We start from the raw sequence: 144,179 nt of genomic DNA on the forward strand, positions 1-144,179 counted from the left end.
TTCCCTGGGGGTCCAGTGGTAAAGAATCTGCCTCTCAATGCAGGAGATGCAAGAGAAGTGGGTTTTATCCCTGGGTCAGGAAGATCCCAGAGGAATAGGAAATGGCAACCGACTCCAGTATTCTTGCCTAGAAAATTCCATGGACAGATACAGTCCATGGGGGTCGCAGAGAGTCAGGCATGACTGAGTGATGAGCATGCACATGACAGATGAATACACTGATGTCTAAAAATATTAAGCAATTTACTGAAAGTCAGATAGTTAAATAGTGAAAGAGCCAGTAATCAAACCTCAAGATGCCTTCTCTATACCAAAGTGTTATTCAGCCTCCTGCTAAATTTAGATAAATTTTGTTCCGTCATTAGAGTTTAATTTAATCCATTCAGCATTTATTGAACCAGTACTTTATACCTGGTACACAGCAGCAAAGAAAACACATAAGATTCAGGAAGGTGAGTCATTCAATATGAGAACCCATTTTACAAATTTGAAAAATTATTTAAAATTCTTTTTTTTTTTTAATAGAGCACTTGAGTTACTAAATATTTGAAATCTTCAGAATTTGTAAAACAACTGTAACTTTATTTTGTGGCTTCCAGCCAAAGATTGGCTTGATGATGTCTCTAGGTAGGAATTTCACAAATATATAATTTTCATGACTTGTTTATTATCTTAGCTTCTTTGGACATTGTCTTGTGATTTTATTTCATGTCTTTAAAGTCATAAAACCTGTTAAGCCAAAATCAGACTCCATATCTCTGGTAGGTTGTACTTTTAGATTTTATGCTATGTTTTTAGTTTTTCTCACTGGCAGTGCTAAGATCATTTTTTTTGTTATAGGGTTGCTCTAACTTGCAATGTTTCTGTCTACTGTCCTGAAACATTTCAAAAGGTACATATGATAACTTTTTTTTTTTTTTTGCTGATAAGATAAACCTTTGTAATAAAAAAAAATTGAAAATTTATAGCCCCTCTTCCGTAACTCTTTTCTTCTTTAGCAACTTATATTTTGGAATCTAAATTTATGTGTAACCTATACCAACAGACTTATGACATGAGTTAGACATTGCTATGTTATTAAGCTGATGGTTGAGTAAAAACAATACAAGGAAATATCAGAAAATAGTTTACCACTTTTGTAGCATTAAATCATTGAAGAATGAAAATCAGCTAGTTGATGTCATTAGAACTAATATGCTGTAGGGATTCAAAATATATTATTGAAATATATATCATTCAGGTATGGTTAATTATAATCAATTTTTTTGCAGTTGATTGTATCAGGATAAAAAAAAGATAGCACTTGAAGGGTGGAATATATATATACATATATATATATATAGATAGATAGATAGATAGATAGATAGTAGCTCAGTTGGTAAAGAATCTGCCTGCAATGCAGGGGATGCAGGTTCGATTCCTGGGTTGGGAAGATCCCCTGGAGAAGGAAATGGCAACCCACTCCAGCATTCTTGCCTGGAGAATCCCATGGAGAGAGGAGCCTGGCGGGCTGCAGTCCACGGGGTCTAAGAGTCGGACACGACCTAGTGACTAAACCAGCCCCAGCAGCACTTGGAAGCATGAGCTCCGTTTTTATAGTAAGGTATAAAGTTAGAAAGGAGATCAGAAGCGACTTGAAAGCGGTCAAACCAGAATGAGTGCTGGGTACAGATATAATAAAATCTTGAAGAATGTTATTCCGTTTTTCAATCCAGGTAGACTAAATACACTGTCATTGATTGAAAAGAACCTAATATTTAAACAGAATAGTTCAGCAAATATTTTATCATTACTTTCTAGCCTGTTTTTAAATATACTTTGCAGCAACATTCATAATTGTTGTTCTTCTATTTTAGTTTGCTTAAATGATGAGAGGGGAGACTGTAGTGAGGGTAGGAAGGGGAAACGTGGAAGATGGCAAAGACTTGAATTAGAAAATTAAATGGCAACAATTTCTTGGCAATTCATTCCTAAAATCAAAGGATATTAGTTTTAACTTGGCTCTGGTAGTAATGATTATCAATGAAATAACCCTAAATAATCCAAAACACATGTGCATTTATTGTATGCATTTTATATTACAGTAGATTGTGAGCACAGGTGGCCTCCCGCAGGACTTTAGAAAACGTGTTCTTGTATAAATCTTTTTGTGCCAACTGTTTAAAAAACATGGTAGATTTTTCTTCTGATATATTTTCACTTTCGTCTGCGTGTGTGTTGATAGGACATTTACTATACATGTTACTTATACAACTGGAGTTATTTGTTATTCCTGGAGCTGTTAACAGAAAACACAAATTAAGCTATATTAATAAGTGCAAATGTTTGCACCCTCTTGCAACACCTTGATGGTGACACTTTATTCTGACAATAATGAAATGCTAGATAACATTTACAATTTTTCCTGAAGTGACAGAGTTTTCTACTCTGGTCTGGGCCATCCAGAGATGAGTTGGCATGTTCAACAATGTAGGTTCTACATCTCAGAGTGATCTGGACATCCCATATTCTGTACCCCAGGAACAGGAACTACACTGGTGCTTGACACTTTAAGCACTTTCATATGAACTGGCTATTCTAACCCCAAAATGCCCACTTACAAATTGTAAATTAGTTTTTTTCTACACATCAGTCTTTCTGAAACAAGTAAAATGCAGCTAAGAATTATTTTCATTTATTATGATCGGTATTCTCTTCATTAACTGGAACTCTAGAATGTGAATATGGTGCCCATCCAAACCTGACTGTCTCCCATTTGCATGTTACATTTAAAGCCATTTCATTTTCAAAACCTGAAAATAACCCTTTTGTGACAAAATCTTCCATATTTTGTCTCATATAAGATTTAGTACCTAGTAACTATCACAATACTGAGGATTCCTTCCTCATCTTACCTCACAGTTTGAAGTTCTCCCATCTAACTTGATGCCCACCTGGAACAAGGATGTCATCAAGAAGCAAATATTTATATTTATTTGCTAGAGTTTAGGAAAAGAGCTGGAAGTACCTGCCAGACCCTACACTTGCTTCCAACTGGATCAACTTTTAGTCTGATAAACTAAGATCCATATTGAAACTCTACCAGCAAGGAAAATAGGAGTATGGGATTTGGGACATTCGTTTTGTATGGGTTTAAATTTTGGTCCAAGAAACAAGAGTACAAGAATATTCATATTCTTTTTTTTAAAGTAATATTTAATCTATTTTAACTCATGATATTCAGACTTGCACTAGGATCATGAAAAGATCTTGGTCTTACTAGAGGCCAGGTACACTGGGGGATGGATGAATTGTATCCTAAGCCAAGATTTCCTTCTTTTGTTTTCTTTTACTTGCCCCAAAGGGCAGTCAGCTCTTGGTGTAATCAGAAATGCTCTTTCAAAGTCATAGGCTCTCTGCTGACTTCAACTTAGCCCTGAGAGCTCTTCTGATCCTCTCAACTCTGGGCAAAGCTTCCAGCCTCCACAGGGTTAAATGGTCCAGAGTAATGCCTCACCCAAGGCCTAGAGGCAATGAGTAAATCAACCCCCAAAGCCTGTAAGACTGTCGGTGTAAAGCATTCATCTCATTTCTAGTTGTCTTTCTTCCATATCTCAGTAGGTAAAGCTTTCTTCTATCAATAGAAAAGAAGTTGTGAATTTTTCCTTTAGTGTTTGAAAACCTGCTTCCTGCTCATAACACACATGATTCTTCAAGGAAAGGAGTTCAGAACTTAGGGTAAAAAACCAATCCATCTTCTTGGGATGGGGGTGGGTGGGGAGGAAAGACCCACAGTAGGGACAATGTAGATATTTGCATGTTCTCAGGCTATTATCCTGGTAAAATTCAACAGTTTTAAAATTCATTAGACATTTTGAGATTGTATACAACATGGTGCCAAGAGCTGATGACTCAGTACAACAGAATTCTCACAAAACTTAGAGTCTAGCAGGAAGCTTCTATAATTTAGAAGGTTGACAATTGAGCAGGTAACTCCGGGTGGGAGCACACAGCATCTGCTTTGCACCTATTCTTAAGACTTAAATCCCAACCCTGAAAGCTGCAAATAAACAATAAGGATGAAAATTTTGTTTCATCACTTTGTATTTTTCTTTTCAACTGTTATGTCAAGTATAAACTCTCAGAATTTGTTAGTAGAAGGAAGCCATGTTAGACCTAATTTTGCTACTGATTCAACCAAGTTTAATATTGCTAACTATTACATTAGAATTGTGTGGAATAAGGTATTTTTAAAAGCCTATGAAGTAAATTTGGTTTAAACTCTAAGAAGACAGTTTTGCTCCAAGGTTGTCACTTAATAGTTTGCAGATATTGCAAATTGTCATTTACCTTTCATTTCTTTTTTTTAAATTTTATAAGAGAAAAAGTATAGTTTCTGGGAATTTTATTTTTATTTTACAAATTTCCTTTTCTTCCTTTCTTGCAAATCCTGTAAAAAGAATAACCAAATATTTTAAGTTTAGCTTCTTAGTATTTTATCTAATTTATTTTGGAAAACTCATTCAGATACCATAGTTAGGTAATTTTTGCTTAAGCAAAGATTCCTGAACTATCAGAGGAAATATGATGTTGAAGAGAAAGAGTTCATTTCACTCTTGAAACATAATTGTTCATGTATTTAAAATAAATCTCTAATCATTCATCTTTGCCATAATTGCTTATAAAGTGAATTTACAACTCTGTAAATTTTATTTGCTCTAGGGTATTTTAAGACTTCTTTTCCTAGAACAGTGCCATCAAATCACCAACAAGCATTCAGAGAGATCATGTGGGCTGCAGCACTTCCCTGGAGCCAGGGACAGAAAAAGGAACAGACAAGTTTGAATATATTCAATTGACTAAAGAAGAGAGGGGGTGTATATTTTATTTTAGATCCAGCCAGAAAGATGACAGTGACTGTCATGGGAATTTTGTCACTGCTCTGAGAGGTAAAAGACTGATGGTATTGATGTCCAAAGAGGTGAACTGGGTTCTTGAAGAATTTGATACGTAGTTTAGTAAAAAATTTCAGGCTTGTATTACTGAGATTTTTGACTCAGAATGCCTCTTGTTAAGATTTTCCTTTAAGGTGAGAGGTGTGTGCAGTTCTTTCACATAAAGGTCTCAGCGTGGTAAAAAGTGAAATCATAGTTCTTAAGCTTCCTAGATTAGTAACTTTGAGCTATCTGTACCTCTGCAACTTTGCTGTGAGGAATGCGCTGACAGTGTCTGTGCTGTTTGCCTATGAGATGATTTCCTTGCAGTCCCATAATGAGTTGTTTTTGGCAGGATTAATGAGTATTATAATGGTAAATGGATGTTTGCAGCTCAGTTGTGTTCCATCACAGAGTAACATGGGGTTTCTGGTCCCTTGGAGGCCATAATTGGTGGCATTAATGCAGTTTTTAATTACAATTCTTGAAAAAAATGAGTTGGAACCAAAACAGAAGCTAAGTGATCATCTCTCTGAGGCTTCAGATGGTATAAACAGAGGACTGTTGCTGACTCTGATATCTACAATTTGAATCATACCCTTCAAATAGAACATATGCAGTATATTTTGATGGTGATTTTGTTTAAAAGTGACTTATTTGCCTTTTTTCTCCTTATTCATATATATTGCAACATTTATAATAGCTTTTATTATATTTGTATATAATATATGCATGTACAATATATACCTATATTATACATAGATATGAAATATATGCATATTATAAAGATACATATAGAAATATAAGTGAAGGCAAACATAAAATTACAGGCTCACTTCTTATGTTTATACCCCAGTATTTGTTTCCTGATTCTCACTGTTAGTATTGAACAATATAATTGTAATTAATTCCCAAAGCTCTATGAATGAACTAGAATGCACTAAGCCATTTTTCTTTCTCTCTTTCCACACATGTGTGAGAAATTACTAATAGCTGCTAATTCAGCATATCCCATTTTGCAGTATTATGTTTGTTTGTGGTCTTTAGTGGCAAGTACAAAATTGATCTATAGGATAACACTTGAAAAATGTTCTATGGAGAGGAAAATACCTCATAAGATGATATGGCATATATATATATATATATATATATATATAGAGAGAGAGAGAGAGAGAGAGATAACATAAATTTAAAAATCCACAAAACCAGACACTTATTCCTTATCTATAAGTTGCCTCAACTGCATTGGTTACCATATATATACTTCTAACAATAATATAATCATTACTTAATATTCCTGTTATTGGAATAAATCACAGGGCAAAATATTAGACTGTGGTTAATTAACAATTAATAGTAAGTGAAATATTAGAGATTAACTGAATGTTACCTTTTTATGCTCTTGCTAAAGTGAGTAAATGTGGAGGCTATTCCTTATTTTCAAAGCCCTTTACAAAAATATTCTTGGTATCTGAGTTTTTTTGAGTTAACAGCACATAGGGCAGATATGCATTTGAATCAGTGGCAAGCAATCATATTTATGGAAAAAGTGCAAAAAGCTGGAAGCCATGGAATTGTTTCCATATTTATGTTTGAGTTTTGGTGAGAAAGCAGTTTAAATCTTCTCAGAATTGCCAGCATTAAAAAAAAAAAAAAAATTGCCTTTCTCAACAGTGTGTCTTTGAAACCTACCTGTAATTTTGAGTCTTACAATCAGGTAAAATTCAGTGATAGGCTCAAATATCTGGTTCCACAGTCCTGTAAAACAGTTGGATTTTCTATTTGTATGAAACAAACAAAGCAAATAAAAACAGACAAGGAAATGAAACCCCCCTCCTTCCGTGATATTTATAAACAGGAATTTCAGAATTTGGGAGTTGTGGAGCAAATTTTTAACAACATCCCCTACCCAAGAATAGGAACCCGGTCTTGATTTTCTGCGGCTCCATTCTCTTCGTGTTCATGATGATTGAATGTGCTGAAGTTGCTTTGTTTTTCCTTTAGAAGAGTGATGATAGTGATTAATTCAGTTGATGCATCATTGTCCAATCTCCGCCATTTTAGTAGTTTCTACGACATGTCTTAAAATAGACAGCATTTATACATGTGAGAATTCTGTGTGCTTTTGCATATTATCATTCTAAATCTGATACCATCTAAAAATATTGGGGGAAAAAAAGAGACCAAAATGCAAGTAAAAATTTAGTGTTTAAGTAGATGTTTAATACCACTGAACATATATATGTGTTATATGTGTGTACATAGACACAGGTGTGTGTGATACACATGTGCACATATACATATATATAAATAAAATTTTAGAATTCATCCAGAGTATACTAGCAGTGAACATTCTGCCCTAATTACTTTTTTGTGAATTTTTTTAGCAATTCAACATAAATTATATAATATAACCTTTCCGTTTCATAACATGATAGTAACAATACCAAATAATAATAGTTAACTCTTCTCAAGTTTACTCTGTGCCAAGCACTTGTACATTTTTTTCCTCACACACAATCCTTTGGAATAAGTACTGGTATTTTCTTCATGTTACAGATGGACAAACAGAAGAAGAGACAGGTCGGGTGACTTTCCCAGGTCATGCATGCCTTGGCAGAGCAGGACGGGGGTTAGGATTCAGCTCTGTCTCTCCCTCTGGTCATTCTTAAAACCTCTACAATGCCTATGGGAAGGGACAGAAGTAATAGCAAAACGACGACAAAACTCTGGTTATATGTTTAGCTGCAATGTTCAGTGATGTAAATTAAATGTTTTAATAGGATCTTAGTACTCTTTCTGGGCTTCCCAGGTGGCTCAGTGGTAAAGAATCTGCCTGCCAATGCTGAAGACACGGGATATGCGCGCTTGATCCCTGGGTCCGGAAGATCCCCTGGGGCAAGCCACTCCAGTATTCTTGCCTGGAGAAGCCCCTGGACAAAGAAGCCTGGCGGGCTACCGTCCAGGGGATCGCAGAGAGTCAGACACAACTTCACAACTAAGCACGTGAGGATGAGTCTTGAGCAGCAGAGTTTAGTTCAACTGATTCAGAATTTATTGAGCCGGTACTGTATGCCTGGTACGCAGTACCAAAGGAAACACTGCACTCTGATTGTTTTAGTGGGTCATAGGTTACATGATATACACAGTTCATTTCTGAAGTGAAGAAACACACTTTCACTGAGCTTAAATGTGGCCGGAAGCAAGGACACAGCTGCGGTCACTGCCTTTCTCCCTCTAGGTCCAGCCCACAGCTGTGTGTGATCACAGGCCCACACCCTAGACCTTGTGTGAAGGTTGAATGACGTCCACTCCTAGAGGCCATTGTTTGTAGAACAGGATGCACAATGGTGAGTGCTGGATTGCAGAGGTGGGCAGATCTGAAACCAAAGCTTAACCCTTCTACTCGTTAGCTGCTTGGCTGTGTGTAAACCGATGACTGCTTATGTGCTTCACTTTATTTACCTGTAAGATCATGGTAACAGTATTTCTCACAGGTTGTTGTAAAAGTTAAATAATGCATTTGAAGCACTTAGCCACCCACAGAAAGCATTCAGTAATTGTGTGTGTTTGTGTTATTAAGTGTAACTTTTTTTGGAGTGGGTCTTACACAATTGTTATCCAGTGCAGCGTCCCCTTGTTTTTCAAAAGCAGTCTAAAACAGATGTTTGAAAATGACATTAAAATCACTTCTGTCTCAACTATCATGATTACACTACAAACAGTGAAATTTTAAAATTCAAACTTTGGGTATTGTTAATATTAGCAAAATACTCCCCACATGTCTCAGTACTTTAATGAAGCATGTGGCTGGTCTGTTGTCAGATGTCCTTTCTGAAAACATTTTAATTGATAGTGAATTTTGAAGAAATTAGGAAGCCTATTTGAATGTAATTTATCATAGATGAATATAGTCAGAGCTCCAAGACAGAAGTTACAGAGATTTGAGGTTGAATTCCAGCTCTTCTACTTCTTTGGCCTCAGGCAAATGCTTATCTGGACTGAAGCACAGTTGTGAAAGTGAAAGTGAAGCCTCAGTTGTGTCCGGCTCTTTGCGACCTCATGGACTGTAGCCTACCAGGCTTCTCTGGCCATGGGATTTTCCAGGCAAGAGTACTGGAGCACAGTTGTACCAACTGTAAAAATGAAAAAGGACACTGCACCTCGCAGGGCTGTTGTGACTATTAATAACGATACATGCAAAGGGCCTGGGATGAGGCCTGGGATTTAGTAGGCATATAAAAATCATTGCTATTAATGTTGTTAATATTTCTTGTCCAAAGTATGGATAATTCCTTATCAATAATGCTAATCTATCACTTATTTCTTCAGTTATGCAAATTGTGTATCTATATTTTATGATTTAGATATATTATCCTAGAATCAATTAATTTAGTTGTTGTACCTATGCAGTTTGAAGACAAAGATTGTTATTATTTTGAAAGTTCCATTCTTTTGTAGACTAGTATTCAGTTTTTGTGTTTAATTTATCAAAGAAGGAAAGAGAAAAAGAAAATAGTTTTCAAGAAAATAAATTATTTCTGCTAAAAATAGTTGTAAGCTTTTGACTTTTTCCAGGTGGTAGATATTTTATAGTTCAGTTCACTTCAGTCGCTTAGTCACATCCGACTCTTTTCGACCACGTGGACTGCAGCACACCAGGCTTCCCTGTCCAACACCAGCTCCTGGAGCCTACTCAAACTCATGTCCATCCCGTCGGGGATATGTCACTGACGTCATCACTGGCGTCAGTGATGGAGTCACTGATGCATTGGCGATGCCAAGGTTATATAGTTCAATGTACCTACAGAACTGATGATTAAAAAATACTACCAATTTCTTTAAATAAAGGAAATTTTTTAACTTCAGTATATTATGAGCATGATATTTGAGAAGTTGTAAAAATTAAGCTCTTTAAATTTCATTTATATTTATCCCTACTCAAAATTTTAATAGAGTGATTCTCTCAGTGTTATATACTCTCTTAATTTGAATATATTTAGTTTTAAGATATCAAATTTTAACACACGAATTTACTTATAGAAGACTGATTAGTATATAACTTAAAACCACTAAATATAAAGTGTTTGAAATAAAATGACATACATTTTATTATATATTTAGACTATGCGACAGGAAAAACTGGATTTTGGCTGATCTTCAGTTTAGCTCCTGACGTATAGTATAGTAAATTTTAAAATAATGAGTTTTATAAGCTGAAATTTTATTTCCATGAAACCATTTACATCAGATTTTAAGACATGTGAACTTAAAAATAGTAATTACATTATATGCCCTATCAAATTATAGTGAGTATAGCGATAGTTTTATTTTTCTGTAAAAGAAGTTTCATGTTATTAAATCCCTGAGCCACTACATTTTAAAAAATCATTAATTAGTATTCTGAATATCATGGATCAAATATACTGAAAGAAATTAATTGAATAATATGTTTTAATTAAATCTATTTGAAGTTAATAAAGACCTTACATTTAAGATACCAGAATGCATTAAAAAAGTAAAGCCTGAACAGTTTTGAGGGATAACCTTAAATCAAAACTATAATTTTCGTTTTGGGGGCATCATACCCACACTGGATATATAAATGCTACATTTCAGTTCACAGGATATAGAATGTGAATCAAAATTCTTCTCTTGATCTTCAAGAGAATGATGGTCCTGAACACAGGGCCAAGCATATCCTCTTAAAGAGAATTTTCAGTAAATGTTTGTTGAGTGAATATTGTATATGATTTTACTTCTCTGACTGTGAGTTGGTCTGAGTTTACTATGTAAAAAAGAAGATGAATTGAAGCAATTTGGAGCTTTTAGTAGAAAAGCATTAAAATTAAGATAAACTTTTACTCTTGTTTGACTTATGTTTCCCAAATCAGTATTCACATTCTCCAAATCTGGTGAGCTACAGTCCATGGGATTGCAAAAAGTTGGGCATGACTGAGCATGCACTATTTCCAAAAAAATTAGTCTTTTTAAAAGATAGATAGATGATTAACAGATGAATAGATAAATGTAATTAGAGAAATAGAAACCCAGGAGAAAAGAAATATTCTCAGTATCTCAGAGTCTAAGTTACTTTCTGCTCCTAAGAAAAACCTACCCACTTTTGGTTATTCCTGTTGATACTTCCTATAAGATATTTCCTATTGGTCCTATATTAAAGAAAAGAAACATTTTCTCCTTCATTTGTAATTCATATTTTTCATTGTGTTCATTTATACTCATGCCTTTTCAATATTCCAGTTTTTTTCTCCTCTATCTACTCTGTCAAGGAAGTTGGGTTATAGTAGATCAAATGAAGAATAGCCTGCCTTTTCTTCATGGCATTTGATTGGTATTCAAAGCTCCACTGTATTGCAAACAGCTAATTATCTGATAAAGTTTATAAATTTAAGCTTAAATTTAAAATGAATATATGTAATAAGCAAATTTCATACCATGTGTATAAACTGATGGCCATATTTATGAATCAATTAAGTCAAACATAACTTTTGAGTATGGTGCAAATGCTAATTCCCCCTTTTAAACTCTCTTTATCGCATGAATTACGCTTGGTTATCTCAATGGGCGTCCTCTGGTCCATTGTCCCACATGAGGCAGGGGAATATTTATCGATTGCCTTTTTTCAATGTTCCATTTTTTAACAATTCAAGGTCTTTGCAGATTTCACTGCTAGCCTTTCACCTTCTTCCACTTTTCCCTGCACAGTTTGTCTCTGGAAATGGCGCGCTAAGTGGACCGCCCCCCATTATTCTCTCACTGCTTGCTCTCCCCGAGGCCCCTCTCCTGGGCCGTCTTGCTTTTCCTGGGGTCCCTGCACACCCCCGCTTTATTCCCCACCTCTTCACCCAAGCTGCGTGCCCTGTGACTGGCTGTACACCAAAGATGCTTTTCCACTTCCGCAACCAACAAGTCACTTAGGTTCATGGACTTTGATGGTTATATTTTTCATATCTTGTACATAGAAGGGTCATTTTCTTTTCTTCTGAATACTGCATTAAACACCATTTTGGAAGGAAAGCATTGACTTTTAAGGATAGGGTCACCACTAAGAATTCTCACCCATGGAAATGAAAAGTAATTTTTTGTAGGGTTTTGTCTTTTTTCTCTTTTTGATCAGGTCTCATGACATTCAAAGCTCCTAGGAATAATCAAAGGAAATATTTGTTCCTGGGGCTATAGAAGCTGGCCAAATAGCTGTCATTTAAACCCTTGTGGATAATAGGGAAGTAGTATACCTTCTATGCTTCCTCTACCCCCTACCCTCCAGTTAGTGGGCATCTGGCACAAAGTCAAGATTTTCTAGATACTAAAAATTCCAGCATTTGGCGGTGCTACATGTGGCTGCCATAAACTTGATTCATGGAGTTAGAAGACTGTAGTATGAATTCCTACTTTATGCTTTTGTGTTCTTCCCCAGAATGACTACCATATCAAGCAATACTTTCCTAACCTTCTGGTTACTTAAAATGAAAGTATTATAAGAACTATTATTCTGTAACAAAACTTTGCATTCGAATTTATTGTGTTTTTAAAATTCTTTTAACCTCTGATTTTGAAAGTTTTCTTATAAGTAAGGCAAATAAATATGCAAAACTAAAAACACAGTGATATTTGGAGGGTAAAATTACTTTCAACTTTCATGTAAATATATATTTTTCACAAAAGAATTCTTAATTAAATATTAATTGAGTGTCCCCCTACTTGCTAAACCCTGCTCTGGGTCCTAGGGATGTAGGATAAACAATATTGGCAAGATTTCAATATTTTGATAATATTGACAATGTCCCAGAGGAAGCAAGACAGATAATATACAAGAAAATAAATTAATGAATATGATAGCATGGGTCATACCTGAATGGTTTTGTGGTTTTCATTCTTTTTGCCTTCTGGTGGATAAGGATAAAAGGCTTATGGAAGCTTCCTGATGGGGAAACTGCCGTGTTCATTAAATCTTAATACAATTTTCTGTTGATGGGCAGGGCTATGTTCCCTCCCTGTTGCTTGACCTGAGGCCAAAACATGGTGGAGGTGATGAAGATAATGGGGACCTCCTTCAAAAGGTCCCATGCATGCACTGCTACACTCAGTGCCCCCAACCCTGAAGGAGGCCACTGCTGACCCAGGCCTCCACCGGAGACTGCTGGACACTCATGGGATTGTCTAGGTTAGTTTCTACTGGGGTCACTGCTTCTTTCTTCTGGGTCCTGGTGCATACAAGGTTTTGTTTGTGCCCTCCAAGAGTCTGTTTCCCCAATCCTGTGTAAGTTCTGGTGGTTCTATGGTGGGGTTAATGGCAACCTCCTCCAACAGGGCTTATGCCCTACCAAGGTCTGCTGCACCCTGCAGCAGGCCACGGCTGAGCTGTCCCTCCACAGGAGACATGCAGACACAGTTCTGGCTCAGTCTCTGTGGGTTGGGCTGGCATTTTGTGCCCTTCCCAGGTCTGAGCAGGTCAGGCGACCAGGTGCTTGGTGAGCACACTGTCCCATGTGGGCCATGCATCTTCATCACCTCCCTGGTCCCAGCCGCTCGGTTTCCTGAGTGTGCCGTGAGAGCACCATCTCAGGTGTCTCATATGTCTCCTCTGGAAAGCTGATCTCAGGCTGCGACCCTCCTGGCGGATGTCAACCACCCAGGATCTCAGAAAGACCTGGGAGCAGCTGGGAGTCTGCTCACAGTTTGGTGGAAAATGCCTGCTTTGGGGCTGAGACTGCAGCAGCCCCTTGCCTTCCAGCTCTCTGCCTCTGGGCAGGGAGGGGCCAGTATGCAGCTAATACCAAATCTTTTGTTATTTGCTCAATAATTTGTTCTGCTAGTAGGAAGAACTGTTGAAAATTCTTCAGGAGATGGGAATACCAGACCACCTGCCCAGCCTCCTGAGAAATCTTACGCCAGTCAGGAAGCAACAGTTAGAACCGACATGGAACAACAGACTGGTTCCAAATCGGGAAAAGTGTTTGTCAAGGCTGTATATTGTCACCCTGCTTATTTAACTTATATGCAGGGTACATCATCTGAAATGTCTGGCTGGATGAAGCACAAGCTGGAATCAAGATTGCCGGGAGAAATATCAATAACCTCAGATATGCAGATGAGACCACCTTTATGGCAGAAAGTGAAGAAGAACTAAAGAGCCTCTTGATGAAAGTGAAAGAGGAGAGTGAAAAAGTTGGGTTAAAACTCAACATTCAGAAAACTAAGATCATGGCATCTGATCCCATCACTTCATGGCAAATATGGGGAAACAATGGAAACAGTGAGAGACTTACATTTTTGGGGGCTCCAAAGTCACTGCAGATGGTGACTGCAGTCATGAATATAAAGGCACTTGCTAATTGGAAGGAAAAATAGGACCAACCTAGACAGCATATTAGAAAGCAGAGACATTACCAACAAAAGTCCATTCAAAAGCTATGATTTTTCCAGTAGTCATGTATGAATGTGAGAGTTGGACTATAAAGAAAGCTGAGCACCGAAGAATTGATGCTTTTGAACTGTGGTGTTGGAAAAGACTCTTGAGAGTCCCTTGGACTGCAAGGAGATCCTACCAGTCCATCCTAATGGAAATCAGTGCTGAATATTCATTGGAAGGACTGATGCTGAAGCTGAAACTCCAATACTTTGGCTGGCCACCTGATGCAAAGAGCTGACTCATTGGAAAAGACCCTGATGCTGGGAAAGACTGAGGTCAGGAGGAGAAGGGGACGACAGAGGATGAGGTAGGATAGCATCACCGACTCGATGAGCGTGAGTCTGAGCAGGCTCCAGGAGTTGGTGATGGACAGGGAGGCCTGGCGTGCTGCATCCATGGGGTCGCACAGACTAGGACATGACTGAGCGACTTATCTGGACTGAGGACAGCATGGTGACGGAATGAGGAACTGGTAAAGGGATGATGGGGGAATGCTAATTTTGATTTATTATAGTAGTTGAGGAAACTTCACTAGAGAGAAGCTATTTGAGCTGATGACTGGGAATGGACAAAGGGAATGAGGTGTAAAAAAGACCTGGGGGCACTAGGACTGGTGTGAATGCCTAAGTGTGAGAATGAGCTTAGTGTTCAAAGAGCAGAAGCAAAGACAGTGTGGAAGGAGGAGTGAAAGTTGAGTTGGGCATGAAAGAGCCAAAAATTTGATGACCTAGTTTCTGTCAAGGAGTTTTATACCTTCGGTTCAGTTCAGCCAAGTCAGTCGTGTCTGACTCTTTGTGTCCCCCATGGACAACAGCACACCTGGCTTCCCTGTTCTTCACCAAGTTCCAGAGCTTGCTCAAACTCATGTCCATCGAGTTGGTGATGCCATCCCACCATCTCATCCTCTGTCGTCCCTTTCTCCTTCTGCCTTCAATCTTTCCCAGCATCATGGGCTTTTCAAATATGTCAGCTCTTCGCATCAGGTGGACAAAGTATTGGAGTTTCAGCTTCAGCATCAGTCCTTCCAATGAATATTCAGGACTAATGTCCTTTAGGATGGACTGGTTGGATCTCCTTGCAGTCCATGTCCCTCAAGAGTCTTGTCCATACACAGTTCAAAACATTAATTCTTCAGTGCTCAGCTTTCTTTATATAGTCCAACTCTCACATCCATACATCACTACTGGAAAAACCATCTTTTAGAGTTTTCTGACTGCTGTAGGAAGGATGGACTGTAGAGATTAAGATTTTTAATGAATATAAAGATAGCTCTGAGAAATTTATTCTGGCAATATAATGAGAGGTAATGGAAATTTGCATTAGAGAAGTATTAAATGGAAATGGAGGGGGCTAGACAGATTTTGCTCACAGTTTGGAGGTGAAGACAACAGATCTTTTTGATAGCTTGGGTGGAAGAAGAGCGGGGACAGTGGTGAGGGAGGGGATGGCATCAAGTATGATTCCTAGAATTTTGGGTCCAGCAACTAGGCAGTTAGTAGTACTATTTCTTGAGATGGAGAAACTGAGAAGAAAACTACTTTTGAGGGGCTTGTCGAGTAAACATTGGTTATACAACTTTGGAGTATGATGGAGAAGCCATGAAGCTGTTAGTCAATGGCATATGGATGGTATGTAAAGCCTAAATTGTTAAAAGGGTAGGGAGGTAAACATTAACAGAAAATATGCCAACCCAGGAACATTGTTCTCTCAGCCTCAAGCTTGCTAATGATATATTTTTTTAAAAATAAAGTCAGTTTTCACAGTTAACTTCCAAATCATATGAGAAGTATATACTTAACTTTTTAAGAAACTGCTAGGCTGTTTTCCAAGGAGGCTGTAATATCTAACATTTAACATTCCTACCAGCATTATATGAACATTTATAATCCCACATCTTTGTCAACACTTGGTGTGGCAGTTCATTTTAATTTTAGCTATTTTAATAGGTAGCATCTTAATGTGATTTGTTTCCATTTTTCTAATGACTAATTATTTTTAGCACATTTATGTGTGCTTATTTGTCATCTGTATAACTTCTTTGGTTAAATGCCTATACAAATTTTCTACCCATTTTTAATGGGTTGTTTGATTTCTTCTTATTGTTTTGAGATTTCTTTGTATATTCCAAATACATGGTCATTATAAGATATATACTAACAAATGCTTTCTCACTCGGTGACTTTTCATTCTCTTAACGGTGTCAAGAGAAACGGTGAATGTTCACGGAAGCTTTATTGGTAATAGCCCAAACTAGAAACCACCCATGCGTGCGTGTGTGCTAAGTCACTTCTGTTGTGTCCGACTGTTTGCCTCCCTCTGGGCTGTAGGCCGCCAAGCTTAGAAACCACCCAAATGCCTATAAATAGGTAGCCAGATATTTTTAAAAGTGGTGAATCCATAGAATGGAACATTACTCAGATTGACAAAGTGAACTGTTAATAAGTGTAATAGAATGGATGAGTGTCAAAGTAATTATACTGAATGAAAGAAGCCAGGCAAAAAGGAAGACATACTCCATGAATCCATTCGCTTAAAATTTATAGAACTGCAAACCCAGAAAAGCACATCAGTGAGAGGAACGGGGAGGCAGGAGGGAGAGGTTGCAAAAGAGCTTGAGGAGGCTTGGGTGTGATGGATGTGTTCATTATTTTGATTATGGCTACAGTTTCACGCCTGTGTGCTTATGCCAAATCTTATTAAATTATACACTTTAAACATATTGTATGTTTATTGTGTGTCAATTATACCTTATTGAAAAACATAAAAAATCTTATAAAATTGTTAGTTTCGTATGTTATGTTTTTGAGGGTTAGAGGTAGTCCGTCATTTACATAATGGAAACAGTCTAAAATTCTTAGAATAGCACTATGATTTTCTTATTTCTACAAAATAGCTTAATTGTATTTCTATCAGGAAGCCAAATATGTAAAGGTTATATTGACCCTATCTTCAGTACATGGTTATCTTTCAAGTGTTTTCACGTATACCACCATGTCCCAAAGTGTAAACTATTAAGTAATGTAACAACAAGAATTCTCTATAGAAAATAGCTTTCTACACTGATCTGTTTTATTGCTTTGCAAAAGTCTGATTGTTGAAGAAAAACGGTGAACAGAAGGAGTAGGAGGAAAAGGAAGAGGGACTACTTTAGAATATCCAAATGAATTAGAGGTTATGTCTCCTGATCTTAAGAAACTAAACATAAAAGGTAAAAGATTTAAAAAGGCATTAATGTTATTGCCCTCTGTACTCAGTTTTCCGGGAAGCTCAGAGCCAAATTTTGAGCTCAGTTATAACACATTTGTTATTAATATATTTAAATTTCTATTTGGTCTTCAGGCATGATTTTTTCTACTTATATTTCTTATTTTTATACAAGAGAGGTATGGTCTACCAAAAATAAAATGAAGAGTCTTTCAAGTGTCTCAATAAGTAAAATAAAACCCCATTTATAAATGGAAGGACTAAATGAATTCCTGAGGAAATTCCACTGATAATTTATTATAGAGTTAGATTTACCTTGGTTACTTCCAAAATAAGTAATAAAGATACTTACTGTATATCTTAATTACATCTTAAGATACTTGGTGAATTCATAATTGTTGGAATTTAGTAATCTTTGGTAAAGTATAAGATTTATTTACCAATCAGGTGAATAAAAATGTAAAATTTGAATAAAGTGTAAAAAGTGCTTACTTGTAAGAATAAGAAGTGATCACTTTGCTTGCTTACATGTGAGGAAATCGAAGCTGATTGCTTACCCTATACCAAAGTTGTATAGGTTGAACAGCCTGTAATCGTGATAGGCAACTGTTTCTGACCTACAAAACGAGTGATTTCATATAGTTCGACCTAATATTAATTAGTGGTGAACCCAGGTCTCCTGATTTCCAAGTCTGTGATATTTTATCAAACTATGCTAGTATTTCACATATTTTCTCATTATTAAAATCAGGGAATCCACTAATGAGCCCTGATCCTGGGACGCTGAATTTTCCAATCTTGATAGACAATGAAAGAACCACAGCAATGAAGCACATGAGCAGTGGCTACCTATTTTTTAGCAACTCTCTGAAAAGCCACAGTAAATACTAGTTTCAGTACAACATATTTTTAAAAAGTCCTGATAAGGCAGAAATCAATAGTAGCATTGAAAATGTTTACTGGTTTGCACAATCAGTATCTAACTCATTATTTAAAGATCCCCAGTACTTGAAAGACAGATACATAAAGGTTTACAGATGACATGCAAGAATTTACTCAATTCAACATCACTATACTAGCAGTCATTACATAGAGCCTTGGTACACATAACAAAGTCAAGTATACGCATGTTTCCCCCTTTGATAGAAGGGACAGTTCCATCATATAAATTCAAATTAAATTACCTGTACATTTCTTACAACAGACTGGGGTTGAGTGACCTGTCTTCAGGAAATGAAACCTATGTAATTTCACTTTAACTTCTGATAATAAACACCTTTATTCATATTAGCAGTATTGTTTATTTTATTCTGTGGATGTTGTGAATTTAGCATCTTTAATTGTGCATACCAACCACAATAAACTATTTCTTAGCATTCGAGTATGATTCTTTTGTATGTAGAACCCCAACTGAGTTGTGAATACCCATTAAAAATGTCCCTCTAAATGACTATAATGACAGGGGAGTTGAACAGTCAGTGAAATTTTCTATTATTTTATTTTGTGTGTATTTTCATTAATAATTTATTGATATAAAATATAAGAATGTTTTACCTCCACAAATTTGTATCTCTAATTTGTTCTTGGTGCACAGACATATTGAGGATGCCACTCAGCAGTACTGATTGAACATTTATTTAAACAAATATCAGTATAACCCAACAAGCTGGAAAATCCATGAGTTTGGTTTTGATAGCAGAGCATTTCTCAACAATTTATGTGTGCATGCAAATTTTGGTGCTTTGGATATAGGCTAAAGTATTTGCTTTATATGTATTATTTTGTTTGAATACAAGAAAGCTGGTTTGATTTGTATGTTTCTCCCTTATAGAATTGTTCCAAGGCTCTGTCAGAGATCACGTAGAGTAATTTTTCCCATCAATCTTTGCTGTGCAGCCATGCACGAATGCAGTAGGAAAAAGGGGGCAGAAATCAAATCACTTAATTGCAGCATTTTTCATCTGCATCTTTTGTTTTATGGTGGTAAAGGCCCCGGAGTAGCCTACCATGATTCATGGCTGTCGCAGCTGCCGTTAGCAGTTCAATCCTTCATTCTAGGCATTTTGGTACTGAAAGTACCTACACAATTACTTTGATGAATATGACTTGTTTGTTTTTTCCCCATTTTTAGCAGAGAGTGGTTGTGCTTAATAGACATTTAAATAAGATAGTATTCATGACCACTGCATGTACACTGTATTTCAAAAGTTGTGTGTTGAGTTTAATGATAATATTGCCATTGTCACCCAGTTTTAAGTTTGCTGAGCTTATGGGCTTTTACTCCTATTTTTATGTTTATATAATGGGAAGGCTTTAAAATAGCCCCCACTCTATATAAAAGGTATAACTCACCTTTAAAGATCTCCAAGGCTGTGACAGTTTCCTATGAAACCTCATTTTTAAAAAAAGTCATTTCATGAGTGTGGCATTACAAAGCCAGCAAACTAGTCTGCCTCTGCATTTATGCCTAGTTGATCATAAAATAATATTTTTGGAAATATATGCATGCATCTTAGAAAGTGACTTACAATATTTGCATATTTGGAGAAAATGTCAGTGATGTCAGCAGGGGTTCTGAGAGTAGCTAAATGAGCAAGCTTTTCAAAAATTGCTGTTTTATCAGCTATGCACTGTCAGCACAAAATGCAACCTCTTTAAGAAAGAGACAAAAAAAAAAGGAAAGTGATTTAATTTCTTCATTAGTTTACTTGCAATGTATTACTGGTACACCTGGCTGCAGAGACTGTGTGATGTAAGCTTGAGGAAATCCATTTAGCATCCCTTTTTACTCTCCTGCCAAAATGTGTTAGAAGTTTTGAGACTCCACCCTTTTTCCAAAAATTAAAGAAAATTGAAGTTCTACTAATATTGGAGAAATGGCAGTTGTTACCATAACTACCTTCTCTTCTCTGGAACCATAGTTGAAGCTAATGGTTTTTGTTTGTTTTGGTGTTGTTATGTAGTAATTCTGGTTCTTTTCTTTTCGTTGTTTACTTTTGCCTGCAAACTCTAAATATATGTTCTGCATAATACGTCCATGCTTAATAAATACGTATGTGGCTTGGAGATATAACGTATCTATTATTACCTAGCAATGGTAACCGTGCTCATTGTATTTGTCAAAATAGACGAGTAAAATTATTCACTAGACATTTGAAAAAAAAATCTCATACCTAACCCTAAACAAACCTCGAAACTGAAAAATTTAAACCATCTCAATAAACTAATGATCATTGAAATTAGCCTCATTGCAAAACTTAAATGTAACAATATCCTAAATAACACTAGATGTATGAAAAAGAAAATGAAAGTGTTACTCGCTCAGTTAAGTCTGACTATCTGAGACCTCGTGGACTGTAGCCCGCTATGCTCCTCCATCCATGGAATTTTCCAGGCAAGAACACTGGAATGGGTAGCTATTTCTTTCACTAAATATATACTTAGTGTGTTGTCTTCATCTTGTCATAACATAGCCTAAGTTTCAGAACAAGAAAATATGAATCATTTCTTTTCTTTATTAAAATTCATATACAAAAATAGCATAATGAAATAATTTTAATTTGTTTTAATAGGTATTTATCTTTTGAACTCTTTTTACATTTTGTTAAAATGTTTCAATTTTAGGTCAAATGTTTCACATTTGATGATGTTAATTTTTCTGTGCAAAAAGTGAGTATTTGGGTGTTATACATTTTAGAATGAAAATTTAAAGAATATTTAAAACTGAAACATGAAGAGCTTCTGCCACAAAATTACATTTCTAATTTAATTCAAGAGAAAAACATTAGATGATATTTGCAGTAAAATAAATGTTAAGAGGTAAAGCAGAGAAAAGTTCATTGATTTCTCTACTGGAGGACTCAGAGATGCAGAGGTAGAGTCAGTTTTTGTTTTTTTTTTTTCAGATTAGATTTAGTACAACCTGTTAGTTTGTTGTGCTGGCACCCAAAACAGGTGCTGAGGAATGCACCATGTGGTTAGAATAAGTTCTTAGGCGGTGCATGGTTGTTTCAGTTTGGGCAGATTCAGACTCTAAGACAGAATTTGGGAGATCTCCACTTGTGCGCAGAAAGAGGAAGTAAAAGCGACAGGGCAGAGTGAATGGGATGCTGAGAGGCATGCTGGGATAAAGCGACTTCTCACTCGGAGGTCTGCTGACCAGCAAGGACTGCTTGTCAGAAAGCTGTGCACTGCGTTAGCATGGCAGGACTCCTGGTCCAAACAACAGAGGGCTGCCGCCCCGCAGCTGAAGGCTGGGGCCGTCGGCTGGACCAGCTCCCTGCAGCGGGGAGCACCTATTTGCTTATCAGGGGATCTAGGTGGTGCATCTCCATACCTATCGCAGTAGTTAACAAAATTAAACTTATTTCTCTCCTGGGGAAGTTGGCTGAGCCTTTAATGTGTATTGGAATATTAATCCATGTGAAACTTCAAGAGAGATTATAATGTGCAGTGTTATCCAGAGAGTTTGACCTCAGAACCTATGTTTTGTTCTCGTTAAGCATCCTGCTGCTGCTGCTGCTAAGTCGCTTCAGTCGTGTCCGACTCTGTGCGACCCCATAGACGGCAGCCCACCAGGCTCCCCGTCCCTGGGATTCTCCAGGCAGGAACACTGGAGTGGGTTGCCATTTCCTTCTCCAGTGCATGAAAGTGAAAAGTCAAAGTGAAGTCGCTCAGTCATGTCCGACTCTTGGCGACCCCATGGACCGCAGCCCACCAGGCTCCCCGGTCCATGGGATTTTCCAGGCAAGAGGACTGGAGTGGGGTGCATTGCCTTCTCCGCGTTAAGCATCGCACAGAGCTACTATCCTGTGGATCCTGCTTCAGCAGCCACTGCCCTGCTTTGAAGTGAATTTCTCCAGTTCCTAAACTCTTCTTTCCTCTCCTCCTCCTTCTCCTCTCCTTCTTCTTTATTTTTCGTCTCCACCTATATCCCTTCATTTATGGAGCAGAGTCACTCGTAATGCTGATTGCTTAAGAAGCAAATGTCTTCAATGACACAATATATATTAGAAAACCTATGTAGTAACAATAAATAATTAGAAATTCCAGGAATTACAGGAGTAGGTTTTAGAATAGAAATACAGATAATGAATGCCTGAGTTTGAAACAGTCACTTCCTAGAAAAAAAGAACCTGAAAGGTGTTTGATCCTAAGTAAAATCAACTCCAGATTTGGCTGAATATTTTCCTACAAAACTAAGTGTCACATATAGACAACTCAGTGCAACATTTTACATAATTATTCAGAGTAGCATGAGATCTAAATTGATCATTAAGAAGTTGAAATAGACATTTGGAAGAAAATTATTCCATGTGAACCTCAATAAATGTATAAATATAAAGTGCTAAAATATAAGCTGCAGTGTGTGTATGCATGCTAAGTTGCTTCAGTGTGTATTTTCTGCTGAAAATGGCCATCAGCATAGTTGCTGTTTAAAAGACCACATTCCTAGCTTGGTCATGAAAGATGTTTATGAAAAATAAGTTAGTTTAATGACATGTCATTATGCAATGTAAATTGGCTATTTTCTGTACAGAGTTTAAATCTTATATTCCAAAAATCAAGTTTGTAATAGTTTAAACCCCAAATATATTAGAGTTATAAAGCATAGTATCTCTTATTGGGAACATTTCTTTTGAAAAAATTTCTTCCTTCCTTCCTTCCATTCTTCCTCCCTCCCCTCCTTTCCTTTTTTTCCTTAGAGCTCTTGGTATGGTTTACATTAAAAACAAAAACAAAAAAACAGATGTGAAATTAGAGTAAGCATATGGATTAGGAACTCACTTAAAAATCTAATGTTTTCTGTGGATTCAACAAAACCTTAAATTCAATTGATTTATGTCATAACTTCAGTCACGATTATATAATATGTATTGCTAAAGTATAGATTCTACTTAATGTATTATCTCCTCTGGGGGAGCAATTATACTGGATCTTTTAAGGAAATAATATCTCTTATCAATAACTAGGTACAGAATAACAAACAAAAGTTCTAACTTAATTTTGTGAAATAATGGGGTTAATTTATCATAGAGCCCAAAGCACCCAGTATTACTACATTTTTCAATATTTTACTATATTTATCCTCATTTTTCCATCTGCAAAGGATGGGAGGGATTTGGGAAATTATCCTAACAATTATCATCTACATAATTAAATCTTGGTTTTGAAATTTCTTTTATATAGTAGGACACCCTCCTTTGTTCTGATGTTTGAGCAGGTGGAAGCTCTGCTTGAACTTTTATGGACTAGTCTATCAGTAAAGCTGTATCTTCAGAGGAAAGGTCTTGCAATAGCACAAGTATTTGCTTTAAAAAGTCTAAAATTCTGATTTACAGCCCAGGATTTAAAAAAAATATTATGTTTTTTTCTTTCCTGAACTTAGGCTGAACAGAGTACCCTTAGTGGTATTTAGATTCAGTATTGAGAACTTGAAGTGGACTCTGCTTTAATTGAACATAGAATGCTGATTGAAAATATGTCAGTTTTGCTTTCTTTGCATATCGTTGCCTTTTGTATCCAAGTTTCAATTGCCTAATTGGTCAGAGGGCTTCATGGTGGCTCAGACTCTAAAGGATACATCTGCAATGCAGGAGACTGGGGTTTGATCCCTGGGTTGGGAAGATTCCCCCAGAGAAGGAAATGGCAACCTACTCCAGTATTCTGGTCTGGAGAATTCCATGGACAGAGGACCCTGGCGGCTACAGTCTATGGGGTCGCAAATAGTTGGACTGAGAGACTAACCCAGTCAATTGGCCAGAAATGCAGCATACACATTTCACTGTCTGCTTATAAGAGCAAAAAGCATACAAACAAATAAAACCCCCGCCACATTCTATAAAGTTTAAAATATTATTCAGGATGCTAATCTCGTGCATAAGAGGGTCCCTCATACTCTACATACTAATTAAGTAGAGTAGTAAATCAAAGCATGCTGGATGTTTTGTGAGGAACAGCTGGATTAGAATGTGCTTGAGAATAGGGGCTGGTGGCTTGGATGCCTTTTGGCAGGCTGCCTGCACTGGTGCAGCTACAGAGTACTGGAATGCTTGATAATTTCAGGGCAAGTTCGTTTTCCATGGCTTACAACCTGCTTAATGCAGGGAAGAAAGCTTGTAACTGTTTTGCCATCTCATCAGTATGTGATATGGAATAATCACAGTGGTTACCTAACAGTGATGGAAAGCCTGAGCAGTGAAGGAAAAGGGGATTGGAAATCCGACTGAACGTGGGCATTTCAGGTTTGGAAATATGTGCTACCTACTAAAATGAGCTATCGACTAATTCAGGAAGAAATGTTATATGGGCTTAATGTTCATCTTCATCCACACAATAATGAGAAGGATTAGACTGGCTTCCATATGTGCAATATTTATATCAGCAATACAAGAAAATGTATTTCCCTAATATTTTTTTCTGTATGCACAAGGCCTTAAATTTTACAGATGTGATTAATGTTTTAATTTGCTGTTCTAGTTGGATACAAGTTTACCATACAATATAAATTACTTACAAAGAAATTTGCTTATATGGAGTTTAATTCATAAGCTGTTTAACCACCAGTGTGGTATTGCTGCTATTTCTCTATGGGACTCTTCAGCTATGCAACTTATTTTAAAAATAAAAGCAATCATCCTGTAAAATATTTTAAAATCATTTAAACTGAAATATTAGGGAAAGATAACATATACGTAAATGATTGTCATTTACTTAAAACTGACAATACAACAAAATAAAAACTCAAGATTTAAGAATTAAATCCTGGCTACATGTTTTAAAAGAATTCAGGGCTAGCCAGGTATGTTTAATGGTCACAAGCCTGAAATGTTTAATGTTCACTTTTTAATTCTCTTGTTATTTAGTCATCTAGTATTTTTTTGGTGTGCATTTCATACAGGGTGGGGAAATACTGGGAAATACTGGGAAATATTATGCAGGAACTTGTTTCTTTCCAAATTAATTTCACCCCTATTTCCCTCAGAATAAATAGTGCATTTTTTAGAAATGGAAGATCATGTTAAAATAACACTAGCCCACCTCTTTCCCTCTTCTCAACTTGAGCTCAGTAAAAGGTGTCTATATGAGTTAATTATTATGTGCAAATTATCAGTTTCTTCATTTTTAGTAGAAAGGCAACATCAGTATTCCCCTTATTGACACTTTTTCTGTGAGGAACTATCATATAATGTAGTTTGAAATGCATTGAAAACTTTAAAATTAAATATTTCTATTTGTTTTTGCTATTAGTACAAATAAGCATTTCGTTTAAATACAAGACCACTGCTGGAAAGTGAATTATTCAAGAAATACCAGACAGTATGGGGCATGGGGACAGATCCAGGAGGCACCTCATGCACGGACCATTTCTGAGAAGCAACCTCACCCTCTTAAACAACAAAAGAATTCAAAATTGTGTTTCCAAACTTATGTGAAAAATTGAATACTCATTTAGGATAAGAAAAGAACTGACAATGAACTATTGGAGTCTTCGAGACACAGGTCTTGTTCTAGGAAATTGAGGCAATTTACCGGAAAGGCTCACATAATAATGCGACTTGAATTCAATCTCTCTACTCCTCCCCAGCTGGAACCTTTTCCAGCTCTTGGTCACTCTCCTGCTTTCTCACGATGGCCTGGAGGGTTGATATTCATTTTACCTGGAACTGGCTTTTGATGAGAACTTATGTTGGTAAGCTCAATACAGATCTTTGCTAGTTTTCTCACTTAGTTTTAATAATTCAATAAGCTACATAAAAATGAAAAGTTGCTTAGACCCAAAGATCTTGTAACCTAAAGAGAAGTAAGTATGAAAAAGAAATGAAGGAGCACTGTAGAATTTCACATAGCTCGAATTGAGGAAATAGTATTTTCCCAAGGTGCTGACGAATTAATTGGTTAAGTTAGATGCAAGCATACGGTAAGAGCGGGTGTACACGCCCCACTGGCTCCAGTGTACCATTGTCCAGGTTGTGTGTAATTAAATCCAGAAGCACAGGGTCGTTACCAGACTACATTTACAATGGGCCAGTTTGCATACTATATTTTAATACTGTGGAAAGTCATTCTTCTGAGAAAATGTCTTACTCCCTGTAATGGGATCTAGAGCACACTGACTGAAGCTCGGTTGTACTATTACAGATTTCCTTAAATGCATTTTCTCTTCCTGGATTTCTTTTCTCAAATGCCATTTGTTTTTGTTTTACTGAAGTACTCTGTCAAAGTTCTTTCAATTTCATTACACAGATATAGCAATAGCAGGCATAACATAAATTCCATGGAATCCAAAATTAGTAGTCTTTTATTTAGGTTATTTTTTACATTTAAAGGGCTTCCCTAGTAGCTCAGTTGGTAAAGCATCCTCCTGCAATGCAGGAAACCCTGGTTCGATCCCTGGGTCGGGAAGGTCTGCTGGAGAAGGGATAGGCTACCCACTCCAGTATTCTGGGGCTTCTCAGGTGGCTTGGCTGACAAAGAATCCGCCTGCAATGCGGGAGACCTGGGTTCAATCCCTCTGTGGGGAAGATCCCCTGAAGAAGGGAAAGGCTACCCACTCCAGTATTCTGGCTTGAAGAAGTCCATGGACTATGTCCATGGGGTCACAAAGAGTCAGACACGACTGAGCGACTTTCACTTTCTCTTACATTAAAAATACACGTGTCAAAGTGAAAGTGAAAATCACTCAGTCATGTCTGATTCTTTGAAGCCCCATGGACTGACTATAAAGTCCATGAAGTTCTCCAGGCCAGAATACTGGAGTGGGTAGCCTTTCCCTTCTCCAGGGGATCTTCCCAGCTCAGGGATCGAAACCAGGTCCCCTAAATTTCAGGTCGATTCTTTACCAGCTGAGCCACAAAGGACGTCCAAATGTCAAAGTAAGCAAATATTCTTTAGGAAAGCCTCTAACAAGTATTGATAGTTGCAAAGAAATATAGACATCTGGAATATTTTTGTTCTGAATATAATACAGCTTTATAATTATATTATAAAGATTTTATAACTTTTAGCATGACCAGCGTATTGTAAATAAACAGTAAAGTTTCTCATACTGAAAATACCTGATCATTTTACTAAGTTTAGGGAGATTAGTATTCTCTTTTTAAAATTTTTTAATGTAAGCATCGCACAAGGAACTATATTCAATATCCTGAGATCAACCATAATAGAAAAGAATATAAAAAAGAAAGTGTGTTCTCTGCATTAGTGTACAAAGCACTGTGATTTTACTACTTGTTGTTAGAATTCAGAAGGTCAAGGGATGTAATGTGTGAGAGAGGGGATGAGGAAGACTCAATCCCCAGATTTGGGGCGGAGGGTTGCCATGCAGGCAGGTAGAAATCAGAAGCAGTGTTGAAGGCCCTAAAGAGACAGTATATCCCAATTCAAAAGGAAGACTTTTCCTTTTCCTTTTTGGCCTGTGTATAGCAGTTTAACCATTATCAGTGTGAAGATTACATCACATCAGGATTAACTGTGCTGCCTCCTTAAGAGGGAAATGGGGAAGCATGTTTGTGAATTTGGATTTTATAAGCCAAAAAGCACAGCCTACTGAGTACACTTTTTAAAGGAAGAGTGTTATTAAGTAAAAAACGTATTTAGGTCCTGCAATACTTGAATTATTCAAAATTGAATTCATCTTTCTGTATTCTTCATTATTAGGTACCCTGTAAAAATGAGGGCAAAGTATATTTTTATAAAAACTTAATAACAATAATAATAATGATAGACATGTATTGAACACTTACTGTATCCCAGACATTCTTTTGAGCACTTTAAACATAAGGCATTTAATTCTCAAAGTATTATTTTTATTCATTTTACTGATGACAGAACTGAATCTCAGAGAGGTTAAGGAAATTTCCCAAGTTCACAAGCCAGTAAAGTAATCATAAATCCGGGACTTGACCAGAAAGTCTAGCAGCAGAGTTCAAACTCTTCTGTGTTACCTCTGTGTAAGATACTGAGGACTTAATTCTTCAAATCTTGAATAGATTACAATGAGGCCAAATCAAATATGCAGACCAAACCCGGATAATATTGAACTAATTATATTCAAACAGTTCTATTCAGACTTTTTTCTGGGTTCAATATCCTTTCTCCTAATGGTACGGCTTCTGTACATCTAAGGATGAAGATTTTAAAACATACTTTATGCTGCCGAAAGACTGACTCATATGTGTTTGTCCAAGTCTATTTTTATGATGAAGTCCTTGATAACTATTCATTTCACATCTTCTCATTTGTTGGTAGTACATTAAAGCAACTTTGTACAACCTATATTTCAACAAATCATTAACATAACTTAAATGTACAAACTCAAAGATTTAGAAGAAGCATGAGAGTAGGATTCTAGCGTTTGTGTATATAACGTAAGTTCCATATGTATTTTTTTTAATCTGGAAATAAATTCCCTCAGATTCTTTACATTTTATCTTGCCCATGCTGTGTGGCATGCAGGATTTTAGTTCCCCAACCAAGAATTGAACCCATGCCCCATGAATTGGGAAAGTTGGAGTCATAACCACTGGATCACCAGGGAAATCCCAATATCCTTATTTTTTAAACTAAAATTTAAGGACTCTACAAATACAATGCAAACAGAAATGGAAACATTGTTTTGAATGGAGCAATGGTTTAGACTTAAACTTATTTAACTTCATTCACCTAATTAACATTTATTTATAATCTTTGACATCTTTACATTGTGATGGAGAGCAGGAATTAAAAAATAAATATTGGTCTTATTATTTTATTCCTAATGTATTACAAATGATACTGTTTCAAGTTTCAAAAACTCTGTTATATAATATGATTCTTTGTCTTCTTTTTAAGATTGAGAATGAATAGAATGAAGATAGTCCTAGCTAGAGACATGGTAAAATCATAAATTGGCTTATAATAAAATGGACACTTAAAAAAACTTCAATTCACCGGTTACGGATTTTATGTAAGACAAAAAAAAAAAAAAATTGTCAAGTTGCTGTGGGATATATAGGTGATCCACTGAATGAAGGAGAAGTAAGAGATATGGACCTTAAACAATAAACTTAAAACCTATTTGGAAAGAAATGGCACATATACGAAGCGACCTGAGAATGTCGTAAAGCAGCATACGGTAGTGTGAGACAAGGGGGGAAGAGTTGTTTTGTAAATAGTGTACACGTGTGGCAAAGGAACGATCTCAGTCGCTGTGGATTTCCCCAGCGTGAATTTTCAGCTGGTCCTTGGGGAAAAAAGGATGCCTACTAGTAGAAAGAGAAGGACTGAGAGAGAATTCCAGGTGGAAAAATAGTGAACTTAAGGGCATGATGTTAGCAACTTGTAGACTTCAGTTGTGTGTATGCAGCTGCTATAGCCTTTATAAGTGCGTGTTTAAGTTCAATAATATAAGAGAAAATAAATTACATTGTCTCTTCAACAAATATAGTAACTTGTTTGTTTTCATTTGAAAACAAACTACTTTGGAGAGTTCAACCAGTGCATACAGTGCAATGCAAAGAAATAATTAAGGGTAAAATCTATGATGATATTTGTATGAAAGCTAAACATTATTTTAACATCTAGCCTAGTGTTAGGGTACTAATTATAAATTGTTTTGTGATTGAGAGATGTATTTTATTAACCAAAACTTCACCTAAATACAAGAGCTTAATAGGGCTAGAGAAATCAACTGTGATGTTTTAGTGGATTATAAAAAGATTTAGTGATCAGTGACTGATTCCTATTCCATTTTCCTTGCTGATGACACAGCAATGAAATTGCTGCCAGTACTGTTTTTTTGTAACTTTACAAAGAATCATATTCTTTCAAAAGGGGAGAATAAAAAGACAAAATGAGATTAAGATTATTTGGTTGGTTGTATAAACTTTGCCTGATCCTGTTTAGAGTCACTTGGGGATCTGCAAGTTTTTATTCCAAAGTTATACCATTTGAAACCCTTTGGTGGCATAAACATTCCATTATATAGAAAAGCAGACACGTATACAAACTTAACTTGGCAGAAATATATGTTTGCAGCCAACAGACTGTGCACAGTAAGCCCAGAATGAAATATAATCAGGGGTCTGATGTTGACATGGTAAGAAGACTGTGGTCTCCTTAAAAAGTGATGAAAATGCTTCACTTAGAAATCAATTACAGAAAAAAGTAGGGGAAAGGTCCAATGCTTTCTCTGGAAATGTGTGTTTAATAATTGTTTAATGTTTGTTTTTATAGAAAAACTACCAAAACAAATTATTAAGTGCATCTTTTGCATTTTGAAGACCCTGTATGTTAAGAGAGGGAGTTGAAAGACTCTACAGACTGACCACTCAGAGGTCATCAAGACTCTCTCTCTCCATCAGTAAACTTGCCACGTCCTCCGGCCTGGTCCTCATCCTTTCAGGATCAGCCATTTGTTTTGGTCAGCACACCAAGAGTCCATGGGTCCCACAAAGCTGGATACCCATTTATTAGTTTCACAGAGTGCTTCATTAAACATGAAATGACAATTTACTAATTTACAATGAAAAATACAAATGTTGATCAATCCAGATTTCTCAAGTTGGCCTGACCAAAGTCTTTTCTCATTTTAGCAAAGCTTCTGCATGGGAGGCTGAATTGTTAGATAGCCTCTCGGTTTCCTCCTACAGATGACTAATGACATATGTTGTGACAGGTTTTGCTAGTTTGAACACAAACTAATCAACCTGCTTTTGCATGGTTATCTTTAAACAGCACCAATGATACCTAAGACAGTTTTTCAACTTTTTTCCCCTAGAGATGGATAAGTAGATAGATGGTGATAGATATCTATTTATCTCTATCTATCTAATTTTAATACTATAAAAAGAGCAGGCATTAGAAATCCAAGTGAATGACAGGACATATCAGTTTAATTACAGGTACATTAATGTGATACAGAAAATATACATGTGACATAGAACATTTCCTCTGTGTATTGAAAGAGAACTCCCCTAGTAGCTCAGAGGTAAAGCATCTGCCTGCAGTGCGGGAGACCCCGGTCCGATCCCTGGTCGTCGGGAAGATCCCCTGGGGAAGGAAATGGCAACCCACTCCAGTATCCTTGCCTGGAAAATTCCATGGACAGAGGAGCCTGGCCGGCTATGGTCCATGGGGTCACAGAGCTGGGCATGACTGAGAGACTAACATTTAAAGAGGAATATTGAAATTATTTGTTGAAATTCACTAGGAAACAGATGGATAACCTTTGTTATTATTATGAGTGGAGATAAATGCAGCTATCATTTATGCTTATAACTAGTTACTCAGCTTGCTTACCTTCAGTTGGAATTGCCCTACACAAATGATATGCCGGATACCCCTCCAAACCTTCTCCCAGGCTCAAGCTAGGCCATTCATAATAACCTCTTACCATGTCCACTATTGGTTCAGGGGGTACCCACTTGACCCTAGCCTGATCTGTCAAAGTCCAGTTTTTGAAAAGGACTTGAAAAGGACTCTCTTTTTCTGGTGGCTACAGCTATAAAATGTATACCTTGGGAACTGTCAGTGGCCACAAGGAAAGGGTAGGTCTGCAAAGAGAGAATGTGTAGAGCATGTAAAAAGAATCAAAGATATGGCCCAGAATCCCTCTCCTGGGCATACACACCGAGGAAACTAGATCTGAAAGAGACACGTGCACCCCAATGTTCATCGCAGCACTGTTTATAATAGCCAGGACATGGAAGCAACCTAGATGCCCATCAGCAAACGAATGGATAAGGAAGCTGTGGTACATATACACAATGGAATATTACTCAGCCATTAAAAAGAATTCATTTGAATCAGTTCTAATGAGATGGATGAAACTGGAGCCCATTATATAGAGTGAAGTAAGCCGGAAAGATAAAGACCAATACAGTATACTAACGCATATATGTGGAATGTACAAAGATGGTAACGATAACCCAATATGCAAAACAGAAAGAGAGACACAGATGTACAGAACAGACTTTTGGACTCTGTGGGAGAAGGTGAGGGTGGGATGTTGTGAGAGAACAGCATTGAAACAAGTATACTATCAAGGGTGAAACAGATCACCAGCCCAGGCTGGATGCATGAGACAAGTGCTCAGGGCTGGTGCACTGGGAAGACCCAGAGGGATGGGATGCGGAGGGAGGCGGGAGGGGGGATTGGGATGGGGAACACATGTAAATCCATGGCTTATTCATGTCAATGTATGACAAAAACCACTTACAATATTGTAAGGTAATTAGCCTCCAACTAATAAAAATAAATGAAAAAAAAAAGATACCTCAAGGAGGTGAAATCATGCACAAAAAAAAAAAGAAAGAAAAAAATGAAGCGTGTTCCAGAAACATTAAAATTCCCAGTTCCACTTGCTTTTGAGGTTCAAATCCCTGAACTTCCTACTGTAGCAGTTTTGTTTTTCATTTTGAGTATGAAATTTTGAGACACAAAGCTTTCCATCATCCCCTACACTTTAGTTTCCATTAACTGGAACCAAAAGCTATTTTTTTTTTTAAATAAAAGGAAAATTCTTTGGAAACATTGGGATTTACTTTTTAGCCAGATAAAATTCAAAGAGTGATAAGAATTAAACATTTGTAATAGAAAAACATATTGTTATGTTATATAGCATTTCCTTGATTCATTAAGGGGCTTTGCTGCTGCTGCTAAGCCGCTAAGTCACTTCAGTCGTGTCCAACTCTGTGCAATCCCGCTGTCGCTGGGATTCTCCAGGCAAGAACACTGGAGTGGGCTGCCATTTCCGGGCCTTAGTCACTGACAATTAGTACAAAACCATGTAATTCCATGTAAAAACTCATTTGTGCCTGTATTATTGGTACCCAAGGGAGACATATATACTCCTTTTCATTTAGGAGTGTTAATTTTCAATGAAATATTGATTTTTATCTTTTATACTTGAAAACATTGCATTAGTAAGATAATATCTAATTACTACTAAAATCCTAAAGGAGCTATTATTGCCAATATTTTCTTAATCACAGTCCTAAGTAAGATATTTGTTTTTACTCATTATCAGTAAGTGTATTTGCTAAATATGCAATATTTTCAAAGCATTCTTCAGATATTGAGGGTGAGAATATAAAATGAAATGCAAAACCTCTGAGATGAATTAAAGAATAGTTGGATATGCTTCCATAGATGTAAAAAAAATATAGCTCAGCACACAAATATATATTACAATGTTTAAAGCATCTAAATTCTCAATGAAATACTGACAAATATGGTGTGGGATTAAGTACGTGTTCTGCAATAAAAGCTTTTGTAATATTTTGAAAGTTGAGAAAGACATTTGAAGGCCCACTATATATTTTACGTAACTGTATATGTGGATTTAGTTACTGTTCTAGATGGGAGTGTTAAACAGTCAGTCTCAGTTCGAAATGCTTTCTTTCAGCTCAAAACAGCTGACCGGGCTGCCGTCCTCTGCCTAAAACACTTTTCCCCCTTACCATTCTACCCTTAACTATCTTCTCGTCTAACTTCAGCTGATTCTTCATACCCCAGCTAATGCCCCACCTTCAGAAGGCCTGTCATTAGCTTCCTAAAACTGTTACATGTCCCTCAGAGAACAGTCACTTCCGATCTCATGCCAGGCCATTCTCACTGAATCCAGATGCCATGTTTGCTAATCATTCTCTCAACAGACTGTAATTTCCTACAGAGTAGAAATTGTGCTCATTTGGAACAGAGTATCATCAGGGATTAGCACAGTGCACAGTGTATAGTTTCTCAATAATAAATAAAACAGAGGTAAATAAATACACTTGGCGATTGTATGTAAAAATTATCAAATAGTTTGTTCATAGAAAAGAAGATGGAAAAATAGCTAAAGAAAGTCTGAGAAAACCAAAGATTTTTTTCTCAAATCAAAAATTAAAATTTCTCAAATTGAAAATTGAAGCTAAGGGTTTGGTTATAATATGGAATCATAGAATAAATTAATATATTAGGAGAGACCTTATATTATTTAAATTAACTCTACTAAATTAACTCTAAAGTGATAAGGAGTAGTGAGATGGCATGATATTTGTTGGGGGAATTGTAAACCTAAATAAATTGCACCATGCTTCCTGGCCTGTATAGCAGACCAATGCTCCTTGGAAGAAAAGTTATGATCTATCTCAACAGCATATTGAGGAGCAGAGACATTACTTTGCTAACAAAGGTCCATCTAGTTAAAGCTATGGTTTTTCCAGTAGTCATGTATGGATGTGAGAGTTGGACCATAAAGAAAGCTGAGCACCAAAGAATTGATGCTCTTGAAGTGTGGTGTTGGAGAAGACTCTTGAGAGTCCCTTGGACTGCAAGGAGATCCAACCAGTCCATCCTAAAGGAGATCAGTCCTGGGTGTTCATTGGAAGGACTGATGCTGAGGCTGAAACTCCAATACTTTGGCCACATGATGTGAAGAGCTGACTCATTGGAAAAGATCGTGATGCCAAGAAAGATTGATGGCAGGAGGAGAAGGGGAAGAGATAGAGGAAGAGATGGTTGGATGGCATCACTGACTCGATGGACATGAGTTTGAGACAACTCCGGGAGTTGGTGATGGACAGGGTGGCCTGATGTGCTGCAGTCCATGGGGACGCAAAGAGCTGGACACGCCTGAGCCACTGAACTGAACTGACTGAGCCAAGTGTCAACATTCTGTTCCTGCTTCTGTCAGTGCTCGCATTGTGGTTAACTATGCACTTACACACTTTGGGTGGACAAAAGAATAGCATTTCATATAAATTATTGTTAATGATATCTTAATGAACAGTGTATCCCCTAGGAATTTTTTTTCAGAGTTTGTTCTTTTTACTCAGAAACAGCTATTGAGTGAAAAGATGATTCTGCCTGATTTATGGGGCTTTTAAATAGTAGACAACCCTTCCAATCAGGAAGCAGGACTGTGATTTTTAAGATTCACAGTCTGTAATGAGGACACAGCAGTGAGCTGTCATTGCACACAGATTAGAAATAAACTGCAATAACTTTCCTTTTATTTTTCTGTTCTGTTTACATAGTGTAAAAACATTATTTTATATAAGTATTTAGTTGATTATCCCTAATAAAGATTATTTTTAAAGAGGGCAAAGAGATTTGTCTCCAAATAATAAAAGAAAAACATTGAACATTGTTTATTTCTGTAAACTGTATTTTTAAGTGTGAATAATCTTACACAGGTATTATACAAATTGTACATTAATTTTATCTACCAATAATGTGCTGTTTATCACAATGTATGTTTAGAATTATACCTATGTAAATGAACACATAGACAAAGATATATTTTAATTATGGAAAATATTTAGCATTAGAAAGTATAAATAATAGGCAGTCATTTTTATACCACCCAGCCTCAGAAATAGCATTTAAAATTTTTAGAAACTCCTGTATTTGTCTGATCCCTCACTCTGCCCCAAATTAACTTCCATTCTGTTTTTGCATTTATTTATATTTGTAATAAGTATGTTTCAGTAACGTATAGCATTGGCTATATAAATTAAACTTTAAATCGAGTGATTCATACTACAAAAATAAAAATGTTTTAACAAGTTACTCTTTGCACTAAACATTTTATTTTTGAAAATCAGATTCATGGCCCTGTTTATTAATTTTTTCAGTTAATGAATTCCATTTTATGCCAAATTTTATTTCAAATACACTTGTCTTATATTAGTTTTAAAATGTTATAAACAACGATAGTATTCTTTTATTTACATGCCTTGTGTATACACACATGTGAAATGTCTTTACAGTATATAAGTTGATTGAATTTGCTAAGGATTTGAAATTTCATCTGTATTTGATATTATTAAATTGACTCTCTTAAGTGATTTCACCAACTTACATTCCTGTCAACTGTAAATAACAGTAACTCTTCCTTTTATATCTTGATAACACTTAATATTTTCAGGATATCAGGGTTTTTTTTTGCATATCTTGTCAGTCATTCGTTGAGTCGTGTCTGGCTCTTTGCAACCCCATGAACTGCAGCACGCCAGGCTTCCCTGTCCTTCACTATCTCCCTGAGTTTGCTCATACTCATGTCCATTGAAACTTGACACCATCCAGCCATCTCATCCTCCGTCTCTCCCTTTTCTTCCTGCCCTTTCCCAGCGTCAGGGCCTTTTCCAATGAGTCACCTCTTCATATCAGGTGGACGAAGTATTGGAGCTTCATCATCAGTCCTTGCAATCAATATTCAGGGTTGATTTCCTTTAGGACTGACTGGTTTTATCTCACTGAAGTCCAAGGGACTCTCAAGAGTCTTTTCCAACGTCACAATTTGAAAGCATCAATTCTTCAGCACTTAGACTTCTTTATGGTCCAACTCTCACATCTGCACACGACTACTGGAAAAACCATAGCTTTGACTCCATGGACCTTTGTCTGCAAAGTGATGTCTCTGCTTTTTAATATGCTGTCTAGATTTGTCATTGCTTTACTTCCAAGGAGCAAACATGTTTTAATTTCATGGCTGCAGTCACTGTCTGCAATGATTCTGGAGCCTCCCTGCAAAAAAAAAAAAAAAATTTGTCACTGCTTCCACTGTTTCCCCTTCTATTTGTCATGAAGTAATGGGACCAGATGCCATGATCTTCGTTTTTTGAATGTTGAGTTTTAAGCCAGCTTTTTCCCCATCATCAAGAGGCTTTTAAATTCCTCTTCAGTTTCTGCCATTAGAGTGGTATCATCTGCATATCTGAGGTTGATATTTCTCCTGGCAGTCTTGATTTCAGCTTGTGCTTCATCCAGCCCAGCATTTCACATGATGTACTCTGCATATAAGTTAAATAAGCAGGGTGACAATATACAACAGAGAGGTACTCCTTTCCCGATTTTGAACCAGTCCATTGTTCCATGGCAGGTTCTACCTGTTGCTTCTTGACCTACATTCAGATTTCTCAGGAGGCAGTTCAGGTGGTCTGGTATTCCCTTCTCTTTAAGAATTTTCTACAGTTTGTTGTGATCCACACAGTCAAAGGCTTTAGCATAGTCAATGAAGCAGAAGTAGATGATTTTTTGAATTCCCTTGCTTTCTCTATGATCCAAGGAATGTTGTCAATTTGATGTCTGGTTCCTCTACTTTTCTACATCCAACCTGCACACCTGGAAGTTCTCAGGTCCCATTGGATGTGAAATAATTTACTGCTGGACCATTTCCTGATTACTGGGGGCAGGGTGGAAGGGATTGGAGGGGTTCTGATTTCTTCTTTAAGTTTTTCTTTCTGCTGGAGTATAGCTGATTCACAATGTTGTGTTAGCTTCAGGTGTACAACAAAGTGCTCAGTTATACATATACACATATGCATTCTTTTTCAGATCCTTTTCCCATATGGGTTATCATGGAATTTTGAGTAGAGTTCCCAGTGCTATGCAGTTGGTCCTTCTTGATTATCTCTTTTATATATATTGTAGGGTGTATATATTAATCCTTAGCTCCCTCCCCGGCCACGTTTCCCCTTTGGTCACTGTAAATCTGTTTTCAAAATCTGTGAGGCTGCTTTGGTTTTGTAAAAAAGTTCATTTGTATCACTTTTCAAAGATTCCACATATAAATGATATCATATGATATTTGTCTTTCTCTGTCTAACTTACTTAGTACGGTCATCTCTAGTTCTACCCATGTTCCTGCAAATGGCATTATTTCATTCCTTTTTATGGTTGAGTAATATTCCATTGCATACATGTGCTACATCTTCATCCATTCCTCTGTTGATGGACGTTTAGTTCCCTCACCAGAGATCAAACTTGCACCCCTGGCACTGAAAGCACAGAAATTTTGTCCCTCTCCCCCCAAAATTAATTGATGAGACATAAGTAACAATGAGCATCCTCTGTAGTAAGTTAGCTTGTTCCTCGTGGGAAACCTGAAATGATAGCTACTTTCTAATGATTCTATTTGTTTAAAAAGACATCCTGCAAAGTGTCCTTTTAAAATGGAGTTTCTAGAAAAGAAAGTCATTTACTACCACAGCGTAATATATTATCATTAAATTAATATATTTATCCCTGTGATAAATTATTCTTGATGATGGCGTGCGTATGATCCTTTTAATATATTTTATTCCATTTGCTAGTATTTTGCTCAGGATTTTTGTGTCTATGTTCATCATTGATCTTGGTCTATAATTTTCTTTTTTTGTATCTTTGTCTGGTTTTGGTAAGAGAGTCATGGTGGCCTTATAGAATCTGTTTGGCACTGTTCCTTCCTCTGTGACTTTTTGGAAGAGTTTCAAAAAGATTGATGTTAGCCAGATTAATTTTTTTGTGAGTTACTGTCTCAAATCATTTGCATTTTTAAAAATAGTGTTGTCTATCAATATCTATGAATTCTTTCTAAGCTCTAGATACTAAATTTTTGTCTCATAAATGCCCTGTATATGTCTTCTGCCAGTCTATCAATCTATTTACTTAATATAAAGTAAATATGCAATATCCTCTGAAAATTTCTACAAAAGTTTCTAATTTTTTGCTTTTCGTAGTATTTAATACATTGTGTTTTTTGTTGTTATAAAATAGTTTTCTAAATTTTTATATGAATAAATGAATATTTTAGCACTACTGATTGAATATTGTCTTTTCCCCATGAATTTTCAATACCAAATGATATCAAGGAGGGAAAGAAAATCTTATATATAAAATCATAAATTTACATGCTACATTTCAAGCTACAACAAGAAAAATTAAGACTAGCAAGTATCATGATTGTTTTGGCAAAAATAAAAATTCCTGTATAGGATGCTAATAATTTTCTAGCCTAAAAGACCAAGATATGGACACAAATATATGAATTTGCAGTGTTGAGGCAGCATAGTTGAAATGCAGTAAGCATTGATGAAAATTGGGAATGTTCTAGGATATATCATATACTTCCATTTTAAAAGAAAATCCTTCACTTTTACCTTGGTTTTTAAATTACTAAAAGGAATAAAAAGGACACCCTTTAAAGAAATATTTTTTTTTTGGCTGCACTGCCCAGCTTGTGAGATCTTAGCTCCCTGACCAGTGATCAAACCATGTACCCTAGCAGTGAAAGCATGGAAATTAAAAAAAAAAAAAAAAAGTGAAAACACATTAGCAATAATGAGCATCCATTGCAATAATGTAAACTTGTTCCTGGTGGGAAATCTGACATTGTAGCTATTTTCCTGCGATCCTATTTTCAAAAAGATCCTGTAAAAGTACCCTTTCAAAATTGAGTTTCTAGAAAACCAAGCAGTCATTTCCTGCCACAGCATAAAATATTATTAATAAAATTACTATATTTAGCTATCACTTATCATTTCCATCCTATTTCATTTTATATGAAGAAAGTGAAAGTTAGTCACTCAGTCATATCCAACTGTTTGTGACCCTATGGACTGTATAGCCCACCAGGCTCCTCTGTCCATGGAATTCTCCTGGCAAGAATACTGGAGTGGATTGCCATTCCCTTCTCCTGGGGATCTTCCCGACCCAGGGATGGAATATGCATCTCCTGCATTGCAGGCAGATTCTTTACCGTCTGAGCCACCAGTGAAGACTTCATTTTATATAAGCATAAATAAAGCATAAAAGAGGTGGTGAATAACAGAGAAGCCTGGTGTGCTCCTGGGGTCACAAAGAGTCAGACACAGCTCAGCGACTGAATAGCAACAATAAAGAGCAAAAACAATTATGAGAAAACCTCTTAAATTAAAAAAGCAAAAAAATGAGTTGGGGAATTGGGAAAAATTGTCACAAAAATATAAACAATGTTTTTTGTGTATTTGTAGAGAAATATTAAAATTAATATGGAAATTCTTTATTATGACACTCATCCTATTAAGATATGTAACCAGTAAGATACATGTGCTTCTTTAGTATACTCTATTTTTGCCTATATGAGACTGATTTTGAGGCATTTTTTTGCTGACCACAAAAATAAAGTGAAATATTTCATTGCAATCCAAATACCTTATGACTTGTGGCCTTACATAGATTTATCACTTAGTCTATGATCAGAAACAACCATTTGAAATTACCTTTATTTGAAAAATTCTAAGACTAGTATCCCCTATATAGATATTTGTCCATATACTGGCAGTCCTATTGTTATAATATCTTCCAAATGATTCTTTGAATTTTTTGGTACTTGATTAGTCAGTGGGACTAATGTATAATGTCTTTTGCGCTAAGATGCTTGCAACAGTTTTCTTTCAAGTCCCTATAATAATTGGAAAATTGACACAATTGGATTAAATATCAACAAATTTCCCTTTTTTCACAGCAATATACTATAGAATATTTAGTAACTTGCCTACAAGAAAAGTTATGCATTGCTCTATTAAATAGATATGAACATACTTAGTTTGTTATAGCCACATTAATTTTATAGAATACGATAGAAATATATTGATAATGTATCAACCTACTCCAAACACTTGTTCTGTGGCAATAATTTTATTTTTCTTGCCGTTGAAAATATATTGGGCAATAAAATTTTGTTGAATGGACAGATGTCCCAACAATCCACTGCAAAAAGATTTCTTCAGCCACTTAGAAAAGCATTTTTAGTTCCTAAGTCATGCTGCTGCTGCTGCTAAGTCGTTTCAGTCGTGTCTGACTCTGTGTGACCCCATAGACGGCAGCCCCCCAGGCTCAGCTGTCCCTGGGATTCTCCAGGCAAGAACACTAGAGTGGGTTGCCATTTCCTTCTCCATGAAAGTGAAAAGTGAAAGTGAAGTTGCTCAGTTGTGTCCGACTCTTCGAGACACCATGGACTGCAGCCCACCAGGCTCCTCCATCCATGGGATTTTCCAGGCAAGAGTACTGGAGTGGGGTGCCATTGCCTTCTCCACAGAGTCATAGTGAGAATTAAATGGAAATATTTCACAAAAATCAATAAATACTAAAATATTTGTTAAAATTAATATAGTTTAACAATCAGTTAAAGCAAAATGAAAGATAAATTGTTATTCATAAAGTTATGATATTTTTATAAAATTGCATTAGTTCTTTCTCTTTAACCCCAGCACTTATCATATTCATAAGTAAACATACTGTCTTATAGTGACAATTTTGTACTAAGCTTAAAAAATATACTTTATGAAAAATTTACTTGTTTCTAAATGTACTATATAATTCTCATATTTAATGCCTATATAGCAAATAATATATGAAGACTGATATTTGTTTTTGAATATTTTAGCATCTTTCAGTATCACAAGTAATTCTATCATTGTTTCCTTCCACTTCACCATCATTAGGATGACTCATGACTTTAAATTTGAGAGAAAAACAATGTCACTTTTTTGTTGTTTAAATTGTAAATCTATCTCATAACACTTAATGTTAAATATATTATCTTCTGTCCATATACTAATTATATTTATATTATGTAAATTGTGGTTCATGTAATTTGTCCTTTGGACTTGCTGCTACGTATTTATCATCTGTAATGTATCTGAATATGTTTCTTATCAGTTATATAAATGATTTATATAAAGCCTGTGGTCATAATAGCTATAGTTATTCTTATGGAGGCCATAATCCTTTTTATTCTGGAAACTTATAGCATAGTCTCAATTTCTATACAGTAAAGCCTAACTATCTTTTGCTTTCTAAATTCTGCTATCATTACAAAGCTTAAAAATTACCATCCCTTAGGAGAGCTTATGAATATTAATGTATATTTTCTTCATTTTCTGACTCAAACATTTTACATATTAACTGTTAATATATCAATAATTGGAATTTCTTTGGTATTTATCTACATGTGGTATTCCCAGTTTCAGTTAAAGAACCCTACATAAATGATTCCTTGTTTTTTTTCTACTATACTCTGACTTTCTCATTTTAAGATATGATAAATGTACAATAAACTCTACTTTTAGATTTTTATTCTGTTTATTTCTATATTTTTGAAAAACGGTTTTAATTCCATTTACTTTGTTGCTATATCTGAAGATTGAATTTAATATATTACTTATATTTTTATGTTCTCTGTCACAAGTTTTCATTAAAAAATTTCATAACTCAATACCCTGATATGTTCAATGTAAGGGTTTAAAATATGTTAATTTGTAGCCATATAACATTTTATATGCATAGGAAATTTGGATTAATTTGAACTATGGGAATTAATATTGTAAGATATACAGTCTCTGAAACATTTTTCAACTATTTTAGTAAGGTATTTCCAGGAATTTTAAACTTTTTATTTAGGGGATACTGATTTTCATTTTGTAAATTAAGCATCATCAGACATTGTCTTGTACGAACAAGACTCTTTTCATTAAAAAAAATTCTGCTGAAAAGCTATAAATCAAAATACTATTCTGCCAAATAAGGCGTATATTCCACCTAACAGTTTTACATTTGGAAAATAACTAACCTAAAGACTCTGTTTTGAACCCATATTGCTCTTTCCTTAGTGGCTCTTCACACCTTTGATCTGCTTCTAAAATTTAGAAAAATGTTATGCCATGTTCAGTTTAAATTAGAAAGAAAAAAAAATAGCTCATTTTATAGAGAGGTGTTCTGTAACACTTGTATGTGTATGTGATAGGACTACACTCAAGGGGAAAAAAAGAGAAGAAATGTTTTGTAAAATGGAATAACTTTAATGAAATGCTGTCTATATGACAGTATCATGTATTTTACTTGAATGAAGTTGTTAAACAAGATCTTTGTTTACATGTACTGTTATGCAGTTATCAACCCAATCAAAAACTCACTCATTGTTTTTTAATTCAAAAGTGATTAGCAAATGCTGAGAAGTCAGCTTATCTCACTAAAACACAGGTACCAACTCAGAGTAAATATTTTGGTAAACAATTATTCTTTCCTTGCATATTCAGCAGTGTGCTAAATTATGCATAATCTTGCATAAGTAATAAGTGAAGGTAGCTTAAATTCAGTTTTTTTTTTTTTTTTAACCTGACCTATTTCTTTCAGTGCTGTTAGCTGCTTAAATCATGTATGAGCTTTCTGTAAGGCTTCAATGAGTAGCTCGGGTGGAGAAACTTCAGTAATAAATTTCAGGAGAAGACAAGTTTTTTGACAGGCATAATGCAACACACACAGAGTCTGGAACTCACACTCTGGGAATTTAGAGCAATCCTCGCAAAGCAGCTTTTCCCTGTTACATTAATAGAGAAAATGAAGTATGAAAGTCCTCAGGAATTACTGCTAGGTGTAATTTAAATAATTTACCAGAAGACAGTTCAGCGCATGCATAGAACAGGGGCATACAGCATTTGCCATAAGCAGTTTATAAATAAACTATATTCTGCTGAAGTAAGTCAGGCATAAATTATAACTATTCCTTCTGTGGCTGTACCCTGTTCCTCATTGTAATAGTTATTTAAAAAAAAATTCTGGGTTATGACCTTCTCCTGGAAATCACAGACATTGCCTGCCTTGTACCTTGCTTATGAGCATCCTTGTGGTAAATGATTTGGTGGCTATGAGATCGAAGTAAAATTACTATTGTTGGAAATAAAGGGAAAAATGCATTATATATCTGTAAACAGGATTCTGGAAAAATCCCTTAGCCTGGTAGGAGGTGAGGGAGAAATGTGGTGAAAGACCATCAAGGAGATACAGACTATTTTATGAAAGCTTTTTATACCATATAGATAGAGTGGGAAAGAGTATACTTTCTATTTCTTGCTTTGAGTATTGTGCCTTGAATTATCAGGCCAAAGTAAGAATGCCAAGAAGAAATATACAATAAAGACTCAAAATTATGCAGAAATTATTTGTAAAACATGTATGTGGAGGTTAAAAATTTTCGATTGCATAGTGCCTTGAGTTATTAAAGAGCAGATGGGGTATAAAAGCAGTCAAGTTTTCCCTAAAATATATTATTAGTGTTTTGGAAAGAAACTTTGTAAAACAAAGTAGGTAATCTGGAGTGCTTACTCCACTCCTAAAATTTAAATTATAAACCAGCATTCTATAATGTTTACATTAATTAGCTTTCCACTGTTAGAGAAAATAGACTCCTTGGAAAAATAGTATAGGCTAGAGAGTGAATAGCTACGATCCTGATGTTACATAAGAAACATAGAAAGATAATGTTCATTTTCATAAGTGCTCTTTTAAATATACATGAATCACACTTCCTAGACTATCCTTTGGAGTAATATCTACTACAGCACCTCAGGTGTTGATACTCCATATACCTCCTTATATGCATGTACTTATATATATATATATATATATATATACATACATATATATAAAGGTAAGATGGTAAAAGAATCTACATCTTCCCAAATGATGAAAGAATCTCCCGACAAGGCAGGAGACCCCTGCATTGCAGGGTTCAGTCCCTGGGAGGGGAAGATTCTCTGGAAGAGGGAATGGCTACCCACTTCAGTATTGTCGCCTGGAGAATTTCATGGACAGAGGAGCCTGGCAGGCTACGGTCCATGAGGTCACAAAGAATCATACATGACTAAACTACTAACACACACACATATATATTTATATGATTATACATATACATTTATGGGTTATATATTTATATTTGTGTATACATAATATGAGTTAGAACTCATTGTATATCTAATTATGTGTATATGTATATATATATATATTAAAATTTTGTCTGGGGAATGCATGTTCTAAATACAGGTGTTATAATTAGAATCCTACAGGGTATAGTAGGGAGCATAGAAGAAAATGTTGCAATGATTATGCTTTTATTTTCAGAATCAGCTTTTTTGATATCGACTTCATGACTTAAAAACACCTGTTAACAATGGGAATTCATTTCTGAGTCTTGATCTGCAATATGGAATGAAAATACATTTTTATTTGCCCATCTCCTTAATGGAGAAGAAATACTTGATGCTGTTGCCATTCAGACGTGCAGATCTGGGCTCTGGTTTGTGTACATGATCTCCATGTGTGAGTCTAAGGCCCTTCATTGGGATATACTACTTGCTGGTCTACACCGAGAAGCTTGGCCCATGTTGTGAGATGAGTAAGTTCTGAGGATGTAGTGGACAGCATGGTGACTGTACAGTGGTCCCCTACAGGTGAACTTTGCTTCAGACTTCCAGGGATGTGAATGTGTGTCCGCATGTTCAGTCATGTAAGCTGGCTCATGTGTCTGGTGTACATTGTCCCATGCATGTAGCCTCTGCAAGTGGCCATGCTTTTACTATGCAGTAATGTATAGAGTACAATAGAAGAGTATCTTGATTCCAGGATGTCTGGAAGCAAGCACAAAAGCAGCAGTGATGTAGCTCATAGGGCTAAGAAGCAACAAGCATAACTGTGGAAACAAAAGTGAAGATAATTGCCAGAGTGGAGCAAGGCGAAAAGATGGTAAACATTGCTCATTCTTATAAGATGAATTATTCAAACATTGGCACAATTCTAAAGAACAAGTACAAGATCACAGAACATGTGCAGTCTGCTGTGGTTGTGATGTCAACAATAATATTGAAGAAGCATAGAAAAGTGATGGAGATGGAGAAACTTCTCAGTGTCTGGATGCAACATCAGCCTCAAGTCCCACTCAGCATCATGCTGATTCAAGAGAAAGCTAAAAGTTTTTGTGAAGACTTGAAGAAGAATCAGTGAAGAATCAGTGGGTGCAACTTAGCGACCCTCGGTAAGGAGCTGGAGCTAGATCTGCAAGAGGACGACTTCGTTGAACTCCTGGCCGTGCAACACGAGGAGCTTACTAACGAAGACCTGATGGAATTTCAGGACCAGAGAGACAAGAGGAAGAAAGAGTAACTGGAGAACTTAAGAGATTCTCAACACCGGAAATGCCAAGGGATTTTCTTTATTGGAAGAAGTGCTGTTAGTGTCTGAGGCACAGGACCAAACATAGAACAGTACAAGAACATTGCAGCAGCTGGTCAGCAATCAAATGCCACTGTGTTATCTACGATGAGCGGGGGGAAAAAAAAAGGGATCTACCACACAGACATCACTGAATTGTTTATTCAAGGGAGAGAGAGACCTGAATCCAGCAAGGAATCAGAGCCTGTGCCATCAGCATCAGGCGTGAGTGAAGCTGCAGCTTGCCCTCTGTCTCCTGTTGCTTAAGATCCTTCAGCTTTACCACCTTCCACTTCCTCTTCTGCCTCCAGCCAATAACTCTTCTTGCCCGTTCCCTCCGTGCCAGCCCCTGTTTGCCTGCAGTGGTACTGTTCTACGTACTTTTCAAGATACTGCACTGTAAGATTAAGCATGTTTTCTTTATTTTTTATTTGTTTTTATATATTTGTGTGAGTATTAAAAACATTTTACAGTACTGTACTTTATAGCCAATTGTGTTAGTTGGGTACCTAGGGTAATTTTGTTGAACTTAAACAAACAAATTAGACTTACAAACAAGCTCTTAGAACAGAACTTGTTCCAATGTAGGGGACTTATTATAGTTATTAATTTTGTATTGTATATTTGAAATTTTCTGAGAGTAGATCTTAAGTGTTCTCATAAAAAAATGAAAATAAAGAATAACTATGAATGGTGATAAATGCATTAATTAACTTGATTGTGATACTCATTTCACAATAAATATACCTCAAATCATCACGTTATAAACTTTAAATATATTTTTGTCAACTATACCTCAAAAAACCCAGGGGAAAAAGTGTAAAGCTTGGCCCAGAATCCTAAAATCAGCAACCTGCTTAAATGGGATGAAGCCTGTAATTTCAACTCAATGTTGTTAAGTAACCAAATTAAATAGCCACAGTAGATATGTAACCTGCAGGAAAATTCAAGAAGTTGCATAAAACTCTCTAAAGCTTGTATGGGTTTGTACCTGCCTGAATATAGAAATAAATATGTTCTAATATATTTCTGACCTTGATAAGCAATCAAAGATCAACATGTATAAAATTATAACTGGAGATTATTGCTAAAATAATTCATGATTTTCTATGTGCATCAATTACACAAGATGAGTACTTTCATTCATAACTATTGTAAATGCCAGTCTCGCAGTGTAGTTGGAGGGATTTTGGAAGTCGGGTGTTTGGCTGGGTGTTTGGTTGGATTTTGGAAGTCGGGTGTTTAAAAAGCCTAAGAGGGTACTGTTCTCATATCCAAAGGGAATAATATGACAAATTCTGTAAAAAATAAATGCTACCATAAACATTTGCATAATGATAATTTCATTTTCATATGAGATTAAAGTTTGATTTTGTGGGTGTGAAGCTGAGGTGCAGTAATTATTGATGAGACGTGGTTGACAAAATTGGGCATGGAGAATGGAGTTAGTGGAACCTTGTGCTGCTGAGGAAGGGTCCCTGTTGGACCTCCAGAGAGAATCCTACAGGACAGGAGATACTGCAAGGCCCTGGGGCTACTGACAGTTGGTGGTGTATGCCCAAGAGAAAGAGAGCAGTGCTGCAGGGAATACAGCAAACTCACAGCCTCACTGTTTTGGCCATTCTGAGGTTGGCACAAACAAATCCAAGTTCCTATCTTTTTATTTAGTCATTTATAAATCTGTAATCAAAATCCATATGGATAATAGATGCTTCTTGTTGATAGATTTGACTTGTATGAAAATCTAAGCCATTTATTACTCTAATAGAATTCATCCTTCTAACATAGCTTCTTTATCAGTGATTGTTTCCATGTTAACATGTTGAACTTGTTACTCTAATGGAAAGTCTGGCAGCTCTTCTCATATTGCTATATGAAAGAAATAGTCTATCTGAGAAATAAATCAGATTAACCAATGTGCAAAGGTCCATTTTAACCTACGGTGTATCCACCTAATGTAGGATATGCACATGTCTATGTTTTGAGTGTGTAGAGGGGAGGCTGTGTATGACATTTGGCATTTTTGATAGTCATCTGTGTAGTCTGCTATGCTCAAAGCACTCATTTAACAGGGTTCTCTCAGCATTGTTATTGCTGGATTTTCTGCATGCAGGTATTTTCCTAATATCTTCTCCTAATCTGTCTCTTAATGAAGCTCAAGAATTCCACTGTGGTTGAGCAGAAGTAAAGAAAGAAGTCTCTGTTTCATGATTTCCATGTCAAGGTCTTTGAATAGATCTGTATAATATCAATCCAACCGAATACAAGAGTTTAGTAAATAGGATTTTGTAAGTTTTAAAGAAACTCTGTACTTAGAGTCAAGATATATGTTTTTAGTCTTATTTTTCTCCCCATTATAGGCTCCGAGAACTCTGCTTAATATTAACTGTTTCAACTTAATCAACTCACCTTAAAAACAAAAGCAGAAGAATGAACAAACAAAACCATAAACGAATACTGATCTCATGCAATACTGTTTTTCTTTGAAATGCAGAATGGCACGTTATAGAGACTGAATAAATTCAGAATAAAGAAGTTCTTTTCTATCCGGTTTTAGTATAGCATTCCTGAAAAATGAGCTAAAGGATCAATCATGTTTTCTTATTCATGAAAATTTTCTACAATTGAATTTTAATTCAATTACAGAAATTTTGGCAGGAAATGATGATTTATATATTTTTATTTAGTCAGTTTTTAATTCAAGTTTTTACCCAGGGAACTATGGGATAAATACTACTTATTGACAGTTTGTGTTGTACCACAAAAAAGTGTGCTAAAGATATTTAAATTACTTATGATCTGAAGCTAATCATCAATAGAAAAATTATAGCTTATATTAGCATGAAAACTACCATTGGATTTACCTTTGGAAATTTTTTGTTTATAAGGTTCTTCTTTCCATGTGTATTTTAAGAAGAAACTCTAAGTCTCCAAGAACTTCTATAGTTAAATGCAACGTGTGACATATGCAGGTTATTAATAAAGAAGTATTGCTTTGAACTATAGTTAAAACTACCATAGAAATATTTTTGTAATTTTCTTTTTGTTCTAGTCTCTGCTTGAATTATCTGTGAACAGTTAAAATATATCATCATTTGAACTTTTTAAAGCAATGCTATTCTTCAAAAAAGTGTATTTTTATTATTGAATTGAACTGTCAGTAGATTAAGTAGTGTTAACATGAAATTTATTCTTAATATGCAATAAATAGGTTATAGACCTGATAAAAACAGTTTTTAGTTAAAAGAATTCCATTAGCATCATTACAATGCTAGAGAAAATAATGTGCAAAATAGAGTCACTGTCATGATCCTGACCCTGCGATACAAATTAAAATAAAGAAAAGTGTCATATTTCTCCGTGGTTCAACTTGGGTTCACCCAATAGAACTCTGACAAAAGCAAATGTTTTGTCATTTAGTCTGTTGCCAAGAACATTTTAGTGCATAATTAATGATAATCCACTCTTTAATATGTGTATATGAATGAACACAAAGTTCCTGCTGGTGCCACAGAAACAATATTGTGTTCAGTGTGAAGAGAGCAGCACAGTATCTACTAAAATAATGAGCTGTGGAAAGGATAATGGAAGGTGTCAGAAGCACAATAAACATGATTAGAGTGGATGAGGAGAAAAGAATGCAATTTAGTACCATCAGAATTTTTCTCTTAAAAAAGAAAGTAATTCCTTCATGGATTTTTCATGTCTTCTCTTGCCAGGTTATCTATAAATATCATGGAAATGCAGGCTGTTGCTTAGCTTACACCTCTCTCTTGTATAATTGACCCTCAAGATGTGATGTTCTCTAGAGTGATGCTTATTATTTACTATGCATACAAATCACCTGGGGAATATGGTAACATGCACATTCTGATTCAGCAGACCTGAGGTGGGACCTGAGATTTTGCATTTCACACTAGTTCCCAAGAGATGCTCTTTTTTCTGGTCGATGGATCACACTTGCATGACAAGACCTGGGGCATCATCTTTGGGCCTCTTCTCAGAAGACACAATCTCCCTAAACAGTTAATCCACTGACATGAATTTAAACATATCCTGTATGTTCCTGATTTGTTATTCTTTATTCCAGTTTCAACTCTTCTAATCTTTGAGTTATTCAATTACATATTAAAAACTAAACTCATAACTGTCACCCTCAAATGCAATGTTCCTGCTTCATGCCCTATCACATTAATGATACTATCATTCCTCAACTTGACTAAGATGATCATATTATACCCATTTTACAGACATTGCTTTGAAAGTTAGGTAATATATAAATGACTCCACTACTAAGTAAGATAGTCAAAATTTGTGTACATATTATCTGATTTGAAGACCTATATTTATTTGTTATATTTGATTATATCTTTTAAAAATAAACTTCCCCTAATGGAGTTCAAAATTAACTAGTGTTTTATAGTACCTCTTTACAGTGAAGACACTTCTAAAGGTTAAAAAAATTAGTAAAATAAAATACACTAACCTTGCTGGTCTTTATCTTCTGAAAAGGTCATACTCAATCATAAAATGCAGCTTTCTGTGTAACCTTTTCCAGTTTTCAAGGCAATGTAATATGTTCTTTCTTCTATGATTTCACAGAAGCTTGGTATCCTACCAAGAAATACATCAGATTACATACCAATTGTTTGTTGAGGTGTCTGTCTTCACACCTTGGGGTATAAGCTCCTGGGGGTTAAGAACTGTGTCTTATTTATCTGTTAAATGTTTAAAGTTAGAATAAAAATGGAAGGAATACATGACAGTTTTAAAAATTAATCAAATAACATAGAAACATGCATAAAAATTATCTTGCAAATGCTCTCTTCAAATCCCATTTCTCTGAATTTAAGTAATCATTGTTGTAAATTTAGTGTATAATTATTGAAATTATCTATATTCATATACTATTTATAATCTTCCCATCTACATAGTTATATATATGTACATATAAATATTAGGTCATATTGTACAAACTATTCTTTGACTTGCTTTTATTTAGGAAGTATCTTGGGCAACTTTCCATATATTTATATATAGATATAATAGTTTTAGTGAATACATAGTTACCATGATATAAAGGTATTATTTTTTAGTTAAACGTAGTTAATTTGTAATGCTGTATTAGTTTCCAGTGTATAACAAAGTGATTCAGTTATATATAGAGAATATATATATCTTTCTCTCTATATATTTATATTCCTTTCCATTGTGGTTTATTAGAAAATACTGAATATAGTTCCTTGTGCTGTATAATAGGATTCTGCTGTTTATCTATTTTATATATAGTATTGTTTGTATCTGCTAAGCCAAATCTCCTATTTAATCTTTACCTCACTTTTCCCATTTGATGTAAGTGTTTTCTAAATCTGTTGTAAGTTTGTTTCTATTTTTTAAATAATTTTATTTGTATCATATTTTAGCTTTCACTTATAAGGGCTATTGCATGATATTTGTCTTTTTCTGACTCACTTCACTTCGTGTGATAATCTCTAGGTTTCCTCATGTTGCTGGCATTATTTCATTATTTTTTATGGCTGAGTAGTATTCCACTGTACCTATGAACCACATCTTCTTTATCCATTCATATATCAATAGATATTTAGCTTGCTTCCATGTCTTGGCTGTTGTAAATAGTACTACAGTGAATATTGGAGTACATGTATCATTTTGAATTATGGTTTTCTTCATATTTGCCCAGGGATGGGATTGGAGGATCATATGTTAGCTCCATTTTTAGTGGTCTTATGAACTTCTATACTGTTGTCCACAGTGACTGCACCAATTTACATTCCCACCAGCAGTGTAGGACAGTTCCTTCTCCACACCCTCCAGAACTTATTATTTGTAGACATTTTAATAATGGCAGTTTTGATCTATATGAGGTGATACCTTATTTTAGTCTAATTTGCATTTCTGTAATAATGAGAAATGTTGAGCATCTTTTCATATGCCTATTAGCCATATGTAAGTCTTCTTTGAAGAAATGTTATTTAGCACTTTGGTCCATTTTTTGATTGAGTTGTTTGTTTTTTAGTATTGGGTTGTATGAGCTGTTTATATATTTTGGAAATTAAATCCTTGTCAATCACACCATAATTTTTAAATACTCACATATATGGACAGTTTAAGGTTTTCAACATTTTTTCATTACAAATAAAGTTGAGAAAACATATTTCATATTTGTTTTTGTTCATGTTTGAGTTTTCTCTAGGATAGATATCTAGACTTGAATTCACTGATTTAAAATATTGCATGTTTTGATACATGCAGACAAATTACCTGCTAAGATAACAAGACCAGGTCATTCAGCCAAGAATAGAATGACTATGATTTTTTTCCTACAAAAAGAGAGATTTACTTCACCTATACTTGTCTTATCAAACTATTAATTTATGTCAACAATACAAGTGAGGAAAAAACCTTGTTTTTATTTTCATTTCCCTAATTACTTATAATCTTAGTGTATCTTGGAAATATTTTTATTTGAATTTTTATCTGTGGTCATTTTTTTCTATTAATTTTTCTCTATGATTATTTTTTCTATTGATTTATTTGGTTTTTAATTATTTGTTCATACATTTAAAAATTAATTATATTTTAATTTTCTGAGGGTTTTCTCATTCTCTTGTCTCTAAATTTATCTGCAATATATTTAAATGAAATCCAGATTTCACATTTTCTGGTTATTTTGTCTTCATGACCTGTTGCTTTGTTGTTTATTTGGATCTACTTATTTTAATCTTAGCTTCTTCTTTATGTCATTATGTTGCTTCACATAGAGTAAGGCCCATCATTTTACAGCTTATAGTTAGATGAGTTTGAATAAACATGGCTTATTCATAGTTGTTTCACAATGAAATTTCACAATTTCACAATGAAATTATAGAAAACTGTCACCACAGAACAGGAAAATTATTTTTCTCTGTAGGTTATTATCAACCCCGTGCTTTCATTTAGCATAATAATTTTGAAATTTATCCATGTTGTGCATGTATCAGCAGATTTTTCCTTTTTATTATTGAATAGTGTTATGTTTTAAAGATGAGCCATCTTTTTTAAAGATGGATTTTTAAAATGGATTTTTAAAAAAATCCATTTACCAGGTGATGGACATTTTTGGTTGCTTCTAGTTATTAGTAATAAGAAAAAAAAGCTGCAGAGGTGTTTGTGTATACATATGTCTTCTTATTTACTTGAATAAATAAATAGGAGAGGCATTGATAGATTTTATAGTTAGCAGAAGATTATATAATTTTCAGTCCCACCAACAAAGTATGAGAGTTGCATTTGATCCTCACCCTTGTTTGATATTACCAAGGTGTTCATTTAAGTATGTTCATATATAGTGGTGATGGGGAAGTCTGTCCATATACCGATTTGCCATATGTATGTCTGAATAGAAGAACTGTTCAAATCTTTCACTCTTTTAAAATATTAGATTACTGATATATGAAGAGTTTTTCTGGCTACATGTCTTTTGTCAATTATAAGTTTTGCTAATATTTTCTCCCAGTCTATGTCTTGCCTTTTTCTTTTTAAGTGTTTTTCAAAGAGCAAACTGTTTTACTTTAATGAAGTTTAATTTATCCAGTTTTTAAGTTTGCTTTTTGCATTCTATTTAAGAAATTATTGTGTAACTCAAAGTTGCAATGATTTTATTTGGTATATTTTCTTTTAAATTATGTGTTTTAGAATTTCAGGCTTTACTTTTGGGTCTAGGATACATTTTTGGTTTTACTTCATATGTTGTGAGGTAAGGATCTAGGGTAATTTCTTCTTCTTTTTTTTTTGCTAGCTGTACAATTGTCCTCTCATGGTTTATAGGGAAAAATCATAAAAATAATGAACACAAATTAAGTGAAATAACATGAAATAAAATCATAAGTGAAGCAGGACCATGGAATAGGAGCATTAAGAGAGTAAAGAGTGGGAAGCAAGATACAGTTTTAAATAAGGTCCTTAGGGTAGGGTTCATTTAAGCAAGCACTTGAAATTGGTGAGAGAGAAGCCATCTAATAGGTGTGGGACTGATCATTACAGGCTGTGGGAACCATATCGCCAAGGCTCTAAGATTAAATTATGGCTCCCTTGACAAGGTAGCAGGGTGACCCAATAGATTTAAGACAGTGATCAGTGAAAACATAGGAGGACGTGAAGTCACAGAAGTACAGGAACTAGATCATATAAGACTTTGTAGGCTATTGGCTCTTACCAGGACATAAATGTAAAATCACTAGAGCTTAAACAAGAGAGCGATAGATTTAACACAAGACCTTAAAGAATCACTTTGAGTACTGTGTTAGAAAGAGGCTGTTAGAGAACAAGAATGAGGGAGACAAGTAATGAGGCTGATCTGGGAGAGGAAAGTCAGAATTTACTTATAATTAAATTTGATATGTGAAAGAAGGGAGTTACGAATGGCTTCCAGTGTCTGACCTCAGCAGTGAGAAGGATGGAGTTGTAATGAACTGATATGGGAAGGTTATGAGTAAAATAGATTTGAGGGGAAATCATGAGACTGTTTAGGACATTTTAAATTTGAGCTGCCTAATAAATATCCAAGTAGAAATGCTGTATGAACAATTTGACTCTAGGGTCTGGAGTTCAGAAATCTGTACTGAAGATAAGTCATTTCACATGTTGGTAGTTTATTTTAAGAGATTGAATGAGACTAGAAAAAAAGAAAAATGTTTGTGGCTAGAGGAAAAACAAAGGATTGAACCCAGAGATACTACAAAATCAAGATCTTAGTAAGAAGGAGGAGTCAAGTTGTCTAGGAGGGAGCCGTCACTAAGGCTGGAGAAAAAGCAAGTAAAGATGGTGCTGAATATGAGGGAGTGATTCACTGGGTTAAATGCTTCTGATGGCTAAATAGATGGAGGATTGAGGACTGACTGCTTGATTTGACATTGTGGCCATCGCTTATGACCTACAAGACAACATTTGTATAGTAGTGGGGAAAAAACCTGATTGGAATAGGCTTAAGAGAAATATAGAAGAGACATTGGAGAAGAATTACAAACAATTCTCTGAGAATTTTGTCATGAATTGGAGAAAGGAATAAGGAATACAAGGCTAAAAAGGTTTTTATTGTGTTTTTAGTAGAAGAAATAAGTAGCTTGTTTTTATGACTGATGGGAAAAATAAAAATTGATGAAGCAGATCAAAGGGGAAAGTTACTGGAGCAATGTGCCCAGGCAGATAAGAATTTCTGAGATCTAATGCAAAAGTGGAGGGTGGAGGTAATGACCTTTAAAAAAAGGACTCCTAAAGGAGTCCATGGAATTTCCCTGGTGGTGTAGTGGTTAAGACTCAGCCTTCCAATGCATGGTGTTCGATCCCTGGTTGGAGAGCTAAGGTCCCACATGCCTAGTGGCAAAAAAAAAAAAACAAAAAAAACCCACAACAACAAAAAACCCAGAACATAAACAACAAAAGCAATATTGTAACAAATTCAATAAAGACTCTAAAAATGATCCACATCAAAAATAAAATCTTAAAAAAATAAAATCTATCAATTTATAATAGCAAAATGAAACTTCAGGAGTCCATGTATTGTAACTGGAAGGGAGGCAAATGTGTGAGTACAAAGGATGGCTACTGGGTAGATGACCTAGTGGAGCCCAAGGAGGTTATCTTCTGTCTACTTTTATTTTCTCACTGAGATATAAAGCAGAATCTTTGCCTGAGAGTAGAAATGGGAGAGAAGGTATTGGAGGTTTGGGAAGAGAAGTCATGGAATAATCCCCTAGGAAAGTAGGCTAGTGATTGGATAGATGAAGTGTTGTAGAATTGCTGGACACCAATATGGGATGTTAAAGTTCATGATCATGAATTTAAACACATAGTCTATGTGGCTATAGTGTTTTTCTCCAGCTACATTTAGCATGGTTGAAGGTACAGAAATAGAAGGGCAAAGAAATAAATGGTGTATAGAAAATAAAATGAAGAGAGACAGTTAGACCAGTGATTTTGTTCACAGCAAAGTCCAAAGGGTCAATGACGTTAGTTTCTTTGCAGGTCCCATAGTAAATTTAAACATACAGAATAATTTTGTTAGGGAAAATAAGGAAGTAGCAACAAAATAAATGCAGGAAAGGGATGATAAAAGGAAAGGGGCAAGGAATATTGGAGCTATAAAATAGCTGAATCTAGATAGTTTCGGTCACATTTGTATGTGTGACTGAATGACAATCATCCCTTTATTGTTCATACTTGTTTTTCCTAGTTTTCAGCCTGCTGTAAGTCAAATACCACGTTCTCTGGTGGCCAATTCAGCTGTCAACAAGGATGTACTTTTACTTGAAAGAGTCAACAACATTTCTGTCTCCCACTACAGCACTATTGCAGGCACCCATTTAAAATGTGAAACAAAACTCTTCAGTAAAATATGCTGCGGACACAAGTTCAAAAGTTCAAGCTCACCATGCTGCTAAAGTTTAAAGACAGAGAAGTAGTAAAGTGCCATTCATGAGTCATTCAAATTGGGTGTACTTAATGGAATTATGACAAAAGCCAATGTTCTTTTCTTTTCAAGAGTGGTTGCTATGTTAAATTATAGAGCCTTGTTAATGATATTCTACTCTTGTCATTCCCTTCAGAAAATGTTACAATAAGCATTAGAATATGATTATTGCATAATATAATAATTTTTTTGTTCCTAGCCCTATGTCAGACCAGATGTCCATCTGACTTCAGTGTTGTGACTGCCACGCATCTCCTGGTCCCGATGTTCCAGGCACTGCTGAACCAGCTCAGAATACTTCATTAGTGACAATGCTATGGCTGACTGAAACACTGAAGTTTGTAAATAAAGCAGTATGTGATCATTTGAAACACGAACACTGTTTCCACTTATAAACTAGGAAGAAAAATCTTGGCAAGGAGCCACACCCTTTCCTGGCATTGCTTAGATGACCTTTAATGCATTTGATCGGAGTATGAGTCACTATTTCTGAGAACTGGAGTTCTTGCAAGTGGTCACCTTGTTGGAAGGGAACTGAAGATGTAATTCCTTAGTCACACCTCTATGATCTCAGTGTCTGCTGTAAAATTGATAGAAAAAAATTAAACAAAACAAAATAATCCAAAACTCGAAAGTTCAGGGGATAAATAGTTCCTGTTTAAGCAATAAGAAAACGCTCTGTCATAGAACATAAGATTAAGATTTGTTGTAGTATCTTATCCATAAAGAATGAGAAAAGAATTTCACGATATTAATCTCTGTTCTAGCTTTTGGAATAACTTCCTCAATGATTATAAAGTTAGGGGTACTTTTGCTTGCATTTGATTATGTAAGTGTTATACTATAGGACCTTATCTGTCAGTGTTGCTAGCAGAATAAAAGAAAAGGAATGAAGTGGAGGAGTTGATGAATATTTAATAATGCTTCTAATCAATCTCACCAAATAAACATTTCTTATGTTGCTTTGCAATTGAGATTGGCTATCAGAGGAACTTGCAGATGGTTATTTTTATATTCCCCAGTGAAAGTCTTGGAAGTCTGGTTGGACTGGTAGATGATTTTATAATCATTAATAAATTTTAATGACTAATAACTTAGAGTAAACAAAATGATATTGAAACGTGTTTCCTAGGTAAAGTTTTTATCAAATATATGTTGCATCTTTTCCTAAAGTATTAACTTATTTTAAAAAGTAATATTTTACATTGTAATATTTAATTTATACTGTTCCTTTATGCATCCCCTAGCCACTTTAACTGTCACATTTAGTATTGTGGATATCAGTAGCATCAAAGAGAAATGCCAGCCAAAATACACAAGCCATAAAGATCATTTCAGATCATAATTAATTTGGAAATGTTGATGGGTTTGCTGTGACCATAAGTAAGACTTTTTTTTTTTAAGAAAAAGGCCCACTGTAGTGGTACCTCTTTCAGTAAATGTAAGCAAAAATGAACGACGTATGCCATAGCTGGAAAAAACCAACATGGAGAAAAAAGGATAATATTACATAAAGTATTGTTGAAAAGTAAAGTATTATATTATTAAATGAATCACAAGTTCAGAACTAATTAAAAATTTTGTAGTCAGATTAACTGTCTTTAGGATCAATAGGTATGGCCTAGTTGGATCTTGCGGTCAAAAAAAAAATTCTTATAGATATCGATTTGTTCTCCTGGTGATCACTTTTAACCCCTTATGATTCTTGTGCTCTTCTATAAGTAGCTCTCCAATTTAAGAGTTGAAGATTTCTTCAAAATGCAGTGAATTGAATTCCTTAGCGTGTCTAGAAAGACACTGAAATGAAACAGTGACTTTGATATTGTTTTGCTGTATTGTGTGTGTATGTGTGCGAGTTTAAAATGAATAATTAATTGCAAAGAGACTCTTCTCATTCAGTTTTTTAAATGGTTATCTTATATTTTATGGAAGAAATGAACTCTGTATGTAGAAAGATAAAGAGTGGAAGAAATATAAAGAGTGTGCCACCGTGGACTCCCTTCACTAATGACTATGGCTTTATCTAATTTAAAAAAATCAGGTGCTAGTGGTTGTAGAGGTGATTGGGGAGGTGGTATTTACAATATTTATAAACCAGATATACTTTACTACAAACATATCTGTCTCACAGTAGATATTTTAAATTATTGGAGCTAGAATTTTTCCTAAAGCAGAGTGTATGAATACAAATTTTATCACAAAGGAATGTAAACAGTATTTTGAGTTTAGTTTTGTCCTTTGACCAGAGTCACGCTAAACGGTAGCTTCCTGTTCATTATTACAGGTTGGAAATATTTCTCTGAGGTACTGTGTAAACCAGATTGGTAAGGGCAGGCTGGGAAAAAAAATCTATTGGAGAATAATTCTAAATCTTTTCCAATACTCATGTTCCTCTCAAATCTCCTGCAATTCTTCCCAATCTTCCAGATTTATTTTCCAGAAGTTTTCAGATGACTTTTGATTAGAAGTCTTAAAAAAAAAAAAAAAAAAAAAAACCTAGGTTTTCATCAGAAAATTACATTTACAGTTCTACTCTGAAAGAGTTTATCTATAGAATTACCCATCAATTCATCTCCTGGTTAGTGCCACCTCTCACCTCAATCAAGAAAAAATTCATCTTTTATGACATAATCCAAAATCCATACACCCCAGAGAGGTGATGCCCAGCCATTTTGTGCTGCTAAGAGGGATCTGAAATTTTACTTTTTTAACAGTTAAGAATTTGAAAGATAAACAATTTTTTCCTTCATCCTGTTTTTTTTCCCCTAAAAATTGCATTAGCAGACATTGAAGAGAACAAAGTCTTCTCATTAAAAAATTGTACTCGATGCACTCTGATTTACTTAAATGTCTTTTGTCAGACTCAAAGAGGGAGTCAGAGAAATTCTGGTTCAAACAGGGTGACACTTATATACAGTTATTGTAAAAGAGATTTATTCCTAAACAAACTAATAAAAGTATGAATTTATTTGTAGAGTAAAAACTGTGAATTTTATATATAAAAATTAGTGCTGAAGAGCTAACTTAAAAAATAGACTTTATTTTCTAGACAGTTTAAGGTTCAGAGAAAAATGAGGTGGAAGATACAGAAATTTTTCATATGCTCTCTGTCCACAATACAAGCAGAGCAACCTCATCTTCTACCAGAATGGTATGTTGTTGCAATCAGTAGACCTGCATGATACATCATTATCTCTCAAGTCAATAGTTTGCATCGGAACTCACTCTTTATCTTGCACGTTTCAATGGGATTTGAAAAATGTATAGTGATGTATGTCCACCATTATAGAATCACACAAAATAGTTTCACTGCTCCCAAAATCCTCTCTGTTCTACCTCTTCACCCCAGCCAGACCCCTAACGACTGGCAACTGCTGATCCTTTTACTACCTCTCTTTGTGCGTGTATGTGTGTTAGTTGCTCAGTCATATCCGCCTTTTTGTCACCACATGGACTGCAGCCTGCCACGCTTCTCTGTCCACTCCATGGAATTCTCCAGGCAAGAATACTAGAGTGGGTAGCTGTTACCTTTTCCAGGGGGCATTCCTGACCCAGGGATCGAACCCAGGTCTTCTGCATTGCAGGCAGATTCTTTACCATCTGAGCCAACAGGGAAGCCCTTTACTGTCTCTGTAGTTCTTGCCTTTACCAGAATATTGCATAATTGGAATCAAGATGTATGTACCCTTTTCAGACTGACTTCCTTTACTTAGTGGTATCTATTCATATGTCCTCCATATCTTCTCACGCCTTGATAGCTCATTTATTTTTAGCACTGAATAATATTTCATTGTCTGAATGCACTACAATTTGTTTATATATTCACCTACTGAAGGACATATTGGTTGCCTCATAATTTTGACAATTTCAAATTAAGCTGGTGTAGACATCTGTGTGAAGCTTTTAGGTGGACATAAGTTTTAGGTCCTTTAGGTTAAATACCAAGGAACACAATTACTAGATCATCTGGTAGGACTATGTTTAGTTTTGTAAGAAATTTCCAAAATGTCCTCCATAGTGGTGGTACCATTTTGCTTTCATGTTACCAGTGAATGATGGCTCCTCTTGCTCCACATCCATACCAGCATTTGGATTTGGCCATTCTAAAATATATGTAGTAGTATATTGCTGTTGATTTTTAAATATATGTGATGTGGACTATCTTTTCATATGTGTATTTGCCATCTATATCTTCTTTGCTGATGTGTCTGTTCAGGTCTTTGGCCCAGTTTTTAGTTGAGTTGATTGTTTTCTTATTGTTATGTTTTAAGAGTCTTTTGTATATTTTGCATGATAGTCCTTTATCAGACTTCAAATATTTTCTCCCAACCTGTGGCTTTCCCCCCACCCCCACATTCCCTTGACAATGTCTATTACAAAGTACAGGTTTAAATTTTAATGAATTTCAGCTTATCAGTGCCTTTTGCCATGGATCATTTCCTTGGCTGTTATATCTAAAACGTCATCACATACTTGTGGTCATTTAGGTATTTTCTCATGTCATATTCTAAGAATTTTATAGTTTTGCATTTTACATTTAGGCTTATGATATAGTTGAGTTAATTTATGTAAAGGGTATAACATTTACATCTTAGATGCATTTTTTTTTGCATCTAGTTGTTCCAACACCATTGTTGAACAGACTATTTTTGCATAATTGTAAATTGTATTGCCTTTGATCTTTTGTAAATTTGACTCTATTTGGGTGCTGTGCTAAGTCATTTCAGTTGTGTCCAGCTTGTTGTGACCCCATGGACTGTAGCTCACCAGGCTCCTCTGTCCATGGGATTCTCCAGGCAAGAGTACTGGAGTGGTTTGCCATGCTCTCCTCCCGGGAATCTTCCTGACCCAGGGATTGAGCCTTCGTCTCTTATGTCTCCTGAATTGGCAGAAGGGTTCTCTATCACTAGGGCCACTCGGGAAGCCCCTGTCTCTATTTAGGTGACTGTATTTTGGGCTTCTCTATGCTATGCCATCAACCTATTTGTCTCTTCTTTCAGTGAAATGCCACAGTCTTGGTTACTGTGCTAAAGTATTATAAATGGTTTTCAGTAAGTCCTAAAGTTGGGTTGTGTCAATCTTCTGACTTTGTTCTTTTCCTTCAATGTTGTGTTGGCTATTGTGGGTTTTTGCCTCTTTGTAAGATTTTAGAATCTGTTTGTAGATATCCACCAAATAACTTGCAGGGGTTGGTATTATTTTGAATCTTGAGGTCACGTTGGAAAGAACTGACTTCTTGCCAATACAGAGTTTTCCTATCCTTAGACATTGAATATTGTGCCATTTATTTACTTTGATTTCTTTCATCAGAATTGTATGGTTTTCTGTATGTAGGTTCTGTACATATTTTATTAGACTTATACCTAGACATTTCATTTTGGAAAATGCTAATTTAAGTGGTCCCCTTCATGGACCACAGCCTGATCAGTTTTCATTTCAATCCCAAAGAAGGGCAGTGCCAAAGAATCTTCAAACTACTGTGCAATTGTACTCATTTCACAACCTAGCAAGGTTATACTTAAAAGCCCTCAGGCTTGGCTTCAGTAGTATGTTAACCAAGACCTTCTAGATGTGCAACTTGGTTTAGAAAAGCCAGAGGAACCAGAGATCAAATTGCCAATATATGTTGGATCATGGAGAAAACAAGGGAATTCCAAACAAATTCTTAGAAAAGTATAACTTTCCAAAACTGAACCAGGAAGAAATAGAAGATCTTAACAGACCCATCACAAGCAAGGAAATCGAAACTGTAATCAAAAATCTTCCAGCAAACAAAAGCCCAGGACCAGATGGCTTCACAGCTGAATTCTACCAAAAATTTAGAGAAGAGCTAACACCTATCTTACTCAAACTCTTCCAGAAAATTGCAGATGAAGGTAAGCTTCCAAACTCATTCTATGAGGCCACCATCACCCTAATTCCAAAACCAGAGAAAGATGCCACAAAAAAAGAAAACTACAGGCCAATATCACTGATGAACATAGATGCAAAAATCCTTAACAAAATTCTAGCAAACAGAATCCAACAACATATTAAAAAAATCATACACCACGACCAAGTGGGCTTTATCCCAGGAATGCAAGGATTCTTTAATATCCGCAAATCAATCAATGTAATACACCACATTAACAAATTGAAAGATAAAAACCATATGATTATCTCAATAGATGCAGAGAAAGCCTTTGACAAAATTCAACACTCATTTATGATTAAAACTCTCCAGAAAGCAGGAATAGAAGGAACATACCTCAACATAATAAAAGCTATATATGACAAACCCACAGCAAGCATCACCCTCAATGGTGAAAAATTGAAAGCATTTTCCCTGAAATCAGGAACAAGACAAGGGTGCCCACTCTCACCACTACTATTCAACATAGTGTTGGAAGTTTTGGCCACAGCAATCAGAGCAGAAAAAGAAGTAAAAGGAATCCAGATAGGAAAAGAAGAAGTGAAACTCTCGCTGTTTGCAGATGACATGATCCTCTACATAGAAAACCCTAAAGACTCTACCAGAAAATTACTAGAGCTAATCAATGAATATAGTAAAGTTGCAGGATATAAAATTAACACACAGAAATCCCTTGCATTCCTATATACTAACAATGAAAAACAGAAAGAGAAATTAAGGAAACAATACCATTCACCATTGCAACAAAAAGAATAAAATACTTAGGAGTATATCTACCTAAAGAAACAAAAGACCTATACATAGAAAACTATAAAACACTGATGAAAGAAATCAAAGAGGACACAAACAGATGGAGAAACATACCGTGTTCATGGATTGGAAGAATCAATATTGTCAAAATGGCTATTCTACCCAAAGCAATCTATAGATTCAATGCAATCCCTATCAAGCTACCAACGGTATTTTTCACAGAACTAGACCAAAGAATTTCACAATTTGTATGGAAATACAAAAAACCTCGAATAGCCAAAGTAATCTTGAGAAAGAAGAATGGAACTGGAGAAATCAACCTGCCTGACTTCAGACTCTACTACAAAGCCACAGTCATCAAGACAGTATGGTACTGGCACAAAGACAGAAATATAGATCAATGGAACAGAATAGAAAGCCCAGAGATAAATCCACGAACCTATGGACACCTTATCTTTGACAAAGGAGGCAAGGATATACAATGGAAAAAAGACAACCTCTTTAACAAGTGGTGCTGGGAAAACTGGTCAACCACTTGTAAAAGAATGAAACTAGAACACTTTCTAACACCATACACAAAAATAAACTCAAAATGGATTAAAGATCTAAATGTAAGACCAGAAACTATAAAACTCCTAGAGGAGAACATAGGCAAAACACTCTCCGACATAAATCACAGCAGGATCCTCTATGACCCACCTCCCAGAATATTGGAAATAAAAGCAAAAATAAACAAATGGGACCTAATGAAACTTAAAAGCTTTTGCACTACAAAGGAAACTATAAGTAAGGTGAAAAGACAGCCCTCAGATTGGGAGAAAATAATAGCAAATGAAGCAACAGACAAAGGATTAATCTCAAAAATATACAAGCAACTCCTGCAGTTCAATTCCAGAAAAATAAATGACCCAATCAAAAAATGGGCCAAAGAACTAAACAGACATTTCTCCAAAGAAGACATACAGATGGCTAACAAACACATGAAAAGATGCTCAACATCACTCATTCAGAGAAATGCAAATCAAAACCACAATGAGGTACCATTACACGCCAGTCAGGATGGCTGCTATCCAAAAGTCTACAAGCAATAAATGCTGGAGAGGGTGTGGAGAAAAGGGAACCCTCTTACACTGTTGGTGGGAATGCAAACTAGTACAGCCACTATGGAGAACAGTGTGGAGATTTCTTAAAAAACTGGAAATAGAACTGCCATATGACCCAGCAATCCCACTTCTGGGCATACACATCGAGGAAACCAGATCTGAAAGAGACACGTGCACCCCAATGTTCATCGCAGCACTGTTTATAATAGCCAGGACATGGAAGCAACCTAGATGCCCATCAGCAGATGAATGGATAAGGAAGCTGTGGTACATATACACCATGGAATATTACTCAGCCATTAAAAAGAATTCATTTGAATCAGTTCTAATGAGATGGATGAAACTGGAGCCCATTATACAGAGTGAAGTAAGCCAGAAAGATAAAGAACATTACAGCATACTAACACATATATATGGAATTTAGAAAGATGGTAACGATAACCCTATATGCAAAACAGAAAAAGAGACACAGAAATACAGAACAGACTTTTGAACTCTGTGGGAGAATGTGAGGGTGGGATATTTCAAAAGAACAGCATGTATACTATCTATGGTGAAACAGATCGCCAGCCCAGGTGGGATGCATGAGACAAGTGCTCCGGCCTGGTGCACTGGGAGGACCCAGAGGAATCGGGTGGAGAGGGAGGTGGGAGGGGGGATCGGGATGGGGAATTCGTGTAGATCCATGGCTGATTCATGTCAGTGTATGACAAAACCCACTGAAATGATGTGAAGTGATTGGCCTCCAACTAATAAAAGAAAAATAAAAATAACAAAAAGCATCTACATCTGCTTCATTGACTATGTGAAAGCCCTTGACTGTGTGGATTGAAACAAACTGTGTAAAATTCTTCAAGAGAATATCAGACCACCTTACGTATTTCCTGAGAAATCTGATGCAGGTCAAGAAGCAAGAGTTAGAGCCAGTCATGGAACAACTGACTGGTTCAAAATTGGAAAAGGAGTGTGACAATGATGTATATTGTCACCATGCTTATTTAACTTATATGCAGAGTATATCATACGAAATGCCAGGCTGGATGAATCACAAGCTGGAATCAAGTTTGCCAGGAGAAATATCAACAACTTCAGACATACAGATGATATCACTCTAATGGCAAAAAGTGAAGAGGAACTAAAGAGCATCTTGATGAAAGTGAAAGAAGAGAGTGAAAAAGCTGGCTTGAAACTCAACATTAAAAAGATGAAGATCGTGGCATGTGGTTCCATCATTTCATAGCAAATAGATGGAGAAAGAGTAGAAACAGTGACATACTTTATTTTCTTGGACTCCAAAGAAATCCCAAGAAAATGAAATCCTATTTGTTGTTAGGATGGAGTCATGACCGTCAAGTTACATGCTGGACTTTAAACTTAAATTTCCAACTAACTTCTTAAAATCTTGTTTCGTTGCCCCTTAAAATGGAATTTAACACTAGGGCAGTTTTTGATCTACTGAATAACACTGGTAATATTTTCTTTTCATTCTATAACCCCCTTAATATAGTTGTGCTTCAAAAACATACTGATCCATTGATCCCTCTTTCACAGTGCTGGCTGTGTTTCGGATTTTTTTAGCCCTCTTCTTTGAAAAGTTATTTGAGATCAATAAGGGTTGTTAAGGTGGTGATGGCTAGTAAGAGCCTTGGATGAGACAGTGATAAAAATTCTCTTTTTTTTTTCCTTTGGAGCTAATTCTTATTGTGGAGAAAGGAGAATTTCTTGTATAAAAAACTCTACTCACAGGATAGAATAGAAATCTATCCTTTTAGGGTATGAATTCATTCCATTATTTTATCATTTATGAAAATATCTACCATTTCATTGGTTAATCCCATAAATCTTCCTGATATTTCCTTTAAACTCGTTTAGAGTATCATTCAGAGGTTTTCAGTGGATCACTATTTAATCCAATGAGTTTATATGCTTTGTGAAGATATATTGTACTAATGATATCAGTAAGTGAAAAATGTATATTTGGATAGTTTCTTACTTGGCACGAACTTTCTGCATAAGCCATTAATTGGGAAATTTTACAGTATTGTGGCCAAGAACACATATTCAGGAAACAGATTTTTATTAACTATCTCATGACTCATTTTCCTCAACTCTAATATCAGATAAGACTAGGATTTATAAAGAAAACATTTGTGATCATGATATAATATGTGTAAAGTGTTTGAAACAGTATCAGGCAAATAGTGAGCATTTAATGGATATTAGTTATCAGGACCCATACCAATAATATGGTTATATCCAGGTTGGTAAGAAATCAGTGGTGAAATACTAGGGATTAATATGATGTCTTACTTCCCTGGTGGCTCAGTGGTAAAGAATCCACCTGCAATGCAGGAGCCACAGGAGACGCAAGGTTGATCCCAGCACTGCGAAGATCACCTGGAGAAGGGCATGGCAAACCTCTCCAATATTCTTGCCTGGAGAACCCCATGGACAGAGGAGCCTGGTAGGCTACAGTTCATAGGGTCACAAAGAGCTGGACACGACTGGAGAAACTTAGCACTCAGTATGATGTCTTGGGACTGGCAAGTGGAGCTTTTGTGTATTGATTTATTCAGCAAATATTTATTATGTGTCAGACACTGTATTCCATGCTGGAGTTATAAATAATCATAATATAATTTGATTGTTTTAAAAGAGACAAGTAAAATATAGCCTGGGAGCACTGTGTGGGGATTAATAAATTAATTAATTCTGTTTAGGAGAGTCCCAGATGACTTAACAGAGGGGAAAAGCATTGGAATGAGGTCTCTAGAGATGCGCAAGGGTTAGCTAGAGAAAGAGTGAAGAGAAGATAAAAAGAAACTTTCCAGGCAGAGGCACAGCATGAACAAGAAAATGAGGCATGAAAGTGTCTGGTGTATTAAAGAAATAATGGATAGGTAGTCTTTCCTGACTGGATGGCAGAGTATAGAGAGGAAATGATGAGCAACAAGTCTAGAAAAATCAGTTAAGTGCACTGAAGGACATTTAATGCCTTGCAAAATAGTTTAAGCTTGTACTGACAAGAGGAAACTATGAGTCTCACATGTATTTTTCTATTGCTGCCATTCATTAACTTATGCGTTTTTTCAGCAAGTATTTATTGAACATTTACTAAATGTCTATTTAGTGTTTTAGGTTTTGGTAACTGAGCAGTAAGAGAAAGATAAAAGCCTTGCCTTCAAGGACTTCACAACTCAATATAGAATAGCAGAAAATTAGCAAAAATAATGTAAAATAAGATGCATAGTTCATAGGTTCATGGGTTCATATCCATGAACAGTATGAAAAGGCAAAAAGATAGGACACTGAAAGATGAACTCCCCAGGTCTGTAGGTGCCCAATATGCTACTGGAGATCAGTGGAGAAATAACTCCAGAAAGAATGAAGGGATGGAGCCAAAGCAAAAACAGCACCCAGTTGTGGATGTGACTGGTGATGGAAGCAAGGTCTGATGCTGTAAAGAGCAATGTTCATAAGAACCTGGAATGTTTGGCTCATGAATCAAGGCAAATTGGAAGTGATCAAACAGGAGATGGCAAGAGTGAACGTTGACATTTTAGGAATAGGAGAATTAAAATGGGCTGGAATGGGTGAACTTAACTCAGATGACCATTATATCTACTACTATGGGCAAGAATCACTTAGAAGAAATGGAGTAGCCAACATATTCAACAAGAGTCTGAAATGCAGTACTTGGATGCAATCTCAAAAACAACAGGATGATCTCTGTTCGTTTCCAAGGCAAACCATTCAATATCATGTAATTCAAGTCTATGCCCCAACCAGTAATGCTGAAGAAGCTGAAGTTGAACGGTTCTATGAAGACCTATAAGACCTTCTAGAACTAACACCCAAAAGAGATGTCCTTTTCATTATAGGGGACTGGAATGCAAAAGTAGGAAGTTAAGAAACACCTGGAATAACAGGCAAATTTGGCCTTGGAGTACATAATGAAGCAGGACAAAGGCTAATAGCGTTTTGCCAAGAGAATGCACTGGTCATAGCAAACACTCTCTTCCAACAACACAAGAGAAGACTCTATACATGGACATCACCAGATGGTCAACACCGAAATCAGATTGATTATATTATTTGCAGCCAAAGATGGAGAAGCTCTATACAGTCATCAGAAACAAGACCAGGAGCTGACTGTGGCTCAAATCATGAACTCCTTATTGCCAAATTCAGACTTAAATTGAAGAAAGTAGGGAAAACCACTAAACCATTCAGGTATGACCTAAATCAAATCCCTAATGATATACAGTAGAAGTGAGAAATAGACCTAAGGGACTAGCTCTGATAGACAGAGTGCCTGATGAACTATGGACGGACATTCATGACATTGTGCAGGAGACAGGGATCAAGACCATCCCCAAGAAAAAGAAATGCAAAAAAGCACAATAGCTGTCTGAGGAGGCCTTACAAATAGCTATGAAAAAAGAGAAGCGAAAAGCAAAGGAGAAAATGAAAGATGTACCCATTTGAATGCAGAGTTCCAAAGAATAGCAAGGAGAGAAAAGAAAGCCTTTTCCAGTGATCAGTGCAAAGAAATAGAGGAAAGCAATAGAATGGGAAAGACTAGAGATCTCTTCAAGAAAATTAGAGATACCAAGGGAACATTTCATTCAAAGATGGGTTCAATAAAGGATAGAAATCGTAGGGATCTAACAGAAGCAGAAGATATTAAGAAGAAGTGGCAAGAATACACAGAAGAACTGTATAAAAAAGATCTTCATGACCCAGATTATCACGATGGTGTGATCACTCACCTAGAGCCAGACATCCTGGAATGTGAAGTCAAGTGGGCCTTAGGAGGCATCACTATGAACAAGCTAGTGGAGGTGATGGAATTCCAGTTGAGCTATTTCAAATCCTAAACAATGATGCTGTGGAAGTGCTGCACTCAATATGCCAGCAAATTTGGAAAACTCAGCAGTGGCCACAGGACTGGAAAAAGTCACTTTTCATTTCAATCCCTAAGAAAGGCAATGCCAAAGAATGCTCAGACTACTGCACAATTGCACTCATTTCACATGCTAGTAAAAAATTGCTCAAAATACTCCAAGTCAGGCTTCAACAATATGTAAACAGTGAACTTTCAGATGTTCAAGTTGGTTTTAGAAAAGGCAGAGATCAAATTGCCAGCATCCGCTGGATCATCAGAAAAGCAAGAGAGTTCCAGAAAAACATCTATTTCTGCTTTATTGACTATGCCAAAGCCTCTGACTGCATGGATCACAATAAACTGTGGAAAATTCTGAAAGAAATCGGAATACCAGACCACCTGACCTGCCTCTTGAGAAATGTGTTTGCAGGTCAGGAAGCAACAGTTAGAACCGGACATGGAACAACAGACTGGTTCCAAATAGGAAAAGGAGTAGGTCAAGGCTGTGTATTGTCACCCTGCTTATTTACCTTATATGCAGAGTACATCATAAGACACGCTAGGCTGGAGGAAGCACAAGCTGGAATCAAGATTGCCGGGAGAAATATCAATAAGCTCAGATATGCAGATGGCACCACCCTTATGGCAGAAGGTGAAGAAGAACTAAAAAGCCTCTTGATGAAAGTGAAAAAGGAGAGTGAAAAAGTTGGCTTAAAGCTCAGCAATCAGAAAACAAAGATCATGGCATCCAGTCCCATCAGTTCATGGCAAATAGATGGAGAAACAGTGGAAACAGTGGCAGACTATTTTTTGGGGCTTCAAAATCATTGCAAATGGTGACTAGCAGCCATGAACTTAAGACACCTACTCCTTGGAAGGAAAGTTATGACCAACCTAGACAACATATTAAAAAGCAGAGACTTTACTTTGACAACAAATGTCTGTCTAGTCAAGGCTATGGTTTTTCCAGTAGTCATGTATGGATGTGAGAGTTGGACTATAAAGAAAACTGAGTGCCAAAGAATTGGTGCTTTTTAACTGTGGTGTTGGAAAAGACTCTTGAGAGTCCCTTGGACTGCAAGGAGATCCAACCAGTTCATCCTAAAGGAAATCAGTCCTGGGTGTTCATAGGAAGGACTGATATTGAAGCTGAAGCTCCAAAACTTTGGCCAACTGATGTGAAGAGCTGACTCATTGAAAAGACCCTGATGCTGGGAAATTTGAGGGCAGGAGGAGAGGGGGACGACAGAAGATGAGATGGTTGGATGGCATCACTGACTGAATGGACATGAGTTTGAGTAAACCCCGGGAGTTGGAAATGGACAGGGAGGCCTGGTGTGCTGCAGTCCATGGGGTTGCAAAGAGTCGGACAGGACTGAGTGACTGAGCTGAACTGAACTGAACTGAAGATGTATAGGTATAGATGATAATCAATGCTACTGTGAAAAATAAAGGAAGAGAGCTAGGCAATGTTAAAGAAATTTAAGATATGATGGCTAAAGGGGCTGTTAGTTAAAAGGTAATGTGAGCCAAACCTGAAGGAGACAGGAAATGACCTCTGTGAATATCTGAAGAGAACAGCAAGTGGAAAGACTCTGAGGTAGAAGTGTGATATGCTCAAGAAGCAACAAGGAGGCCAACATTGCTGGCACAGAGTAATTGGGGGAGAAAAAAATAAAGAGTAAGGCAGAAAGATGATAGAGGAGTGAGATTTGATATGAAGATCACAAAGGACCTTATAGGCCATTTCTAAGACTCAATTTTAGTCTGAGCAAAGAATGGCATTATGTGACTTCTATTTCAAAAGGTTGTCTTTGACTGGTATGGTATGCAGAGAATAAGCAGGGGAGATGGGGATGAGGGGGTAGAATTAGAGAGGGTATTTGGGGGACTGCTAAAATGAAACAATTAGACAATAAAGGACAATGGTTTGGAGCAGTTTGGTAGTGGTAGAATAGGTGACAAGAGACTATTCCTTGGAAATATTTGAGTAAGAGTCAATGAGATTTCCCAATGGGTCAACCTAAGTGAGATGTTAAGAGTATCCATGTTGGTTCCAGGATTTTCAGCTCTTCTGACCTTGCTTTTTCTAACCTTGCTTCCATCTTCCTGTAAATTCTTAGACATCATCAGTTTATTTTCTTCCTTTAAGTTTCTGCCACTGCCTTTTCTAGCCCTATTCAAGACTGTCTCTGGGAAGGACAGAGGCTCCAGGCCCTTCACAGCCTTAAAAACAACTTTGGGTGTTTTACTGTAAATCAGTATGTGAAAACAGGCTAGTATAATACACACACACACACATACACACACACACACACACAGAAAAGTTATGAAGCTTACAAATTACTGATAGCAATAATACTTAGTAAACTGTACCTTATTTCCTCTGAGAAGGGAAAAGAAGACTTGTTTGAATTCTGTTTTACTTTGAAATGAGTTTTGGCATTCCCTCTCCTTGGTGAAATTCATGTAGCCTATCTCCAGAAGATAGTTTTTCTCTCCTGATGAAGATGAGGTGCTAGCAGAAAAATAGATCCGCTTTCATTTACTAAGAAATGTGCTCTTTTCTGTGAGCTTCAAATGGGTAACACCCAAAAGAAAATCCAAGTTTTTTAACTGATGAAAACATACAATTTTGGGAAGAGGGAGTTCAGAATATTGTATATAAGATTTTTAGTGCATGGCAAATAGATGGAGAAACAGTGGAAACAGTGGCAGACTATTTTTTTGGGCTTCAAAATCATTGCAAATGGTGACTGGCAGCCATGAACTGCCAGTCTCAGAACCTTGAAAGACATCTACATAAATGAGGATTTAAAGTTATGTTTCATTAACCAATGAGTAAACTTGACTGTAGTGATACCCTTTCACCAACTTCCCATCTCACTCAGTTATCCTAGTTTGACAGCTTCTTCATAGGACCCACAAGCTTTGGGGCAGGAGTGCTCTGATTGGATCTGGCCTATGATTTGGAAAGAAAATTGTTACAAAGTGTAAGGGTATTTGGCACTAGAGGACATAAATCAGGGTTGTTCTTTAAAACCACCTCACTACCATTCTTCCATTCTTAAATGCTTATTGAAGCATCCTGAGGCATAGAATTTTTCTAGAACTGTATTTTTTTTTGTATGAGAAAGTTATTTTCACAATTATTCTCTCTCCAAATGTAAAATTGACGTGCTCTTTCATTTAAGCATGCTTTATAGCTCTTAAACTTTCTGATCTTTAAATTTATTAAATAGCCATATATGTGTAGTTATTGGGCTTCCCTGGTGGCTCAATGGTAAAGAGTCTGCCTGCAACGCAGGAGCCGCAGGATTGATCCCTGGGTAGGGAAGATCCCCTGAAGGAGGGCACGTCAACCCACTCCAGTATTCTTGCCCAGAGAATCCTATGGACAGAGGAGCCTGGTGGGCTACAGTTCATAAGGTTGCAAAGAGCTGGACATTACTGGAGCAACTTAGCATGCATGCACATATGCAGTTAATACCCATAAAACAAAATACTACATGAAAAATTACATTTTACTTTCAGTGGAATCTGTACATTTTTTTCCCCTTTTCATAGCAAATAATTACACATTCTACAACCCAGGAAATCACATGGGGCAAATTAGTAAAGCACCAGATAAGTTCTTGCCTTCTGTGGAGGAGTGACTCTCAGGGATGACTGCAGACTTGTGTGGTTTCCATCAAGAAACGCTGCTGTGGCTCTTCATCTGTATGCACCACTGAAAAATATTTTTACCATTGATTTTCCTCTGGCATTGATCTACCGCCTGACGCCATCAATAATGAGGTTTGTCGGCTGATTTCTTAGGCTGTCTGGAATCTTTTTTTTTCCTGGCAGAAGAGGAGCTGGTAGTAATACAGGAAGAAAGGTTGATACATTGAACTTGAGATTTTGCAACCAAACTATCTACTCCACTAAGCCCTTCTTTCCAGCCCTTCTTCCTGTCTCACTGTTCACCTTTCACTTTATTACTTGATAGGAAGTCTTCCTTCAGGTTGGCCTCCTGAATGTTGCTATTTTTTAGTTTAGTATGCATTCAAATGCAAATTGAATGGGACAATTATCTGTAGTAAAGTGTTTTCTTGATGCTGGAGGAAAGCTTTTTCTTTTGCGTCCCTTAAAAATTTGGAGGCATCTAAAAAGCTGATTCAAGTACTTAGTGAGAAACCAATTCTGTAGACTGTGCCACTTTCATTTACTGAAGTTAGCCCATGTTTGGGCCTAAAGGGAGAATTTTCTGAAACACATGTCTATTTCACTGTGGCAGAATGCTTCCCTTTACAAAGCAATAATATGGGGAAAAAAGTAGAAAGTAGATAGTCAGCATTCCCACATCCCTTGTAAAATGAAATGAAAATGCAGATACCCTTCTGTCAAGGTCCTGATCCTGGACAAAATTATATACCAAAATTTGACAAGGCACGTTCTGGGAGATATATATTCATTATTATGCATGAACTTAACTAAATATTGATCACTCTGAGAGGAACAGATGGAAGCAGCTTTTTTCCTGGATCCCAGCTATCGAATTATGAGAGGTCAGGGGGAAAAAATCTCATTGATAGGTCAAAACAAAATAATTCAAGAAATAAGAGAAGGAAGAATACAAATTTATGTATAACATATCTGGTTGAAAAAAATGATCTCTTTCATTGCCCCCATACATTTTTAAAGATTTCTTACCATAACAGATAACTTGCATTGACAACTTACGTTAGGCAAAAAAATTCCTAGTATTTTATCAGGAATGCATATAACAACTATTTCAATTAATTATATGTATTTTTTATGAAAAGACTTTTCATGCATTCATTCTATCTTTTAATTAGTTATAAACTTAGCAGCTTAACATTTGTTTGAACTGTGTACATCTGTAAAATTCAGGTATATTGATATGTAATGTATATTTGCATTATATTTACATATGAAAGATACTCCCTGAATTGCAAGGCCCACAAACTACTGTATGCTGTGGCCCTGATCTACTCAGAAGCAGAACGGAGGACTCATTTGGATTCCGTGGTAGCTCAGCTGATAAAGGACCTGCCTGCAATGCAGGAGACCCAAGTTTGATCCCTGGATTGCGAAGATCCCCTGTAGAAGGGAATGGCTATGCACTCCAGGATTCTTGCCTGGAGAATTCCATGGACAGAGGAGCCTCGAGGTCTACATAGGGTCCATAGGGTCGTAAAGAGTTGGACACAACTGAGCAAGTAACACTTTCACTCTAGATATTTAAATATTTGATTTCATTTAAGACTGCTAGATTACTCTCTAGACCAGCATTACCCTCCTACCAACACTTAATACTTTCCTGTTCTCTAGTTTGAGGCAGTATTTAATGTTATTTTTCTAGTATTTACCATTCATATGAGCTTTTGCTATGTGGTCCTCTCATATTTGAAGTTACTGGTTTTCTCTGATGTGAGAACCCAACCACATTTTATTTTCCCCAGGTTTCTCACAGTTTTCATAACAGGCTTCAGGATCCATTACCATCCCTATTGTCTCCTGGGTTAGGTTTAGAGAAAGAAAATTGAGCTACCGAGCTAATTCCAGATCACTGATTTTTGGCAACATGCAGTTGTCCAAAGTGTGTGTGTGTGTGCGTGTGCACGCGCGTGTGTATGTACACAAATATTAAATTTAAATCTACTTGAGTTATCTGATTTTTTTATTCAAGATGTAGGTTTGCCTCCAGGAGTCACCTTTTTTTGAGTGTTCTACATATCTTCCCCTCCTTGTGAGTCTCCTTAGATGTATCATTTTCTTCTGTTAAAATATTGTGTTCCAGGTCCAACAGCTAGGATACAATAAGCACCATCAATCCCATAAATAAGGATAGACATAGGAGCCAGATACTTTGCTAACTGACCATCCCCTCTCAAGATAACAGAAAAGAGTTTCTCTACTCCTTAGGTACAGAAAGACCAAGCTCTTCTTAGCTTCCACTGCAGCAAATAATTAGTGTTCTTTTTTAGCATCTTCCCAGCTGCATGGTGACCGGGTTGATCAGGTGGTCCTTGCAAGGATGCCCTGTCAGTTTTTTCACAGGTTTGCAGATTGTCAAGACCAAACAGCAGTCAGAGGAGAGTCAATTTAAGAGGGAATGTACAATATGGTCAAATACTGAAGTAACTTAAAAAAATCTGAGAACTGAAAAAAAAAACCTTTAAAGTTTGAAGTTTTGGAGGAGGTTCATGATATTTTGCTGTAGTAATGTAATACATCAGGAAAAAAGCAATAGCAAGGCTAAGGATTTAGAAACTGCTAATGAGAATTGTTCTTCCTAAGAAATTTCCAAGATGATATACACATGAAAAATGCAGATGGCTAAAGGTAGACAAAGGGTCAGGGGTCAAGAGATGTTTTAAATTTCACTGATGGGGCATCTTGAATATGCTTATTCATATTCAGTGGAGCTAGGAGAGAGAGTATTTGAGAGAGTATTTGAAAATACTGAAGTGGGTAGCCTATCCCTTCTCCAGGGGATCTTCCCAAACAAGGGATCAAACAGGGGTCTCCTCTGCATTGCAGGCAGATTCTTTACCAGCTGAGCTACCAGGGAAACCCATTTGAAAATACAGGAGAGAGGAAATGCCAAAGATACATAGTTCCCGGGTTAGTGGGAAGGATATTATAACTAAGGTAAACCTCTTGAACAGAATAAAGGACACTTCTGAGGCAGCTGGAAATGAGGTCAGAGTAAGTAAAACTCCAAAGAAATTTTGGGAATTCCCTGGTGGGCCAGTGGTTAAGACTCCATGAAGTCATTGCCAAGGACCCAGGTTCAGAGAACTAGCATCCCACAAGCTACGAGGTGTGGGGGAAAAAAAAAGAACAGATTTGTAGGGGCAAAAAATTAAGGATATTATGTACTGTCTCTTATCTCAGTAAAGTGTGAGGCAGGGTCATTGGCAAAGAGAAATGGTTTGAAATGGGAAGAACAATGATGTTCTGCCAGTGGATAGCATGGGCTGTGTGTGCAGGCTTGCTTAGTCACTTCAGGTGATTCTTTGCGACACTATGGACTGTAGCCCACCAGGCTCCTCTGTCCATGGGGATTCACCAGGCAGGAGTACTGGAGTGTGATACCATGCTCTCCTCCAGGGGATCTTCCTGATGCAGGGACTGAACTTGTGTCTCTGATGTCTGCCTCGTTGGCATTAGGGTTCTCTATCACTGATGCCACTTGGGAAGACCAGGCATGGGCTAGCAAGAGCTAAATGCTGAGTTTTCAGGAATTTTTTTGTGAGTCAGTGGTAAAAATTGCCATTCAGTTCAGTTCAGTTGCTCAGTTGTGTCTAACACTTTGCGACCCCATGAACCACAGCACGCCAGGCCTCCCTGTCCATCACCAACTACCGGAGTCCACACAAACCCATGTCCATTGAGTCAGGGATGCCAACCAACCATCTTATCCTCTGTCGTCCCCTTCTCCTCCTGCCCTCAATCTTTCCCAGCATCATGGGCTTTTCAAATGAGTCAGCTCTTCACATCAGGTGGCCAAAGTATTGGAGTTTCAGCTTCAACGTCAGTTCTTCCAATGAACACCAGGACTGATCTCCTTTAGGATGGACTGGTTGGGTCTCCTTGTAGTCCAAGGGACTTTCAAGAGTCTTCTCCAACATCACAGTTCAAAAGCATCTGAGCATTCTTCGGCGCTCAGTTTTCTTTATACTCCAACTCTCACATCCATACATGACCACTGGAAAAACCATATCCTTGACTAGATGGACCTTTGTTGAAAAAGTAATGTCTCTGATTTTTAATATGCTGTCTAGGTTGGTCATAACTTTCCTTCCAAGGAGTAAGTGTCTTTTAATTTCATGACTGCAATCACCATCTGCAGTGATTTTGGAGCCCAAAAAAATAAAGTCATCCACTGTTTCCACTGTCTCCCCATCTATTTCCCATGAGGCGATGGGACCAGATGCCATGATCTTAGTTTTCTGAATGTTGAGCTTTAAGCCAACTTTTTCACTCTCCTCTTTCACTTTCATCAAGAGGCTTTTTAGTTACTCTTCACTTTCTGCCATAAGGGTGGTGTCATCTGCATATCTGAGCTTATTGATATTTCTCCCAGCAATCTTGATTCCAGTTTGTGCTTCTTCCAGCCCAGCATTTCTCATGATGTACTCTGCATATAAGTTAAATAAGCAGGGTGACAATATACAGCCTTGACGTACTCCTTTTCCTGTTCAGAACCAGTCTGTTGTTCCATGTCCAGTTCTAACTGTTGCTTCCTGACCTGCATACAGGTTTCTCAAGAGGCAGGTCAGGTGGTCTGGTATTCCCATTTCTTTCAGAATTTTCCACAGTTTGTTGTGATCCACACAAAGGCTTTGGCATAGTCAATGAAGCAGAAATAGATGTTTTTCTGGAACTCTCTTGCTTTTTTGATGATCCAGCGGATGTTGGCAATTTGATCTCTGGTTCCTCTGGCTTTTCTAAAACCAGCTTGAACATCTGGAAGTTCACAGTTCATGTATTGCTGAAACCTGGCTTGAAGAATTTTCAGCATTACTTTACTAGAGTGTGTGATGAGTGCAATTGTGCGGTAGTTTGAGCATTCTTTGGGATTGCCTTTCTTAGGGATTGAAATGAAAAGTGACTTTTTCCAGTCCTGTGGCCACTGCTGAGTGTTCCAAATTTGCTGGCATATTAAGTGCATCACTTTCACAGCATCATCTTTTAGGATTTGAAATAGCTCAACTGGAATTCCATCACCTCCACTAGCTTTGTTCATTGTGATGCTTCCTAAGGCCCACTTGACTTCACATTCCAGGATGTCTGGCTCTAGGTGAGTGATCACACCATCATGATTATTTGGGTCATGAAGATATTTTTTGTATAATTCTTCTGTGTATTCTTGCCATCTCTTTTTAATATCTTCTGCTTCTGTTAGGTCCCTACAAGTTCTGTCCTTTATCGAGCCCATTTTGCATGAAAAGTTCCCTTGGTATCTCTAATTTTCTTGACGAGATCTCTAGTATTTCACATTCTATTGTTTTCCTCTATTTCTTTGCATTGATCGCTGAGGAAGGCTTTCTTATCTCTCCTTGCTCTTCTTTGGAACTCTGCATCCAAATGTGTATATCTTTCCTTTTCTTCTTTACTTTTAGCTTCCCTTCTTTTCACAGCTATTTGTAAGGCCTCCTCAGACAGCTATTGTGCTTTTTTGCAGGTTTTTTTCTTGGGGAGGGTCTTTATTCCTGTCCTGTGCAATGTCATGAATGTCCGTCCATAGTTCATCAGCTCTCTGTCTATTACATCTAGTCCTTTAAATCTATTTCTCACTGCCACTGTATAGTCATAAGGGTTTTGATTTAGGTCATACCTGAATGGTCTAGTGGTTTTCTCCACTTTCTTCAACTTCAGTCTGAATTTGGCAATAAGTAGTTCATGATCTGAGCCACAGTCAGCTCCTGGTCTTGTTTTTGCTGACTGTATAGAGCTTCTTCATTTTTGGTTGCAAAGAATATAATCAATCTGATTTCTATGTTGACCATCTGGTGATGTCCATGTGTTGAATCCCTCTTGTGTTGTTGGAAATGGGAAATTGCAATTATTACATCACAAATTACATACATTTACAGTTGAATTATAGTAAAACAAAGGTAATAAATCTTTAACATTCATCATTTCCTTTCTATTTCTCTGCTCCCCACGTTATTTTTATATGTTGTATCTGAAAACAGGTACAAGGGGACGATGTTTGTAAAGAGAGTCTATTCCATGAGCAACCCAGGTCTGGAAACAGCAAAAGTGTTGGGTTGAATTCTTTGGGTGGAGGTGTGGGACTGGTTAAACTGGACCATCTTGAGGCCAATTATAGAGAGCAGGGTACTCAGGGTGAGCTAATATACTGGGGGAAAAGGGTAGGAGTATGGAGTCAGAGTCAGAACCTCAAAATCAGGTGTAGCTGAAATGATGCAGACTTGTTGTCAGAGAGTGAGACTTAGGAATTTGTTATTTCATAGAAAGCCCTTTCCAGAGCCTAGGTGTGCTGCTGCTTGAGTTTGCTCAGTTATCATGATTGTAGCTGTAGTGCAATTAGAAGAAGGGTTCCCAGTTCGGGTTGTTGGATGAGTTGATCACATGGGCTGAAGGTACCAGTGATGATGGCAGGAACTGGGGTGAAGAACTCAGAGTTATATAGGCATTAGAGTAGAGAGATGAGGAGGCTGTGGGTGGTGGAGTGGAGAGATGTGCTGAATCAAAAAGCTGTGGAATTCCTCATGACAAGGAAAATCATTCAGTGAGAATGGCTTCTGTGGAAATACACAGATGGGGCTAATTTGCCAGCCACTGTCATTCTTAAACGATAGCTGCACTGGGTATAAACAGTGTACCAGAATGCACAAGGAATAGTATTCTTAATGTAAAAAGATTTTTAATGCTTTGAGAAATATAATTAGCATTTCTGGTGAAACACATACAGTTGTGCTGATGGGTTGGGGACAGTCACAAGGAGGTCTGTTTCTAAAAAGATTTACTTTTTCTAACCTACTTCTTCCAGGTCACTGCAGAGGGACTTTTTTTTTTTTTTTCACTTTTGCATGTTCATAAACAATTAACACAATACCCCCACTTATTTTTTCTCTCAAATTCTTAAACATTGAATTCTTGGTATTGCAGTATATTCTCCAGAATTTATTTTAGTATTTATTGTGTTTCATTCCCTTTACTAGTCCCACTAGGTGTCATTTTTCCCTTTCCATCTTTAGTAAGGGTGTCATATTAAGCCCTATAGAGCTTAAGCTTTCCATTTTACCTTTCATTTTTTGATGCAAAGAGCATATATAAAGTATCACTTCATCCTTTAATGTTGCATTCTCTCATAGCAGAGTTAGCTGTTATTTTTTGCCAGTGTTTTGAAAGTAGGCACTTAGCACATGTTTCTTGATGTATTTTTCAAGATGTAGGTGACATCACTGAGTAGGCATATTTATAATAATAAAATTTCCCCAAACTTCTGTCTAAATCTCATGCTTGCTACTACTCAACTGGGAATCAAAACCCAGCAGTATAACAACAGGTTATTCTCTTTCTACATTTTCCAGTTCATTATAAACATAGCCATTGTTTTAACAAGGGCCAATGGCTTAACCCAGAGGATTGATCTGGGACCCTTTGACTGGTCAGTACATGGATATCAAGGACATTTATCCCTCAAATCTCATTAGCAAAGCGTTTCTTACAGAAGGCTATGCAAAGAGGGAGAAGAAAAGCAACCTTGAGAGAGAGTGTATGTGTGTGTGTGAATTTATAAGAAACAATCTCTCTTTTATACCCACACACTCAGTTGTTTTTATTGTTCAGTTGCTAAGTCATGTCTGACTCTTTACAACCCCATGGACTGCAGCCTGCAAGGCTCCTCTGTCCATGGGATTTCCCAGGCAAGAATACTTGAGTGGGTTGCCATTTCCTTCTCCAGGGGATCTTCCCAACCCAGAGATCCAGCCCATGTCTCTTCTGTGTTTACTGAGCCAGCAGGGCAGCCCACTACGTATCCCCACGCAAACTCTTTTTTATTTTCTACCTGAAGGTAAACCTGTAAGTTGATTATTTAGTCATTCGTATTTCTATGTAGTTTTGTTTAATCTTTTGCCATTGCTATCTGAAAATGGTGAGAGTTTTGATAAGCCACGAGAGAGAAGTAAGTAGTCTTGCAAGTCCTGACCAAGTCTGCGTGAGGTATTTGGGAAACACAGGCATCAACAAAGTGCCAGAGGCTTGAAGGGGGAAGAGTGGTTTCATCCTCATAGCTATGGAGGCTGTTTGATGTGGTGAAAAAATGTCAGATTTGGGCCGCCACAAGTCATCAGTTTTAACTTAACTTTGCTTACTTAGTGATTTTTAGAAAGCTACTTAATATATCTAAATCTCAAGATCTATAATAATCTATAATTGACATGTCTCAACTGTTTTGAAAAGAATAATAGGAAGTGTTCTCTTAAAAATCCTTGCAATTCACCTGGCACAGAGTAGGCTTCAATAAATAAGAGTTTCCACATCTCTGATACCCTGAAAGTAAACCAACAAACAAAAAAAAGTGTTGCTTTGCAATGGTCTATCAAGATGCTAAAACACTGTAGTATTTGTACCTATACCTGTAATTTCTAAAATGTCACTTAGATTTCCAGTATAAAAAGTCTAAGAACAGGACTAGTGGTTAATGTTGCAATTCAGATTTCTTAAAAACTCATAGAAAGTTTAAGAAATACCTTCACTGAAAACAATAAACAATTAGTGAAAAAGAAAAATTGTGGAAATGATAGTCTCTAATATTCTATCACCACTGAATTTAGAAATTATTTTTTCTTATGGAAAAGTTGCTGCTTTATTCTTACCTCTGGGAAAATATTCTATTATCTTCATCAAATGATTCAGTTACAGAGTTTTATTTTGGAATCTTAGATTTTTTAAATTGCAAACATTATAATTTTTATTCTTAATAACTGAATAAATATTATTGATCTGGGCTTGTTCTCTGCTATATTAAAATCTTAGTGAGACACAATAAAATATTTCCTTCTCATTTCAACAACTTGTTAAGATAATCACTCTATACAGTTGGTCAGTTTGTTTGATGTTACAGAAATTATTCACTAAATGTTATAATTTCTCTTATGTTTACTCTCCATCAAATAATACTTTGATATTAGTATGGAATTTACACATAAACATTATTTGAGTAGAGAAAAATATATACATTAATTTTCTAGTAAAGTAAATCTTAGTTGAAAATTTGGGGTTTCATATTATTTTTGTTCAGAAATGAGAATTAATTACAGTGTTCTAGGAAAATTTACTATAGTCTATATAACTAAACTGGCTGTAGAAACCAGACCTATTTGTTTTCTATGTCTTGCACTGACAATTAGAAAATGACATCAATTCTGGATTTATTTAAAATACATAATATATAATCCTCCAGTGTCAAGATTATCTGTGTTATAAATAGGCATGTGTCCACAAATGTAAACTTTTAAATAAAAAATGGCTGATTTTCACAAGTAAAAACAATAGTAAATGGTAATTGGCTGAAATTTCCTTTAAACACGTTATAGCTTTGCTAAAGCCTATTCATTTCTGTTCATGGTGTTTTAGAAAGTCTAAGCTTCTTTAACAGAAAACAGTCTTTTACAAAAGTATCTAATCCTATCCTAGCATTGGTTGCTAGGAGAACATTTGATGCAAATTAATCAGTAAACATCTAGCAGCCAGCTACCGGAGGAGAAGGGGAGGGGTCAGACTTAGAAGCTGGCCAGCAGGGAAACCGCTGATGGGAAAATGACTGTCGAGGGTTTTTTTATACACCCCAGCAGCATCACACTGGGATATGAATTTTTTTCTCTATCATTCTTCTAGGTAAGGAGGAGAAAAGAAAGCAGGGAAAATTGAAAAGATAAATGGGGTCTTGCCAGTGAAGGTGAGCTTGACTTTTTTTCTATTGAACTTTGCCCAGACAGCAATGATTAGATTAACTAAATGATTAATAACAAATGAAAATCAGTAAGAATAGAGTAAGATACGTAGTCCTGCCTAGATATTTGTATTTAAATTTTACTCTCCATCTATCATGTATCCTGATGATACATAGATATAGAAAATAACATTTCTATAAATGAGGACAAAAGAGTTCTTGTGTGAAAAAGCATCTTCCTTACCTAAAATTTCATCAGAAACAAGGTCCAAGAATACTTTAGAGAGGATAAAAGATAGTTAACCATTTTAAAATGAAAATTATGCTTTAAAATATCAACAAAGTGAGAAATAAATTTTTTTTCTTAAATTTTAATGGAATTTATGTGTGTCCCACAGAGAGATTTATGTCATTGATCAATATTCATATCCATAGAAGCAAAATGTCAGTCTTACTAAAGCTGAAGAAGTTTATACCCCAGGAAATAGTTACCTTGGTTTACTGGAACTGAATTATTTCCTAATCTCTGGTCTTTTCAAACAGCTTCTTTTTTTTTAAACTACTGAAGAAAACCAAAATCTGTAATTCAATTTATAAAATGTTTACTTTGTAATGAATATGAGAACATAGGTGCTTTATGTTTAGAAACAATTATCTACAGGCCTATATAGATACATACTATCCTATAAAATCTGCAAAGGAATTAAAATAGCAAAAAATATGTCTATTAGTTTTATGTAAATGTATCCAAATATTTTTTTAAAATAACAAATTTGGTGTAGAGAGTTTATTACTTTACACAAAAAATAAATCTTTAAAAATTTTCTGTAATAAGGAAATTTATATTATTTCTCATTTAATGATTTCCATGTACGCATATTAAAATTATGCCATGTATTTCAGTCATGATCCAAGATTTAAAGTCAGGAATTCTGCTAAAAATTTTGCCACACAAGTTCTAAAATGCTAAGATTATTTTCTCTTCTGTACAAAATTCTGATGTGTTCAATAAGTTTAACTTTCTGCTGCACTTTAAAACTATTTGGCAATAGCTTATATAGAATATTATCTTATTTCCTTTCTTTCATTCTTCTTATACAGTCCAGGATAAATAAATCTATCAATATACAAAGCACAAAAAGGTAAAATTGAATGGTTTCTAGGGGCTAGAAGTGAGAGATTAGGCCCTGACCTCAAAGGTATTACCATTTGCTTCCAGAGTTAAAACAAATGCAAGAAACAGAAAGTCAAGATGATACACTTTTGGTGTGGATTGTGTCCTAGAGAAGCTTGGAAACAAGGGCGTTGGCAGCATCTATAGGAAGCAGGGTAGGCTCCACAGAAGGGGTGAACTTGAATGGAAGCTGAAAAATGGGGAGTTGGAGGCACCCAGAAAGCCTTAGATTACAATATGTAGTACAATTAAGTGTTGAGTAAGCAACCGATATCAACTTATTCAACTTTGCAAATGATGTTGAAAATGATATTTTTTGCAAATGATATTGATATTGTTATAATCACATAGCATATTATCTCATAGAGCTGTTACACAAGAAAAATTAGCTAGATATTTATTATTTGTGATTAATAAAAGTATAATGTGTATGTTAAAATACATTAATTTTATGTGTAGGAAGGTCCAAGGTTATGAAAGTACTATCTACACAGACACAAACAGTTTGGAATAAAAGGAAATGTGATAAGGGATTTTTAATAATCCTTTATTAAATTGCTATTTATTTACCTGAATTTGTTTCAAAAGTAAACAATGTTATTACTATTGTTTCAAAATACTCACATGAAAGATATAAAAAGTTGACAAACTATAGCATCCAACAAAAATATAAGTAAAAATATTAAGCTAAAATTCTTTAATCTCAACATATTAATGTCTTGAAAATATAATGAATGTCCATATACAGTGTACGTGGAACACTGATTTTACTTATTCTGTTTCTAAAGGGAAAGGTACTTCAGTACATCACCTTAGTGCTCTAAATTCTCATATTTGATTATGTGAAAGAGGCCCATAATAAGTGGTTATAAATTTGGTTCCAATATTAATTGCTTACATGAAAGTTGTCTATCTGAATGCTTGTAATGACCATGTAAAGCTCATCTTTATTTTAATGCCAACTTCTGCATGCTGGTCTACCTCACAAGCGCTAATTCAGTTTTTCCAAACCTAGACTCCCCTGTGTTTATCCTTCCTTAGGTGCATCTCACAGTAGTCTGTGATATCACATCTTACCCAGTTGTGCAAGACAGCTCTTAGACATCACACTTGGCCATCATCCCTGAGAACCATTTGATCTCCCATTTCTATAACATAGATTCTGTACTATTTCCATAATTTTTCTGATTTCAAGCCTGTGATGGTTAATTTTATGTGTCAATTTGACTGAGCCAAAAGGTGTCCTGGACATTTGGCTGAACGTTATTCTGGGTGTATCCGTGAGAGTGTTTCTGGGTGGAATCAACATTGAATCAGTAAAGTGAGTAAAGCAGATCTCCCTCCCTAATGTGGGTGGGCCTGATGCAATTATGGAAGCCTGAATACAACTAAAAGACTGTGAGAGACTGATCCTTGCGAGAGTAAGAAGGAATTCTTACCTTGCTGCTTTCTGACTAATATTGTGTTTTTGTTTTTTTCTGCCTTTGGGTTCAAACTGAAACACAGGGTCTTCCTGGGTTTCAGGTCTATTTGCCTTTGAACTGGAACTACATCCAAGGTTCTCCTGAGTCTCTAGCTTGCCAACTGCAGATTACATCCTTAGTTCAGTTTATCTGGAGAACTCTGACTAATACAAAGTCTCTGGCAGCTTTCTCTTCTTGGATTTTGTAGTATTCTCTTAATTTTCTGTCCATTTTCTCACCCTCCCCATATATCTAGCATATACCCGCCACAATTATATTTCTCAAATGGAAATCTCTCTGGCCTTTTCCTTGGTTAAAATTCTCCTTGGTTCCTCATCCATTTCAAGATAAAACACAACTGCTTACATACCAAATAGAGAACCTCAATGATCCAGGCCAGTGTTGTTTACCCCAGGTTTTTCCTTCCTTCCAGTAAAACTGAAAAACTTCCAGTTTCCTGAGCTGAGGTGCTGCATCTTTACCTGTTCTCTCAGTCTACATATGGGCTTCCCTTGTGGCTCAGCTGGTAAAGAATCTACTTGTGATGTGGGAGACCTGGGTTCGATCCCTGGGTTGGGAAGATCCTCTGGAGGAGGAGAAGGGAAGGGCTACCCACTCCAGTATTCTGGCCTGGAGAATTCCATGGACTGTATAGTGTGAGGTAGTAACACATTCTAGTTTTGATTTGCATTTCTCTAATAATTAGCTGTGGAGAAGGAAACAGCAACCCACTCTGGTATTCTTGCCTAGAGAATCCCGTGGACGGCGGAGCCTGGTGGGCTGCCGTCTGTGGGGTCGCACAGAGTCGGACACGACTGAAGCGACTTAGCAGCAGTCCACATACATTGTCACTTCTTTCATTTGTCCTGTAAGTCCTATGCCTCCTTAACACTTGGTTCATGCATTTCTTTCTAGAAACCTCCTCTTAGTTCATTCTCCTCACATCTAGTTGATTTCCTCTTTTATAGCATGAGGTTGTAATAGTTGGTCATTCACATCAATATTTCAGATGAAATGATAAAGTCCTTTAGGTAAGGAACCTACACCCATGTACCTCCATGGCTGATTCATGTCAGTTCAGTTCAGCTCAGTCTCTCAGTCTTGTCTGACTCTTTGTGAGCCCATGGACTGCAGCACGCCAGGCCTCCCTGTCCCTCACCAACTCTTAGAGTTTACTCAAACTCATGTCCATTAACTCAGTGATGTTATTCAACCACCTCATCCTCTGTCGGCCCCTTCTCCTGCCATCAATATATGGCAGAAACCACTACTGTATTGTAAAGTAATTAGCCTCCAATTAATTAATTTAAAAAAATCTTTTACTCAGTGTCCAACACAGAAAAGAGCACATAGTGGGTATTCATTAAAGTTTAACTGAATAAGCGAATGAACTGATCTCATCCATATCAATTAAATTTAATTTTTAACACACACTTTCATATTTAACATAGGTCATTTCAGAAATTTGTCTAATTCTGAATTCAGTTTTCTCTTACTTTTTATACTCTTAATTTACCATGCCACATCTGCCCCACTCTGGTGTGTCCAGAGGCTGACATTTAACTTCATTAATGGGCTCTCCATCTGCCTGATGTAAGATTAGGGTCAGCCAGTAGTAGGTACAAGCAAAAGATGAGAGGACGAAAGTGGAGCGAGATTGGGGTTTTAGTCCCATGGCACCCTCCCAAACACTGCAGTAGATGCATTCCCCTTCCAAAAATCTCTGTGACTCTCTTCCTAAGGTCTAGTACCTGCTTCCTCTCCTTTCCCTCATGACCTGGGGTGGCCACAACTCCCCACAATTAGCCTGGGAGTACTATGCTTTCTATTTCTAGTTTCACTGAAGCTGGTCTATTGCTTCCTTAAACTTTCCTCAATTATTCTTTTGGACAGGGCCTCCAACTTCCTGCCAGGAGTATGACTAATGCAATACAGAACATTCCCCTCCCCACTAATCTATTTTAAGAATCTAGCATGATAGCACATTAACTCTACCAGTCAGATCACATGTTGCGCTCATCAAACACATGAAATGTTCCAGTAACTATACAGTAGGCCAGACCATACCATGATGCAGACTCTAGTACTATTGTTTTTAAAGGTAACTAAAAGAATCTGTAGCTTTAAAATGCTTTTCAGTTTAAAAGCTGGTTTCAAATACATTATCTCCTTCCATCATCTCTTATAAATATCTTGCTGGCAAACAGTGGACTCCAATATTCAGTTTTGAAAGGCTTATTTCAATTTTATTTAAACTTTAAAACAGAATTTAAACTAAAATTATAGTCTTGTCAAAAATAATTATTTTCATCAGTAAAATAGGAATAGGACTTACCCCAACTCAGTAGTCATGTCTCATTGACTCATTCCTCATTTGTGCCTAGATGATTTCCTGCCATTAGGGAGTTGGGGCCAAAATAACTCAAGACTACCAGGACATCTTGCCTCATCATTGGGTGTGCTCCACTCATGTTCTTTTCCCCAATAAATGTAATCAGTTCAGTTCAGTTGCTCAGTAATGTCCAACTTTTTGTGACCCCATCGACTGTAGCACACCAGGCTTCCCTGTCCATCACCAACTCCTGGAGCTTGCTCAAACTCATGTCCATCGAGTCGGTGATGCCATCCAACCATCTCATCCTCTGTCATCCCCTTAGCATTCTCTTGAGTGCTGCAGAAAACGTGTATGAGCCTATCATCCAAAATAAGTTTCCAAATGTGTTTGGTAGACTGCATCATGGTGCCTGCCAGCTGGGAAAGCTCTGGAGCTCTTCACTGTCTTCCCCAGAAGGAAAGCACTACATGCTGCCCTTGTTCCTCCAGAACTGTTATCCTTCTTTGTATCTAACTCCCTGGAAATCACTGAAGCTCTCAGTGTATTCTGCTTGTGATGTAGTTGGTGATGCAATACTCCTTTTTCCTGCCCTTTTCTCATTTTGATCAGAATTATAAATATGATGTGTAATGACTTAAAGAGGATGGATATGCTTTCATGGTCAAACACATTTGATAAGGAAAAACTTTGTTTCTGGAAAATTCATGCAGATAAACTGGGGCAATCTTCAAGGCTCTTAGATTCCAGAGGTCAAATCATTTTCTACATTTAAGGTAAAAGGACTGGTTAGGTTTCTCACAAGAGCTACTATTCTGGAAAGCTACTTTGAAAAGGCTTAAAATTCCAGATGATTCTTGTAGAAGCAACTGAGATTTCTAAGAGCTTCTTCAGCTTTATATTATTTATGTAGAGTGTACTTGAAAAATACCCCTGAATAGAGCCTTTATTTTTTTTAAAACATAATGCCTGTATACATCTGGTATGATTTCCAAAAGACACTCTTTTTAAGTATACCATTTAAATTTGATAAAAATACACAAAGAGATTGGTCTCCAGACAGTATCAATGTACACAGCACTTTTGATGCATGCCTAGTGTTGTGTCCATACTAAACTAGTACAAGAGAGACAGCAGAACACAGAGGAAATTTAATGCATAAGCTCTGCCCATTGTTAACTTCAAGTCTATCAATAGATTGAGACTCAGTAGTGTCCTAAAAGGCCCCAGATGTAAAGTCAACTATAATGACTGAATTTTAACCCAGGCCCTGTTAATTTCACAATGAAAAATTACAGGCTGCATTAGATAACTATAGGCACCCAGGAAATTTTCTGCAAGTATATGAATATTTAAGTTCTCATTTCAATTTAAACAACGAATCAATCAGATAGTTAAAGTTTATTATCCACAATTAATTCTATACATTGGTATCCAGCCCAAAGTGGAAGTGTCTCAACGGAAAAATTGAGCCATGGGGGCAGAACCCCATGGGTATTTCAGGTCAGTAACAGTCAAAGGAGATATTCATGTATTTACTGACACCACCTCCAACCTCAGTGGTATCAGCACATCCTGGCTGACTATTTATTTTAGCATCAGTGGAAGTTTGTAATGGAAGTAATCAGATCCTAGCTAAGGCCAGAGATCCTTATGAGGTGAGTTGGAGATCCAATAAGTGTCAGGAAGCATTTAACAAGAGGCTTCCTGTGTGCTGTTTTGGATCTGTCAGGAACCCTCTGGCCCTTATTGATTCCTGAATATTCAGGAATTAAGAGGAGAGGCACGCCTTTCCCGGGGCTGAGGAATCCAGGCATTTCTCATTACGGTGATAAGTACCCTCTTCCTTTTTATGAGCCAAATGGTAAAAGGTGATCATTTGCAACTCTCTCTCTTTGATAGGGGTCATCTTATGTTTGGTAAGTCTGGAATTTTAATCTTTATCTTTGCTGAGAATCACCACCTTGTAAGACAGTATATATGCCCACGCCATGTTGGTTAAAACACCTTTGCTCCATCAGAGCTTGGGTCCCCGTGTCTTTCTTTTTCTCTCTCTCTCTCTCTCTGTCTCTCTTTCTGGCTAATTCCTTGGAGCACGGAGGCCCGCTGAGCTCACTTTCTTGCCCGGGCTTCTAAGACCCTCTCTAGAAGGCGCCCCGTGCCTTCACCCACTCGAGAGGGCGCCCGGTGCCTACGTGCAGCAGCGCGAGCCCTAAGCACAGGACTCTATTGGCTTTCCGAGTGAACCAGGGGATATCGGCCTCTTTCTCTCTCTTACTTTCTTATTGTCGACTCCGGACCACCAGGTTCCGGTCCATTAAAGGACCAACACAGTAAGTAAGACAAAGTAAGTCAAGGCCTATTACTGTGTTTGCCAAGGCATTTGGTAAAGTTATAATGGAAGCCACCAGGGAAGTTCCCGGGGATGGATGAATCACAAGCTGGAATCAAGATTGCTGGGAGAAATATCAACAAGCTCAGATATGCAGATGATAGCACTCTAATGGCAGAGAGTAAAGAGGAACTAAAGAGCCTCTTGATGAAAGTGAGAGAGGAGAGTGAAAAAGCTGACTTAAAACAACATTCAAGAAACTAAGATCATGTAATCTGGTCCCATCACTTCATGGCAGACATGTTCAGTTCAGTTCAGTGGCTCAGTCCTGTCTTACTCCTTGTGACCCCATGGATTGCAGCACGCCAGGCCTCCCTGTCCATCACCAAATCCCAGAGTTTACTCAAACTCATGTCCATTGAGTTGGTGATGCCATCCAACCACCTCATCCTCTGTCATCCCCTTCTCCTCTCGCCTTCAATCTTTCCCAGCATAAGGGTCTTTTCAAATGGGTCAGTTCTTCACATCAGGTGGCCAAAGTATCAGAGTTTCAGCTTCAGCATCCATCCTTCCAATGAACATTCAGGACTGGTTTCCTTTAGGATGGATTGGTTTGGTCTCCTTTCAGTCCAAGGGACTCTCAAGAGTCTTCTCCAACACCACAGTTCAAAAGCATCAATTCTTTGGTGCTCAGCTTTCTTTATAGTCCAACTCTTACATCCATTCATGATTACTGGAAAAACCATAGCCTTGACTAGATGGACCTTTGTTGGAAAAGTAATGTCTCTGCTTTTTAATATGCTGTCTATGTGAATCATAACTTTTCTTCCAAGGAGTAAGTGTCTTTTAATTTCATGGCTGCAATCACCATCTGCAGTGATTTTGGAGCCCCCAAAAAATAAAGTCTGCCACTGTTTGCACTGTTTCTCCGTCTATTTGCCATGAAGTGATGGGACCAGATGCCATGATCTTAGTTTTCTGAATGTTGAGCTTTAAGCCAGCTTTTTCACTCTCCTCTTTCACTTTCATCAAGAGGCTCTTTAGTTCTTCACTTTCTGCCATAAGCGTGACAAACCTAGATAGCATATTAAAAAGTAGAGACATGACCTGCTGACAAAGGTCCGTATAGTCAAAGCTATGGTTTTTCCAGTAGTCATGTTCAGATGTGAGAGTTGGACCATACAGAAGACTGAGTGCCAAGGAATTGATCCTTTGGAAATGTGGTGCTAGAGAAGACTCTTGATAGTCCTTGGACAGCAAGGAGATCAAACTAGTTAATCCTAAAGGAAATCAACCCTAAATATTCATTGGAAGGAGTGATGCTGAAGCTGAAGCTCCAACCCATTGGCCACCTGATGCAAAGAGCCAACTCAATGGAAAAGACCCTGATTCTAGGAAAGATTGAAGGCAGGAGGAGAAGGGGATGACAGAAGATGAGACAGTTGGATAGTATCACTGACTCAATGGACTTGAGTTTGGGCAAACTCCAGGAAATAGTGAAGGACAGGGACGTTTGGCATGCTGCAGTCCACAGGATTGCAAAGAGTCAGACACGACTTAGTGACAGAACAACAACAGGATGGAAACATTCAAAACCACCAATATAGGGATAAAAGCAAGGCAGAACAAACAGAAAAGAATAACATCCTGTAAGTTATACTCTATGTGAAGTTTAAATGCCATGCTAGCTGTGAAAGGAGGAGGGGCATCAATCATATTTTAAATTTCCAAAACAATGCCAAGATCTTCAGTGTACTTTGAAGTCTCATTCGAGATAAACTGACTGTCATCTGGGAAAGAAGGAATTGCCCATGCACTGCCATTACGCTAACATTTTTAGTAGAATATCTTGTCAGAACTTTAGTGATGGGTAACTTCAGAGAAAGATGTTGGTAAGAATAGGTACAGTGCTAACCAACAACTGGATGGGGAAAACCAAGGATAGGAAACACAGAATTCAGGGATCTCAGTTAAATTGGCAGAAACATAAATGTGAGTCTGCAAGCAGTGGAAGGTGTGTGTTCCCAGGGGATTCTCAGCAGGTTGAAGCAGGACTTCAGCACAGGATGTTTTCTGTGTGGACAGGCAGGCTAAGGCAAGGCGGCAGAACCCTTAACAAAGGGAGCGGAGTTAGGAAAGGTGGCAGCCAGGTGCCTGCCTTCAGGTTGATTTGGCTAGTGATGCACAGAAGGTGAGGATTTGGCTAAAGTCCTTGTGAAGGAGTATTATTTTAAGAGGCAGCAAATAGTCAACTTGATCCAGTTGCCTTCCTTCTTTAAATGACCAGGGCCAAATATAAGTGACTTTGGGAATTGAGTTCTAGTTAGCCATGATTAGAGATCTTTAGTCATTGAGTCTGAATGTTTGTCCCAAGAAAACAAATGCTAATGCTTATATAGGATACTTCTACTTCAAAAGGAAATGTTACATAATAATATTTAGACATCATCTGAAGATGGCAAGGGAAATGTCCATTTCCACATCAAATCCTGCACAGTCCTACATGCTAGCATTTACTCCTTGTTACACTAGCTTTCCACTGGTAAATGTCCCTTTTATGTGATCTATTCACTTTCACCAGTTGGTGGATTGCATCTGTAATCCTCATTGCAGGCTGCTTTTAACAAACTTATTCACTGCCTTCCACTGCATGGCCCATCAATCACCCAGTCCAGCATGGGGTTGTAGTCTATAACTCTTCTTCATAAATGGTCTTTTGACAGAAAAGAGCCCAGAAATTTCCCTCCCAATGTGGGGTTAGGGAATAGGGTGTAATAATATTTCTATAGCAACATAAAATGTGTCCTGGATTCTCTTACGGGATCCAGTCCAGAGTAGATGATCAGTTTATTGAATGGAGGAATCATGTCTAGTAGAGTATGTGCTGGAGTAAAACTCACTCTTTAAGATATTTTAAGACCTCCTTGATTAAACTAGGAGCACATCTAGCCCAAGTGTCTTACGAACTTTCCTTAGGAGAGGGTATGTTGCTCTATCCAAATGCTTGTTTTCCTTGTAAAAAACAATGGGAGATTATACTAAGTAAGAAACAAACCTCTTTCGGCTATGAGATAAGGACTTTTCCCCGAAGCTTACAAAGGAAAGTATTTCAATGTATTTGTTTACTTTTCAAACTTATGTCAAAATTACGTGAAGAAGTCTTATAATGACATCTGTTTTAACATCATGTAACCAACAATTCACAGTTCATAAATAATATAGAAGAAAGGTTGCAAACTTTTTTTTTTTTAATAAAGAGCCAGAGAGTAAACTTGTGAGCTGTTGCGAGACATATAGTTTTTGTGGCAACTGCTGAGTTCTGCCTTTGTAACCTGAAAACAGCTATAGCCAACATGAAGAAAAAAATAATGTTGTGCTTGGGTTCCAATAAATTTTTATTTACAGAATAAAACTGTGGGCCAGTTTGACCCATGAGTCATTCTTGGCCAAACCTTACTCTAGAAGATAACACAGAAGTCTGGCCTGCATTGAATTCACTATTCTTCACCTGCCAAATTCCAGCCAGGAATAATAATCCCTTTCTAGGATGCACTGCTCAGATGAGTATATAACTGAAATTAAATATTAGTGATACTGTTTTCTTGCATTTCAATCTGGCAACTTCCATAAGAGGAAGAAAAATTTTAGTAACTTATTTCTTATTGTTTTCATGCATTAACTTCCTTTTTTATTTCATATAAGAAAAATGCATTTATAGTATAAAACAGTGTTTCTAATTAGGGAGATCAGTCAGTATGTAATAGTCACAGTGAGATATGCAAAACAAGCTAGATGTTTTTTATTTAGTAGTTATACCCATTAAGTGGATCAGTGATGTGGGACAGCTGCAGCCTTTGACAGATCCCTCTCCTGTAGAAGAAATGGGGCTTTCTAAACTATACATTACACAGTGTCACGTTATATAAAGTTATTGCCACACCAGGTGACACAGAAGAAGCTGATATTACATGACCTGATGCAAATTCAAATGGAAAATTTGGAGCATGCAAATGGATTAAACACCCTTGAAAATCAGGTAGAGTACAATTCCAAAGGATTTCAGGTCATTCAGAAATGCTATTACCTCCCAGCCAAGAAATGTAGACTGTTTTGTCAGTGATCACACTGAAGCATGAAATTGAGGAGGAAGACTATTAATGGGTCAGTTAAGGGAAGAAATCAGAAATATTATTTTAAGGTGGAATGTTGTGACAAATATGTGGCAAAATGTAAAATTACCTCTCAGAAAAATTTGTGTTTATTTTCAGTTACTATTTACAGTATTGAAAACGTATTATGACTGGAAAATCTTACGTGAAAACTTCTTAGCCTAAAAATCTCACAAAGCTTTTCAGAATAGGTCTACCATTGTCCATACATGCTACCAAATTCTTCTCAGAGAGCAATTTACATGCCCAGTAAAATACACTTTTTTTTCCCTAAAATAGCATTTCATGGTGTTTTAAAGGCAGATTTTCATTTTTCTAGATGTTGCCAAACTACTTATGAACATACAATAGAGGACTGAGTCAACAAATTGGTTTAAGCTGGAGTACTTTATAACACTACTTATCAGCAAATGTTTACTATCCAGCAGACTCTACTGATTAAAAAGGTAGTCTTGATTGTAATAGATGGTTGCCCATCAGAAGAATTAACCCCCTTTAAAAAAGTATTTGAATACATAATATCAGATTATTTAATTGAAACCACTCTCTTTAATTTCCCTTCAGAAAAACTATTGCTAGGTTATTCTTAACCCTTCAGATTTTTCTAAGAGATCATTATTTGACATTTCAAATTGAATATAAGGCAAATAGAGCTAATAATAATTGAAGAATTATTATTGGATATATCATATATAGCCATATGTCATATGAATTGGGATTGATTTTAATAAAAGGTGTTTTCTGTGGGAAATTAGAAACATCTAAAATTTTTAATGTAATGCATAGCCAAGGTATGGTAAAAAAAATTCAGTAGAAAGATATAAAGTCTTTGCTATGCAAACTTAAATATTCTGATGATGCCGTGTACGTGCGTGTTCAGTCACTTCAGTTGTGTCCAACTCTTTGTGACCCTATGGGCTGTAGTCTGCCAGGCTCCTCTGTCCTTGGGATTTCCAGGCAAGATTACTGCGCTGGGTTGCCATGACTGCCTCCAGGGGAGATTATGTTGTAAGGAATACATTTAACAAGATAATTTTGGTTGGAGGCTTGATGTATCATATCTGTAGCCCTTACCGATCCTTCACATCATCACTGGTAGGCAACAGCTACTTTGTACTTTGAGGTTGTGGTGCTTGCATTTTTCATCTCTGTATTCCTACCTATTGCTTACTCAAGGCTCCCTGGCTGGCTCAGCTGGTAAAGAATCCACCTGTAAGGTGGGAGACCTGGGTTCGATCCCTGGGTTGGGAAGATCTCCGGGAGGAGGGCATGGCAACCCATTCCAGTGTTCTTGCCTAGAGAATCCTCATGGACAGAGGAGCCTGGCGGGCTACAGTCCATGGGGTCGTGAAGAGTCAGACACTGCTGACACACTTTGCTTCCTCCACTAGACTCTGTAGTCCCTCCACCAGTCTCCTTTCCAGTATTGAGTGAAGAAGTGAAGTCACTCAGTCGTGTCTGACTCTTTGCAACCCCATGGACTGTATACAATAAATATATTTTAGAATGAATGAATGACGTAAACAAGACAAATCTACATATAACATTCTCTACCGAAATGATGCCATAGTTTTTATAGTGACTGTAGATCTTTAACTATCAAGTGCACTCACCTGCTAAGTAAACTACACCAAAATAACATCATCAGAGAGCCAATTTAATGTAAAATTCTTCATGAAAATCATTATGGATATCTCAATTAATAATCCTTAATATAGTTAAAATAACTGATTGATTTTCACATTTGTGTATGTCTCAGTTTATTTTATTCTTATTTTAAAAATATCTCTGTATTCTAAATCTTAAATACATTTCTTTCAAAAGCACATAATGTACTTATGAAATGCTACAAATCAGAAATGCATTTTACTTGAAATGAATATCTATTATTCAAAATAATAGTTGAAATATATAAAGCCCTTATATTTCAAAATATTAACCTTTCACTGAATTGATTAAAAGCATATAATATGACTTTGAAGTATTTTGAAAACCTGGCTACTGAAAATCAATCAAATTATTTTTGTTGTTTGGTAATGTAAAACAGTTGCTCCATTTTTCAAAGACTGTGATTATCCTGTGTACCCTGCCAATGAATAGATTTAGTAGAAACCATAAGCTGTAGAGAAGAATCATTAATAAGAAAGAATCAAAAACAAAGGAAAGTAAGTGGGTTAATTACAGTAAATATGATTTAAGCATCTGTTTAGGCTATCAGGGGAATACAAAAGGGAATTTGAGAGATATTAAAATCCAAACCCAAATTAAGAAAACTCAAATAAGGATAGAATTCTATTCAGAGCATGATGAACATTTATTAAATATTATTTTTATTTATACTCAGACTGGGAAATGGATAGTAAGTAGTAGTTAGGCTTTCTTTCTTTCTTTTTTTTAAAGTAGTATAAAAACCTTACCTGGGCTTCCCCGGTGGCTCAGTGGTAAAGAATCCGCCTTCCAATACAGGGGACTTGAGTTCCATCCGTGGGTCAGGAAGATCCCCTGGAGAAGGAAATGGCAACCCATTCCAGTATTCTTACCTGGGAAATCACATTGGTAGAGGAACCTGGCTAGTAGGGTTACAAAAGTATAGGACATGACTTAGTGACTAAAGAACAGCAAAGTATTAAACACTTTGCCTAAATCCTCTTTCTATGGCAGCTGCCATACAGAACCCAAGGCAGAATCAAGCCATACAGATATGACCACAGGACCAAGGTACACAGTTTAAAAACAGTTAAAAAGGTATTCAGGGCACAAAATGAAGTATTTTCAGTATGATAACTGTATATTTTTAAGTGACATGTTGCATAATACATTAACTTTTTACTTTATCTGCTAAGCTTTAAATATTATTGGTAGTTGTAGTAAATATGAGCAATTGCACAGAGTCGGACACAAGTGATGCAACTTAGCACGCATGCATTATATCCTTTAAAATTTCTGCTTTTGATTTGATCTTTCCTTTGTGGTCAGCTGTCTCACTGGTTCTTTTAAGTATTCCATGGATGTGTGAATATTTCCTGGGCATTCTTTTTATGTGTTTAATCAGTTTATTTATTATGTGATATAATTTTTCTAGGTTCTTACTTAATGTTAGCTAAATCTGTCTGATTTCAAAAGATAGTCTTACTAATATGCATATTTGATTATGTTCTGCTTCCTTTTGAATTCTTTAGTGGCCTTTCTTGCTAACAGAATAAAATCTAAATTTTTCTCTGTATGACAGAAAAAGCCCTGCATCTCTCTTATTTTTTCAAACCTCCACTATGCCTCCACACCTAACATACTGTCAGCTGATCCATGCTGAAAAATCTTGTGGTTTCCAAACTTGGCATGCTCCTTCACACTTTCATAACTTACTATGCTTTCTCTTGACCTTTAAGTTCTTTTCCTATCACATTTGGCTCAATTAGAGTCACTATTCAAAAGTCATTTTAGTAATAATCTCAAGTTCCCCTCCAATATATTTGTTTACTTCATGACTGTGCTGTTCAATACAGTAGCCACTAGATACCTGTGGCAATTTAAATTAAAATTAGTTAAACTTATGTAAAATTTGATCATTCATTTCCTCGTGAGTTGAGTCACATTTCAAGTGCTCAGTGTCCACGAATAACAACTTAATACCATATTGGACAACATGGGTAGGGAGTTCTTCGTTGGTCCAGTGGTTAGAATGCTATGTTTCCAACTGCAGGGACATGGGTTCAATCCCTGGTCAGGGAAGAAAGATCCTGCAAGCTTCACAGCACAGCACCCATCACCCCAAAAAAAATTACAACAAAAAATTCGATATAGATTTAAAATATTTCCATTATCACTGAAAGTCCTATGGGAGAGCTTTGGCTTAAAATCTTAATTGTCAAATCATATTTTATATATATATATATTAATCTTTTTATATCTGTCTCTCAATCTGGAGATTCCTAAAAGCAAATAACCTAAACCATTTGTCTGTAGGCCACATACTAGGAATGCAGTAATTTTTCATACTTCACATGCCAACATTCATAAAAATTTAAGAGGAAACCACATTGATCTGTAACTGGAGAGATAAGTAAAATTATTAAGGCACAGAAAACATCCATAGAAAAATGAATTTTGAGTCATGGGAGTATAATCTTCTCAGCCTAAAACATAGTTAAAATCTGAAGAATGAAGACCTAAACTTTCCCATCCCAGCTACTACAAAGAGTATGTGGATCTTGTCATAATAGTTGCTCAGTTGCTGAGTTGTGTCCCACTCTTTGCGACCCCATGGACTGTAGTCTGCCAGCCTCCTCTGGCCATGGAATTCTCCAGGCAAGAATTCTGGAGTGAGTAGCCATTTCTTTCACCAGGGGAATATTCCCAACTCAGGGATCGAACGTGGGTCTCCTGCATTGCAGGCAGATTCTCTACACTCTGAGCCACCAGGAAGCGGGGTTATTTTGTGGAAATCATGGATAGAGAGTGATACCTCTCAGGTTTTCAGCATTTTTGTTGTTGTTGTTGAAGTAAGTAGAAATTAGATAGTGAAATAACATTGTTGATTATTTCCATCCTGTGAGACTGAACAATATGAGACATTTTTAAAAATGATTGAGAACTTCCAACATTTCATATATTGTCCGTGAGAAAGAATTGACCACTGTGGACATAGATGGTCCCAAAAGGGCAATAGGCACAGATAGAAGAATCAGAGTGGAAAGATAGTAATTAATATTCTTACTGATTTCTCATTTTTGAACTACAGATAAGAATTTATATTCTGAAATTTTCATTCTTTTGGGAAATATTTAAGACTATTGCTTCCAATTCCAAACCAATCCATTACTCAGAAATCATTTTTTCAGTAAAGTTTGTCCTTGCTCACATTATATAAAAGTTCAAGTTCCACAATCCATATCTCTTGATCTCTTTTTTTTAAATCACTGTTTAACATTCTAAATATTTTGCGTGATTACCTTGGTTGTTTGCATCCCACAATCAATTTAAGCTTCATTAGTGAAGATATTTTTGTCAGTTTTGTTCACTGTAGTATCACCAGCTCCCAAATGTATCTAGTACGGAGTAAATACTTTGTAAATAGTTGTTAAAGTTTGAATGTTCAAAACAAAATTCATTATTTCCTTCCTCTGTTGTTGTTCAGTTGTTAAGTCATGTCCTACTCTTTGAGACCCCATGGACTGCAGCACCCCCAGCTTCCCTGTCCTTCACTATCTTCCAGAGTTTGCTCAAACTCATATCCATTGAGTCGGTGATGATACCCAATCATCTCATCCTCTGTCGCCCCATTCTCCTCCTGCCCTCAATCTTATCCAGTGTCAGGGTCTTTTCCAATGAGTTGAGTCTTCTCATGAGAGGACCAAAAATTGAAGCTTCAGCTTTAGTATCAGTCCTTCCAATGAATATTCAGGGTGATTTCCTTTAGGATGGACTGGTTTGATCTCCTTGATGTCCAAGGGACTCTCAAGAATTTTCTCCAGCACCACAATTCAAAAGTATCAATTCTTCAGCACTCAGCCTTCTTTTTGGTCCAAATTTCACATCTGTACATGACTACTGAAAAAGCCATAGCTTTGACTCTGCAGACCTTTTTCAGCAAAATGATGTCTCTGCTTTTTAATATGCTGTCTAGTCTTGTCATAGCTTTTCTTCCAAGGAGCAAATGTATTTTAATTTCATGGCTGCAGTCACCATCCACAGTGATTTTGGAGCTCAAGAAAATAAAATCTGTCACTGTTTCCACTATTTCTTCCTCTACATATGCTGTCTCAAGTTGTGGTACTATAGATATTCTATAGGGTTACTTAGAAATGCTTTTTCTTAACTCTTTATGTTCAATTAATTACCAAGTTTGACCCATTTTCCCTTGTAAGTTCTTTGCTTTTTATAACTACTTCCATTCTCCCTTGTATCACCAAAGAGAGCATGCTAACTGGTTGGTCTAAACATGTCTTTCTTCAAACAGCACCGTCCACACTGCCATAAACGTGAACTTTATGCCGCGCAACATGTCTTTTCTCAGAACTTCTCAGAAACACATCAAAGACTTTCAATATCTTTAAAGGATAAAGGCCAAACTCCCTGTCATTATGCACAGGTCCTCCCTCTTTTCCCATCCTCATCTCCTTCTACTCCTCATTCGCAAATGCCTTCACAGAGCCACTTGTTTTACCCCTGGCCTTTCTCATGCAACAACCTGGCCTTGATAGCCCACCTACATTTCACAGGGCTAACCGCAGACACTAAGTTTGGATTCATCAAACATTCTCTAAGAACATTTTTATAATGTAGATATCAGTTAACATGCTGATCTTCTCTTACAGAACATAAGTTCCTGGAGATGAGAGACTACATCTTACCTTTTTATTTGTAACTAACATGGTGCTGGTATAGACTAGGTGCCCAGAACAGCTGAAAAAAGCGTTAAATAATTGAATGTTTTCCTAAGGGACTGGGGATGTATGATCACAGGCAGATGCCTTTATATTACAAAACTCTTCAGGAAAATGATTAATCTATTAGAATTAGAAAATAATTTCAAATGCTGTGTTCAAATAACACATAAAAAAGTCTGAGCACAAATGTTTTTAAATAGTTTTTAATGAGTTTTAGGTCTAGCAGTTTCAGCTTCACTAGCATTTAAGTTCTTGATCTCCTAAATAACTCTGTCAGTAGCTAATACTTTAACCCCTTTGGCTTAAAGAAGAGCAAGATGTTCCTGTGGTGAATATTTTCAAATTTTTCTAAACAATGCTTACCTTAACTGGGCATAGAAAGGCTAAGCAGAATCTGTCCTCTGTTTAATCTTGAGCAATTTCCAGCCACAGATTTGTGCACAGGGATTATATTTCCAACTGGATAAATTTCTTTCACATTTATTAATTGATTTTGGTGCTGATATGGTGGTTTTTATTCTAGTTTAAATCTTTTTGTTCTTTATACATTTAAAATAATTAGTTTTGCTTTGAAAATTTTCAGGTTCCCATGATTCTCATCTCACTCAGTTCTTTGAAAGCTATGAAGCATTATTTACATTTTATTTAGCGGATTTTTTTTATAAATGTGTAGCTTTGCTTTCACTTTTGTATCTCATTTTCATTTTCTATGAACTAACTTTAAAAGCAGACTAGAGTGTAGCATTATGATCATCATTTTGGAAAAAATACATTCCCCAAATTTGGTTATCAAATAACTTCCATACTGTTAGTTTTAACTTAGGAAAAAAATCAAATCAAATCAAAACAAAACAAAACAAAAACACAAAACCTTTAGCAGTTACCCAGAGTTTATAGGTCTATAGCAACTATGAATAAACTGCTAGAGGCAATTTTTTTTCAGCAAAAATTCTGCTCTGCTCTATTTTTTTCCTTATTTTTTTTCTAAACAAATGTCATAATTATAATCTTTTAATTAATTTGATACTACATGCAGAGGATTCCTAAATGAAAGCGAGTAGCTGTTTTTGCCATGGTGCCCAGAAGGATGCCTCTATTTTGCCAAAAAATGTTCTGTCACTAATGTGAAGCCTGTTGACAAACTGTTGTTTATATGTTGTCAATGTGATGCCAAGTCAATTGTTTCACTACGGGAATCCTGGCTTGGCCCCAGTGGCTGTCTAAATCTTTGTAGACACACAGATACTTTCAGGGAAATAAATTAAAGGTAAAAACCCCTTTTTCACTTTTATTTGGCTCTTAACTGAAATTTCATTTTTACTAGGAAAATAACTGACGATTAAATAATTTTACAAGAACTATAATTCTAAAACTTAGACATATGGTTGGCTTTTAATTCCTCTAGCTGTTAATTAAGAGGCTAATTGTACAAGATGGTTAGGTGTATGTCAACTTTCAAATTTTACCTTTTTTTCCCCTGTTATTAAAAAAGTATTAAAGTAGGAGTGTTATTGGTCTTATTTATCCTCTAAATCAGTGGTTGTCAACTGTGGGGGCAATTTTGCCCTACAGCAGACATTTGGTGATGTCTGGAGACACTTTTTTTTTTTTTTTTTTGTTACAATTAGGGAAAAAGCTATGGTATGTAGTAGATGGAGGCCAGATAGATGCTGCTACACATTCTACAATACACAGGACAGTACCCTGTAACAAAGAAAAATCTGGTCCAAATGTCAGTGGAGCCAAGCTTGAAAAATTCTGATCTATCTTAAAAGGTATAGGTGTATAGAGAAGAGCGTTTAAAAGTTATAAACATTCAGTAAGGGGATCCTGGTAAATTATAGTCCATGGGGTCTGAAAGAGTTGGACAGGATTGAGCAAGTAACACATTGAGGCGTCCCTGGTGGCTCAGACGTTAAAGAAGCTGCTTGCAGTGCAGGAGACCCATGTCTGATCCCTGGATCTGGATGATCCCCTGGAGAAGGGAATGGCTACCCACTCCAGAATTGTTGCCTGGAAAATTCCATGGACAGAGGAGCCTGGCTGGCTATAGGCCATGGGGTTGCAAAGAGTCAGTGTTTTTTTTTTTTTTAACACTTTTACTGGGTTTTTTTTTCCCATCAAGGTTAGAGGAAGTATATAATTATTATTGCTAGAAATGTAAGCAGGGCACTGTAGGAACAGGAATAACTTTCATGTTAGCAGAGAAAAAAACAAAGGAGGAAAGGATGAAAAAAACATAATCAGTTCACAAACAGAAAGAGTAGTAGGGAGCAGTATGAAGGAAAAAGCGAAAGGGCACTATAAACAAAACCCAAAATTATGAGTCTGGAAATCATCTTTTATATATCACTAATAGAAATATATGTATAGGACATGAGTAAAATGACAGTCAAAGAGTAGCTATATCAATATACTTTAACATATAAGAAATACATAAAGAAAATGGCACATACCATTAAAAATATAAAGATAGCAAACACTGGCCCAAACAATGCCATTGGAGTGAAATCTGTATTGGATAATGCAGGTTTTTAAGGCAAAACTGTTATTCTATTAAGAAATATTACTCACAGCTAAAAGTAACTGTTCACCAAGATGATATAAAAATATGACTATATTCAGCTAATCAAATCACCTTGAAATATATAGCAGTAATACTGATAAGATTACAGAAGGAATTGGGCAAATCCACAAGCATAATAGTCCAATGCTTGTGCATGTCTTAAAAGGGTAGATCAATCAGATCCCAAGTCAACAGGATATAGACAGTTTATAAGGTTGCTTAGATATCTGTCCAGTTCAGTTCAGTTCAGTCACTCAGACATGTCCGACTCTTTGTGACCCCATGGACTACAGCACGCCAGGCTTCCCTGTCCATCACCAACTTCCAGAGTCCACTCAAACTCATGTCCATTGAGTTGGTGATGCCGTCCACTCATCTCATCCTCTGTTGATATCTGTGATTTATCTTAAATTACTTCAGCATACACAATTCAGTATAAATGGGTGTGTTCATCATGATATATACCCCAGGGCTTAAATTAGTCAATTTATCAGAAATGCAAGCTCCATCAATGGTTACAGAATATTTAATCTAAAACCCACATTCCAACAGTGGCTACTAAAAGTGCTTCATCTATCTTTAACTCCCATCAACACATGAGTCTTGGCTAATTATTTTAATTAGTATTAGAAATGAATTTCTATTGGTGAAAGTCTTGCTTTCATCAGTTTCTTTTGGTGACAGCATTGTGGATATTGAAAGTGGGTTCTCATTGATGAAATTAGTGGCATTTGACATAGACAGATTGGCTGGAATTTTGCAAACTCATAAGCAGGATATGAAAGTCTACCCAGCACTACAACCCACCCCTTAGGGAAAGCACCCGAGACTAGATACTTCAACTATAAGATAGGGTTAGCTGAATTCCTCCTTGAATATTGTCCGATTTGCTTCAAGTGAAACTTTCACACAAGGTATTTTTTCTGAAGATAACAGAACTGGGACTTCAAGATACTTACGAAATAATTGGCATGTAGGCATGATTGCTACTAATCATCTGTATTAATCAAATAATCCAATTGAAGGTACTGGGGTCTGTCTAGTCTAGTCGAGGCTATGGTTTTTCCAGTAGTCATGTATGGATGTGAGTTGGACTACAAAGAAAGCTGAGCGCCGAAGAATTGATGCTTTTGAAATGTGGTGTTAGAGAAGACTCTTGAGAGTCCTTTGGACTGCAAGGAGATCCAACCAGCCCACCCTAAAGGAAGTCAGTCCTGAATATTCATTGGAAGGACTGATGTTGAAGCTGAAACTCCAATACTTTGGCCATCTGATGTGAAGAGCTGACTCATTTGAAAAGACCCTGATGCTGGGAAAGATTGAAGGCAGGAGGAGAAGGGGATGACAGGGCATGAGATGGTTGGATGGCATCACCGACTCAATGGACATGAGTTTGAGTAAGCTCTGGGAGTTGGTGATGGACAGGGAGGCCTGACATGCTGTGGTCCATAGGGTCTTAAAGAGTTGGACACAACTGAGCGACTGAACTGAACTGAGCTGAGATCTACAAAAATGAGCCTGAGTCAAGTATGACCAAATCATCAAGGGTAATGAACAAAAATATTTAAGTTGGATTTATCCTGGCCCCAACAAATAATGAGTGTATACGTTTTAAGGCACATAAATATTTATAAAAGGCAGTGACAACCTATTAACTTAGAAAGTAATTCTCAAGAAATTTCAAGGAATTAATTACTTACAGATCAAATTTCTTACTGAAATATAATTGTAAAATAAATCAACAAGAAAACAAATATTAAAAAATCAGATTAAACCCTTCCTAACATTAACACTAAGAAGCAATAGAAATGAGAATGAAATAATATTTAAAGTGGAATGATAAAACATCTGTATATCAAAACTTGAAGCTTATGAAATAGTTATAGATAGATTCATATACTTACATATGGTACAAGTATAAAAATGTGGGCTAGGTACAGATCAAATTCATTGTCATGGTTCTTATAGAGACAGAGAAAGACATAGAATTAGAGTAAAAGTATTGGGAGTTTCATCTTTATCTGTAAGTTATTATTTCTTAAACAAATAGAAAAAGCAGGTAAAGGAGGGATCATATATGCTTTTAAAATGTTGCCCTTTGTTTGCTTTGCGTGGAATATTCTTTAGTTATCTTTTGTATTTATCTTCAAGGTCTCCAAATAGTAAAATATATTAAAGTATTATTTCAAGGTAGGGCTATTTTGCATCAATAATTTTATATAAAATAAAATATCTCAATCAAGCAATAAACTCTAATGGAAGAAGTATTGCAAATTAAGGTGACCCTGGATTTTTATGACACATATGTATTTCTTCCAAAATTTGATCTTTCTGCCCATACTGAGGTTTATTAGAAATTTGTTGCATTTTTTAAAATTAAGTGAGGCTTATGACCACCTTTATTGAATTGTCATATTAATAAATTCACTATAATCAGACTAAATTTTCCTAAATTTCTCAAATAGAAATCTACTAAAAATTCAACTTTTTACTGTTTCTCAGGTAGAATATAATTGATCCATATAGGGAATATCCAGGACAGAAATAAATACATTTATATAATACTTTCATTCTGACAAGAGGCCTATAGAAATGACTTAGATTATACATTTGACTTTTCCCATGAATTTATAGTTTAGTTTATACGATAACATAGATTAAATTTTTGTTATGCTCTTAATATGGAAGTTTTCTATAAAATGTTTTCAAATCTTCAAATATTATCCATAAGTTCAATATTTAGAATTCCCTTTCCAACATTCTTAGTTTTAAATGTTAATGAAAAATAATATTAGCTAGCATTTTTAAATGTTTACCATATGCCAGGTAGTATTCTAGTCATACACACACACATACACACACACATATGTATGTACACATATACATGTATATATGTATACATATATTAATTTAATTAAATAAATGATTCCTTGAATCACCATATGGCACTTTAGTGACTTGTTGTGTGTATGCTTATTAGACAAACACCTTCAGCCAGTATATGTAACCTTGTTTCTATATGCATTCTGGATGTCTTCACAAATATATCTTGCCCCACAGAGGTATAGGCCACTGGTTGGAAGTCATTGCTCTAAAAGATATCCTTAAAGCACAAAATAAAATTAATGTAAATTCCTGAGGGAAACAGAGCATCTTTTATTTGTTTCCAAACAAAAAGACAATTTGTTAGACAAGATATATCTTAAGCATCATGCTTTCCTTTTAAAATTTAGGGTTTAGGATGGAAACAGGAGTCATCAGTATTTATCAAAATAATGAAAATTAAATTAATACTTGCATTTGGAAAAAATTAGAATTCAGTAACAAAATATTTCTCTTGAGAAAATATGATGGCTGTGGATAACTAAACAATTTCTGTTTTGAATTGAGTATTTTTAGTATTTCATTTTTCCATTCAATTATTCATTTAGCGAAGTTGCGTTGAAGACATACTATTTATTATCATGGGTTATGGAATAGATCCATATTTTACATGTTCCATTTGGACTTTCTTAAATATCAAGATTATTCAAAAAAATAATACAATGTGGAGCCATTTGAAGGCAACATATATTTACCCTCCCCTATGGAAGATGTGATGAGAAATTATGTAAACTAATGAAGTGACTAGTCCTTCTCTTGAGCAAACCAGGTTTGGTTGGTTAGTTCTCCTTGAAAATTGTTAACATATTTCCTTAATATAGAAGGAAAAGGATAAACACAGAAGCTATTAGGTCTTCAAAGGAATCCACAGTTAATTCATAATTTGTGGTATCAGAGACATTTTATGGAGGGAAGTTTAGTTCAGAGGCAATAATCCATTTACCTATGCTCCTTAAGAGACTATTATAATGCTGGAAGAGCTTCCTAATGATGTCTTCTAAATAAAATTAATTATTTATAGTTACTTTATAAATATGCATCTTTTTATACTTTAGTTCAAGACCATCAATTTTCACTATCAACTGTAATTTTAATTCACTCTTTATTTTTTCCTCAAAATATTCTCTAGAATTTGATTTTAAAGTAGTTTTTACTGCTGTATCTTTCTGTACACACTTATTTATACTTTATACATATTTATTATTTTCATTCACATAATTATAATTGCTATATGGACTTACATAACTGGCAAATATATTTTTCATATTAATTAAGAGTATGGAAATTCAGTATTCTTGTTTGAAAGGGAAAATTGAAGAAAGCAAATGTATAATAAGAGTGTATGATTTCAAGATTTTATTGAGCATATTTATTTTTAAATGCTTTTAAAAATAATGATGTGCCTGATTAGCTAAATTAGTTAAAATATAGCCGTGATTGGAAAAAAATCAAGAGTGAAATTGTATTGTATCCTCTGTATGAGCCATAATGCTACCCTTAATCATGTGTCCTTTAAATTGCTGCTCTACTCCCCAGGCTAGAGTGGGAGGTAAGTAAGTAGAGTATCAAAGGAAAAAAAATTAAATTAGAGTGTTTCCTATCTTTCCTCAATCTGTCTTTCCCCAGTCTGTCCTTTCTTTACCCTTTACTCTGAAGGAGAGTTTTTGCTAGCCCAGTTTCCAGATCTTCTATGATGCAGATTATGAAAGTTGGATTCAGAGTCAGATCTGTAGAAATCTGAGGAGAAGGGTGAGAAATTAGTGTGAGGGGCTAAAACAATCTATGTAGTGAGGGTGGGAATGATAACAGAAAATGCAGTTTGGGATGGAGGTGGGGGTAGAGTCCTGAAATACCTGCAACTCCCCAAATCTGGAGAGAGACATGGCCATTCAGGTACATGATGATTAAATATCCCCAAACAGAATTAACTGAAAGAAGCTTTCACCAGACACATTGTAATTAACCTCTCAAAAATTAGAAATGAGAATGCTTAAAGCAGCAAGAGAAAAATTTTAAAAAGTCATCACATGTAAAGAAACTTTGATAAAGCCATCAGCAGTTTTCTCAGCAGAAACCTGGCAGATCAGGAGAGAGTAGGATCATATTTTCAAAATGCTCAAAGAAAAACCTTCCAATCAAAAATACCTTACCTAGCAAAGTTTTCCTTCAGAAATGAGAGAGGAAGACTTTCCAAGACAAACCAAGGATAAGGAAATGTATCATCATAATTCCTTCTTTACAAGAAACGCTAAAGGAAGTTCTTCCAGCTTAAACAAAAGACATTAATTAGTAACATGAAAACTTGTGAAAGTATAAAATTCATTGGTAAAGGTGAATATATAGTCAAATTAAAAATACTCTTATATTACCATTGTGGTATGTACAACACTTTGAACTCTAGCCTATAGGTTTAAAAGCAGAAATGTTAAAAATAACTCTAGCTGTAACATTTTGTTGATGGATACATAACACAAAAATATATAAATTCTGACAATAACCTAAAATGTGAAAGAGAGCACGTAAATATGTAGAATTTTTATGCAATTGAAGCTAAATTGTTATTAGCTTAAAATAGACTGTTATATAACTGTAAGATATATTATGAAAACCTCATGGTAATCACAAAGAAAAAATTTGTAATAGATACACAAATAATGAAGAGAAAAAATCCAAAGCATGCCACTACAAAATATCAATTGACAAAGAAAGACAGCAGGAAAGGAAGCTTTTTAATTCAATGTAATCTTGCCTATTTATTTTAGCTTTTGTTGCCTGTGCTTTTGGTGTCTTATACATGTAAATCCATGGCTGATTCATGTCAATGTATGACAAAAACCACTACAATAAAAAAAAAAAATTCATTACCAAACAATGTCAAGGAGCTTTTCTCCATGTTTTCTTCTGGGAGTTTTGTTTTCAGGTATTAAACTTAAGTCTAATACACTTCAAATTAGTATTTTGAATGGTGTAAAATAGGGATCCCATTTCATTTTTTGTATATGTATATGAAGTTTTCCCAACACCATTTATTGAAGAAGGTGTCCTAAGCATCCTATCCCTTTGGAACTCTTGTCAAAGATTAGATTCTGTTCCCTTGGCCTATGCACTTGTTTTTATGTCAGTACCATATAGTTTTGATTACTGTAGGTTTGTGATATTGTTTGAAATTGGAAAGTGTGGTGCCTCTAGTTTTCTTCTTCTTTGTTAAGACTCCATTGGCTCCTTGGGGTGTTTTGTAATTCCACACAAATTTTAGGCTTGTTTATTTTAATTCTGTTCTGTAAAAGATGCCATTGGACTTTTGATAGGGATTGCACTGAATCTGTAAATTGCTTTGGGTTGTATGGATGTTTTAATAATGTTAATTCTTCCAATCCAAACACACAAGATATATTTCTGTTTATTTGTGTCTTCAGTTACTTTCACCAATGTGAAAGTGTGTAGTTTTCAGTGCACAGATTTTTTACCTCCTTAGTTATACTTATTCTTAAGAATTTAATTGCTTTCAATGCTATTGTAAATAAGATTTCTTTCTTAATTTCTCTTTCAGATAGTTTGTTAGTGTATATAAATGCAAATGATTTTAATGTTCATTTTGTATCCTGCAACTGTACTAAATTCATTTACTAATTCTAATAGTTATTTTGTGAGGTCTTTAGGACTTTTTGTAAATAAAATTTCTTTTTCTGTTTTGGTAAACCATAGCAAAAGAAGAAGAAATGATCTAATTTTAAAATGTAACAAAAGCCTGAATAAACTTAAAGAAAAAAAGGACATACAAATAACCTATAGATACATTGAAAAGTGCTCAACATCACCAGTCATCAGAGCTATGCAAATTAAAACCGCAATGACGGATTACCTCACACCTGTTAGGAAGGCTACTGTAAAAAAGATAAGAGATTCATCAGTAGCATCTTTCTAGATTCCATACACATGCATTAATGTGCAATATTTGTCTTTCTCTTTCTGACTTACTTCACTCTGTATAACAGTCTCTAGTTCATCCACCTCTTTAAAACTGACTCAAATGCATTCCTTTTTATCGTTGAGTAATATTCCATTGCATATATGTACCACACCTTCCTTAACCATTCATCTGTTAATGGATATCTAGGTTGCTTCCATGTCCTAACTATTGTAAAAAGTGCCGCCACACACTTTGGGGTACATGTGTCTCTTTCAATTATGTTTTTCTCAGAGTAGTGGAGTACCAGTAGTGGAGACAGACTGAGATCAGGCCTTTGGACACAGTGGGGGAAGGAAAGGGTGGGGCGAACTGCGAGAACAGCATGGAAACATATGCATTACCATGTTTAAAAGAGATAGCAAGTGGGAATTTGCTGAGTGACACAGGGAGCTCAATCCAGTGCTCTTTGACAACCTAGAGGAGTGAGATGGGGTGGGAGGTGGGAGGGACGCTCAGGAGGAAGGGGACGTATATATACCTGTGTCTGATTCATGTTGATGTATGCCAGAGGCCAACACAATATTGTAAAGCAAACTTCCTCCAATTAAAAAAAAGAGAGAGAGGAAAGAAGGTAGGAGATAACAAATATCAACAAGGATCTGGAGGAAAGGGAACCTTTGTAGGCTGTTGGTGCAGCCACTGGGAAAATCATATGAAATTTCCTGAAAAAATTAAAAATAAAACTACCATATGATCCAACCATCCCACTTCTAAATATATATCCCCCCCAAATGAAGTACATATGTTTTAAAAACCTGTGAAATATTAATTATCCTTAAAGAAAGTGAAAATCCTGCTATTTGCAACAACACAAGCGAACCTAGAGGGCATTATGTTAAGGGAAATGAATGTCTGAAACACACACCTGGAAATAAGAATTAACTACTGTTTCTGGAACCAACTGGCCCTGATGGGAACAGAATGTAGTTTGGAAGGAGCAATCCCTTCTGCCTCCATTAGGGGATGAATTGTGTCCCCTGGAAAATTCATATGGTGAAGTACAGCCCTCATTACCATAGAATGTAACCTTATTTGGAAATAGGGTCATTGCAGATGTAATTACTTAAGATGTCATCATACTAGAGATGGCCCCTTAATTCAATATGGTGATGGTGGTTTAGTCGTTAAATTGTGACTTATGTGACTAAATTGTGACTGTAGCCTGCCAGGCTCCTCTGTCCATGGAGTTTCCTAGGGAAGCATACTGGAGTGGGTTGCATTTCCTTCTCCAGGGGATCTTCCTGACCCAGCAATTGAACCCATGTCTCCTTCATTGAAAGAGGATTCTTTACTGCTGAGCCACCAAGGATTCCTAAATCTATATAACCGGGCTCCTAATAAAGGGAAATTTAAAAATAGAAAAAACACAATGGAAGTGGGAGAACACCATGTGAAAATTAATGCAGAAATCTGAGCAATTCTTCTACAAACCGAGAAATGCCAAAAATTCCCAGCAAACCACCAGCAGCTAGAAAGAGGCATGGAACAGATTCTCTCTTAGACCCACTATAGAAGGAATCAACCTAGCTGACACTTTGATCTTGGACTTCTAGCCTCCAAAACCCCGAGAGAGTAAATTTATGTTGTTTAAGCCAAAACAACAAACAAAATGATTATCATCAATAAACAGGATAAATGAGAAGCATGTGCCACTTGATATAGAATGCAATTGGAAGAATATAATATCACACATGACATTTCTGCTGAAAATGCATAACTTCAATCTAATCATGAAGCATTAGACAATCCCAAGTTGGATGATGTTCTCCAAAACAACTGGCTTGTGACAATCAAAAGTGTCAAGATTACAAAAAAAAAAAAAAAGAATGAAGAACTATACTAGACTAAAGGTGACTAATGAGACATGACAACTAATGCGATGCATGATTCTGAACTAGATCCTTTTGCTGTAAAACAATTGGTGAAAGTTCGAGGGGGTCTGAGGAATAGATGGTAGTAATATATCAGTGTTAATTTCCTGACTATATTGCAGTTATGTAAAAGAATGTACTCATTTATAACAAATAAATACTATTTCAGAGGTAATGGGGCATCAGGCTGACAGGTTACTCTCAAATGTTTCCAAAAAAATATTGTACTATGCTTATAATTGTTTGGAACTTTGAGATTGTTTCAGATTAAAGTTATTTTAAAAGTTGCTTAAAAACATACAAACCATGAGAGACTAAGCTTTTGGGTTTGCTTGTTTTAGCTCTGTTGCCACGTATGAATTAGGATTAGATCCTTTTCAAAGTTATTTGAAAGAGACAAAGCTTGAACTTTTGTTTCAATTACTATTTGGTGGTTTGACTGTGTTTTTATGAGTATGACTTCATTAATTGACTGAGCCACGTAGACTCAAATTTATTTGGGTTATAGGTGAAATCATACATAAGTGGCTAATGTAAATTGTAATACTGTTTGCACTGACACCACTTAAATTATGTGTATAAGTGATTATAAATATGTACAAGTTATTATATACAGTAGCAGAATTTGTATATTTACATACAACTTTTTGTATAATGATGTGGTTAAGAAAGGATTAAAGTTAACTGTTTAGTTATATTAGTAAACAGTCAAATTTGAATCTGTATAGTCACATAATAATAGAAAAACACCTACCTGCAGGAATTTATGAAGTTTTTTCATATTTTGGCCCCACAAATTATAGGTTTATTTTTGCTTGATTTATAGAACTACAATGTCAATTACATTGCTGTGTATAACAACTATTAATGTTGTTGTAGTGATTCTATCTTTGAATGTAGGGACTTAGTTATAATTTTTAAAGTTTTATCTGTAAAAGCTATAATCTTATTTACTATTTTCAATTTTACTGAAGTTTTAGTATACAACTTTGTGATAACATAGTGCATTGAAAATTGCTTTTAGTGGAAGCTAGAATAAACATGGGGAATATTTTAAAGCTAAATTTGTTTACTCTTACCCAAAATAGGTACTATATGAAGAGAAGATATTAGAAAATTGTTACCTAAAGCCATATATTTGCAAAGTTGTTCAAGTGCTGGTGGTTTACAACGGATTAATTCTTGGTCACTTTTCCTTTCAAATAAATATGTCAGATGTCACATTATTAGACAGGAAAATGAGGTAACAGCTCAGAGAGAGCTGTTATAAATACTGTTATTATTTATAGAGATAAGTAATAGGGAGGTTTTCAAAGAAACCTTTAGAAACTCTATTAGTTCAAAGCTCTATTAAAAGCAAAGTGGTTTTGACTAGGGGAGGCCAACAAATGACTATCCAAAGGCAAAACTGTGTTTTCACAATGATCAATTCAATAAAGCATCAGTTCAGGCAGTCAAGCACTCAATTGAACACTTTGTAGTAAAATCTCTACAATGCATTGACAAAACCATACACTTTGTTTTATTTAATCCCCAATTTACAAGATACCAATTGAAATAGTTCATCTAATTTTTTCCAGAAATTACTATTATAGATTAAAATCACATAGCCCCTTAATTTAAGAGAACTATCTAAATATTAAATTGTACCATCAGCATGACAAACATCACTACAGCTTGTGGTGGGAAACACTAGATGCTTATGATTCATGGCACTGTCAATACTTAATCATAAACCCTATGGACCAATTTAATAAACTCAGTATACTTGAGAGTGAAAATCTCTACTTCATATTTTAAGATACATCTACTTTTATATTATCCTTTGCCTCTAGATGCAAGCATCATACCTATAGACATGAAGAATTTGTAAAGGATATGACTGAGTACAGCATTTTTCCACAGTAGTAAGTCATTTTAACAAACCGCTGCTAACTTACTACTGTCAATCAATAGACTGATTTGAATTGATGTTTAAAATCTTTATCAGATTCTTATGCATAAAAATGCCATCTCCCCTTACTAGTAATGCAAAGTTATTATATATTTTATTAAACTCTCCTTGACCTTCCTGTATAAACTCTCCTTGATCTTCTTGCATATCTCTCTAATTTCATTGCAATTTCTCTAAAGAAAATAATCCCGAATATTGTATGAGATACATATACTATGGTTTGTATTGTTTTTTTATAGACAGAAACTCCAATACTTTGGCCACCTCATGCAAAGAGTTGACTCATTGGAAAAGAAGACCCTGATGCTGGGAGGGATTGGGGGCAGGAGGAGAAGGGGACGACAGTGGATGAGATGGCTGGATGACATCACCAACTCGATGGACATGAGTCTGAGTAAACTCCAGGAGTTGGTGATGGACAGGGAGGCCTGGCATGCTGCAATTCATGGGGTCGCAAAGAGTCAGACACGACTGAGTGACTGAATTGAACTGAACTGAATGTCCCAAAGCAGTGTCAAAAGTGTTTTGAAATTTATTAAACTAGGTCATCATTAAATACTTGGATTTGTACAAGAAAACATGGTTATAACACAGCCTTTATAAAATATGCCAAACATTAATCTCAATTCTACCTGTAAAAAATATGCAAATTTTATTGCTCTGAAAGCAGGTAAATTTCAAAAGTTTTCTAGAACATAATTATAGTTCAAGGCTACCTCTCTCCAGTCAACTCAAAAGGAATCTTGCTTTGTATTGCTTAAGTGACTTCCTTAATATAGATCTTGTAATCTGATTTGCATAGTCAAATCATCCTATAAAGGGATTATCATTTGACCAGGAAAACAACTTTTAAGAACTGCATACTTAATAAAATACCCAGAAAATGGATGTAAGTTTTCAATAGCCTTCTGACTCCGCCTTCCTTTATAGATTCATCTGAAGCCATGCACATATCTGCAGTTTCTAACATACCCAAACAGCTACCTCCTCTTTCTAGCTTTTTTTCCATTTGGTTGTCTTTTCATAACCTCTGATATGCAGATGACACCACCGTTATGGCAGAAAGTGAAGAAGAACTAAAGAGCCTCTTGATGAAAGTGGAAGAGAAGAGTCAAAAAGTTGGCTTAAAGCTCAACATTCAGAAAAACTGAGTGACTGAACTGAACTAAACTGTCTTTTCACCAAAAATATCCTCCTTCATTCTCTTCCATTAAAGCAAAGCCTATACAACTTTTCATGTACACTTCATGTTGCACATTCTTGGAGAAGCCCAAGCTGTCCCCCCTGATCCTCAGGGGGGATCCTGGTCCCCCCATCTCCTCTGGGACCTATGCAGTCTCTTGCCTATGCCACTCACTTCACAGTTACCAAAGGAGCCTGAATGTTTAGCTATGTTAGGCCTAATCAACCAAATGGTAAGTTCTTTGAAGATAAAGATCATGACTCATGACTTCTTTATATCTTTGATAGCCCTTAATTCAGAATTTTGCACAAGCCAGTCATGAATTCAAACTGAGAAAGTATCTTAGGAAAATCTCAACTGTTTTAGTCAGACAGTAGACCTAGATCTAAAAGGTTAAATGCTGAAAAAATATTTGGTGATTACTAAATGCTGGATTTACTCTTGAGTGTAGGAAAGGATTTTTTTTTTCTCTTTTAAAAATATTCTCAAAGAACTATCTTTTTCACATTTGTAGATCCATCAGAATCAAGTAGAGGGCTTGTTAAAACACTGCAGGGCCTGAGTCCAGCGTTTGAGAGTCAGGAGGTCTGTAATGGGGCCTGAGGATCTGCCCTCCTAATGAGTTCCCTGGTGACGCTGCTACTAAGGCCTGTGGACTACCTTTGGAGTAGCATCGCTGCAAGAGAAAGCTATCATATGTAAATGTTATCTCAATGAAAGTTTTTCTATTTTTGAAACAAAAAACTTGAAACTAAAAAAAATCACATCAGTTTCTATTGCAAATGTATTTAATTTACTTCTAAGAATCCCACTTTTATAATAATTCAGATTTATTAATTATCAAAGCAAAGATTTTTAAAAACTCTTTGTATTAATTCTAGTCAAAATTAAGATCTTTTTTGGAAGGGACATCATGGCTGTCAATAGAGCAATGATCTATCTAAGTTTAGCATTCTCGTCTATATCAGAGCTGGCTAATTATAATAAGTTTCTAGAAGGCAGTTTGGCAACATATAGAGAAAGCTTTAAAAATGTACACACCTTTCACTCCACCTTCTAGCTTCTAGTGATATAACTTAAGAAAATTACAAGTCATCAAAGATGGAAATATTCTATATCTTGATGTGATGATAGTTGACCAAGTGTATAAATTTGTCAAAACTCATCAAATCATATACATTTGGTATCAAATAGATACTTTTATGGAAATTATAAAATTTCCAGGGCTTCCCTTGTGGCTTAGATGGTAAAGAATATCCCTGCATTGCAGGAGACTCAGTTTTGATCCCTGAGTTGAGAAGATCTCCTGGAGAAGGGAATGGCTTCCCACTCTAGTATTCTTGGCTGGAGAATTACATGGACAGTGGAGCCTGTTGGGCTATAAACTATAGGGTTGCAAAACATTGGACACAACTGAGTGACCAACACATGAATGAACAGGGAAATTATACCTCAATAAAGTTAATTTAAATTTTTCTGAAAAATATCAGTGAGAAATTATTATCTTTTTAAAGCTGTGGTCAAGGCATTAGCCACTTAATCACTTACTGCAAAATAAAGTAGGACACTGTTGAATAGGAAATTGAGTAACAGATATTTACCATGGCCTTTGTGGTAAGTGTTCTAAGTATGTGGAGAGGACCAGAATTTAGAGTGTGTGTGTACCCAGAAAATGAGGAGTAGTCCTGCAGCCACTTCTTTCTAGAGAGTGCAAAGCCAGTTTAAAGACTGGCCTGTTTCCTAGGGAGTTAGAGACCGTGGAGTCCTTCATATGACTTATAGAAAGGCACAGTAGTCCAAAGACCCAAATTTTCAGCTTGGATTACAGCCGTTGACTAGAGTTCACTCCAAGGGTTGTGAGTTGAGTCTTAAGTGGTATCATCATGGTCTCACATCCCTCAGAGTGAGTGAAGTAAATAAAGGGAAGGACAGGGCAGCAGTTGTCCTAACCAGCTTTCTGGGGTCACAAACAGGCTTGTCATTTACTCTGCATCATCTTTCTGTTTTCTCACCTAGATTGTCAGCTCCTTGAAAGTATCTCTCATCCTTCTGTCCCCTGGAGCTGTGTTTTATGCCTCACTGTTGAGACTGTGTATTGAAAATATTTGAATGGAAAGATTTCAATGTAGTATTTTGAGCATATGCTAAACAACATATTTGGAAGATATTTCTAACAGTATAGAAATTATCCTTTAACAAAGCTTTTTAAATAGCATCTATTTTCTTCCTTAGCTGGGCTAAGTCACTTCAGTTGTGCCCAATTCTTTGCAACCTGATGGACCATAGCTCCTCTGTCCATGGGAATCTCCAGGTATGAATACTGGAGTGGGTTGCCATTTCCTCCTCCAGGGGATCTTCCTCATCCAGGGATCTGACTGCTTCTCTTATGTCTCCTGTATTGGCAGGCAAGTTCTGAACCATTAGCACCACCTGGAAAGCCATTTTCTTCCTAAGTGACTTACAAATTAAATTTTTGTAATTTTAAAAGTAAAATATTGTTTTCCTCCCTCTATCCCAGGACTGCAGATACATGTGGTTTCTGAAACTTTTGTCAAGTCATATATTTTCATTAGCCACAGTGACCTTACAACCAAAGCTTAGCTATAGGCTATGTTAAAGACACATGAGGTAGAATATAAAATAGAATTTATTGTGTTACACAGTATTGCAAAATTAAGGCTGCTACGGTTTTTTAAATCTAAACACATATAGCCTGACTGCGAAGATGCTTTGAGGTCAACTCTCTCAAATTTCTAGGTAAAACTGAAATGAAAATTGTTATCGACATATGGTTGAGACTGTCTGGGAAATGCCTGCATTCGTGAGAATCTGCTGGTGTTCCTAATGACTAGTCCAGTAGAAGCGGGGCCATTAGTGAGGAGTGTGATATGGCAGCTGTATCCAGTGCTACCATCGAAGCATCCACATGGAAAGAGCACTCTACTGCCTCTATAAAATCTACATCCTACTCATTACTTGACTTTTGTTGAAAACCTTTGTTTTAAGGTTGAAGGTTGCAATTAACCTTCGTTGTTATTAACCTTAGCATTTTCTACTTTATACCCACCAATTCTCTGTCAGTGTTTCAGGCACTTGCGAACTGCTGTTATTTTGGATGATAAAGTGGTTTTTCACTTTGTTAGAAGGTTAAGAATGTTTCTTATGGAATCCAAGTCTATGAAGTATGTACTGTCAGAGAAATGAAGTGACTTGCCCACAGCCTCTCAGCTGATGGCCTCAAAGAAAGATTTAAATTCTGATCTGTCTGACTCCAGAGCTCAAGTGTGTTTGTCCATATATCAGAATTTTAGACATTTTAAACTAGTTTTAAAAATGTTATTTATTTCTGGCCATCCTTCCTTAACCATATCTAAATCTCCAGCCTATCTCTTTTGAGTGAAATTGGCTTTAAATAGTTCTTAATTTTTGCCTCTATAGAGCAATGTCTACAGTAGAAAATAATTAATTATGCTACATAATATCCACAGTTATTTATCTCAAACGTCATCCTCTCAAATGAGACTTTCTCTGTCTATTCTGCCTACTATTGTCCAGTTATTCTGTAGTAATTGCTATTTTTTTCAATATATCTTTCACGGTCTAAATTTACGTTATTTACTTTTACTTGTTTGCATGTGTCCTGTCTGTTTCTTTCCTAGACACCTTGAAGCATGAAACTCACCTACTTATTCCACTTTTCCTCTGGCATTTATGTATGGGGAATGGAATAAAGCTCGCTAGATTTTGGTTGAATGAATGATCCCCGCATAATGCTAGGCTGACAATTAGCAGAGGGATGACATCGTGCTCACTCTTGGCTGCAGCTCTCCTAGTACAGAAGCAGTGTATTTTCGTTTCTAGTTACTACTTTCCTATGGAACTTTTCAAATGTGTTCCAGTGTAACTAAGCGGAAAATTATTGCTATTAATATGCTTTCTTTCCTCTAGAAAGCTATATAAATGAGGTAAAATATTAAATATATTCTCTTTGATTACATGTGAGCAGTTTATGTTTTAAGGTCTTTGAAAAGTTTTCCTATGTGTCTTCACAAGATATCACGTTTTTAATTACTAATTTCAGCCACTTGCAGACATTTAGTATTGGATAAAAGTGAATATTAACAAGGGAATCAAAATCAAAAGCATTTCCCAGGTTTTTCTTTTTGTAACTTAAAATCACTTGCACAGTGCTTGTACATGACTCTTTCTCATTTATTCTAAATCACTTGTGCATTATTTTGTATTAGTAAGTGAATACTTACATATTATTTAATAAATGTGATTATAACCACACACTTAAAAGTGTTATGCCCGATGTCCGAATCCCCAAGCGGGAAGAGAGAAGGCTTCCAAGACAATGCAACTCGCAAAAAGGGAAGTTTATTACTGACTCGAGCCAGGGCCTCTGCCGCAACCAACGCAGTGGTGCGGGTCAGAGAGCCCTGAGCCCAAGCTGTTACACAAATTTATAGGGTGAGCACACGCCGTTGGTAGTTGGTTTAAGCGGATTGGTTACAAGTTTGCAAAGCAATTTCATTGGTCAAAACTTTTCGCGCACACGGGACTTTCCCCGGGGGTTTCCACCCCGTTCTTAATTTCCTAATTGGCAAACAGCGGTCAGTGTTAAGCGAAAGCTAATTGGTTGTATCCAGGTGGCCTGATAATCTTACCACCCAGAAGTAGGAAGGCCTACTCCTAATCTAAGCTGCCTGCCATGGCGTTACTTCTGCTTGCCTCACAAAAAGCTCAATCACTTTTAATATCCTGTTATGGTAAACAGAAAAAGGTTTACATTAAATATTAGGGACAACTGTTTCCTAGTGAATGAATTTACACCTTGTTTAGTGATAGTACTCTTTCCACGGGCAAAAATCAGAAAGCAAGAATAGGCCACAAGTAGATGAAATCATAAACTGTGATGGGAAGTTCTCTGAATTGGGAACACTTTTGAAATAGATATAAACCCATGGGTCATTTTTTATTATGCATTTGAGCTAATAGTAACACTAAATATTACACACACATATTTGAATATGTACATATGTAAATATATATGCATTTACTTATCCTGACTCCATTTAAAAGTAAAGTGACTTTTTAACATATTATTTGTTATTCATAATAATCCTTCTTAGAAGTAGATGTTAGATATTTTCCATATTTTACTAGTGAGGAAAGTGGGGCATGGAGAGATTGAATGACCTACTGGAGACTGAATAATTGATAAGAAGTAGCCTTGGGCCTTGAATTCAGGTTATCAGGTATTTCACTACCTAAAAAGAACAGAAATTAAAAAGAAAGATCACTAAATCATAATTTAACTTTTTAACTTTTAATTTTAATTTGTCAGTTTTTTATTCTTTAATGCTTGAAGGCTCTAACTCAGTTTATTTTACTACTGTCATTAAAACTTGTTGAGCCTTTAAAAAAAAAAGTAATAGACAATTACTGTCTCAGTTCAAAGTTTGGTTGCATAACCCACTCTAGTTATTAATGGAAAATATATCAGGGTAACAATAGCTTAAAGAATTACTGGGAAGGTCAATGTTGCAGGCTTAAGTAATACCAAATACCAAAACATACCAAGAGATTATTTCATGGAAAATCACTTATTGCGGCTGCCTGCGTCTCAACTCTTAAAAGACCAGCAGTAGTAGCTGCTCAGAAACACCATGTCTCCACAACTGTGCAGGCTTCTTCAACTTCAATTATTTTATTTCAGTCACTCAGGCGTGTCTGACTCTTTGCGACTCCAAAGACTGCAGCATGCCAGGCTTCCTGAGTCGGTGACGCCATCCAACCATCTCTCCTCTGTTGTCTGTTTCTCCTCCTGCCTTCAATCTTTCCCAGCATCAGGGTCTTTTCAAATGAGTCAATTCTTCACATCAGGTGGCCAAAGTGTTGCAGGAAGGGGGACCCCATCCAGGGCCCGAAACTGGGCTCTTGTCTAATACTCAGAAATGAATTGTCCGAGGAGACACATGCGCTGACAAAGCAAGAGGTTTTCTTGGGAAAGGGCACCCAGGTGGAGAGCAGTAGGGTAGGGGAACCCAGGAGAACAGCTCTGTCACATGGCTTGCAGTCTCTGGTTTTATGGTGATGGGATTAGTTTCCGGGTTGTTTTTAGCCAATCATTCTGACTCAGAGTCCTTCCTGCTGGTGCAGGCCTTGTTCAGCCAAGATGGATGCCAGAGAGAAGGATTCTGAGAGGTGGTCGGATAGGTGGTGTCTCCTTTTGAACTTTCCCAAACTCTTCTGGTTGGAGGAGGCTTATTAGTTCCATGTTCCTTACCAGGACCTCCTGTCATTAAACAACTAATGCAAATGATTACTATGGTGCCTGGCCAGGGTGGGCGGTTTCAATTAGTGTGCTTCCCCTAACAAAAGTATTGGCATTTCAACTTCAGCATCAGTTCTTCCAAAGAATATTCAAGACTGATTTCCTTTAGGATGGACTGATTGGACCTCCTTGCCATCCAAGGGACTCTCAATAGCCTTCTCCAACACCACAGTTCAAAAGCATCAATTCCTCAGCACTCAGTTTCCTTTATAGTCCAACTCTCACATCCATACATGACTACTGGAAAAACCATAGCTTTGATGAGGCAGACTTGGTTGTTAAAGTAATGTCTCTGCTTTTTAATGTGCAGTCCAGTTTGGTTATGATTTCTCTTCCAAGAATCAAGTGTCTTTTAATTTCGTGGCTGCAGTCACCTTCTGCAGTGATTTTGGAGCCCAAGAAAATAAAGTCTCTCACTGTTTCCATTGTTTCTCCATCTATTTGCCATGAATTGATGGAACTGGACGCCATGATCTTAGTTTTTTGAATGTTGAATTTTAAGCCATCTGTTTCACTTTCCTCTTTGACTTTCATCAAGAGGCTCTTTAGTTTCTCTTCATTTTCTGCCATAAGGGTGGTGTCATCTGCATATCTGAGGTTATTGATATTTCTCCCAGTAATCTTGATTCCAGCTTGTGATTCATCCACCCTGGCATTTCCATGATGTACTCTGCATTTAAGTTAAATAAGCATGGTGACAATATACAGCCTTGACATATTCCTTTCCCAATTTGAAAATAGTAGGTTGTTTCATGTCCAGTTCTAACTGTTGCTTCTTGACCTGCATACACATTTCTCAGGAGGCAAGTAAGGTGATTTGGTATTCCCAACACTTTAAGAATTTTCCAGAGTTTGTTGCCATTCCCACAGTTGAAGGCTTTGGCATAATCAATAAAGCAGAAGTAGATATGTTTCTGGAATTCTCTCATTTTTTCTATGATCCAACGGATGTTGGCAATTTGATCTCTGGTTCCTCTGCCTTTTCTAAATCCAGCTTGAACATCTGGAAGTTCACAGTACATGTACTGTTGAAGCCTGGCTTGGAGAATTTTGACCATTACTTTGCTAGGGTGTAAGATGAGTGCAATTGTGTGCCAGTTTGAATATTCTTTGGCATTGCCTTTCTTTGGGATCAGAATGAAAACTGATCTTTTCCAGTCCTGTGGCCACTGCTGAGTTTTCCAAATTTGCTGGCATATTAATGTCAGCACTTTAACAGCATCATCTTTCAGGATTTAAAATAGCTCAACTGGAATTCCATCACCTCCACTATCTATCTTTGTTTCCGGTGATGCTTCCTAAGGCTCACTTGACTTTGCATTCCAGGATGTTTGGTTCTAGGTGGTTGATCACACCATCGTGATTATCTGGGTCATGAAGATCTTTTTTGTACGGTTTTTCTGTGTATTCTTGCCACCTCTTCTTAATATCTTCTGCTTCTGTTAGGTCCATACAATTTCTGTCCTTTATCGAGCCCATCTTTGCATGAAATATTCCCTTGTTATCTCTAATTTTCTTGAAGAAATCTCTAGTCTTTCCCATTCTATTGTTTTCCTCTATTTCTTTGCACTGATCTCTGAGACAATTTTCTTATATCTCCTTGCTATTCTTTGGAACTCTGCATTCAGATGGGTATAGCTTTCCTTTTCTCCTTTGCCTTTTGCTTCTCTTCTTTTCATAGCTGTTTGTAAGGCCTCCTCTGACAACCATTTTACCTTTTTGCATTTCTTTTTCTTGGGAATGGTCTTAATCACTGCCTCCTGTACAATGACACAAATCTCTGTCTATAGTTCTCCCGGCACTCTATCAGATCTAATCCCTTGAATCTATTTGTCATTTCCACTGTATAATTATAAGGAATTTGATTTAGGCCATACATGAATGGTGTTCAACTTCACTGTAGCCTTATAATGCTTACCAGATAAAAGCTTGTGAAAAAGTTGCTGAAAGAATTTATCAAAGTCTGTATCTATCATAATGCTGCAGCCTTTTACATGTGTAGTACATGACATCATAGGTATAAGAGTATATAGCAAGCCAATCTTACCAATTGTTTCATCTTAATAACACAGAAACAAGATACTTATAAAATTGACAAAGAGATTTATACTTCAATTTATGTACATCTTTTATTTGTCATTTATGTAGTAGACACATGACTATGTGCTGAGGATAAGGAGAAAATATTGATTTAACTTCTGCTGATGCAGTCTAGGACATATTTGAAAGAATAGAGAAATAGGCTCCAAGATAGAAGTTGGATAAAATGTAATATATAGGCACTGCTTATTAAGTGGAAATCACATAGTGTATTTATGAACTGGAGGAATGAGCAGGCTACTGATCTTGTGAGACTGGACACCTTGCCCTCAAAAGATTCAGATTGTGCCTTGCTCCTGCTGCCGCTTGAGTTCTGCTTAATGTCTCTGGCATCCTTACTATGAAACGTTTCATAATATTCCATAAATGCTTCCTGCCCAAGACCACTCAGTGTTTTGGTGATTCTACTGACGATAATTGTATAGTCCTGGGTAAGTGGAACTCCTCTTGTGTAATGATACCATCATGCTGGGAAGTAAGAGAAATGGTCTTCTTATTTCATGGTCTTTCAAGACACTGGGAAGGGCCTTCATTTCAAAGACTGGAAATGTTAGTCCTTTGTTATAGCAACTGCCATCTTTCCATGACAAGGGAAGAAAAATCAAACTGCAACTCCATAGCAATGGAGAGTACTACAGTTAAACCAATTATAAAAAGCCCAATAAATTTGAAAGATGATAACACTAAAAAATGTAAAAAGGGAAATATAAGTAATTACCTTGTATATGATTTTTTTAAAGCATTGAGTTGTAAAAGCTAGTGAAAAAGTTTTAATTTTAATTTGATTTCACCAGGTATGAGAGCCCTACTTTAAACTATTACTATAATATATTTTACTTGCAGCTATGCTTATTTTATGATTATTTTAAATCATTTTAAAAATATTTTGAGGCCTATAAAACATTTTTATGTTGTTTTTAGGAACTTAGTCCATGAGCTAGATCATTTAAAAATATTAACTGCCTTAACATTCAAGTGATTAAAATTCTCCCCCAATAGCAGAAAATAACCCTAATTTTATAGTGGATAATAATGGAAGAAAAATAATGCTTTATAAGTAATTGAATTGTTAAAAGGCTGTATAGCAATGTGCAGGCTACCACTGCATAGAGATAAATAATCCAATTATCAGAATCAGAAAATGGTTATTCAACTTCTACTTTTTTGTTATACTAGCTTTATTTTTTCATATACTCTACAATAAATGCATTACAGTTAAAGTTTTAGAGGACAGTTTTCCACATATTGCTTAAAATCATCTCAGGTACTGCCAGTGATACACACACCATACTTGTTCAGGTAAGCAGTGGGGAGTCCTTGAAGAGTTTTCAGCAGAGGAATGAAAATACAGCTGGATTTACATTTTAACTAGGCTGCTTGACAACTAAGTGAGGGATATGATTTTCCTATTAATGTTTTTCAAAGCCTCTTGACTTTTACTTTTTTCATAATTAATAACTTTCACTTTTTAGAGCAGTTTAAGTTCATTGCAAAATAGAATGGAAAGTATATAATAGAGGTCCCATAAAAATCCTGTGTACACTGTCTATTCATTTCTTCCTGCTAAATAAACTAGAAATCACTAACCTTTTTACTGATTTCATAGTTTTGTCTTTTCCAAATGTCATACAGTTAGAATAATATAGGTTGGCTTCATACAAGCTGTGTATGTTATCTTCTTGGTAATATGCATTTAAATTCTTCCATGCCTATTCATGGTTTGATAATTCATTTCTTTTTGGCACTGAATAAAATTCCACCATCCAAGTGTGCCACAGTTTATTTATCCATTCACCTACCGAACGACATCGCAATTTGCTTTCAAGTTTTTGCAACTATGAATAAAACCGTTCTAAACATCATTGTGCAGGTTTTTCTTTTGACAGAAGTTTCAACTCCTTGAGTAAATACCAAGAAGTGCAATTACTGGATCATGTGTTAAGAGTATGTTTAGTAAGAAACTGCCAAACTATCTTACAAAGTGACTAAATCATTCCACACCCCACCAGCAATGTATGAATGTTCCTAATGCTCCAGACCCTCCCCAGCATTTAGTGTGGTCTGAGTTTTGAATTTCATCCATTCTAATAGGTGTGCATTGGTATCTCATTGCTGTTTTAATTTTCATTTTCATGGTAACATAGAATGTTGAACATAATTTCATATGCTTACTTATCATCTGTGGATCTTCTTCGGAGAGATGTCTGTTCAGGTCTTTTGCTCATTTCTTAATCAAGGTTTTCATTTACTTATTGTTGAGCTTTAAGAGTTCTTTTTGTTTTTAGATACAAAATACTCATTAGAATTTGCTTTGAATTATGTTGAATCTGTAGATAACATGCAGAAGAACTGAGATCTTGACAATATCTAGTCATCTTAACCATGAATTTGTGCTATGATATCACTTCTCTGATAGATCCAAACAAAACTGTTGATTTCTTAATATGTTTAACTTTTTACTTGTTGTTAGGATGGAATGATGACTTCTAAGCTCCTTAATTCTGGATGAGAAACCAGAGGCCATGACTTTAGTTAGTACTTTAAATGCCTAATTTCAAAAATTCTAAATAGAAAATGAGATTAGAATAACAAATTATTATTTCATAAATTTTGTAAAAAAATATTTTTCTGGTAACAAATTAAAGATGAGCAGACCAGTCAAAGTGTAATGGAAAACTATAGAGTGTTGTAGGATCTGTAGGAATTAGAGATAACCCTTCTTCTCTGTGGAGTTTGTAACTTAATCAGTTCCAGCAGCTGTAGAAATAGGTGAGTAGACTTGAAATGATAATCTTATTACACATAAATTGGAACAGAGTTTATCCTTGAAAACATTCTATCAAGAAAAGGAAAACAGAAATAAAAATCTGAAAGAAGCTATTTAGGGGAAAGTGCTTCATTTTTCCCTTTTATTAGTTTTTTTTGTTTGTTTTTGATCTTTTCAAACAGAATACTATCCTAAATCTCTTCAGGCCTGAATTAACAGGAAATTAATACTCAAGTCTTATGGATGTGCCTTTTATGTTTGGCACTTGCATAAAACATACTTCAACATCATATAGTAAGCTATGGACATTCCTAGAGACAATGCTTTTTAGTTTCATAGACTTTAACTGATATATTATCTATCAGGGAAAGAATTTCTAGAAGAATTTGCATCCAATTAATACGGTAACTTTGTCCTAGATATGTCTTTAAAGGTTACCTATTCTACTCTTCTAGCTGTCAAGTGAAATAATTGAGAGAGGTAGAAGTAAAATAAGAGCTCTAGATTATTCAAATATTCTCTAGCCTTCTCTGGTACCACAGTCCAGACCCTAACAATCCTTGCTATTAAGAATGTTTACTAAATGCCTAAACTAAATCATTCCTATGACGTGGATACAATTCTGAGTAGATCCATGGACAGAGGGTTGCTATCCTTGGAGGCAATGTAAGAATCTGACAACTAGTTTTAATGTTCTTATTATTGTTAAGTTCACTGATTAACTTGTTCAAGCACAACCTTTGAGAAATCTGATTGTCTTTGTTTCAAATTTGACTCTCCCACTTTCTTGTTAATGTAGCTGTGAATAGCTGATCTAATATTTCAGAGCATCAATTTCCTCACCTGTGAAATGGGATGAATAATTCCAAATTTAGCAGATTGTTGTAAGAGAGCAAGACAAAACATATGTGAATTGCTGACATGGCAAAGGGCACATTGTAAGTACTCCTAAATGCAGTTGCTTCTGTCAGTTGCATTTATTCATATTATTCGATTAATTCATACACCCATTAAAATTTGACAAGCATTTATTAAGAACCTTCAATGTGATAGTCACTCTGTTGACTATTATGGCCTTGTGGTGCTGAATGAGGTTAAATTAATATAATCTATTATTTTTATTAAAAATTTTTCCTGGATGTATAGCAATATCTACTATAACCTTAAACTCTAATCCCACACATACAACTAAATTAAGGAATATGCTAATTTATGTTCACAGATTTATTTTCTTTGGTGACCCTCTTGTTGGTGCCTAATTCAGACTAGGGACTTCTTTCTCAACATAAACACTATATTTCTTTCCCTTCTTTTACACTAAATACACTGTATTAGTTTAATTTGGTGGAGAAAGTGCATGGCTTTGGACTCAGGTTGACTTTGGTTTCTAGTTTTAGCACTGCCACTTATTAACCCAGAAACTTGGATTATAATGAATTATTCCTAAAACTTAAGTTTCCTTGGCTTTTCCTGACATATTGCCCATTTCAGCAAGTGACTATGAAACTTCAATAAGATAATGTTACTAGTTGGCATCTGATGCTAAGTTGACTCTCAGTTCATGATGGTTATAATTTTTCAATGAAATAACTCAAAATCAAGAACAAATTTTAATCTGAAAGTCTCATTTTTTTCTATATTTAAAAATTTTCATGAGTCTTAGTTCTACGGTTCTCCTGATTTTTAAAATCCCTTCTGTTAAAGAAATCGCCTCTTAGAAGAGTAGCATACTACATATCAGTATTTCTTGTCAGGTGAGGACCTCATGAAAACCAATTGAGGAAAATTTTAAATGGAAATCAGATGTTAAAAGTTTATTTAGAAAAATCCCTCCCTTATACATGGGCTAATGTAGAGAAAGACAAGCTGCTTAATTGTTGATTCTAGGGCATTTTTACATTGTCAACATTCTATTTAGTAATCTTGGGGGAAATAGCATCAAAAGCAGACAAAGAAAAATGTTTCACTTTCCTGCAGCTGATTCCCGTGATTGCCTGACGTTTAGTTACATTTGGGCATCTGTCTCAGGAACTCCCATTGTCTGGAACCATATGCAAACTGAAGTGTGCATTGGGGTATAGACAGGAGGACAGAATTTACACTTGGATATGCCATCCGACAGCAGCGGGAGAAGGAAGACAAGCCTGGGATACTTCATACAGTTCATTTAATGAACTGTTACTTTATTATTTTGTAAGCTTTCTGTAATGCACATTTATGATATAAAAAGTGCCTTGCATACTGTTTCATCGGAAGGGGACCTCATTTAGATTAACCTGTGACTTCAACAGCAGGTGGTAGAATGAACCAACTGCTTCAATTACTGCTTTTGCGCATGACTTTCATGTGTTGCTAAGATTATCAGAGGAACCTGATTACATCCCCTTAGACACTATTGTTGGCACGATGATTAAGCTGTTATTTTTTTTTTTAAGACTGGGAACCTAAAAAGCTTTTTGGCATGAGGCAAAGGCTCTGTGTATAGAGATCAGTAAGATAGTGCGTATCATTGCCCTGTAGCTTATCTCCACATATACAGCTCCCTGGTGGATCCCTATGATAAACATTATTGGAACAATTAGCTGCTGCTGACACAGAATCCAGACACAATAGCCATGGCCAGCAGCACAGAGCCAAAAATTATGGAGCCAAAAACCATAAAAAGCAACACCAAGCTAGTCTCCCCATTCAACTGCTGTCATAAAACCCTCCCAGTGCTATGTTTGCATAGCTGGCTTCACCGATATGGCCCTGTTAACACAAAAGAAGAAGCCGCAGCACTCGTCTTTGTTTAGCTGAAATTACAAGTCATTGAATTAGTATGTCATCTTTATTGTGCTGTCATGCAGCGGAGGTGAGGAAGGCTCCGTAATGGATGGGAGAGTTTGATGGCCTGAAAGACAGGCTCACAGATGGTTGTCGATATAAAACAGTTTTTCCTCCCTTTAAAAAAAAAAAAAAGGAAGGAAGAAGGGAAGCGGGAAGCAAAAAGCCTGCTTGGAATAGATGTTCAGTGATTTGTGTGTAATACCAAGAGATGTTCATACCAGTCTCATATGTGAGAACTTTGGTGGCCTAGAGTACCTGACAGAAGCAGAGAATGCACGTGCTCCTGGGGGAAGTGTTTGCAGTTTAAATGGAAGTGATGTGGCATTTTAGCTTCTCAGAAAGCTGGTGGTGGTGCTTCTGTGGAAGTTTTCTTAGAATATTTCTAAACAAGTGAGAATGATTAGGTAATATGAATGAAAGAGCTAACAGCATTATAGGGCATTTAAATTAAAAGTGATAATTGTGACCACTCATTAAAAGAAAGGTAAAATTTGCACTTGTGTGATGAAATATATTATGATAGGGATATTAGACCATCTAATAATGAAAGTTTGGGCTGAATTTGGCTTAAAATATCTTTAATTTAGTAATTTTTTGCTTTTCCTTTTTAGTTTTAGTTTTATTTACAGCATATCATTGGACAGTGTGTTAGCTATATCTGTTTTTAAATGAAATAAAAAACTAAACATCACTTCTAAAAGACAAAATGTTCTGTTCCCTTTGACGTGATTGTTAAAAGATTTGACCCAGTCTAGAAAGCATTATTCTTAATCTAACTCTGACAGAGAGCACTCTTTTTACCACTATTTCATTTCAGGTGGGACTCTAACCTGTCAAATATTCAGGACAATGTTTTAATTAAGGAGCAATCTAGTTACACCTAAGAGTGTGTAGAATTTTTAATGTTTTGGTAATCACTTTGGGTCAAGTTTGCCTTTTAGTTTTTTCCCTTGTGGACAAAAAAGAAAAAAAAAAGGAGAAAATAAAAGATCTGACTTTCTGTGGTAAAGTTGAATCAGATATATGGCCATATATAAAACAATTCTAATGGGAAACATATAAATGTAAATACATATTTAAAAAATACACTTGATCACATGTAGAAAAACTGTAAGGGCTGAAAATCAAGGGCTATGTAATGGCAGATATAAGATTTGTTCATGAATGTGCATGTTTCTCTTGAAATACAAAAAAAAGCTTTCTGAATTATGTCTAAAATAGCACATGCACCTTCCAAAACAGTTGTTTAAAAGAAAAATAAACAATTAAATGCTTAACTGGGACCCTAAACTTAGCTATCTATTCAGCGACATTATTACTTTCACTGAATTCTACTTAATGCTTATTTTATCTTTTATTTGAAGATTGTGATGCTGACTTTTCTAGATGGTTATGAAAAGCAGTCTTTTGGGAAAATACTCTGTGTATGTGTAGTGTGTTTATGTTTTGGTGAGATGGAGGCATGATGAAAGATTATGAACTTTAAAATTAATCAGATCTGAATTTGAATCATGATTTTTGCCACTTGTTAGCTTTATTACCTTAAATGGCTTATATAACTTCTTGGCATATGATTCACTGGTAAATATGAGTGGGGATGAAAGAAGCAGACATCAGAGATTTGGGCAGCAGCTAACTAGGACACAGCTTGGAAGTGAGTTTTCATGGCTGCAAGGTTACAAATTGCAAACTCAATGTCCTAGTATCAACACATTACCAGTGAGTGTATGGGCTAAGATCTGGATCCTGGGACAGAAGGAGCCTGGCCTGTAGATTTGGGTGCAGAAAAATACAAGGTCAGAACCGATTTGACAGAATGACAGCACGATGGGGTGTCTGTCAGATCTGAAGAGAGAAAGACTCTAAATTTGTTTCACTGGGGCTAGTTTCTGGGCCGCTAGGCCAGGTCGAGCATCGGGAAGTTCCAGTTCTCAGTAGAAGTGAATTTTGTGGGAACAAAACTAAGCAAGTTGTTACAGTTAAGGAGACTTAGTTGTTCAGTCATGTCAGACTCTTTGCGACCCCATGGACTATAACCCTCCAGGCTCCTCTGTCCATGGAATTTTCCAGGCAAGAATCCTGGAGTGGGTTGCCATTCCATTCTCCAGGGGATCTTCCCAACCCAGGGATTGAACCTGGGTCTCCTATACTGCAGGCAGATTCTTTACCATCTGAGCCACCAGGGAAACCATAGTTAATGATCATTTGCAATTTAATAAGACTGAATCAGCTAAGTAAAGATACTGCAAGGTTGAAGGAGGGAAGAAAGAGCATAAAGTATGAAAAGAAGTAAGATTTCTTCTTTGTGGAGGAAGATGTTTTAAAAAGGGGAAGTTGGGACAACCAGAGATGGGGTGCTCAAATTTTTTATTGCTGGAGTCACCTTTTTGTTAGCCAAATAGGGAGGGTCTTCCCTGACAACTCTTAAATGCTGTCCCGCTCCACAGTCCATGTTTTCTATAGCAAGCATTGTGTTTGTTCAGATGTGGTAGCTAGAATAGCCAACTTCCTATGTGATGTGAGGGAATTTAGGGTTTCCTGTTGTCCCCACTATTGCTCAAACACCCCCATCTGTTCCATAATCTCTTAAAGTATTCAATGAGGTGGGTAAAAACTTTTAATCATCAACTGGGCATATGCAAAACCTAAGCAGTGATAATGGTCTCAGGGAGAATTGTTTCTTTTTTAATTCACAGTTTACTAATACAGTGAGGTATGTGAAAGGCATGGTGAATTGGAAAATGTACATGATAATAATTAATAACATCTCATTTAATTTGTGCAAAAGAGTGAATAAGGATTACAAGTTAGTTACATGTTGACTTGAATTTATGTAAAGATGTGAGCAACAGAGATGGACCATTACCTATGAATTGCTGTTGAAAGAAGGATGGGCATGTTAAAAGGAAAGGGCTCCTGAGATAGATGAAGTGAGAAAAAGGTAAGAAGTGGGGAGGAAGCCCAGGAGAACTAAGATGAATTAGTTTTCAGCTTTAATCATAGTAAAAAGATCAAATTATCTGGTGTATATACATGTACAAAGCATTTTATTATGTGCCTTTTTCTCTCTTCTTTGATTTCATCCTTCCTATAAATTTTTAATTCATTTCCTGGATAAGAATGAGGATAAAAATAAAAGAACAAGAAAGCACACATAGTTATTATATTCAAAGGGGAATATTTTTTAAATGTCACCCATATACATATTTATATTCTGCTGTTCTAGATTTATTCTAGACTAGTATTCCAATGTTTAGATCACAGGGTCATGTATTCAGTAATATAAACTGATTTCAACTAAAATATCTTTTCTTTCCTTGCAGCCCGCAACTTCTTTTTGAATAAATGTCATTTATAATATTTAAACTGTTTTTGGTTCGCTGTTCTTCCCCCTTTTTTCTGGGCTCTGTGTTTTGCTTAAGCTATGTGATTAAATGAGAATTGGATGATAATTTGAGATGATCACAGTGTTATAACCTTGTCAAAATCAACTGGAATATGTTTAGCAATTATTTTAATAAGCAATGCCACATTGATAATTTCATCATTTCTTATTGTTATTTTTACTCACCAAATGTATAAATGGTAACTGAATATAGCCTAGTCCATTGTAAAATTGAATTCCAGTTTTTTGGCTTCCCTTGTGCTTACATCCCCCCTGATCCTAGTATTTTCCCTTTTTCATCTCTATACTTTTTCCCTCTGGATACTGTTGCCTCCTGTGGTTTCCCTCCTATGCAGATAAAAGCTTGGAAATCTAGCTCAGAGAATTCTGTCTCCAGTCTGACTTTTATCATTGAGTATTAGGTTAATAATTGTAGCATAAGACTCAGATTTTCTCCAAATCAGAATCACTGATTTATTTCTCAATCACTCCATGTCAGATATGACACCATAATTTTCTGACAGTTATATACTGGAGTGGAAGGCTACTGAAAACTTACCTTTTAACTGGGAAGTTTACCATCTTTGTCACTTTATCTACTCAGATTATTTGATAATGTTTCAGATTTGGTATATCCAAAACACCTTCCCCACCTCCCCCAAACCAGTAACTCCTACTTCAAGCCAAGATTCTTCGGAGTTCCTATGTGTTCCTCAGTCTTCAATCATTGGCCATATTTAGTAGAATTCAGCTCTACAATATCTGTAATTTCTTCTCAATCTTTTGTCTCATAATATTAATCCCCTAAAATGTGCCCTCAGGCTTCTTGCCTATCCACCAAAGATTAGCCTTCCAAGAAGTCTCTTCTCTTCAATTTCTCACCCTTTACTCCTTTAAAGTAATTTTTCTGTACTCATACCTCTGTGCTTCCCAAAGGTTTCGAAGACTCCTTGTGCCTAACAAATTCAAGGTGTCCTCTTCAGCCTGCACTGAGGGTCTTCTATATCATGGCCTTTTTTCAGTTCAGTTCAGTTGCTCAGTCGTGTCCCACTCTTTGTGACCCCATGGACTGCAGTACACCAGGCGTCCCTGTCCATCACCAACTCCCAGAGTTTTCTCAAACTCATGTCCATTGAGTCGGTGATGCCATCCAACCATCTCATCCTCCGTTGTTCCCTTCTCCTCCCACATTCAATCTTTTCCAGCATGAGTCTTTTCAAGTGAGTCAGCTCTCCACATCAGGTGGCCAAAGTATTATTGAAGTTTCAGCTTCAGCATCATTCCTTCCAATGAATATTCAGGACTGATTTCCTTTAGGATGGACTGGTTCGATCTCCTTGCCATCCAAGGGACTCTCAAGAGTCTTCAACACCACAGTTCAAAAGCATCAGTTTTTCGGTGCTCAGCTTTCTTTATTGTCCAACTCTCCATCCATACGTGACTACTGGAAAAACCATAGCTTTGACTAGAGAGACATTTGTTGGCAAAGTAATGTCTCTGCTTTTTAATATGCTATCTAGGTTGGTCATAACTTTTCTTCCAAGGAGCAAGCGTCTTTTAATTCCATGACTGCCAGTCACCATCTGCAGTGATTTTGGAGCCCCAAAAAATAAAGTCTGTCACTGTTTCCACTGTTTCTCTATCTATTTGCCATGAAGTGATGGGACCAGATGCCGTGATCTTAGTTTTCTGAATGTTGAGCTTTAAGCCAGCTTTTTCACTCTCCTCTTTCACTTTCATCGAGAGGCTCTTTAGTTCCTCTTCACTTTCTGCTATAAGAGTGGTGTCATCTGCATATCTGAAGTTATTGATATTTCTCCCAGCAATCTTTATTCCAGCTTGTGCTTCCTCCAGCCCAGCATTTCTCATGATGTACTCTGCATATAAGTTAAATAAGCAGGGTGACAATATACAGCCTTGACGTACTCCTTTTTCTATTTGGAACCAGTCTGCTGTTCCATGTCCAGTTCTAACTGTTGCTTCCTGACCTGCATACAGATTTCTCAGTCTTTTTTTTAATCTTTTGCAAATTCTTCAAACAGAGGCTAAATTTACACAAGTCTATCCACTTTTCATGAAACGTTTCATCTTCACCCAGTGAAACAGTTTTCAAATGTCATCTCCCCTTCTGATTCTACCAGCCCAGTGTCTTTTCTGTGAATGTTACACAACCCCACTTTCTTTTCTAACTGTTCAATGATTCTCATTATACTTGGAGATTATATTATCCCTTCTTTTTTCCACCATCTTTTCCACTACTCGGTTTTAAACTCCTTCTGGGCCAGATCTTGTCTAATTATCTTTACATTTCCAAAATATATCATTGCAGTTCCTAGACCCAATGCTGCTGCTGCTAAGTCACTTCAGTCGTGTCCGACTCTGTGCGACCCTATAGATGGCAGCCCACCAGGCTCCTCCATCCCTGGGATTTTCCAGGCAAGAACACTGGAGTGGGGTGCCATTTCCTTCTCCACCTAGACCCAATGCTCAATAATAATTACTATTTTGAAGGAAAGCAACCACTTAAAGTTTCTATCTCCTTAATGTTTGTCTTAGTAGATGCTTCCCCCAGTACAGTACAGAATTATAATGAATTGAATTCCAAGGTTCTCGGTCAGCTGAATTCAACAGTGGATGTCATGACTTTTAAAGGTGACGAGGTGAGTGAGTGTTTGTAATCCACTTCATGACTGGCCCTTGCGTTCTGTGTGCCCCTCTTCACATTCACATGTGCAGACCTAAGTATGCCTTTGTGAGGATAGTGCAAAATGATAGGACAGATAAACTTCCCAATTCACAAGTAAGCTTTCAATAGCTGTGTAGCGCTCTAGTATAATTCTTAATTATAAAGATCATCTAACATCTCTCATTGAGAGGAATTGGAAAAGTAGTTCATGGTTTGGACACTGAGAAAATCTGAGTTTTATATGACTGTTCTTTAATTGAGGGCCAAGGACAAAAGGACTAACTCTGTACATGGAAGCGGTAATCAAAAATACCTGTATTTACCAGGCTGTGGTCTAATCTCCCAGATTGGTTGATGTGGAGGGAGGGGCAAGGGTATTATTTACAGTACTGCCAAGGCCTTATTCACCCCCTGACTTCATGCTCAGCTAAACTTGGAAATGCAATTGGTTTATTTTGTATAAATAAGCAAGAATGCTGGTGGAAACTAAATATCTTCATAAAACAAAACATTATGATACAAGAAACCCTTAGGAATAGCACTAATGCTTTTAAATGAAGGTTTTATTTGTCTCAGAGCTGCAAAAAGGAGTCACTAATGAGATGTCATTTAAATTCTAACACCTGTTTAATGGCAGTTTTTCTCTATCCCCAAAGAGTAACTGTTTATGAATGTTTGCAGTTTTCCAAGTGTATCTACAAGAATTGTTTTTTCATAAACAATGTGATGCCTTTTTCCTCATGTGCTCTAGTCACGTTGCAACATATGATGAGAATTGTTGGTTGTGGCATTTTTGTATTAGATAGGTTTGAAGATAGTGTTATTTCATACACTGAAGCTTAAAATTTTATAATTCACATAGTAAATAGTTTATCAAGAAACTTCATGTTTTACAGATTTATGAGTATATATTGGTATAAGAAAAAATTCTAGTTGTATTTTTTAACTTAAATTTAAATAACATGTGAAAAGGCATTGCTGAAAGATATGTTTGCTCCTATATTCCCTGTTATGAAAAGAATGTATATTTATAAATGAACATACATACGCATAGGTTTCTAACAGTTGCAAAAAAAGAAATGCTTGTTGACTATTTTCCTCAGATGATAAATAACTGAAAAAGTCAGAAATGAGACTGTAGCATTCCTTTTGTGATTTTATTTTTCTTGTGTAAACAATTTCTTATTCATGAAAGGAATCTACAACAACTACACTGCCATTTTTCTTTATGATTTCTCTAGGAACTGATAGTGATGAGAAACAGATACTATATGGATGCATATAAGAAAAAAATATTCACTACTGGAGATATTTTTCTTTAGGATCTGTTTCATGTGGTATTTATAGAATTTTATATAGGCTACATTTATGTTTAACATCCTTTAATAAAACTACTTGTGCTTCAGTAAAATAAATGACATGTAAGTTTAGTTTTTAAAAACTTACTTCTATCTTGAAAAATTCAAATGTAATTAATTTCTTTGAAATGGCAGATATAATAGGCCCTGGATTTTTACCAAAATAATTATATGAACTAGCAAAATGCTAGCTTCTAGAGAAGCTGTAAGGATCTGTTCTTTTAAGGAATATATATCTTTGAACTAATATGAAATGGTTTTGTTCTCTTCGCTTACTGCGTGTGTGACAGAGCAACCCTTGTTTGTGTCAGGAAAGCAGGAACTTATGTTGACAAAAGGTGAGACCAGGGCCTGTGGACTAAAGCTTCCTAAGAACTCTTTGGGATTTTAGCTGAATGCACTAGGCTTACTGCAATAGAGAATGGTTGATCCATAAATGCTCAAAGTGTGGACTAGAGCAGTTCTATAAAGCCTAAATGTTCTCCGCATTAAAGGGGGAAAGAAGAAAATTGTTGCAGATGTGATTGGATTTCCCATTAGGTTGAAAACTATTCTAAATTTCTTCTTCACGATCATTAGTCCTTAGATTTCTTAGCACCAAATCACTTCTTTTCCTCCCCTCTCTTGATGCTCCCTCCATGAGATTCTTGCCAGTTTAAGATGCTCATTTGAGTGAACAGAAAGACTAAATGATTTTCAGTTTTTAAAATGCTCTCTCTCTCCACACACACACACACACACACACACACACACAAGACACTGAAGATTATACATTTTCTCCTTTTTTACACAATTTTTATTTTTTAGGTGGGAACTCAGTGCTTAATTGGTGTGTTCTCTAATTATCCTATGGATTTATTCACAATCAGTTGACATATACTTGCACTGAGCCAAGGGAAATAAGAATATTTTTTTTTCTATGCAGTTCCTCTCTGACTTATGAAAGCTAAATATCCATTCTGTATGGAGAGATGAATCAGCAATCCATAGAATATCTATTCATCATACATATTTCACAAGGAGGATATTGTGGTGACTGCAAAGTTCTTACGAAAATAATATGGAAATCCGGAATTTGATGTGCAGTGTCAGAGAGCCTCTTACTATTATTTACCTTATCAGCTTTTGCTTTCTGAAATCAATGGAAGGGCATCAAGTTCAGCTAATCCATATTTCTGAGTATGAAATTGAATTTATAGTCTGTAGTATGTTGACTACCGCTTGCATTTAAGGCATAATTGATTTTTATTGAAAAGCCAGCAGGCACATCAAAAATTTCCACAAACCACAAGGATGTTAAATTTTACCCTGTTTGGATAATAGTGTGGCTTTATTTATCCTTTAAAATGAAGCTTTTATTTTTATATCAGCACATGCCATGGAAGTGTGACTGATACCTTATGAAACCATCAATCCCTGGTTCTGTAGAACTGTACTGCACAGAAATAAGGAACTTTAGATTTCTAAGGTAAATGTCTATGGTTGGCTTGTTTTAAGGGTAAATGGATAAATAGAATAATAAATCTTGCACCATATCATGTCGTGTGGCAATTTTTTTCCATTGAAACAACTGCTTACATTATTATTTCTTTCCCTTCAAATCCCTTCTGCATCTCATTTTTCCTTCTGATTTAGAAATCACATTTTTGTACCTGGATTAATTGTTTATGCATGTGAAATGTAATTCCTAAGGACTAAATCTATTCTTTCTAGTGTTTCTGTTAATAGTCAACCTTAGTATTCATGATACTCCATTAAGACAATTTCATTCATATATCCCCATGCGATGTGCCAAGTCCATTTATTTTTAACTAAAAGTCATAATTAGAAGATTCTTGAGCGCTCCTGCCATAGAATGTGTAAACAGAATGTCAATTGTAATGTGAGTTTTAAAAGATAAGCTTTGCCTCACCTTGGCAAAGACAGAGCAAAATAAAAGCAAAGAATGCAGGAACCATCGTTTGTTTTAGCCCTCCTTCTGTAATCCTGTAGCAGTAGTTCTCACTGTGGAACAGTATCACTGGAAAGAAAGTTCAGAGAATTTGTGAAAGTTTATTAGGTGGAGTGCACTGGGACCAGCAGGACCACCCCAGACTTGGTGAACTAAGGAATGCTAGATGTTTTCAACTTGCATGAGGTTTCAGTCCATTGAAAAATTGTTCCATGCTTGCAGGACTTTTGAGTATCCTATCAGATATTCATACAGATGAAAAACCTATTTATTATTATGTACAACTAAAACCCACTTCTACTTTACCTGTTGTTATAAAAGCTTATTCACATGTTCATGTACACTGAATTTTTCAAAATCAAACTATCAAGTAAATTTAGTGAAAATTGCTTTTTTTTTTTTGAAAATTGCTTTCTTTTTTTTTTTGAAAATTGCTTTCTTAAACTTTGCCAATTACTGGTCACTGGTAGCAACTCCCTTTATGGTATTTGCTGTGTCAATACAACAACCTCGTGTAGGTTTGCATTGGTAGCTGATGTGTTTACAAATTTGCGTGACTCTCTGAACAGGTATCAGACTTGACTTCTTCATGTCTTCATTATATAGCAATGCTCAGATATTTATATTTCAAAATACTTGCTATTTTATTATGAAGAACTTTCTTTTTATGTCTGTTTTATAGTTGGGGCATTGCACTGGTTTTATAAATGATGTGCTTAGAATGGTTATAAGATCTAAAAACTTTATGTCACTACAGTAAATGGGTTACAAAATATTTGTTATAAAAAGGAGGCACTTTGTCTGATAAGGTTGAGAACAATTGCCTTTTGGCACCAAGGCATGAATGCATTAGTTGGAAAATTTTTTCATTGATAAATCTAGAGATTATTTTAATAGAACAGTTATTTCCAATGAGGAAAATAGTATCTCAGGGATTTTTAAATATGCGGTGATAAGCCCTTAGTGCCTACCTTCTTATGTGTATGGATGAAGAGTGTTCAAAACAATTTGTCATATGCACAGAAATACAAAAGATGAAACCTAAAGAGATTATACATTAGTCTCTTAAGAGTAAAACTGACACAGAGAAGCAGTATACCTTTCACGGAGGCAGATATTTTCAAAGCCATGTGTGACAGGTACAGGGACAAATCCCGTTAATAAGTAAGAGGATTTGTGCTTGGCTCTGTCACATGCCACTTTGAAAACCTACCCTCAAACTGTCTATAAATTTTCATGCCCATCTTTTTCTCCTTGCTTTTTCCAGAGCATCTGATTTTTTTGTACGCCATCTTCCCCGGCTTTATTTTGTGGCATCCTTTAATAATTTGTAGAAGTGGTATGTGTACTATGATTTTGTGGCTACTTTATTGTTGACAAAATGATATTTGCTGATTTTCCACTGCCCCTTTTACTGCTTTGTTATGGGACATTTTTATATCACTATGACTTCTAAATATGGAAAAAAATCTGCCTAGTGGAAATTAAGAAGAAAAGTAGCATTTATCACATTGGTTAGTTTTCCCTTTTAAAAAATGTAGTTATTTTTTAAGAAAAAGAACATTAAAATGTAATTCTTTGATGCATTATCTGGAAAGAAAAAAAATTGTTCATTTATTCTAGTTATGAATTTTTAAAAATCAATGATTAAGCCTAGAGGTATTTAACTATTTTGCAAAGTAAAATCAAACCAACTTCAATCCTAATTGCTAGTGGGCTATCTCTGCTTCTGAACCTTGACCCTGGTACCACATCATGTGTGAATATGCTCATGGAAGTAGAGAGATGCACATTTTAGTAGAACATCTTCTGGTTTATAACTTGGTGCAGGGTGATGCGGAACTCTTTTTCACTCTGTCAAAGATGATTTGCTTTCTGGCAGTTTATATTTGATAATTTGCAATTGAAATAAAATAACTCTAAGGTACTTTTCTTCTGTTAAATATATGATAATAAATAAAAGTCTGGAGATTTTGCTGATAGAAATCAAGTACTTCAAAGTTCAGTATTATTTTAAGATGAGTTTCTGAAAAAAAAAAAAAAAAAAGTTTTTCCTGAAAGGTGTTTTAAAAGTGGGCAGTTCCAAATACAAATCATTTCTCTCTGGAATTTCTGTTTTTCTGCCTTAAGAATATTGTTGATACCTAGAACCTATTGAACTGAAAGTATTTTCTAGAAGAGTAGCAATATACATCTGACACCATTTTCTTCACTCCTCTTTAAGTAGAGACCTAAGCTGTCCTTCCACAGCATCTAACAACTGAACGAAAAGTAGAAAACTAAGCTGATTTGCCAGATGGTTTGTCTACGTTAAACCTAGCATCTGGATATTTTTTAAACATTTAGATGATTGGCTGAGTTTTTCACATTGCATCTGCATATTTTTGGCACGTCATTGCTGTGTGGGTCTGTATGTGTGTGTGTGTGTGTGTGTGTGTGTGTGTGTGCAAGTATGTGTGCAGAAAATCATGCTACCATTTAGATAAAACAAGCCAGAAAACAGTGCAATGGGTTTTGAATTTCACATGTTTTTATTTCTTGTCTTGAACTATGCTCGTGTGAGTACTCAGTCGCTTGAGTCATGTGTGGCTCTGTGACGCAGTGGACTGTAGCTCACCAGGCTCCTCTGTCCAGGGACTCTCCAGGCAAGAATCCTGGAATGGGTTCCCATGCCATCCTCCATGCCTTTCCCGACCCAGGGATCGAACCCATGTCTCCTGAATTGCAGGTGGATTCTTTACTGCTGAGCCACCAGGGAAAGTCATCTTGAGCTATAATAAAAATGAAATAGATGAGTACACAGCAGTGGTTACATTGGTGATATATTATGGTTCTACGAAAATTTAAAAGTACAATATCTTACCAACATATTCCTATTGCTTTTAATGAGTTTTATTATCAATAGACCAATCCTGAAAAGTGTTAGGGTGTAGTCCTCACTCTGTCATTACATGTCAGTGTGACTCTAAACTATATGACTAACCCTAGAATGTTAACTGTGGACCTACTTTGGGCAACAGGATTCTGGAATGAACCAAATGCAGATCCTACCCTTAAGGAAAATATCAGACAAGTCCTTAAATACATGACGAAGTCTAATAAATTGCAGTGCAAATATGTTGTGCTTTAGGAACATAAGTGAACATAAAACTACAGTTAAAGAGAGTCCTAGAAGTCCTTACAGAGAAAGTACCATTGAGAGGGCCTCAAGGGATGGGAAGAACTTAGCATGTGGAGATAAGCAGAATGCCCAGAGGTGAAAAAGAACTGAATGTCTTTTGGAAGCAGCTCCACACTCTGGTCATCACATTAGGCATGTTTCCATGACACAGATTACATGTTCAATTCATGCAGAAGATAGCAGGTCATGCTAAGGAATATGAATTTTAAGCTATGTCAATAAGGGGTGATTTTGAGATATTTGACTATGACATAAAATGATGGATGCTGGGCAATGAGAAGTTACTTGGGCAGAAATTAGAGGAAGATGGATTGGCGTGGGGAAACTTAGCTTCAAGGAAGCTGACAAAGAAACTAAAATATGTTATGTTTCATGAATTTGCAAGACATCCTTTCTATGTCTAAGTTTACTCATCAATAAGATCAATGGTCTGGACTTGATTTATTTTATAGTCCTGTTCCAGCTTTTATTTTCTGAGTCAATATTTTCTAAATTGTGTTCTATTGAATGCTATTTCTGGTAGATAACAACATGCGTTATGTTAATTAAAAGAAGAAGATTTCTGTGATTGAACTATTTTGAAAAGCACTGATAAAATAGTATTAATTTTGAGAGTACTTCTCAGAGCCTTATTCTGATAATGTCGATTAATGCTTTTTATACATTTCCAAGGGCTTCCCAGGTGGCACCAGTGTAAAGAATCTGCCTGCCTATGCAGGAGACGTATGAGATGTGGGTTCAATCCCTGGATCAGGAAGATTCCCTCGAGGCGGGTATAGCAACCCACTCCAGTATTCTTGCCTGGAGAGTCCCATGGACCGAGGAGCCTGGCGGGCTACAGTCCATGGGGTCAGAAAGAGTTGGACACAACTGAAGTGACTTACGACACAGGCATGCATTTCCAAGGTGGAAAGTGTATGTGTATTGATTTCCAAGATTATATGACCATAAGACCCTTCTAGTTTACATCTTTTGGTGCAAGGGTTTACAAAACATTTGTTTGTTTGTTTGTTTTCCCCTTGTCCCACTATGCATAATAGATTCTTTACTGAAATTGTAATAGGACTTGGTTCTGTGTTTTAAATGATCCATGCAAGGTAACTTTAGAAACTCGGGTAGTATTTGCAAGAATTTCAAAGGAATCTTTTCCCCGATACATTAAAAGCCACGTAGGGAAGACGAATATATAAAGTGTGCATTCAGCTCATGCCATGAGCCACTGGTATTTGAAGGCGGAATCATTTTCTCAACTATCCCAGAAGTCTGATGCTTCTTATAGTGAGCTAGCATGATAGCCAAACTCTTGAGTAAAAGTATTTCTCCTCTGTTTGGAAAGATAAATCTCTTTGACTGCTTGGCACTTTTTGGAGAAAGAAAGGCATAGAGTAGTGAGAAAGGAAGGATCAACTGACTAGACAGTAGACTGGTGTCATCAGCCCTTGGCTTCCTGTAGGGTGGTAGATGTCATGACCAGAAGGGCCACACATCTATCAAAGTAAGCTTGAAATGTTCTTCTCAGAAGAGAAGAATTCTATGGTGAGTCTTACGTAAGATATGACACTTGTCAGGGAAAAATAAGAAAATTGTTCCAGATGGTTGAGATTGTGAGAAGAGGGTGAAGAGGTCAGAGGAGACAATGACTAGAGAGGAAAAAAGAGGAGTGGTGAAAATCCTTGGGGGCTTGGACAGGTAGCTTCCGCTTCAACTGAATGACAATGAGATGCCAGTGAAGAAACTCAGTAAGAAAGAAACTCTTCGTATTTTAGCATGCAAATCCAGTCTTTCAGAAATTTCACTTGAAATTGACTAGAAGGAGTTGTCAGGTAGGAAAAATTCATAATAAAATGGCTTCACATTTAAAAGGAGAAGAGATCCAAGTGCAGTGTATGCTGTTGTTGGTTGCTTTCTGCCCCCGAGCCTGTTTATGCCTTGCTGCTGTACGTACTAACAGTTCCCTCTACTGTCTACTAGCAAGATGGTGATAATGCAGTCAACACTGCCTGACTTAGTGTTCGCTATCTTAACCATCTTAAAGAAATACTGAAATGAGGCATATGCTTTTTTCATTAACTACTTTCTAGACCTGGAAGCATGACAAGTTTTCAGCTAATTCGTTTTTTTAAAAATCAAAATATATCTCTTCAGATACTGAAAATAAATATTTAATTCTACCTAAACCTGAATTTCCACAGATCTGCTAAAACAGAACAAAACAAAACAAAAGGGCTGGTCTATTTCTATTTCTATTAAATATTTGGAAGTGAAAAGACAAAGATGCAAGGTTCAGCTACAGCGTCAGCAGCCTGTCCAAGCACTCTGGCTCTACAGTTGCATGCATACTCTGGGCCCAAGGTGTTCTGGCTATGTGATCTTGGCTAAATTATTTTCCTTGGTATTTGTTGGTTTATTTGTCCTTAAAAGTAATATTTTCAT

The sequence above is a fragment of the Cervus canadensis genome, chromosome 20 (genome assembly GCF_019320065.1).
Source record: "Cervus canadensis isolate Bull #8, Minnesota chromosome 20, ASM1932006v1, whole genome shotgun sequence".
Classification (NCBI taxonomy): Eukaryota; Metazoa; Chordata; class Mammalia; order Artiodactyla; family Cervidae; genus Cervus; species Cervus canadensis.